Source organism: Pelobates fuscus, chromosome 8 (genome assembly GCF_036172605.1).
Source record: "Pelobates fuscus isolate aPelFus1 chromosome 8, aPelFus1.pri, whole genome shotgun sequence".
Lineage (NCBI taxonomy): Eukaryota > Metazoa > Chordata > Amphibia > Anura > Pelobatidae > Pelobates > Pelobates fuscus.
The window spans coordinates 76,460,264-76,604,442 of NC_086324.1; the positions used below are offsets into that span (position 1 = coordinate 76,460,264).

The window sequence follows — 144,179 nt, forward strand, 5'->3', positions numbered from 1 at the left end:
CCTTTAAGATTTCTTGATGGGATATGATGACAAAAAGGGGGTGTTGTTAGGGAAATTTGTGAGGCTGTGATGCTGCACCCCTGTGAGGTATAATTTAATTGTATTGTGGGAAAGTTTTAAATGTAAGTGGCAAAAGGAGGCAAAAGCCACCATAGTTTGGGTAGAAAAATCACCTTGTAATCCGAATTCAGCTGTGAATTTATTGAAAACGGTAAGTGCCCTACTGTAGGTGATAGTTGTGTTAGGTGATAGTGCTTGGTGCGTAAGAGTCCTTGCGTGGTGCTTAAGTGTGTTCAATTCAGAATTAACTTGTGAAACCTCGGTGTTCTGGATGGTGGGCTGACGGGAATGCCTGGAAGAATACCTGGAATTGAGATCGAGACAGAGCATCAGCGGCCATGTTGTGGATACCCGGGATGTGAAAGCAAATTAAGTGGAACTGGACGGTTGCTGCCAGCCAGGTCAGCTTGTGAATCAGCCGCATGATGGTAAGGGAGGAAGAGCGCCCCTTGTTAATGATATCGCAAGCTGACGAGTTGTCGGAATAGCATTTTACTGCCTTGCCGGACCAGAGATGACCCCAGGTGTGTGCGGCCGCCACTATGGGGTAAATTTCAAATAGGGCTGAAGTCTCTCTGAAACCCGGCAAAGCATCTGTCTCAGCGGGCCAGTGACCCCTAAACCAGTGATTACCGAATATAGCTGCGAAACCCGTGTTGGCTGCACCGTCAGTGTGAATGCAGGGTGAGGAGTCGGAGAGAGGGGGGATAAACATGGAGATACCATTCCACTCAGTCAAAAACGTCCCCCACATGAGTAGGTCAGCTTTGGCGTGCTGGTCCAATGCAATTGGGCAGGCGTCCGGTACCCCGTGAAACAGACAAAGAAGCCTGGATACAAAAGACCTTCCCTGCGGAATGATGCGCATCGCGAAATTCAGGGACCCCAATAAGGACTGAAGTTCTTTCCTGGTGCATACATCATTCCGCAGGAACATATCTATATCCCCTCTCAAGCGGACCAGTTTGTCAGCGGGAAGGCTGGCGCGGAAAGTACCAGAGTCCAGCTCTATCCCCAAGAAAATAAGTTTAGTAGTGGGGCCAATCATTTTAGAGGGAGACAAAGGTACCCAAAGAGTGGCAAAAAGTGCTGAGGTGCTGAGGATATCGGTGGGTGTGCGTGCGCTTGGTTCTGTTATGAGGAAGTCATCCAAATAAATGAATGATGGCGTGACACCTGAGAATGTTCAGAAGCAGCCAGCATAGAGTTTCTGCGAAAATATCAAACAGTTTAGGGCTGCTTCTGGACCCGAAAGTGAGTCGCGTGGAAAAATATACCTGTTTCGCCATTTAACACCGTGCAAGTGCCAAAGGGATGGGTGCATGGGCAGTAATTTGAATGCATTGGTTATGTCTTTTGCTAAGCCAAGCGTTGCTACCAGTTGAAATGATGGTTTGTATAGCGTCGTCAATTTTACCGTACTGTAGTGAGAATTCGTCTGCGGGAATGAGTGCGTTAATGCAGGGAACAAAAGAAGAGTGCGGTGCCGATAAATCGATAATCATTCGCTTTTTATTTGAGTATTTGTGCACAGCTATGCCAATGGGATTAGTGCACCAGGAGGAAAACGGTGACGAGGTGAAGGGGCCGATCATGAAACCTTGTGCTATTTCTGTGGAAAGGAGAGCGTCCGTGGCCTCTGGGTCTAGGCAGGCTGATAGGAGATTGGGGCATTCCAGCGTGGCTGAGGGAATGGCTACGAGACCCGTGGGTGAACCCTGTTAACAAATATTCCACTAGATGTCTACTTGGATGATTTTTCAAGTAGAAAGCCAGGTTGTCGACATTAATGTCGGTTAGTCACTTGCTAGGGGACAACCTGGCCGGGCACATGGTCTTAGTGAGTGCCCTGAAGCAGATAGAGAAGATGTGCAACAATCTACAGGCGCTGAAGCTGCTGGAACCTGCATTGAAATTGTTGCACACCTGAGCTTTCCCTAGAAAGGAGACAGATCTTGATCTGTGTGAGCAGGGCCGGCCTTAGGCATTTAGACGCCCTGTGCGAAAAATCTTCACAGCGACCCCCCCCCTCCCCCCCGTGATCCATGTATGCTGTAATGTTTGTGTTGTCTGTGTATGTGATAGTAGGTGTGATGACGGTGTGTGATATGTATGCTATGTGTGATATTTGTAATGGGTGTATTAACAGTGTGTGATATGCGTGTATTGGTTATATGTGACACACACACAGAGTCAGACGGCCATACACACACACAGGAAGACAGTCATACACGCACACACAGACACACAAAGGCAGACAGTCTCACACACACACACAGGCAGACAGTCAGTCATACACACAGACGCAGACAGTAATACACACACACAGAGGCAGACAGTCATACACACACACACACACACACACACACGCAGACAGTCATACACACAGACAAACACGCAGACAGTCATACACACAGACACACACAGGCAGACAGCCATACACACATAGGCAGACAGCCATACACACAGAGGCAGTCATACACACAGAAGCAGTCATACACACAGAAGCAGTCATACACACAATCACACACACAGAGGCAGACAGTAATACACACAGACACACACACAGAGGCAGACAGTAATACACACAGACACACAGTGGCAGTCATACACACACACAGACACACACAGGCAGACAGTCAGTCATACACACAGACACAGACAGTAATACATCAGACACACACAGTCATATACACAGACACACACAGAGGCAGACAGTCATACACACACACACAGACACACACAGGCAGACAGTCATACACACACACACACACAGACAGACAGTCATACACACACACACAGGCAGACAGTCATACACACAGACACACAGAGGCAGACAGTCATACACACACAGACAGTAATACACACAGGCAGAGAGTCACACTCACCTGACAATCCCACAGTTACCTGTGGAGTTCATTGTGGAGGCAGTGCAGCTCCTGGTGACTGTTTGGTGGGGAAGCAGGGACTCCTTCCTGCTTCCCCTGCAGCAGTTTTCCGGCGCTTTTAGCTCCGCCCCCGCCGCACGGTAAGCTCCGCCGCACGGTAAGCTCCGCCCCCGCTGCAAATTTGAAAACAAAAAAAACAAAAAAAATTTTTTTTTTTTAAATCCCGGCCGGCTGTGCGGCCGCACGGCGCCCCCTGCTACATGGCGCCCTGTGCGGCCGCACAGCTCGCACACCCCTAAGGCCGGCCCTGTGTGTGAGCGTGACGTATGAGCGCAACGTGAGCTCCTGACAGAGTGACAAGTTTAGAGTGAAGGCTGCCTGAGGCCTTGAAAATACATAAACTGAAGTAAATAAAAACAATACCTGGTTTGTAAGACAAGAACCAGGACTTGGCAATTTAGCTGTAATATACAACAAATGGGCGATCTGTGGAGACCAAAGAAATTTAACAGAGCTAAGATTAACATCTGTACGTAAAGAAATGGCATAATATTGTGTAATTAGTATCTCTTGGTTAACAGCTGAGACAGATGTTGATGTGCGTGAACGTGATGTATGAGCGCAACGTGAGCTCTTGACAGAGTGACAAGTTTAGAGTGAAGGCTGCCTGAGGCCTTGAAAATACAGAAACTGAAGTAAATAAATACAATACATGGTATGTAAGACAAGAACCAGGACTTGGCAATTTGGCTGTAATATACGACAAAAAGGACGATCTGGTTTGTAAGACAAGAACCAGGATTTGGCAATTAAGCTGTAATATACAACAAGATAGATGATCTGTGGAGACCAAAGATTTTTTTTAACAGAGCTTAGATTAACATCTGACATAAAGAAATGGTACAATATTGTCAGAAGTATCGCTTGCTTAACAGCTAATTTCTTTAGATTGGGCAAGCTACATAAACCTTTATTAAACATAAAGAAAGGAATTAACCAATAACGTAAACCACAAGGTGGCGATAACAGCCCACTGACTGGCATATGAAAACTGACACAAGCAGCAATGGAAAGCATGTGTGAAAGTTTTTTAACAGATAGAAGCATTTTGCCGTAATATCTATTAAAAATGTGTAGAACTTAGAATACAGCCTTTACGCATACTGTTCAAAAGCATAGCATGGACTCTGAGAGCCAACAGATACTGTCCTAATGCAGTTACACATAAACATCAGTTACCTAGGCAACAAGTGTAAAGTTAACCGAAGCCGGTATGTAGTATAAGAGACAGGGTATTTACATACCGCGAATCCTACTAATTTGTGTGTGTGTGTGTGGGGGGGGGGTACAGACGAAAGGTACCAACCGATCCCCGAGGTGCCTGAGCGTGGAAACCGTGGGTGGTCTCCATTAAAGTTACCGTGATCCCATGTGTGTTCCGGCCCCCTGGTAAGACCCCAGAGCGGTGTGGAGGAGACCGGAATGAGGGGTAAGTATGACTCACGGTTGGCTGTTTAGAAAGCCAGATCGCCGCACCGGACGGAGGATTCTGCCGGAGACTGCAGCTGGATAGGACGCCCGGACCGGAAGTCAGCAAAACTGGACGTCAGTGAAACCGGAAGTTGAGCGGCAACACTTGAACTTGGACGTCAGAGGTGAGTAGGGGCTGGGAGTTTAAGTAGGGGACTTACTCCTCCCACAAATTCAGGCCTAATGGCCTTTCTACATATATATATATATATATATATATATACACTCATTAACAAAGATTGTCAATTCCAGAAAGCACAGGACCTTAAAACACAAAACTGTATATACACATAATAGTGCAACATATCAGATCTGTGTGAGAGTTTTTTTTAAAAACTATATAAGTGTTAAACTCACACTTTGCTGAGCTCCTAAGAGCTCTGCTGTACAGTGCTAGGACAGTACAATTCCTGCCTCAGGAGATGTGAAGATCTGCTCAGAAGTGTATTTAATAGTGCTCCAACAGAAAAAAACAGAAATACTTCTGACATCTAAGGAAGCCCTGATGGGTGACACCAAAGCTATACATACTAGAGAAAGTTACTGTTAAAAAAATTGTAAGTCAGATACCTCTTGATTTCTTTTTATTATATTTATATGTACCTACTACACCATTGGAGTTTTTTCTGTTGGAGCACTATTAGATACACTTCTGAGCAGATCTTCACATATCCTGAGGCGGGGATTGTACCGTCCAAGCGCTATACAGCAGAGCTCTTAGCAGCTCAGAAAAGTGTGAGTTTAACACCTATATAGTTTTAAAACAAATTCACATAAATCTGACATATTGCACTATTATCTGTAAATACTGTTTTGTGTTCGCGACGCTAGACGGAAATTTCCCTTCATGCTTGTCCTACCGTAACTAAAGTTAACCCCAGATCGCCGCAATCGTGGGGTTACCCAATCGCGCTGTCCTTGCAGCTGTGATCGCTCTAAAAGGCTACATAATGTTTACGAAGTATAGCGCAGAGGAGGCTTATGTTAGCGGCCGACTCAGAGGTGACAGATACTGCCTCAGAGAGTGACGGGTGCCAGTCTGCATAAAACATTACAATCGGCACATGGGGGAGTTGACCTGTCCGATCAACTGATGCAGCCGTATTTGATCATGTGAAAGACCAGGGCATGGTACTAAAAAGTGGGCATATACATAATGCAGACAGCAATCCACAATGCCTTTGTAATTTTAAAAAAGGCAGATGCTGAGTTAAAATGCATGTTCCTTTCATTTCAGTTTCAGCTAATTTCTGGACTGCTTGAGTCCCACAGAGGGGGATCAGTGGAGCCTAGCAGAAGAATAGAGGCAAGTCCCTTCTGCTTCCGGATTCCATCAACCCCCAAAAAGAACCCCCCCCCCCCAGAAAAAGTGCAGGGTGTGTTACAAGAGGGGCGTAAGAACTGAGACCAGTTATTACTGCCCTGATTGCCCCTCTCAGCCCAGCCTATGTATTGGCCATTGTTTAAAAAAAGTTTCACACCCAGGCCCAATAAGTAGACCGGTTTTGGGGTGTGATCTTTGTTTGGTTACCAAATCTTGGCTTTGTCTCGCGTTTATCCTGTCTTCTCTGATCCTTAAACTTGGCTTGTCCTATTGTTATTCCGTTTCTCTTTACTCCTTTGACCCCGGCTTGTAATTTGACTATTCTCTGCTTGTATAGCCCGGCCATTCTAAGGACCAGTATTACAATTTTCTCTCTTTGTGTTCTCTCTCTTTGTGGTCTATTTGTGTGTTTTAGTTCCGGAATCTGTGACAGTGTTGCCCGTGACCCAGATAACTGGGTACTACCCCCTGATATGTTTACGCCAAATATTCCCCCTTTCACAGCAAATAGTATGCACTTGTTCATAATTTGAATTGATGAGCTGCTTATATTTAAAAATAGATGTGGCCTTTGAGAGGTAATTTGCAATCATGAGCTGCTAAAATGAGACTTAGGCCCAGCATCTATGAAATTGGTGTGTCTCAAATGTGCCCCTTCAACATCCACATATCCCCAGGGGCGGACTGACCGGTCGGGCACTTCGGACATGGTCCGAGGGCCCGGCCGGGAGGGGGGCCCGCCGCCAGGGGGCCCGGACTGCACAGGTAATCCTCTGCATGCCCGGGCTCCCCGACCTTCATTCTGCATATATATATAGCGAGTACCGCTATATATATATGCCTCTGCGGGCCCTGCTGGCTTCCAAGCAGGGCCCAGGACACACTAACCTTCCCCCTCCGGGACTCATGAGCCACAGCAGTAAAACGTTGCTGCGGGTTGCCGTGACAACGCTCCGCGGCACGCAATGCATGCTGGGCTCGTTAAAGAGCACTGGCTGCAGGAGGGGGAAGATGTATGCTGGGCCCCTCTATGCTGGCCCATAAAGCTGATCCACCGGACCACCAGGGAATCTACTGTCCCCCTCCCTGGCTACAGGTAAAAGGCAGGGAGGGGGAAATAATTTAAAAAAAAAACTCAACTGCTAAAAAATACCCCCAGCAGCATTTGTCACACATCCACCACACACATACATCAAACATACAAAATGCATCCACTACACAACCACACACATCATCCACTACACAACCATACACATCATCCACTACCCAACCATACACATCATCCACTACACAACCATACACATCATCCACTACACAACCATACACATCATCCACTACACAACCACACACATCATCCACTACACAACCACACACATCATCCACTACACATCAATCACTACACATCATCCACTACACAACCATACACATCACCCACTACACAACCATACACATCATCCACTACACAACCACACACATCCTCCACTACACATCATCCACTACACAACCACACACATCATCCACTACACAACCACACACATCATCCACTACCCAACCATACACATCATCCACTACACAACCATACACATCATCCACTACATAAACACACAAACTGCATCCACTACACAACCACACACTACAGTGTCCACCATCCCCGGCTTTAGGAGGCAGGGAGGGAGAATACATTTTTTTTTTTAAATTATAAAAATTCAACAGCTAAAAAATACACACACACATCATCCACTACACAAACACACACATCATCCACTACACAAACACACACACAGTATCCACTACAAACACACACACACACACAGTATCCACTACACAAACACACACACAGCACTCACTACACAAACACACACACATAATTCACTACACGCTACATCCACTACACAAACACACACTCTGCATTCACTATACACACACGATTCATTCACTCTACACACACTCTCTATCCACTACACAAACATTCAATCTGAATCCACTATAAACACTGTATCCACTTTACTCATGCATTTTGCATCCACTACACACATTCTACAGCCACTCTACACACACAACCAAATTCAGTACACACACACACACACTTCATCCTTGTGGGTGGACTCAAGATGGGTTATGTGGGCTGACTTGGGGGAGGGCCATGTGGGCAGGCCCCGGAGGCCCAGACCTTGAACTGCGTCAGGGGCCCCAACATTTCTGGTGGCTGCCCTGCCCGCCCGCCGCGCCAGTGCGTGCAGCCATGCACATAACAGAATGTGCACTGACTACAGAGTTATTTTCACCCGGCTATCGGGGCACGGCGGCCGGCGCTACTTACCTAAGCATAGGAGGAGGGGCCCGGTCCTGGGTTTCCATGTACGTCATGCCGCCCGCACAATCCGGATTTCATTGTATTCCGTACACTGCCTTACAAAGCCCAAAAAACTGGGCTCGGCCACACCTTTGTCAGCCATCTTTAGAGGCCAGCCAGCCCACAGGCCAGCCAGCCAGCCCACAGGCCAGCCAGGCCAGTAGCCAGCCAGCTAGCCAAAATGACAGCAAGCCAACCAGCCAGCCCACAGGCCACGAATTAACCAGCCCACAGGCCAGCAGCCAGCCCACAGGCCTACAGCAAGCCACAGGCTTACAGCCAGCAAGCCCACAGCCTGCCAGCCGTAGCCAGCAAGCCACAGCCTGCCAGCCGCAGCCAGCCGGCAGTAGCCAGCAAGCCCACAGCCTGCCGGCAGTAGCCAGCAAGCCCACAGCCTGCCGCAGTAGCCAGCAAGCCCACAGCCTGCCAGCAAGCCACAGCCTGCCAGTCGCAGCCAGCAAGCCCACAGCCTGCCAGCCGTAACCAGAAAGCCCACAGACTGCCAGCCAGCAACAGTAATTAAGGTGAGAGGAGCCAACTTGGCCTAGGTATCAGCGTGCTATGCTGTGTTGCTATATTGTGAATAAGAACCAGAGTGTTGGAAAGACATCCCTCCAGGCCCCATTAGACTCCTTTGTAGTCTCTAATGGGGCCTGGAGGATATTCTTTCAAACACTCTCTCTAAAAGACACTGATATAGCCTCTGCTAGAAAGACCCCCCACAACCCCCCCCTTCATGGCCCATAACCCGTTAATTGTAGTCTCTACTGGGGCCTGGAGGCGACTGTTTCTAACAGAGGCTCTCTAATGGACGCTGAGATGGCCTCTGTTAGAAAGACCCTCTTCCAAGCCTATTAGACTCCATTGTAGTCTCTAATGGGGCCTTGAGGGGATTCTTTCTAACACTCTCTAAAGGACACTGAGATAGCCTCTGCTAGAAAGGCCCCCCTCCATGCCCATTAGCCCTCAATTGTAGTCTCTACTGTGGGCCTTGAGGGAACTATTGTTATTTATTTTGCACAGTTTGTTTTTTACATTTGTTAATTATATTGCACTTGTTTAGAATTTATTGCACTTTTGTTCCTTGTGTCTAAAGATTGTGTAGGGTGTGGCTGGAGGCAGGACAAGGGTGGGGCTTGCTGCGAAGCATGGGTGAGGCCGGGGGCCCATGAGGGTTCTCAGTCCGCCCCTGCATATCCCTGAAAAAGGTACACATGGAGGTATTGTTGTACTATGACGACATAGCTGAGCAACATATTAGGTGTTATGCTGCCGTAGCACACATTAGGATTGCAAAATATACAGTAGCATCTCCAAGTGTGTTTCAAAAAGGCAGAAAAAATGCTAATTGCTACTAGACTTGGTACAAACTAGCAAAAAAATTATCCTACGCTAAGGTTTAAAATATGCCTTTTGAAATACCCTGGGGTGTTTCCTATTTGGCACTGTAGCTAGGTATCATTTTACTCAGAAGACTTAGCTGAGCATATTTTGGGGCTTTGATCATAGTGGCACATATCAAATATACAAAATGCCCAGCAAAAATGTAATACGTATGTAAAAAATGCCCAAAATTATTTTTTACCACATACTTTGATATATATTGGTGAAAAAATGGGGGCATGTCAAGGCCTAATGTGCACCATATGAGATACCCTGGAGTGCCTACTTTTACAAATGGTAGGCCTTTGTGGGTTTTTTTTTGAACAGTCAAACTGCTATAATACCCCAAATTGAAATATAGGCCCATCAAATTTGTCTCAACATTCTACTGTAAATACTGAAATGGACAGGTCTCCTAAATGGCACTGTAGCTTCACAAAAAAGATACAATGGGGTATCGTTGTACTCAGCAGATGTAGCTGAAAACAAAATAAATAAATGTACAGGAATAGGACACACCAACTTTACGATATACACATAAGAAAATCTTTGTTATAAGTTTTTGTGTGTCAAAAATAATTTTACTCCAATATTTAACCCCTTAAGACCGGAGGGCATACAATTACGTCCTTTTTTAAGCGGCTCTAAACGCCGCCGGGTGTAATTGTACGCCCTCCGTTTTTTTTTTACTTACCCGGTCGCCGGCGATCCCAGGCCGGCTATCGCGGTTGGGGGGACTCCCAGGGAGCCCCCCGCGGCACGTCTGCCCTCTTCAGCCCCCCCGGGCCATGTGAGAGTGAGGTCCTTGCGAGGACCTAACAATCACATGGCCGGGATAGCTGGCTGCAGCAATGCCAGCAGGGGGACTAACTGTAATGACAGTTAGTCCCCCTGCTTGCTGGAAATACAATTAAAATAAATTAAATAAGTATAAAAAAATTATATATATATATATATATATATATATATATATATTATATATATATATGATCTAAGTATATATATATATATATATATATATATATACACATATACATACACACACATACACTGTCTAGGTGTATTTTACTATTTATATATATATATATATTAATATCAAATTACACGTAGACTGATACTGATTAAATATATATATAATTATTGATTTATATATTTATATATAATATAAAAAAAAATGTAAATACGTAAAAAAAAACATTTAAAAATAAATAATTCTAAAATATATAGATGTGTGTTATTTCGTTCTAACTGTATTGTGATATTAATATATATATATATATATATATATATATATATATCAAAATACACGTAGAACGAAATAATATATACCGTATATACTTGAGTATAAACCGACCCGAATATAAGCCGAGGCCCCTAATTTTACCCCAAAAAACTGGGAAAACTTATTGACTCGAGTATAAGACTAGGGTGGGAAATGCAGCAGTTACTGGTAAATTTCTAAATAAAATTAGATCCTAAAAAAATTGTTAATTGAATATTTATTTACAGTGTGTATATATAATGAATGCAGTGTGTGTGTATGAATGCAGTGTGTGTGTATGTGTGCAGTGTGTGTGCAGTGTGTATGAGTGCAGCGTGTGTATGAATGCAGCGTGTGTGTGTATGAGTGCAGTGTGTGTGTATGAGTGCAGTGTGTGTGTATGAGTGCAGTATGTGTGTAGGAGTGCAGTGTGTGTGTAGGAGTGCAGTGTGTGTGTAGGAGTGCAGTGTGTGTGTATAAGTGCAGTGTGTGTGTGTGTGTGTATGAATGCAGTGCGTGTGTATGAATGCAGTGTGTGTGTATGAATGCAGTGTGTGTGTATGAATGCAGTGTGTGTGAGTGCAGTGTGTGTGTGAGTGCAGTGTGTGTGTGAGTGCAGTGTGTGTATGAGTGCAGTGTGTATATGAGTGCAGTGTGTGTGTGATGTAGTGTGTGTGTATGAATGCAGTGTGTGTGTGAGTGCAGTGTGTGTGTGTATGAATGCAGTGCGTGTGTATGAATGCAGTGTGTGTGTATGAATGCAGTGTGTGTATGAGTGCAGTGTGTGTGTATGAGTGCAGTGTGTGTGTATGAGTGCAGTGTGTGTATGAGTGCAGTGTGTGTGTATGAATGCAGTGTGTGTGTGTGAGTGCAGTGTGTGTGTGTGAGTGCAGTGTGTGTGTGAGTGCAGTGTGAGTGTGTGTGATGCAGTGTGTGTGTATGAATGCAGTGTGTGTGTGAGTGCAGTGTGTGTGTGTGTGTGATGCAGTGTGTGTTTGTGTTGGTGGGGGGTGGGCATTTTGATTATTGTTTTTATTAATTATTATTTAAATCATTTTTTTGTTCTATTAATATTTATTTTTAAATTATTATTTTAATATTTTTTTATTATTAATTATTTTATTTTATTAATATTTATTTTTTCGCCCCCCCCCTCCCTGCTTGATACATGGCAGGGAGAGGGCTCTTCTTCCCTGGTGGTCTAGTGGCATTGGCAGTTCAGTGGGGGGGGGGGGCCTGGTGGAGAGCACTTACCTCTCCTGCAGCTCCTGTCAGCTCCCTTCTCCTCCGCGCCGGTCCGTGCAGCTCCTCTGTCAGCTCACACTGTAAGTCTCGCGAGAGCCACACTATGACCCCGCGGCTCTTGCGAGACTTACACTGGGAGCTGACCGAGGTGCTGAACGGACCGGCGCGGAGGAGGAGAGAGCTGACAGGAGCTGCAGGAGAGGTAAGCGCTCGCTGCTAGCCCCATTGTCTGTATTATGGCAATGGAAATTGCCATAATACAGACATTGACTCGAGGGTAAGTCGAGTTGGGGTTTTTCAGCACAAAAAATGTGCTGAAAAACTCGGCTTATACTCGAGTATATACGGTATATCTATATACATAAATATATACTTATATATCACTATATATATGCACCTATATATAAATAAAAATATTTAAAAAAATGATATATACGTATATATACACATATGTATATATATATATACATATATTAATTCTACACATATATTTATGTAATATTTTTACATAATTAGGTATCCTAATTAATTACAATTAGCGGGACCTGCCTAACAACCCATGCCGAAAGTATAGGGAATTTAATTTGCTATCACTATATTTAACCCTATACCTTTCCAAGACACCATAAAACCTGTACATAGGGGGTACTGTTTTACTCGGGAGACTTCGCTGAACACAAATATTAGTGTTTCAAAACAGTAAAATGTATTACAACAATGATATCGCCAGTAAAAGTGACGTTTTTTGCATTTCTCACGCACAAACAGCACTTACACGGACGATATTATTGCTGCGATACTTTTTACTGTTTTGAAACACAAATATTTGTGTTCAGCGAAGTCTCCCGAGTACAACAGTACCCCTCATGTACAGATTTTATGGTGTTTTCAAAAGTTACAGCGTCAAATATAAGGCTTGTGTTTCATTTTTTTCACATTAAAATTCGCCAGATTGCTTACGTTGCCTTTGTGACCCTATGGTAGCCCAAGAATGAAAATTACCCCTATGATGGCATACCATTTGCAATAGAAGACAACCCAGGTATTGCAAATGGGGTATGTCCAGTCTTTTTTAGTAGCCACTTAGTCACAAACACTGTCCAAGATTGGTGTTTTTTGCATTTTTCACACACACAAACAAATACTAACGCTAACTTTGGCCAGTGTTTGTGACCAAATGGCTACTAAAAAAGACTGGACATACCCCATTTGCAATACCTTGGGTTGTCTACTATTGCAAATGGTATGCCATTATGGGTGTAAATTTAATTCCTGGGCTACTATACAGTCTCAAAGGCAACGTAACCAACCTGGCAAATTTCAATTTCAAATGTAACGTGCTATATTTGACACTGTAACTTCCCAAAACACCATAAAACCTGTACATAGGGGGTGCTGTTTTACACGTGAGACTTTGCTGAATACAAATATGTGTATTTTATTGCAGTAAAAGCTAACAGTATTATGACATTGACAGTTAAAATGTCATGTAGAACTAAATAAATAACAAAATCTCTTATTTTCTCCCATTTTTTTCATATTAAATTATGTTTCATAGCTAAATATTTGATAATAAATGAAAGCGCTGTTTCCCCTGAATAAAATTATATATAATAAGGGGGGTGCATTTAATATGAAAGAGGTTAATTACGGTTGGACAGACATATAGCGCAAATGCCAGGTTTTGTTTACGTTTTGTTCTGTTCACAACGTGTACATTTGGCTCAGTCCTTAACCCCTTAACGACGAGTGACGGATGAGGTTCGTCACTCAGGGGATTGCCTTAACGACGAGTGACGGACCTCATCCGTCACCAGTTAAAATTAACCCCAGATCGCAATCGCGGCGATCGTGGGGTTAATGGTGCTCCGGTCTGCCTCTGCATTAGAGGCAGACCGGGAGCACCGGATCGGGCTGTCAGAGTACATGTGCCCGCTCTGACAGCATGCCAGAGCGGGCACATGTGCTCTCTATACTCACCTCCGCCTCCCTGCACTTCCTGGTTCTGTGTGAAGTGCAGGGAGCCGGATCTTCAGTGATCCTGCCCCCTGGTGACAAAATAATAAAGTAAAATTAAAATCCCACCCCCCTTTACCCCCCCTTTACCCATTTTAATATAAAATTAACCCCTTCCCTGCCAATTGATCACTGACTACAGTGATCAATTGGCAGGGATTACATTTTATTATGATCTGATTTTTTTTTTAACCCCTGAGGGTTAATTATTTTTTTTTTTAACCCTCAGGGGTTAAATTTATTTTATTAATGAATTTAAATTTTTTAAAGTTATAAATTTAGCTAGCTGGGGAGGGTGGAAGTTAGTGGGGAATTGGGGGATTTAGTATTAGGCTAACTAGGGGTTAACGTTAAAAAAAAGTTTAAAAATAAGCTTTAAAAAGTTAAAAAATTAAGTTAAAAAAAGTTTTAATAACGTTTAAGTAAAAAATGTAAAAAAATAAACCCTTTACCCAGTCCAAATAAAAATTAACCCCTTCCCTGCCAGTCGATCACTGCCTACAGTGATCAAAATACAGATCACAGTATTATACTGTGATCTAATTTTTTTTTAACCCCTGACGATTAACTTTTATTTATTTTTTAACCCTCAGGGGTTAAATTTATTTAATTAACTAATTTAAATATTGTATAATTAAATATTTTGCTAGCTGAGGTGGGTGGGAGTTATGGGAAAATGGGGAATTTACTGTTAGTGCTGCTTACTGCAAGTTAGGGGTTAACGTAAAAAAAAAGCTTAGAAAAATGTTAAATCTGTAAAAAAAGTTTTACGAAAGTTTAGGAAACTTTAAAAAAATGAATAAGCAAAACAAAAGTTTAAAAAATAGTTTTAAAAAGTAAAAAAAGTTTTAAAAAGTAAAAAAATACATTTAATAACGCTCATTACCACTACACCTGGTACAAGCTAGCGGAAAAATGATCCCACGCTAAGGTTCAAAATATGCCTTTTAAAATACCCTGGGATGTCTTCTTTAAGAAATGGTATGGCTTTATGGGGTATTTGGTTTATATAGCCTGGTAAAATACTCTAAAATGGGACATGGGCACAGTGTAAAAATGTAAAGTTTGAAAAAAAATGGAATGGCTGTGTCCCAAATGTGCCCCTCCGATGTCCACATATACCTGGCAAAGGTACATACGGGGGTATTTTTGTACTCAGCAGACATAGCTGAGCAACATATGAAGTATTATACAGTGGTAGTACACATAAGGTTTGCAAAATATACTGTGCAAACTCACTTTGTGTGTCAAAAAGGCAGAAAAAACGCTTATTACCACTACACCTGGTACAAGCTAGCGGAAAAATGATCCCACGCTAAGGTTCAAAATATGCCTTTTGAAATACCCTGGGATGTCTTCTTTAAGAAATGGTATGGCTTTATGGGGTATTTGGATTATATAGCCTGGTAAAATACTCTAAAATGGGACATGGGCACAGCGTAAAAATTGAAAGTTGGAAAAAAAAATGGAATGGCTGTGTCCCAAATGTGCCCCTCCGATGTCCACATATACCTCTGCAAAGGTACATACGGGGGTATTTTTGTACTCAGCAGACATAGCTGAGCAACATATGAAGTATTATACAGTGGTAGTACACATATGGTTTGCTAAATATACTGTGCAAACTCACTTTGTGTGTCAAAAAGGCAGAAAAAAACGCTTATTACCACTACACCTGGTACACGCTAGCGGAAAAATGATCCCACGCTAAGGTTCAAAATATGCCTTGTGAAATACCCTGGGATGTCTACTTTAAGAAATGGTAGGCCTTTGTGGGGTAGTTTGAATTTAAAACCTGCGAAGATGCTTGGAAATTGCACTTAGGCCCGGCGTCAAAATTCAAAGTTCGGTAAAAACTGATATGGCTTGGTCTCCTATATGGCACTGTAGCTTCACGAAATAGTGCCATAGACATACAATGGGGGTGTCCTTTTACTCAGAAGACTTAGCTGAGCATAATTTGGGGGGTTTGAACTTAGTGGCACATATGAAATATACAAAATGCCCAGCAAAAATGCAATCCGTATGTAAAAAATGCACAAAATTATTTTTTACCACATACTTTGGCATGTAATGGTAAAAAAATGGGGGCATGTTAAGGCACAATATGCACCTTATGAGATACCCTGGGGTGTCTACTTTTACAAATGGTAGGCCTTTGTGGGTTTTTTTTGAACAGTCAAACTGTTATAATACCCCAAATGGAAGCATAGGCTCATTAAATCCGTCTCTCAAAATTCTACTGTGAATACTGAAAAGGACAGGTCTCCTATATGGCACTGTAGCATCACAAAATAGTGCCAAAGACATACAATGGGGGTACCGTTGTACTCAGCAGAAGTAACTGAACACATAATAAAACTTTGTACAGGAATAGCACACACCAACTTTACAAAATACACATGAGAAGTTCTTTGTTATAAGTTTGTGTGCGAAAACCCCCCAAAAACACAATTTTACTCCAATATTTAGCAGAGGTTGGCGGTAAAATGGCTACGTAGAAAGTGTCAAAACAACCTTAGGTAAATAGCCTGTGGTGTCTACTTTATATAAATATATACTTTTGTGTGGCAATTTTGTTTTCTTTTATGGCTATAAAGCTTACAAGACAAACATACCAAATTCTAAAATCGCTCCATATTAAAAGTTTATTTTACTCCTTGTGCTTTGTGACCTGTAACTACCAAAAAAAACTGAAAATCCCAGACACATTATATATTCTGTAAATCAGAACAACTAAATTAATTTATTTTTAATTACTTTCCTTAACCTGCACTAATTAGGCACACATTATTATTGCAAAAACTGTAAAAAAAATCAAATGTTTTCATTTTTTTTGCATTTTCCTGTATTTTTTTTTATAATAAATAAGCATGTATATATATATATATGTTACATCAAATGAAAGCCCTTTCTGTCCTTTAAAAAACGGTATATAATATGCGTCGGTGCAATAAATTAGTCAAATGCAAATTGCAGTTAACGCAAACAGCAAAAAATGCAAAAAATGCCGTTGTCACAAAGTGAAAGACAAGCTTCCGAAGCTCTGTCCTTAAGGGGTTAAGGAGTGTATGTGTGTATACAGTGGTGTATCCTGGTTTTGTGCTGCCCTAGGCATGACAAAACTCAGGCGCCCCCCTTCCCCCACCTTCTAAATACACACACACATTCACTGACAGACACGCATACACTAGCTAACAGACATACACACTCACTAACAGACACGCATACACTCTCACTAACACACTCACACTAACAGACACTCGATTCTCGTTTCCCTGGAGTCCAGTGGGGCTGCTGGGCAGCCGGCTGGCCGGTGAGTGCAGGTGGCGAGGGAGCACTGATCCTCCTGTTCAGCTCCCTTGTACGCCGCAGAGTGATGCCGGGAGCCGGAATATGATGTCATATTCCAGCTCCCTGCATCACTCTGCAGCGCGTGAGGGAGCTGAGCAGAGAGCTCCCTAATCAGTGCTCCCTCGCCAGCGACGCCTGCCCACCTGGATTGTCAGTTAGCCGTCAGGCTAACAAAGTATTTGCCTGGGCATTTGGGGCGGCTTTTTTTGCCGCCCCCTGGAAAGTGCCGCCCAAGGCAAATGCCTTATTTGCCTTGCGGCTAATACGTCCCTGTGTGTATATATAAGATTATTTACTCATTCTGCACTATAAGGGCACTTTAAATATTATTTTTCATGTGTGTGGTTGTTTTGGCGCAGCAGATCACTCCTGTTTTTTTTTTTCTTACAATTTGCACACTTCGCAAGGTTTGGGAATCCTTGCTGATCTACTGTAGCCCATTCTTATTGATTGATTATAGTGAGCGCCTACACCTATTTCTTTACTGTTAGGGGAGAGATCTTTCAAGATATGCTTCCAATGAATACACAGACGAAAAATGCATGTTTGTATTCACAGGGGGGGAGAACTGAAGGGAACTCCTGGCACCATAACCACTACACTGTTGTAGTGGTTATGGTTCTTGGGATGCAATTGCAGCCTTATCCATATATTATAATTATTTATTTTTGTTGCCTTGCTGTCTATACTTCAAGTATTTTCATAACTATTTTTATGTAAGCCCTATATAATCTGTTTTGCTTTGAATCACAATAAAGCATTACTCTCCCATAGCCCTTGTATAACACTCCCTTGCTGTCTCAGACATGATAGAATGTTCGCGGCTACCGAGTGATAGCGCGGCCTCCGTTCTAGCCACCGGATGGAATACCGACTCTATGGTCACAATGTTGCACGGAGGCGGAAACGGTAGTTCCCGGAAGCGTTTGAAAGACTGGAAGGAGTAGTACTAGGTGAGAAACTCATTAATATTAGTTTCTGCTTCTTCCTAAGTCGAAACGTGAGGAAAAGCAGTGATGGCTGCTTGCTGGACCCGGAGGCGAGTGTAATGGTGTGTTTGTAGCAGAGTGATGTTAAAGGGAGAGGCGGGGTGACTGCACCATGTGCGTGTCTGTAATAAAGTAAACATCACACATAGCAAGTCATTAGTTTAACGGGGGCTGCTTTCTGCCGCTCAGGCTTCTGTGAAGCACGTTTCCATTGATGCTCAGCCACTTTTGCGGGTGGCTGAGCATCATGGGAGGCGTAGTCCCCAGTAGCTGGTGGTTTAATCCATTGAGGTATAAGTGAACGTGGGGGCATCCTTGTGCCACAACAACTTCTTCACTTAGATGAAGTTGTGTTGCTGCTTGAAGTGCCCTTTTAACCCATTATAGTTGGTAGATCTTTGTGGCAAAAAACGCAGGTTTCTATGGTCCTCTTGTCTGCAAAATATGTATTAAAATTTGCAGCCACTGACAAGTCTTTCCTGTCTCAAGCTTGGTTAACATATCATTACACCCATGCTATGCTATGCTTAGTTTGTAATACAGACAGCATTCATACAATCTGTCATCTCCTCTTGACATAAGAATTATAAAGAATTGCTTAAAAGGAAATAGTATGCCAGGAAAATAGTTGATTTCCTAGCACCATAGTTCCCTATAGTTCCCCCCTCCTTCATGCCAATGTACTTTACCCCACCCCTTTACTGTGTTGTTTAGATACTGAAATATTAACTTCTCAGGTTTGCTGACTAGTCTGAAGATTTAGAAGGCACCAGTACATGATTTTATAGGCATTCGTGATCAGTCTTTTAAGTAATGAGCAGTTTCAAAATGTTTGGTCATCTAAATATTAACTGAGATATCCAATTAACCCCTTCAGGACGGAGTCAATAGTACACGTTCTGATCAAAACAAAACGTAAACAAAAACTGGAATTTGCGCTAGTTGTCTGTTAACCCGTAGTTCCCCTCTTTCATATTATATGCACCCACACTTATTATATATCATTTTGTTCAGGAGAAACAGGGCTTTCATTTTATATCAAATATTTATATATGAAACATAATTTATTATGAATAAAATTTAAAAAACTGTTGAGAATTTTTTTTTATTTTTTTTATTTGTAGTTCCGCCTCACATTTTAGCTGTACATGTCATAATACTGTTAGGTTTTACTGCAACAAAAAGCACATATTTGTAATCAGCAATGTCTCACGAGTACAACAGTACCCCCTATTAACAGGTTTTATGGTGTTTTGGAAAGTTACAGGGTCAAATATAGAACGTTCCATTTTCAAATTGAAATTTGCAAGATTAGTAATGTTACCTTTGAGACAGTGTGGTAGCCCAGGAAAGAGAATTACCCCCATAATGGCATACCATTTGAAAAAGTAGACAACCCAAGGTATTGCAAGTGGGGTATGTTTAGTCTTTTTTTAGTAGCCACTTAGTCACAAACACTGGCCAAAGTTAGCGTTCATATTTGTTTTTGTGTGAAAAAAGCAAAAAAACTAATATTTGGCCAGTGTTTGTGACTAAGTGGCTACTAAAAATGACTGGGCATACCCCATTTGCAATACCTTGGGTTGTCTACTTTTGCAAATGGTATGCCATCATGGGGGTAATTCTTATTCCTGGGCTACCATACGATCTCAAAGGCAACATAACTAATCTGGCAAATTTCAATGTCAAAAAAATGAAATGCAAGCCTTATATGTGACTCTCTAACTTTCCAAAACACCATAAAACCTGTACATGGGGGGTACTGTTATTCTCGGGAGACTTCACTAAACACAAATATTAGTGTTTTAAAACAGTAAAACATATTACAACAATAATATAGTCCATAAAAGTGCCATTTGTTTGAAAACAATGCAAAAAACTTCACTTTTACTTAAAATATCATTGTTTGAATAAAATTTACCAGTTTTAAACACTAATATTTGAGTTCAGCGAAGTCTCCCGAGTAAAACAGTACCCCCTATGTACAGGTTTTATGGTGTCTTGGAGAGTTACAGGGTCAAATATAGTGCTTGCAAATTAAATTCGCTGCACTTTCTCCCTGTGTTGTCAGGCATGTCAATCAAATTTTAATTAATCAAATGACATAATTATGTTAAAAAATGACTTAAATATATACGTAGAATTTTAATATATATGCATTTATAGGTATTTAAATTCTACGTGCATACTAATGTAATCTTTTATGTAATTATATGTATTTATCTATATATATATATTTGCGGTTATTTGCATTTTATATATAGATAGATATATATAGAATTTCATTCTAAGTGTATTATGTTACCAATATATATATATTAATAGCAAAATACAGTTAGAATGAAATTACATATGCATATATAATTTATTTTAAATTTTGTTTCAATATTTTATTTATTTATTTTATTATTTTATTTATTTATTATTGTAATTAGACGTATTTATATATAATATATGTGTATATATCTATTATATATATAATATATATACATATTATATATATGTAACGTCATTCTAAGTGTATTTTAATATTAATATATATACTTATATTAGTATTAAAATACACTTTGTATGACGTTACATATATATAATATGTGTATATATATATTATATATATATATATATATATATAAATACTTTTAATTTAATTTTACACATGTTTAATAAATTTTTTTTACTCTTCCTACCAGCAGGGGGACTGTCTAATATTTTAGACAGTCCCCCTGCTGGCAGATCCATAGCCAGCTATAGGGGGCCATGTGATCGCTCTTTGAGAGCGATCCCATGGCCCCCGGGGGCCTCATTTGCCGGAGGGGGGCTGCCTGGGCTGTCAGGCAGCCCCCCAGAAGAGGATCGCGGCGGAGGTAAGTAGCTGCGATCTTCTGGGGGCTTAAGCCGTTACGGCGTTCTATGCCGCCGCAACGGCTTTAAAGCCCATTAAAGCCGCGACGGCATAGAACGCCGTAACGGCGTTAAGGGGTTAAAGGGTATCCCAGGTCCCTTACCTGGAAAGGTAATTATTGCAGTTATTAATTAACTGCGATAGTTACCGTTATGGGTTAACTCTATCTATAAAGGGACTTCTGGGTTGTTAGGCGAGCGTGGCTTACGTCGGTGGAGGAGGAGTGAAGGTGCACCCTGAGCCAGCGCTAAGGGACATCAGCGCTGGACTCAGGTAAGTGTCAGGAGGTTTTTTTTAACCCCTTTTGCACCACGGGGGAGCATTATAGGGAGCTATAGTGTCAGGAAAACAACTTTGTTTTCCTGGCAGGTATAGTGTTTCTTTAAGTTAATCTAACTTTATTCTAAAGGGAAACTTTTTTTTATTTTTATAAATTCTTCTTGAAATGCTCTAATACTGTTCTTAATGTGCTTCTGTAACAGCTTGTATTTATATGATTTAATTTTAACTCTTTAGAAAATTTGTCATAAATCACCCCATATTTGAATGTATTGCATAAATAATGCATTCAAAATTGTGCACAAAACCATATTAAAAGACAGGACTAACAGATTTTTACAAAGAAACCACGGTATGGGCATAACCAAATTGTAATTTGCACAAACAACTTGTTAAAATGTGACTGCCAATGATTTCCAACCTGAACCTATTTCTATGTATATTGTTAAACATAACTTGAAAAATAAAGATTGTCAAAAAAAATGTGCACAAAATTAACATACAATGCAAAATAAAAAAATTACATTCAAACACCTGTACCTGGTCATCTGAGAGAGACTTTTTGCATGTACAGACCCCTCTCTCACCAGGAAGAGGTCCACCAACAAGTAGCCTCACATTCTAATTTTTGGAGTGTCATCTTATGCCATAAACCTTTCTCCAGCAAAGTGTATGAAATAACTAGTTTATACCCATATGGAGTTCCACTTAACGGATAAAATAAGTGGTACTGCATTATAAGCGATAGCCATACCACAGCTACTTTCTGATTATTGACTACTCAGTTCACAGTTTTGTGAACCAAGCTATGTGCGGAGATAGGCAGATGAGCGAAAAATATTTCCCATTTGTGCATTTGTCATAAGCCTATTGTTGGCTCACTGGCAAAACATTATATGTCCACTTGTACTTATTTCAAAGTAAATATAGTGGATAGTATAGAAGCGTACTTAATTATCCAGTTACATAATTGCGAATACATATGTTAAAACAATAATAGCCAACAGGTAAGTTTACTCGTGTTTTGGAATGACATCTTCTGGGTTCCTTCTGCCTTTGACTATGAACATGCACACAGATCATATCGGTAGTTGAGGAGCCAACTGCTGGCTTCCCGTGCTAGAACAGTAAATGGAACAATGTTTGCTTTTTGTGTAGCAGTAACTACTACTACTATTTAACCCCTTAGTGAACGGACCGTTTTTCAATTTTCTTACCGTTAAAGACCAGGGTTCTTTTTACATTTCTGCAGTGTTTGTGTTTAGCTGTAATTTTCCTCTTACTCATGTACTGTACCCACACATATTATATACCGTTTTTCTCGCCATTAAATGGTCTTTCTAAAGATACCATTATTTTCATCATGTCATATATAATTTACTATAAGAAAAGTATAAAATATGATGACTTTTTTTTTTTAAAAAACACACTTTTTCTAACTTTGACCTCCAAAATCTGTTACGCATCTATAGGTGATACTCGAAAAATTAGAATATCATGCAAAAGTTCATTTATTTCAGTAATGCAACGTAAAAGGGGAAACTAATATATGAGATAGACGCATTACATGCAAAGTAAGATAGTTCAAGCCGTGATTTGTCATAAGTGTGATGGTTATGGCTATGTGATGGTTATAGTTTCAACATTTTGTCCTGAGTTTAGAAATACCGAATGTTAACATGTTCTTAGCTTTTTTGAAAAGTTATAGGGCTATAAGTACAAGTAGCACTATCCAACTATTTCCAACCTTTTTTTTATTTTCTTCGAAATTAATGCAAGTTACATTGTAACACTGATATCTGAAACACCGAATAACCCTTCACATGTATATATTTTTTAAAAGAAGACAACCTAAGGTATTAAACTTTTTTGACTCTTTTCATGCAACCATTTTACCACCAATCTATACAAAATAAAAAATAAAAATCATTGGTGATTTTTTTGACACCCATAGCAATTTTAGAATACATGTACAGAGAACTTTAACGGGTACTGCCAAAGAGCACCCCAGTATGTGTTCACCAACATATCCTGAGTAAAGTGATACCACCCATGTACAGGTGTGTCTGGTTCTCTGGGGGCTAAAAGATCTTATTTGGAGGGTGCGCATTCCAGTTTTCCAACTTGGAATCTTCACAGCTGGTCATCATGCACCCATGTCCTATTTGGGACCTTTTTTAAGCTGGCCAATGTAATTTACCCTCATCAAACCATATATTTTTGAAAAGTAGACACCCTAGGGTATTTCAAATGGTGGTATTTTAACTCTTTCCACGCACTAATTCTACCACCAGTCTTTGTCAACCTTTTGGGTAGTCATTTTTTTGTGTTTGTTTTTCTCTCACATTGTACTTTAGGCATGGATTCTCAGTTCCTGTTATGTGTTACTAACAAAGAACATCCCAATATGTGTTCAGCAACATCTCCCGAGTACAACAGTCCCCACAATGTACAGGTTTTATGGGTTTTTGCAAACTTACAGGGGTCAAATGTAGGATTTTTCCCTTTTACATTGAAATTTGCCAGATTGGTTTGCTGAGCCTATGTTGCTTTTGAGATTGTATAGCAGCCCAGGAATGAAAATTAACCCCATCATGGCATACCATTTGTACAATTATGTCCAGTCTTTTGTAGTAGCCACTTAGTCACAAACACTGGTCAAAGTTAGTGTTTTTATTTGTTTTTTGCATTTTTTTTTTTACACAAAAACTGCACTTTTACTGGTGATTTTATCATTGTGATAAGTTTTACTGTTTTAAACACTAATATTTGTGTTCAGCGAAGTCTCCCGAGTATAACAATACCCCCCCATGTTCAGGTTTTATGGTGTTTTGGAAAGTTACAGGGTCAATATAGGACTTGCCCAATTCTGTTTGCCAGATTGGTTTGCCGGGTCTGTTTTGTCTTTTGAGACTATATGGTAGCCCAGAAATGTGAAATAACCGCATCATGGCATACCATTTTCAAATGTAGACAACCCAGGGTATTCAAAATGGGGTATGTCCAGTCTTTTGTAGTAGCCACTGTAACGGATCAACTGGCACCCCGACTGGGTACCTCCGTTGAAAGATGCTCCTAGCGCTTCCAGAGGACTCCAAGCACTCCACCAGACACCATAAGCACCGCAGGCTGCAGCTATCTCCCTTCAGAACGAAGCAGGAACAAGCTCTTACAAGAGCTCAGTGATTATAGCAAGGGAATATGCCTAGCATAGCAATCCCTTGTAGCAGATTCCCCCAATAAGAGACAGGACTCAAGTTGAGGGTAAAAATAGAACTCTCTGGCTGCTAGCTTGCAGCCCTTTTTATTAGGTGCTCCCATGAAGGGGAGGGACACACACAGTAACGTACATTAACCAATCACACAATAGTTACATCCCACACATAGCACTCCCCTCTACCTGTAAACGAATTATCTGTACACACAGGAAAATACAATTATCATAGGTAGGGAAAATACCGTTTTTACACAACATTCATAACTCCCAAAATATACATCACATTCACATAAAAATACATATTCACAATCAATCCATTCAGGGGAACAACATACTCAAAAATCATACGAATTGGACCAGGGGTTCAAAAGTTAGTACAAATGTGCATTTGACCTTCTGGAAGCATGGTTTTTCCAGCTCAAACTAGTTCCACAGAATCCTCTATCCTGGAGACAATGGAGAAGCTGATTTAATTATATCCAGGGACAAACACAGCCTCCATTAAGCACATGTTACCAGCAACCACCAAAAGACATAAAAATACATAACTCCTGTTATACTAAACAGAACCCCCACATTCAACCCATCCCCAGATGGCTTGGATCTGAGCGCTCAACATATCCAAACAGCACTCAGATGCCACAAACACAGTTCAAACGCCATGGGGTTTAAGTTTCGTATGAGCTGATGAGAGGGCCCATAATCCTGGGACAGCCCAATAACACACAGTATGCCCAAATACCGGGCATAAAGGGGCCAAATCGCCCAGGGACCGTAGTCACAGGGTAAGAGGCGGGCAAGCAGCCCCCTCCAAAACACAGTGGCGAAGTGGCTTTCGCTACAGCCACTTAGTCACAAACGCTGGCCAAAGTTAGCGGTTTAATTGTGTGTGTATATATTCATTCTCCCTCTCCCTCTCCCTGCCCCTCCCCCTCCATATAAGGGATCGACCGATTATCGGTCTGGCCGATATTCGGTATCGGCCAATAGAGATGCCGATAATGCATACCAAGCCCGGCGGTCCTGAGGGGCCCGCAGGAAGCCCTTACTTACCTTCCCAGCAGCTCCCCAGTGTAAATCCCGCGGCCGTCAGAGCGTTGCCACGGGTTACCATGTCAACGCTCCGCATGGCACGCTGGCCACAAGATTTACACAGGGGAGCTGCTGGCAAGGTTAGTAAGCGCTTGAGGGGCCCTCCCTGCACAGTCCATGCCACAGGACCATCAGGGAAAGCCATAGCCCCCTCCCAGGCCAGGTAACAAGCAGGGAGGAGGAAATAAAAAAATAAAATATTTTTTGAAAAAATATAAAAAAAAAAAAAAAATTATATTAAAAATGCCTCCCCTTCCCCTCCCCATTTTACACAAATTGCATACCTACAGAAACAAACACACACACACACACACACACTCTGCATTATATGCACACACTACATAAACACACACTACACAAACACACTGCATTTACTATACACATACTACACAAACACACATACACTCTGCATTCATTATATACACACTCTGCAATCACTATACACACACTACACAAACACACACTCTGCATTCACTATATATACACACTACACAAACACTCACTGCATTCACTATACACACTACACAAACACCCTCTGCATTCATTATATACACACACTACACAAACACACTGCATTCACTATACACATACTACACAAATACACACACACACACACACTCTGCATTCACTATATATACACACACACACTTTTATTTCCTATATATGTATAATTATATAATATATTATAATTAAAGCATTTTACAATATATTATACATATAAGATGCATATATATGATTTCATTATAAGTGTATTTTGAGATATATGTGTATATATCTCAAAGTACACTTATAATGAAATTATATATGTATCATATATTATAAAATGCTTTAATTATTTTATATTATACATATATAATACAGACACTCCCCGTAATACAGAAACTCCCCGAAGTTTCCCAGTACATAGACATGTACACCAGAGCAGGGAATCCCCACGACGGCTCGCACTTACGCCTGGTCGTAAGTGCGAGCCGTCATAAAACAGGTAGGTCGCTAAATCTATCTATATCTTTTTTTTTTTTTTTTTAACTATTTTACCAGCACGGGGGACTGCCTGACAGCTCAGACAGTCCCCCTGCTGGCAGCTCCTAGAGTCCTATTGTGGCGAAGTGATCATGGTGTTTACATAGGCTGGGGTGGCCGGAGCTGCTGCCGGAGACCCCAGCAGTCCCCCCCGATGGGGATTGCCGGTCCAGGTAAATCCGTGTCCTTAACGACTAGGTAAGTCCGCGTCCTTAACGAGCGTTTTTTGTCGGACGTACCTAGTACGTCCACGGTCGTTAAGGGGATATACATAGATATATGTTTATATAATTTCATTCTAAGTGTATTTTGGGATATATATATATATATATATATATATATATATATATATATATATATTATCCCAAAATACACTTTTACTAAGTAAAATACAGTATATAAAATACAGTTAGAATAAAATGACATATACAAATTACAATTACTGGGCTGAGCCCAGACAGTCCCCCTCAGAAGAAGACCGATCACCTATGGGGGAACGGCAGCGATCAGTAAGTACATGGGGAGGGAGAGGAAGGGTAGGGGGTTAATTTAAAAAAAAAAAAAAAAAAAATTATTTTAATTGAGTGCCTCGAATCCCTTGAGGAACTCCGTACAGGCAGAGCATTGGAAGCCTGCCTGAAGGCTTCCAGTGCTCTTGCCTACACTGCCGGGTGCCACATGCGGCAACCCGGAAGTGATCGATCCGATATTGAGGCATTGTGTAATACCCTTAGAGCAGCTGGAACGATCACGATCGCTTCCAGTGCTCAAATTTACAGCGGACGTATGAGGTTTTTTGATGGACGTATCTTATAAGTCTGTGGTCCTTAAGGGGTAAACACGCCAATGCTATAATAAACCATAGTGTTGCTTCCTCTCAGCTGCACATGTTGTGTGTGTTGTTGTTGCTGTTGGTTTTTTGTTTGTTTGTTTGTTTGTTTTTTTACATTTCCTTCCCCCCCCACCTTTTTATTTCATTTCCTTCCCAAGGGCAGTTCAAGCATCATAACAATTAGAAAGTGATGCACTAGTTATAGTGCCAAGAGTATCCTGGTAAGGTTACACTGTATGCTGACAAACAGTACATGAATGGTTTGACACTTGCCTCTAATAGTCACCTATGACATCAATCTGTCCTGCACTGGTATGCTAAAGTGGAAGTTCATATGAATCAGTTGACAATGCCTTTAGTGGGACTGCACTTTAATGCAACTCACTGCAATGGCTGAAGTGCTTAGAGTATCCATATAAAGAAAAATCATGGCAACCTTTTTCAAGAATAAAGGCGAGATGGAAAAGTATTAATGGGGGGAAATATAATATATACAATTTGCAATTGATGACATTGCTAACATATTATGCAAAGGCATAACCTAGTGTAGTCATGATAGGCATGCTAAAATGCAGGTACTACTGTTCTCCTATACAACAAATGGATGCTGAGACCAGTTGTGTTACTATCCATTGGTGAATTCTAGTTGCACCAGAGTGCATCCATAGAAAATAAAATGAATATGCGAGAACCAGATTGATGTATTCCTGACACTATAGTGTTAAAAACACCATCTGGTCCCCCTTGCCTCCCTAAATATAGTAAAATCATACTTGTATTCAAGTCTAAAGATGCTTCCTCTGCCTCTGTCTGCTGACATCATCAGAAGTGGTGGTCTGAGCCAATCACAATGCTTCCCCATAGGATTGGCTAAGGCTGTCAATGAGGCAGCCCAGGGGCAAAGCCAGCAGAAGTCAAACACAGCCCTGGTCAGTCAGTCAGCATCTCCTCATAGAGATGAATTGAATCAATGCATCTCTATGAAGAAAATATAATGTCTGCGTGCAGAGGGTGGAGACACTGCATTGTAGTGCTGCTTACTCTGCAGCACTGCCCAAGGAAGCAGCTTTAGCAGCCATCCAATGGAGTTATCACTAGGCTGTAATGTAAACATTGCATTTTCTCTAAAAACAAATTCATTGTTTTCAGCAAAAAACCCGAAGATAATGATTCTACTCACCAGAACAAATACAATGAGCGGTAGTTGTTCTGGTGACTATAGTGTCCCTTTAACTATGAAAGGTACATTTAGTTTATGAGGGTTTATGATACATCCTAAAGTCTAAATGCTACTTTAAACCAACTTAAAGCGGCACTGTCATGCCGACCCTCCCTTACTCAATCTCTTCCTCTTCTCCCCCTCTCTCAGGATCTTTTCTTCTGTCTTCTTTAGTTTTCTTTAAAATCATAAGACAAAGTAGGGACTCTTTGCCTTATGGAGGTTTCCTCCGCTTGACCAGCTTTGACCAGCGGAGGAGCAAAGTGTGCTTCATTTTCGCTGGTCAGAGCAATTTTCCCATAATTCTTACCTTTCCTCTGTGATCTCGAGATGCTTCCTGTCATTTTAGACGAAACTGCCGAATTGCGTTCTAACTGAATGAGAACAGTATGTTCATTTGTTTTAGAACTCAATTCGGCACTCGAATGAATGAAACTCCGATCCTATTCATTGCCGCTCCTGCACCTTGCAGTCGCTTAGTAGATAACTCCCGAATTCCCACGGTATCAGGGAGTTATCTTCCAAAAGGCTGAAAGACCTACATTGGTCTTTCAGCCAACTTTACTAATACTAACTAAAGATTAATTAGTATTAGTAGATGATCTGCCCCTACTCGCTATACCGTGAGTAGGGGCATGTCTAGTAAACAGTGAGCAGCCAGTAGCTGCACACTGTAAATAAACAAACAAAAAAAACTTTTTGACCCCCACGACTGAGCGGTGGGTGGGGCCATAATGGAAAATCGGGGGGGCGGGGGGGAACCTAATGTCCTCCCCCAGGCCCCCACCCCTGCGCGGTGGGTGGGGGCCATAAATTACACTGGGGGGACCTACTGTCCCCTCCCCGGCCCCCACCCTTGAGCAGTGGGTGGGGGCCATAAAGATAATGAGGGGGGAGGACCTACTGTCCTCCCCCCTGCGCGGTGGGTGGGGGCCATAAATTACAATGGGAGGACGACCTACTGTCCTCCCCCCCCCAGCCCCCACCCTTGTGCGGTGGGTGGGGGCCATAAAGATAATGAGGGGGGACGACCTACTGTCCTCCCCCCTGCCCCCACCCCTGTGCGGTGGGTGGGGGCCATAAATTACAATGGGGGGGAGACGTATTGTCCTCCCCCCCCCCCCCCCCGGACCCCAGCCTTGAGAGGTGGGTGGGGGCCATGAAGATAATGAGGGGGGCCTACTGTCACCCCCCAGGCCCCCACCCCTGCGCGGTGGGTGGGGGCCATAAATTACAATGGGGGACCTACTGTCCCCTCCCCGGCCCCCATCCTTGAGCAGTGGGTGGGGGCCATAAAGATGAGGGGGGAGGACCTACTGTCCTCCCCCCTGCGCAGTGGGTGGGGGCCATAAATTACTATGGGAGGACGACCTACTGTCCTCCCCCCCAGCCCCCATCCTTGTGCGGTGGGTGGGGGCCATAAAGATAATGAGGGGGGACGACCTACTGTCCTCCCCCCTGCCCCCACCCCTGTGCGGTGGGTGGGGGCCATAAATTACAATGGGAGGACGACCTACTGTCCTTCCCCCCCAGCCCCCACCCTTGTGCGGTGGGTGGGGGCCATAAAGATAATGAGGGGGGACGACCTACTGTCCTCCCCCCTGCCCCCACCCCTGTGCGGTGGGTGGGGGCCATAAATTACAATGGGAGGACGACCTACTGTCCTCCCCCCCCAGCCCCCACCCTTGTGCGGTGGGTGGGGGCCATAAAGATAATGAGGGGGGACGACCTACTGTCCTCCCCCCTGCCCCCACCCCTGTGCGGTGGGTGGGGGCCATAAATTACAATGGGAGGACGACCTACTGTCCTTCCCCCCCAGCCCCCACCCTTGTGCGGTGGGTGGGGGCCATAAAGATAATGAGGGGGGACGACCTACTGTCCTCCCCCCTGCCCCCACCCCTGTGCGGTGGGTGGGGGCCATAAATTACAATGGGAGGACGACCTACTGTCCTTCCCCCCCAGCCCCCACCCTTGTGCGGTGGGTGGGGGCCATAAAGATAATGAGGGGGGACGACCTACTGTCCTCCCCCCTGCCCCCACCCCTGTGCGGTGGGTGGGGGCCATAAATTACAATGGGAGGACGACCTACTGTCCTTCCCCCCCAGCCCCCACCCTTGTGCGGTTAGTGGGGGCCATAAAGATAATGAGGGGGGACGACCTACTGTCCTCCCCCCTGCCCCCACCCCTGTGCGGTGGGTGGGGGCCATAAATTACAATGGGGGGAGACGTATTGTCCTCCCCCCCCCCCCCGGACCCCAGCCTTGAGAGGTGGGTGGGGGCCATGAAGATAATGAGGGGGGCCTACTGTCCCCCCCCAGGCCCCCATCCTTGAGCAGTGGGTGGGGGCCATAAAGATAAGGGGGGAGGACCTACTGTCCTCCCCCCTGCGCGGTGGGTGGGGGCCATAAATTACTATGGGAGGACGACCTACTGTCCTCCCCCCCAGCCCCCATCCTTGTGCGGTGGGTGGGGGCCATAAAGATAATGAGGGGGGACGACCTACTGTCCTCCCCCCTGCCCCCACCCCTGTGCGGTGGGTGGGGGCCATAAATTACAATGGGAGGACGACCTACTGTCCTCCCCCCCCAGCCCCCACCCTTGTGCGGTGGGTGGGGGCCATAAAGATAATGAGGGGGGACGACCTACTGTCCTCCCCCCTGCCCCCACCCCTGTGCGGTGGGTGGGGGCCATAAATTACAATGGGAGGACGACCTACTGTCCTCCCCCCTAGCCCCCACCCTTGTGCGGTTAGTGGGGGCCATAAAGATAATGAGGGGGGATGACCTACTGTCCTCCCCCCTGCCCCCACCCCTGTGCGGTGGGTGGGGGCCATAAATTACAATGGGGGGGAGACGTATTGTCCTTCCCCCCCCCCCCCCCGGACCCCAGCCTTGAGAGGTGGGTGGGGGCCATGAAGATAATGAGGGGGGCCTACTGTCCCCCCCCCAGGCCCCCACCCCTGCGTGGTGGGTGGGGGCCATAAATTACAATGGGGGGACCTACTGTCCCCTCCCCGGCCCCCACCCTTGAGCAGTGGGTGGGGGCCATAAAGATAATGAGGGGGGAGGACCTACTGTCCTCCCCCCTGCGCGGTGGGTGGGGGCCATAAATTACTATGGGAGGACGACCTACTGTCCTCCCCCCCCCAGCCCCCATCCTTGTGCGGTGGGTGGGGGCCATAAAGATAATGAGTGGGGACGACCTACTGTCCTCCCCCCTGCCCCCACCCCTGTGCGGTGGGTGGGGGCCATAAATTACAATGGGAGGATGACCTACTGTCCTCCCCCCCCAGCCCCCACCCTTGTGCGGTGGGTGGGGGCCATAAAGATAATGAGGGGGGACGACCTACTGTCCTCCCCCCTGCCCACACCCCTGTGCGGTGGGTGGGGGCCATAAATTACAATGGGGGGGAGACGTATTGTCCTTCCCCCCCCCGGACCCCAGCCTTGAGAGGTGGGTGGGGGCCATGAAGATAATGAGGGGGGGCCTACTGTCCCACCCCCACCCCCCCGGCCCCCACCATCATACCCGTCGAACTTAAAATAAAAAAAAAAACCGGAGCGCAAAAAAAAAAAGCCTGACGAAAAAGAAAAAACCTGAGCGCAAAGAAAAAAAACCATCTTCACCCATGGAGGGCTCCGTGCAAACTGAGCTCTGCAGGGCGGGGGAAGGCTTATAAAGCCCTGCCCCAACCTACAATTAGGCTAAGAACACTTTGATTGGCTGGTTTAAGCCAATCAGAGTGCTCTTTGTCATTTTGCACAGCGTGGGAAAATTCCAAAGAACTTTCCCACGCTGTGTAAAATGACACTCTGATTGGATGGATTTCAAGCCACGCAATCAGAGTGCTCTGTGTCATTTTACACAGCGTGGGAAAGTTCTTTGGAATTTAACTTAACTTAAACCAGCCAATCAGAGTTTTCTTAGCCTAATTGCAGGGCGGGGCAAGGCTTTATAAGCCTTAAGTTCGATGGGTATAATGTTTTTTTTTATGTGGCCTTTTTGGGGGCTGAAAAATTAAGATTTTAGAAAAAAGAAGACGTCAAATGGTAAGTTTAATTTTTCTTTACAGGTTAGTTATTTTATTCCCCCCTCACTATTTTTTAGGATGAGGGGGGTAGGTAGGGGGTTACTTTTTTTTGGGTGGGGGGGCTGGGTGACTAGGGGCTTGGGGACCCCTAGTCACCTTTGATATGGGGGGGGGGATTTGCCTTAGGGCCCCCACCCGTTGCCCAGGGGGGAAGGCCAGTAGGTCCCCCCCCTCATTATCTTTATGGCCCCCACCCACCGCTCAAGGGTGGGGGCCGGGGGGACTACAGTAGGTCCGCCCCTGATGATCTCTATGGCCCGCACCCACAGCTCAAGGGTGGGGGCCAGGGGGGAGGATAGTAGGTCCCCCCCCTCATTATCTTTATGGCCCTTACCCACTGCTCAGGGGTGGTGGCCGGCAGGGGGAAGACTGTAGGTCCCCCCCTCATTATCTTTATGGCCCCCACCCACCGCTCAAGGGTGGGGGCGGGGGGAGGACAGTAAGTCTCCCCCACCATTGTAATTTATGGCCCCCACCAACCGCGCAGGGGTGGGTGCTGGGGGGAGGACAGTAGGTTCCCCCCCCTTATTGCACAGGGGTGGGGACCGGATAGTAGTTTTTTTTTTTTTTTTTACAGTGAGCAGCCACAGACTGCTCACTGTTTAGTGGGCATGCCCCTACTCGCAGTATAGCGAGTAGGGGCATTCGGGAGATTTTAATCTCCTTTATGCTAATATGGGGGTCATATTGACCCCCATAGATAGAGGGGGGACCTGGGGGGCTTAGGAAGTGGTGGGGAGCACAGCTCCCTGCCGCTTCTATCTTTACATATTACAAGGAGGGACCTGCATGCCGGTAGCTCCCTCCTTCTATTAAACTGCACGAACAAACGAACACTGATATTCAGTGTTTGTTTGTTCGTCTGATTTTTCTATTCATTCATTTGTCTTTCTGACGAATGAATGAATAGATGAAATTCCTGTTCGCATGCCCAAGTGTTTAACTGGGCATGTGCGGGAATCTCACAGGCTATCTAGTGTGGGCAGATGACGTGTCCCACAGGGACTTCCTCTACCCACACAAAGATGGCGGCGCCCTGAATATAGATCGGGGCAGAAAATAAAGATAAAAAATAGGTAATTTGGGGGTGACTAGGGGATCAGTTCGATGTAGTGGAGTCGGGAGGGGGGTTAAAAAAAATTCGGCCATGACAGTGCTGCTTTAATGATACTAATTATATCAACTTCAAATGGATTTAAAGGCTTAGCAGATCTTTCCAAAGATCGAACTTGTGACTCTGAGGCTGATTCAAGCAAAACTCAAGGTTGCTACCTTAATGGCCAAAAACAAAAATCATTCTGTTTATATTGATTACAAAGTTTCTACTAATGGGAATTTGCCCTGGACTGCTATTGTAGCAAATATCAAATACACGAATAAGGGAAAGAATTGCTTTGGTAAAAAAACAAAAAACAAAACTGGATGCTTCTCTGCTTGATCAAATAGAGGCAATTGGCAATTTAAAAAAAGCAGAAATTAGGTTAATTTTAGAATGATGTTTCTTATGATTTTGCTAACAGTCTTGTAGTACTATTTCATCACATAAACAAGATATTGCTTAGCTTGTTCTACCTTCCCTAAAATTAGATTGTTTTAAAGGGACACTCCACTGTCAAAATAAAAAAAAATACAAATCACTCTTTAGTAGATATACCATTAAATGAAAACATGTATTTCTATACCCCTAATGAAGCATGTATTTTTTCATTGGGGATATATAAAAAGAACAGCTTGCAAAAGCTCCAGATGTCTTGTATGAAATTTATGCAAGTCATCTCCTGTCCAGATGTTATGCGATTTTCGAATTACAGACTTACCAATGCAGCTCACTGAGAAGTCTTTGCAAGGCAGGTGCTGGGAGCAATTGCTGTCTCTTGAGATTAGCTCCAGTGAGCTAAACAAACCACAAAGTAACAGGACTGTTTGATTGACAGGCAGGGGAAATAACAAGGTTCATTTTTAAAAGTGCCAATTTCTATTGAAGTCTGCATTTTTTGTAAAATGAAAAATAGAGGACCCACTCTTCACAGATAAAGCTGCAGTGCCTTGTGTTCTGGAGTGTCCCTTTAATGATTTAGGACCACAGGACCCTGAAAAGTATATATATGATAGGTGCTTGTGCTGATAAAATGCAGCAAACAAATGACAGTTTTCATTTATAGCAATGTGCCTTTATTCTAGCAACCACTGATTGACCTAGAGCAGGGGTTCCCAATACATTTTTCCCGTTGAACCCTTTGACATAGTATGTCAACAATCAAAGCTTTTTTTTTTTTTTTTTTTTTGTATGTGCCGGTTTGTATATCTGTGCTTCTATGTGCACAGTGTGTATCTGTGTGTGTGTGTGTATATGTATGTATCTGTGTGTCAAGGTGTGTGTATCTATGTTTCAAAGTGTATCTATGTTTGTATGTGCCTTTGTGTGTAAAGGTGTGTATATCTGTGTTTTGTATGCACCTGTGTGTGTGTGTGTGTGTGTGTGTATATATATATATATATATATATATATATATAATCTGATACACAGACACATAGTGGCACACAGATACACACACCTTGACTCACAAATACACACACACTCAGATACACACACTGACATACATAAAAACACACTGATACACACTGGCACATATACACAGTGACACACTCAGACACACATACTCACTGACAAACACATACACTCTTACACACTCACTGACAAGCACACATTCACTCTCACTGACAAACACACATATGCTCTTTGAGCGTGCTGTCCCTGGGGTCCAGTGGGGCGACTGGCGTGCGGGCGGCAAGGGAGCAGTGATCACCTTGTGCACCTCTTAGTGATGCTGGAGCCGGATTGACGTCATATTCTGGCTCCAGCATCACTGCTGTGCGCTCGAGGGAGCTGAGCAGGGAGATCACTGCTCACTGCTTCCTTGCGGCCATTTACATTTTTAAACTTTTGGCTGAACACCAGTTGGGAAACGCTGACTTAGAGCGTGACAAAGACGTGTTGGGACTTGAAACGCTTTCAGGTCAACCCTTGGTGGCTTAAATAAAGCCCCATACTTTATTTTATGCAGGACTGGAGTGTGATTGTGGTGGAGATCTCTGCTGGAGACCTGTTTCCTTCTGGTATGAAAGCTGGAAGCTGTCTGCCTAAACTAAACCCTACAGTAAAGGGCCAGCTCTTTAGTTAACAGTGTCAGCTGATCATCCCCAGTCAATGAGTTGGCCTTGCATTGCACAGTTTAAACGGACAGTTTAGACACCATAACAACTTCCTTCAAATTACGTTATAGTTAAGGTGTCAAGAGGTTTAATCCCAATGTGAACCTCCAGCGCCGATCCACAGGTCCCCTAAACGGCATCCGGCTTCTGAAATCTTAGTTTCAGGAAGCGCAAAGTGCTGCTGGGAAGGTGGCCGCATTCATAAAACTGGCTTGAAAAGGGTAATTTTTTTTTAAAGCTGGGTTTATGAATGGGCAGTCACTGATTGACTGAGAGCGTCTCCATGCTTTCTGAAACTGAGATTTCAGAACCCAGCTGACACATGGGATCCTGAGGATTGGAGGCTCACTTTGAGGTTAAACTGTTCGAGAATGGTTTAACCCCCGTATGGGAAAATTGTGCCGGGGACCTAATGGCACATATCAACTTCATTTAGATTAAGTTGTTATGGTGCCCAGAGGGCCCCTTTAACTTAGGGCAGCTAGCATAGGTTCTTAGCTGGAACTTCTGGCTCTCGAGCTGAAGAGAAGAGGTGGAAAAGGCACCCAGTGGACCACACTCCTGGCACGATAATCACTACATTCCATTGTAGTAGTTATGGTGCATAAAGTGTATGATGGGCATCAGTTACTATTCTGAGCATCCTAACAAATATTTATTCTTTGATAATAAAAAAAACTAGATTAACAAGAAGTGAAAAAAACAATGTCTTCTACTATTTGTTATGTTTAGAGTCTTAATTTAATGTGCTTCTGATCTGAAAATAATTTATTTGTTCCTTTAACAACTATAAAGCTTTAGTTCCACCTACACATACAGAGAATAAGCCATACAAAAAAAAAAAAAATCTCTTGTTTTAGTTTTTCTGCAGAGTTTCTTGTTTTCATAATTTGAATGCAGATCTTCATTCTGAAGTACCCAACAGACATTTTGGTAATAATCATAGCAAACACGCTGCAACAGTATGCTGATGCATTGGATTCTTTCCACGTTTTTTCATTTTTTATTTTATTACAAATTATCATCAAGTTGCAAAACTGCTCTTTATGTATTGATTGAGTTATTTCAAGTTCAGGGATGGTAGCTAAAGTAATTTTGTCATAGTGGATATGTATTTTCTGCAGACAATTCCTGGCAGTACTCCGCTTTTCCTACAGATAAGAGAGGTTTAGTTAGACTTCACCTTTAATAAACAGGCATTATTTAAAAGGAAACTCCAAGCACCATAACCACAATAGCTGACTGTGGTAGTTATGGTGCCAGGAGTGCCGTGACGTCCCCCTTTTTTAAGTAGTCAACCCATTTTAGAAAGGTTGAATTTCTTACCAGGGATTCCCCTTACACTGCTCCCAATCTCCACTATTTCTTATGGAGAGCTAGAAGCACCTAAGCAGGATAGGGTTGCTCATTGGCTAAGAGCTTCAGCTAATTGCTCTCAGCATATGAACTAAGCTTAGCTCACATGTTGTTATTATTATTATTATTATTATGGTATTTATATAGCACCATCAAATTCCACAGCACCTTACAATGGGTGGACATGTAGTCATAACCAGACAAGTTGGACACACAGGAACAGACGGGTTGAGGGCCCTGCTCAATGAGCTTACATGCTATAGGGAGTGGGGTAAAATGACACAAAAAGGTAAGCTTCATAGCTCTCCATAGTGAGAAGTGAATGAGAAGCTTGGTGCTCCTTGGCCTCTAGAACAATTTAACTACTTACAATGGCACCATAACCACTAAAGAGCACTGTAGAGACTATGGTGCTTGGAACGTTTCTTTAACATGATTCCTCATGTACAAGACACAGCTTTTTATTTTCAAAGGTAGCTATTTTATTTTTAAAATATTATTATTGTTACTTTTCTTGCCTAAGATCCATAGCACAAGTGTCCTAGGAAAATCAGTTTATATATTATTTATTTAATATAACCATGCGTACGCAATTTTTGTTTGTATATTGTGCATTCTTCCCAGTTCGTGTTCAGTCCTTGTTCATGAATGAGATTTTATATCCTGTCAAAAGCAAGGACAAAACAATTGCAGCGTCTGTGTTTTGATTTGAAAACACATTTGCTTGGCTGGTTTATGTACTGTACTTGATAACTTTCAGTAACACATGGTGAGTGAAGATTAACGTGTATGCTGCTATTTTACCTGTTATTGATTTTAATCCAAATTTGATTTGCACAGGTCAGGTGTTTTTCTATTTTATGGATAGCGCTACCTCAACTTTTGTTTTGTTTGTAGAGTGGTTGTCTGTGCAAAATAAGTTTATAAACTCAGTATACTTGAAAAAAAAATCAAAGTCCTTAATGTATATGCTATCGCTGATGGTAATCTAAATTAGCTTGATACCCATTCTAGGGCATGTGCAGTTACTTACTCATTGCGCAACAATGAATTTGTAAGCATAGCAAAAATATTTATATATATAAATTAAAATATGTTATATTGTTACATTATGCCAGGATTTACATTTTGTTTTAAAAACAGTTGACAAGTGAACGCACTTAGACATTAACCCACTTGTTCCGAGGTCTGTATAGAGACTACAAGTGTCAATATTCAGGTGGTATAATTCTTGCTAAGCATAAGTTATTTATTTGGATCATTTGGTTAAGGTTTTTTTTTTCTCAGATTTCTTTGTCACGGTTGCTCAGGATCTGTAGTTATGCGAGTTAACCCTTGGGTTCAGCCCTGAAAGCCATTCCCCAAAGTGACCAATTAGGATGCATATATAGTTTTCTATGACACTTTCTAAAGTGGAAACTCTATCCCATTAATCCCGGTATGACTTTTTGGAGAGAGCAGAGGTTTCTGAAAGTTCTCAATGAGAAGCTTCTGATTGATGTATTTGGTTGGGAAAGAGGTGAGGGCCTACAAAGACAGCAGACATCAGATATCTTTTGTGAGCTGTTTTTCACATACCCACAAACAAAACATGGATTAAAAATACATGCATGTTTTATTTGGTGGTATATCTACTAAATAGTTAAAACATGTAAATGGAGTTGTCCTTTACTGGAACTGTTGCCTAAGCTGATAAAAGTGGGTGTCGGCTTCATCCACATTTTAGGCTTCAGGGTACCCCTCCCAACAGTCCCAACACAGGTGCGTTATGTCCTTTATAGACCTATCAATTTTCGGGGTGGCCCATCACGCACGAACCCATTAAAGTCATTGACCTGACTCTCAGATCTCCCACCTGTTCTGACCTATATACCTCCCATGTTGGAAAGTATGTGGTATAGATGATGTTCCAGCATGTTGGTGTAGATAGCTATTTCTATACCACATAATACATGTGCTTAAGACTTGTGATGTCTGTCAGGGACGGTGTGAATTTATAGCTACAATAATTTTTGTATATCAATGCAGTTCCAAGACAATGCATTCACGAAGACTGTAATAAGGTACATCCTTTCACCAATTATGACATGTCATGTGTCCTTAAAGGGTTAAATTAAAGGACCACTATAGTGCCAGGAAAACATACTCGTTTTCCTGGCACTATAGTGGATGGAGTGAGGGGGGTTAAACTTAGCTCTTTTTTCAGCGCCGGGCGGGAAGCTCTCTGTAACGGATCACCTGGCACCCCGACTGAGTACCTCCGTTAATGGATGCTCCTAGTGCTTCCTGAGGGCTCCAAGCACTCTGGCAGACACCATAATCACCGAATCCAAGAAACCTTTAAATTCTCCCAAGCGTATGAATGCTGTAGACCATTGAATAGGAACCATACGAATAGGCTTGTACCCCTAGCAGTCAACTGGAACAGCATACAATAAATCCTTCCCCCAATAATGAGACGACACATCACTTTGAGGTTAAAACAGGAACTCCCCACTGGCTCATCCAGCCTGGCTTTTATTTCCACCTCACACATACAGGCCACACCCAGGGGGAGGCATAAAAGAACCAATGACATAGATGTTACCTCCCACACATCCCCTCCCCTTAGTGTGACACATAATCCCATTATGCATACAGTTCAAAATATACTTTTACACAACTTTCATAACTTTAAAACCATACATCACATTCACATAAAAATACATATCCACAATCAATCCATTCAGGGGAACAACATATTAAAAAATGGCATGAATCCGACCAGGGAAACAAAAGTTACTAAAAGTATCTTTTGTTCCTTTCTGGCTGGCAGAAAAACATCCCCACAATGCACCCTGGTTTCCTCCCTTCTGCCCTGGAGTTAATTGGAGAAGTAATCCAATTACCCAGAACTAAAGGCAGACTCCATTAACCACATGGTTGCAAAACAACATAAAACACTTTAAAATACATAACGTCACATTTACACATAACACACAGACATTTCACCTATCCCCAGATAGCTGGGATCTGCATGCACAAAACTACCGAATAGCGCGCAGATCCTACTCACACAGTACAATTGCCATGGAGCTAAAGTCTTTCCCATAGTCTTTCATTATATGAATAGGCTCCATGGTATGGCTATCTGGGGTATCACACTCCCATAAAGTCTGGTCCATAGTCCAAAGGCAAGAGGCGGGCAATCAGCCCCCTCCAAGGACACGTGGCGAGGTCGGTTTCGCCACACTTCTCCCCTTTACCCCCCAGACTAACAGGGTACTTGACCTCCTGCCGGTCAGTGCCCTTGTTAGTCCAGCAGCCCACCCACAAGACAGAAACAGCAGAGCAGCCCACCCACAATAAACAGTTACTACACCTGGGTGAGGGAGAATCCTGTCCAGGTTCAGGTGCCTCACCACGGCTGTGTGGGGGACTGGTAGGCTGCCTTGGTAGGTTGCTGAGGGGGCAGAGACCAGCGGTACTCTGTCCTGTTGCCAGCACTACCACGGGAGTAGTCTGGTTGGAGCCTGGTTGCTGGAGACCGACTGTCTCCCCTTTAAATACACCGCTCTGCTGCTGGAGACCGACTGTCTCCCCTTGAGTTACACCGCTCTGCTGCTGGAGACCGACTGTCTCCCCTTGAGTTACACAGCTCTGCTGCTGGAGACCGACTGTCTCCCCTTTAGTTACACAGCTCTGCTGCTGGAGACAGACTGTCTCCCCTTTAAATACACCGCTCTGCTGCTGGAGACCGACTGTCTCCCCTTGAGTTACACAACTCTGCTGCTGGAGACAGACTGTCTCCCCTTTGGCTAAACAGCCCTGTTGTGGGGGGGCAGGACCGACCGTCCCTACCCCCTGTGCTGGAAGTGCAGAGACCACGGTCCCATCTGCACAAGTGTGGGGCTTACAGTCTCCCCCTGGTACATTAAGCTGCCGCTGGGGAGAGGTGGTAACCAGCTCCTCTCCCATTAGAACACTCTGCCCATTGATGATCCGCCGCTGGGGAGAGGTGGTAACAATCTCCTCTCCCATGCCTACTTTCAGTCTTTGTGGAGGGAGACCGACTGTCTCTCCTCCCAATTCAGTGTCCTGCTCCTGGGGAATAGAGACTGGGCTCTCTATTCCCAAAAAATCACGCTGCTGCTGGGGGGTAGGACCAACTACCTCTGCCCCCTGTAACTCAGCCTTCCGCTGGGGAATGTAGACTGGGCTCCCAATTCCCAATAAATCACGCTGCTGCTGGGGAGGGAGGACGGCCCCTTCAGCTCCCTGTAACTTGGGCGCAGAGACCACGGTCCCATCTGCGCTGGTGTGGGGCTTACTGTCTCCCCTTGGTGCGCTAAGCTGCCGCTGGGGAGGAAGGACGACACCTTCAGCTGCTTTTTTGTCTGCTAGACCCTGCAGATACGCTGCCGCTACTTTCCTTGTGCTCTGTATGTATTTCTCCTCCGGGGGTTCTGGTCCAAAGAAAGCCAGCAGCATTTTCATCATAGAGTCAAACTCCTGTTGACTGTAACTGGGCGCCATGCTTGCCCTGCCGACGTTGCTTCTTTTGTAGATAGGGGCGCTGTACGGGCACTAGCGTTGCCCTCCCTTTGTAATTCAAACGAACTGTGTCTCCGAGCTGCTTTACCTCACACTAGGACGCCATCCCACCGCTGCCACCAATGTAACGGATCGCCTGGCACCCCGACTTGGTACCTCCGTTAATGGATGCTCCTAGTGCTTCCTGAGGACTCCAAGCACTCTGGCAGACACCACAATCACCGAATCCGAGAAACCTTTTAAATTCTCCCAAGCATATGAATGCTGTAGACCATTGAATAGGAACCATACGAATAGGCTTGTACCCCTAGCAGTCAACTGGAACAGCATACAATAAATCCTTCCCCCAATAATGAGACGACACATCACTTTGAGGTTAAAACAGGAACTCCCCACTGGCTCATCCAGCCTGGCTTTTATTTCCACCTCACACATACAGGCCACACCCAGGGGGAGGCATAAAAGAACCAATGACATAGATGTTACCTCCCACACATCCCCTCCCCTTAGTGTGACACATAATCCCATTATGCATACAGTTCAAAATATACTTTTACACAACTTTCATAACTTTAAAACCATACATCACATTCACATAAAAATACATATCCACAATCAATCCATTCAGGGGAACAACATATTAAAAAATGGCATGAATCCGACCAGGGAAACAAAAGTTACTAAAAGTATCTTTTGTTCCTTTCTGGCTGGCAGAAAAACATCCCCACAATGCACCCTGGTTTCCTCCCTTCTGCCCTGGAGTTAATTGGAGAAGTAATCCAATTACCCAGAACTAAAGGCAGACTCCATTAACCACATGGTTGCAAAACAACATAAAACACTTTAAAATACATAACGTCACATTTACACATAACACACAGACATTTCACCTATCCCCAGATAGCTGGGATCTGCATGCACAAAACTACCGAATAGCGCGCAGATCCTACTCACACAGTACAATTGCCATGGAGCTAAAGTCTTTCCCATAGTCTTTCATTATATGAATAGGCTCCATGGTATGGCTATCTGGGGTATCACACTCCCATAAAGTCTGGTCCATAGTCCAAAGGCAAGAGGCGGGCAATCAGCCCCCTCCAAGGACACGTGGCGAGGTCGGTTTCGCCACACTCTCCTCCTGCTCTTCGCCTCCTCGGCTGAATGCGCATGCACGGCAGGAGCCGCGCGCATTCAGCCAGTCTCATAGGAAACATTTACAATGCTTTCCTATGGACGCTGGCGTCTTCTCACTGAGCCACTGGAGGCTGGCTTAACCCAAATATAAACATAGCAGTTTCTCTGAAACTGCTATGTTTATATAAAAAAGGGTTAAACCTAGCTGGACCAGGCACCCAGACCACTTCATTAAGCTGAAGTGGTCCTTTAAAGCACATAGTCTGGGCTTGAACTTCCAAAGAGCTGCTGTACAACAAAATTATGATAAATTAGCTTAACATTTCTTTTAGATCACAAATTATTACGAAATTATCAAACCAAACATTGTGATAGGAATCACTATCTCAGAACAACTGCTGAAACTTTAAGGATTCTTCAGCATGGCATATTGTATGATTTGTTTTAGGGATCGACCGAGTATCGGTCTGGCCGATATTCAGTATTTTTGGCAATATTGGTATGGGCCTATAGCGATACCGATAAAACAGACCAGGTCCGCTAGGCCCATGACAAGCCCAGCGGTCCTGGAGGGCCCGCAGCAAGCTCTTACCGCGAGATTTAGACAGGGGAGCTGCTGTGAAGGTAAGTAAGAGCTTGCTGCACAGTCCACGCCACCGGACCACCAGGGAATGCCATATCCCCGCTCCCTGGCCAAGTAAGAAGCAAGGGGGGAAAGGGGGGGACTAAAAAGAAAAAAATATAATAATAATATAAAATTAAAAATGCCATTTTAAACACATTACATACCTACACACACAGTGCATTCACTATACACACACTACACAAACATATACACACACTCGGCATTCATTATATACAGACACTGCATTCAATTTACACACACACTCTGCATTCATTATATACACACATACTACACAAACACTGCATCCACTATACACACACTGCATTCACTTTACGCACACCACACACACTACATTCACTTTACGCACACTACACACACACTGCATTCACGATACACAAACACACACAATCTGAATTCATTATATACACACTACACAAACACTTGCTGCATTCACTATACAGACTACACAAACGCACTCTGCATTTATTATATACACACTACACAAACACACACACTGAATCCACTACACATACATCCACTGCATCCACTACACAAACACAATAGAAAAAAACACACACTAATCACTCGGTAAAAAATACAAAACCAGCACACAAACAGGTAACAATAATACCTAAAGGTTCTAAACTGTAGAAAACAGGACTCCTCCCAGTCCTCACAAAACAATGTACATAGAAATATCTACAGAGAAGAAAAGATAAAAACTCATAGAGTAGTATAGCCAATATACATCAAAACGCTGATTAATAGGTTGCACTCACAGACGCAAATTGATAGCAGACATATCTCAATAATAGGGAGATGATCTGAGATCCTCAGCACGGAAGCATGGACATGTAAGAGAGAAATAAACCAGAAATAAGTGTAGATGATATATGTTGCACTTACAAGTTAATAGTAGTGTAAAAGCATATCATCAAATATTTTCCACAGCCATCCTCCTCCAGTTGACACCAAATACGAGGGATATTGTTATAAGTTGTATAAACTATTTATTATTACAAGAATAAAAGTAAAATGCACTGGGGTTGTGGGTGGTAGTACTTGGACTTTTACTCCTTTACTAGATCTAGGAGTTTTGGTAGGCATTAGCATTATACTATGCTGAGGTAACAGGGATCCCTTCTGGTTTATTTCTCTCCTACATGTCCATGCTTCCGTGCTGAGGATCTCAGATCATCTCCCTATTATTGAGATATGTCTGCTATCAATTTGCATCTGTGAGTGCAACCTATTAATCAGCGTTTTGATGTATATTGGCTATACTACTCTGAGTTTTTATCTTTTCTTCTCTGTAGATTTTTCTATGTACTACACAAACACACACTGCATTCACTAATCAAATACTCTCACTGCATCCACTACACACAGATATATTCTTGAAAACATACAAAATTCTGACTGGCATGTATATTTTGTGCATTTACCTTTTTAAAAAAGATTTGTAAAAAAATAAAAAATAATAAACATGTTCAGTTAACAGTAGATTTGTGTAGAAATAGTGGATTTTTTCAAAATGGTAAATGTACAGAATAGCGGAAAGTTATCGGCTATTGGCCTGAAAGTTCACAGATTATCGGTATCGGCTCTAAAAAAAATTAATATTGCTCGATCCCTAGTTGTTTTGTTAATATTTAACCCTTTAAGTCCGGAGGACGTACTATTACGCCACGCAGAAACCGTCTCTAAACGCCGGCGGGCGTAATAGTACGTCCTCTCTTTTATTGCCGCCCACGTGGCCGGCGGTATTCTCCCGCTGCAGATCGCGGTCGGAGGGGATGCCTGGCCCCCCCGGCAACCCCCCCTGTGGCCGGTGACCGCGATCTGCAGTCTCTGATCGCAGTGACAGGCTGTCACTGCGATCAGTATTCAGCGTGTGTCAGCCGATTTCAAATCGGCTGACACACGTGGCGGCAGCTCTCCCCTTGTGCAGATCGCGGTCGGGGGACTTACCTGGCCCCCCAGGCAGTCCCCCTGGGGTCAGTGACCGCGATCTGCTAAGTCTGATCGCAGTGACAGGCTGTCACTGCGATCTCAAAGCACTCTGATCGCAGTGACAGCCTGTCACTGCGATCAGTGTTACATGTGTCAGCCTATTGGCTGACACATGTAACTGGCACAATGATCCCCCTGCAGATTGGAAGCGGGGAGTGCTTGTACCACCCAGGCACTCCCCCCTGTGGTCAATTACCCAATCTGCAGGAGGTGATCACAGTGACAGGCAGTCACTGTGATCACTGATCCTGTGTGTCAGCCAGTGATGTGAAATCACTGGCTGACACTGTCTTTGCCCCCTGTCCTGTAAAAAAAAAAAAAATATTAGTTAAAAAAATAAATTAAAAAAATTACAGTTACAAATAAAATATACTTAGATTATATATATTATATATATATGATCTATGTGTGTATATATATATATATATATATATATATATATATACACATACACACACACACACACACACACACACACACACATTTACACATACACGACGTGTATTTAAATATTAATAAATATATATATATATATATTATCAAATTACACGTAGACTGATACTGATTAAATATATATATAATTATTGTTATATGTATATATATTTATATATAATATAAAAAAATATATATGTAAATACGTAAAAAAATAAAATTAAAAAAATATTTAAAAATAAATAATAAAAAAATATATAGATGTGTGTTATTTCGTTCTAACTGTATTGTGATAATAATATATATATATTTATATCAAAATACACGTAGAACAAAAATAATATATATATATCATAATATATATCTATATACATAAATATATACGTATATATCACTATATATACCTATATATAAATAGAAATATTTTTAAAAAATTATCTATATATATATATATACGTATATATACACACATATGTATATATATACATATATTAATTCTACACATATATTTATGTAATAATTTTACATAATTAGGTATCCTAATTAATTACAATTAGCGGGACCTGCCTGACAACCCATGCCGAAAGTATAGGGAATTTAATTTGCTAGCACTATATTTAACCCTATAACTTTCCAAGACACCATAAAACCTGTACATGGAGGGTACTGTTTTACTCGGGAGACTTTGCTGAACACAGATATTAGTGTTTCAAAACAGTAAAATGTATTACAACAATGATATCGCCAGTAAAAGTGACGTTTTCTGCATTTTTCACGCACAAACAGCACTTACACGGGCGATATTATTGCTGCAATACTTTTTACTGTTTTAAAATACAAATATTTGTGTTGAGCGAAGTCTCCCGAGTACAACAGTACCCCACATGTACAGGTTTTATGGTGTTTTCAAAAGTTACAGCGTCAAATATAAGGCTTGTGTTTCATTTTTTTCACATTAAAATTCGCCAGATTGCTTACGTTGCCTTTGTGACCCTATGGTAGCCCAAGAATGAAAATTACCCCTATGATGGCATACCATTTGCAATAGTAGACAACCCAAGGTATTGCAAATGGGGTTTGTCCAGACTTTTTTAGTAGCCACTTAGTCACAAACACTGGCCAAAATTGGCGTTTTTTGCATTTTTCACACACAAACAAATACTAACGCTAACTTTGGCCAGTGTTTGTGACCAAATGGCTACTAAAAAAGACTGGACATACCCCATTTGCAATACCTTGGGTTGTCTACTATTGCAAATGGTATGCCATTATGGGTGTAAATTTAATTCCTGGGCTACTATACAGTCTCAAAGGCAACGTAACCAATCTGGCAAATTTCAATTTCAAATGTAACACGCTATATTTGACCCTGTAACTTCCCAAAACACCATAAAACCTGTACATAGGGGGTACTGTTTTACACGTGAGACATCGCTGAATACAAATATGTGTATTGTATTGCAGTAAAAGCAAACAGTATTTTGACATCCACAGTTAAAATGTCACATAGAACTAAAAAAAATAAAAAATTATTTTTTTCTCCCATTGTTTAATATATTTTTTATATTAAATTATGTTCAATACCTAAATATTTGATGTTAAATGAAAGCCCTGTTTCCCCTGAATAAAATGATATATAATAAGGGGGGATGCATTTAATATGAAAGAGGTGAATTACGGTTGGACAGACATATAGCGCAAATGCCAGGTTTTGTTTAAGTTTTGTTCTGTTCACAACTTGTACATTTGGCTGCGGTGTTAAGGGGTTAAATGTTTATAGGAAGCAGGCTAACATTAAAAGGGCTTGATCAACAGAGTTGCGAAACCTAGTACAAAATATTAGAATTTAGAAAAAAGAAACTACTCCAGGCAGTTTTTTTTTTTGTCTTGAGCCTTCACCTTAATTTAGTAACTAGCCTAGCTAGCTCAACACAGCTCGCTGTTTAATGGATACAATCTGATGAGTCTTATAATCGACCCTGAAACAATGAAATCGGCCTAATATAAGTAATATGTTCATGACATATTGTGTATCTATATTGTTATTCTCAAAAGAATCTCTCTCAATGCTTCTTGACGTAAGAATTGTTAATGGACCGGTACAAGCTGGAGTAGAAGTTCTATAGCTAATGCATTAAGAACACATTTAAATACCAGGTTTCTGGATTTTTTTCTGCAGTTTCCGCCCTCCTATTGATAATTTCATTATTGGTTTCATGAATTAAGCTGTAGATGTATTGATATATGCACCAGTTTATGGCTCATGTTAGATGACGTGGAGACTGTAATGATCAGTGCTTAGTAAGAAAGTCACACTGTTCTTTGATTTACTTAAGAAAGGGGTGAGACAGAGTAGTTGTAAATAAAAAAGTGGATCTCCTTGCCCTGTAACTCATGGAAAGAGCAGAATTTGCAATGGTGCTTGAAGTGCTCCGTAAACATAATAATCTTCAAACTGCAGTATGTTCTTTAGAATAAAAAGCTGTGCAATGTCCTTAAAGGAGTATTATATTTTGTTGGTTGAGTGCGTTAATAAAAACTAGAGAAAGGTTTCTACTCTGATGTTCCTGCAGATTGTTTTCATTAACTGTTTTTTATCTTGATTGTATGAAAAACTTAAGAACATGTGACTTTCCGTAGGATTATATCAAGCGTCTGTTCACTCTGACCTTGAGCATGTCACTTTACTTTTGTGCCTCATAAATGTTGGCTGGCAAGAGTGAAAATATTCTCTTCTGTGAGTTGTAACATTAATAATGTATGTGCTAAGTATCAAGGTTGCTGGCATGACTTTGGAAACTTAAGTGGGTAACACTTGTTCTTTCTTTTCAGTGTCAAAGGTGCCCCATAGAGATGATAGACACTGAAGGACTTGGAATGCCCGTCTCTTGCCAAAGCTAGGAAGTGCTTAGCGAAAAGAAGCATTGCCAAAAGAAGCATTAAGAAGTGATTCAAGGTATGTGTTCCTTTAACTCATGGATAACATGACAGTTTGACCCTTAAAGACCATGTGCAATATTTTACTACTTCACACACACCAACAAAAGCTTCTGATACCTTAATAGATTGTTATATAAACAATCAATATCCTGGTACTTTTATAATTATGAATATTAATTGCAGTGGCAAAAGCATTACCCAAACACCAGGAAATGGATGGGGCAATCATAGTTCAGTGATTTGATAGAGGCAGAGCAATCATAGTTTCTTGGGAACAGATATCTAAGAGCACTGACACCCTTGCATTGACTGGAGAATGGTATAGGGAAACTGCAGGCCTGACTTGCTGTGGAGTTTGTTTGCACAGACAAGTACAACTTGATGCTGGCGCCCCGTGATACCAACTAGTTTATACATTTAGGGTTATTCATTGACAGGCCGTTTGTGAAATTGGAGACTATATGCATTCACTCTATTTTTGGTGTTGGTGCCCCATGATACCAATTAGTTTATACATTCAGGGTTTTCCATTGACAGGCCATATTAAAAATAGGAGATTTTGTGCATTTACTGTATTTTCTAGGCCCATAATATAAAGATAAAGTTTTTGAATCATACAATTACCTCTCCCAAGCAAAAACGTGGAATTTTGTCACAACTTACATACATACTGCATTACTTCTACCTTAAACTGCTCCAAGAGACTTTCCTCCAATGTATATAACACAAGTCGGTTTGCTTGGGGCCCTGTGTGGAGAGGTGGCTTGTTTAACTTAAAGAGCCTGGTCAGGGCAACATGTATAACGAGAGACAAATAGGAGTTTGGAGGTGGAGGGCACACCTAAAAAATGCATTTCTTAATATTGAATAAAAATTACAGAAATAAGTGCTCTCTATCTGTAAATGAAGCTGCAGTTCACCAACAAGGTGTTCCCTCAACCTTGTGCAAAACAAGACAAATATATAGAGAAAGGTGAACAGCGCTAGCGGTATACAAAAATATATATATATATATATATATATATATATATATATATTACATACGTAATTGGAGTTACTTTTGGTATAGATTAAAAGAAAAAAAAACAGAATACAATAATAGTGCAATATATTTTGATGGTATAGTGGATGATGGAGGAATATATAATTCTCACTCACACTTTGAAGAGCTTTATAAGCTCAATGTCAAGGGCCTGGACGGAATAATCCCCGTCTGAGGATTTCTTGGTGTGCAGTCTTCTAAGTGAACTTTGTAGGTGTGAATTTTCGTGGTATATAGAATGAGAAAATACAAAAAACCAATGGTATAGATAGTAGGTATATGTACAACGCAAATAAAAGAGAACCTACTTACATAGACTAGAGCAATGGACCTGCTCTAGTTTAAACAGCTTCAGGTGGAACAATCCCCACCTAGGGATATACTGGACCCAAATGTAGCAGCAGCAAGATGAGGTAGGAAGTAGGACTAAAGATAGACTGGGTAATATAAAAATGTATATACTTTATTTTAACAAATATTTAAAAGTGAATAACAAATATATAAAATACCAGTCAGAATAAAAATATAAGAGTCCGTGGTTCTTCCTCACGTTTCGCCTTGGCTTTTTCAAAAGTGCATGTCTGCTGCAGGGGGTCCTCTCGGTTTTAAGTCTTCTGTAGTTGTGGAAATGGATTCCGGTGTGTAGATTGCGTCACTTCCGGTTTCGTCGTGATGACGCGGACAGGAAGTTCTTCAGGCGCCATTTTGGATATGGGCAAAAAGTCCGTGAGTGCCCACAAAATGGCACAGTAATATACAAATGAGAGTAACATGTTAAATAGATATTTTCTCATAAAGAAAGAATAAATATTATGCCAGTATAGGTGTTTAAACATACAGGGGGGGCATGGAGATATTTCATACAGATAATTACTGTTTAGATAAATGTCTGGGCATAATTCTGTATATACTAGTATATGTAATCTGGATAAAATGAGAAAAATAGAAACATAGATATGTAGGTGTAGTAATTGTTAGCAACACTAAGTGTATATTTAAGTGTGACAAAATACAAAATTAGAAACAAAAGGGCACCGAAGTGCTTGGTTCCCAACAGGGGGAACTAGAGTGTGTCTGCAGGACTCAGTAGGGGATAACCCTTGTATATATACAAAAATAGAGGGAGTAGGCGTATTCCCTAGCTTTCAAAGCTTCGGGAGCGCCAAGAAAGGGAGTTCTGCAGCTGTTGTACTGCTTTAAATAATGGTCTAAAATAATTTAATCGTGGGTATCATTGAAAATATGATCCCAAATGAAAAGTAAATGAACAAATAAAACTTAATGTACCACCACCATAATACACACACTGGGGTGGGTCTGTACAATATAGTAGTTATATACAGTGAAACTGGTGCTGTAAAAGGGACACTACAGCTGCTTGCGTTAAATTGTGCACTAAAGGCTTGTTAGCCTGAGAGGCACAAGTAGATAACTGCTAACTGTGTCCCTTAGCATCAGAATGTAGAGAAACCTTTTTTAAAAAAGAAAACTAGATCCCAAGTATCCTCTAATAGGAAACAAAGTATCTCTGTATACCTAAGGGGATACAGAGTTGCCGCTTGACATGCAAGAGATACAGTGTTTCAGCCCAAAGGTAAGGCAGAGTTAGTGGTTGCAGTAGTTGCCCCTATTCCAGTGCGGGCTCTAAACAACCTGCTGAAGGAGAAAAAAGATTACTCCACTTTTAACAGCCCAAATCCTATCGAAGGCTGACTAGAGTAGCTTGCTGCAGTGCTTGCCCCTACTGATACAGGAGCTGTAGTGAGTCCGCTGTGGAGGAAAAAAGATTTCTACACTGTTCACTTCTGAAATACTAATTGTGGATAGCTCTAACGTCGGTTAGGCGAGACCTAGACCCACTACCATCACCCAGTGATCACATCAGTCCGTGCTGGTGAAATAAAAGAAAGAAAGAGTAACGATCTAACGTCCGTTTCGGCGCTGTTAGAGCGCCTTTGTCAAAGGTGAACCGGCTCCTGTGCCTCGCTGGGTTTAAATACCCGGACTGGCAGTGCAAGTAACCAATCACGGCGCTGGGCGTGTCTTGCCTCTTCGCGCCAAACATCTGTATAGTATGCCATTCGTCCGTGTATCCGCCCACGTGGGTGTAAGTAGGGCGGGTCTGCGGACGTAGGGAGGGTGTCAGTCATCGGCTGACTGAAGGAGAACTCCTCCCCCATATGTAAAACTGCTTTTACGGCTAACCACTTATACCACATACAAGTTCTGACTAAAAGCCCCTAATACACGGTATCATAGGTTAAAGAACCAATAATCAACGGAGACTTAAAGCATATCAACTTACATGTACCGATGAGTCCTGTATTGGGATTTGGGAGTGCAGGATTGAATTAACCCTTGCTGGTGCATGACAGGGATCGTGCAACAAAAAGAAAAAGAAATACGGCTCCCATATTCATCATGGGCATGTGAAGTGGGAAGCACTGTTTTTGTAGTTGCACTGAGTACTACTGAACACTGTAGACGGTATTTGCAAAACTCTTCCTGACGGAAGGTGGGATGCAAACATAGATCCCCTATTTCATGCAGGGTAGGGAAGATCCTATTTGTAAAAATAGGCAATCACTTATTCTCCTAATGGAGCCAAACAGGAAAAGGGGGGGGGGGGGTAATGAGGGGGGAATAGGTAATGAGCGGTCACTTGTTATGCTGGCACATAGGCACCCGGTAAATCACACTTCACATGTACAGAAAGAAATATCTGTTAACAAAAAGACCTAAGTAAAGACTGAACAACACAAATCTATATACATATATACACAGTGGGGATAATCATCATTCAATAAACGGGGTGAAGGTGAAGCCTTCATTGAGGCCTTTGGGGGCTAGTGTGTCAAATTTGTAAATCCAATAGCATTCCCTTCTTTTAAGGGTTTGATCTAAATCTCCACCCCTTTTGCCCAATTGGATTTTTTCTATTCCCGCAAATTTAATACATTTAGGGGTGTCCATGTGGTTGGTTCTAATGTGTCTGGCAACTGACGTGTCTCTGTTAGATGTTACAGAGTGGACATGTTCCATGATGCGTCGCTTAAATGGGCGTATAGTTTAGCCCACATATTTCATGCCACACTTACACATGAGTAAGTAAACCATTCCCTGGGTATTGCAGTTGAAAAACTGTTTTATGGGAATCTCTACAGAGTTGTTGTGGTTAGTAAGGGTTTTTGACCCTTTGGCTACATATGTACATGCAACACATTTCCCACATTGGTACGTGCCGTGTATAGTCATCCAGGTGGTGTTCGTTTTTTTAGGGGTAGAGAGGTAACTGGGTACAAGCATTTCTTTTATGTTTTTACCTCTTCTCGCTGTGATAGACACCTTAGTGGAGATGGTGTCCTTCAGATGTGGATCTTGTGTCAAAAGAGGCCAAAAACGGCCCATCACTTTCTTTACCTCATTCCATCCAGCATCATAGTTTGCTACACATCTGATTAGTTTCTTTGGGTCCTGCTTGGGCTCATCCATGAGCAGATCTTCGCGAGTACTATTAAGTGCTCGCTGGTAGGCATGCTTTAGGCAGCGATTTGGATAGCCTCTTTGTTTGAATCTGAATCTCAGTTCAGTTGCTTTTAGTTTGAAGTCCTCAATAGACGAGCAGTTCCTCCTTAGTCGGAGATACTGGCCCACCGGGATCCCTCTTTTGAGTGGAGTAGGGTGGTGGCTCTCCCATCGTAGCATGCTATTGGTAGAGGTGGGCTTACGATATAGGGTGGTTTCAATCCCCAGGTCCTTGGTTATCCTGAATGTGCAGTCTAAAAAATTGAGTGCCTGGTCTCCAATCTCCATAGTGAATCGGAGATTCAGATTATTCCTGTTGAGTGTCTCAACAAAAGTCTCAAAGTGTGATTGAGTACTTGTCCAAATGATGAGGATGTTGTCTATGTACCTTTTCCATAAAAAGATACAATCGGTAAAGTCGGTGTTGTGCTCTGTGAAGACCCTTTCACTCTCCCACCATCCAAGGTGCAGGTTGGCGTATGATGGGGCACAGGATGTCCCCATCGCATTCCCTTGCACCTGATGGTAATATTTACTTTGGAAGATGAAAAAATTATGTGTGAGGATAAATCTCAGTAGGTCTAGCACAAAGGTAGTGTGCGTATTGTGTTCAACACCCCTTTTCTTCAGAAAGTATCCAATGTGATCCAATCCACTCGTATGTGGGATGGAGGAGTATAGGGCCTCCACGTCAAGACTGCATAAGGTTGCGCCCCTGGGCACTGTGACGGATGTTAGGCATTTTAATGTGTCCTTAGTGTCTTTTAGGTACGAAGGCAGGTTTTCTACAAAAGGACGTAAAATTCTGTCCACATAGATGCTGCCTTTGCAAGTACAGCTGTTTATCCCTGAGACAATCGGTCTTGCTGTCAAGGTTTGTTGTTGCTTATGAATTTTTGGCAGGCAATAAAACGTGGAAATTGTCGGGTTTTTGATGTAGATACCCCCGTATTCGTCCTTTGACAGTATACCGTTATCAAAGGCTTGATCCAGCAGGGTTTTATAATCCCTCTGGTATCTCACAGATGGGTCTGTAGTTAATGGCCCATAGGTCTTGTCGTCATGTAAGATAGTTTCAACCATTTCTATATAGTGTTGTCTGTTTAGGAGGACAATGTTACCGCCTTTGTCTGCAGGCTTGATTATGATTTTGTCATTGTCCTTGAGTTTGCATAAGGCTTTCCATTCTCTACCAGAGAGATTTCCTCTTGGTTGTGCTGTCAGCATGTCTGTATTAATTGTTTTGATCATACTTGTGGTGGATTCAATGAATGTATCAATGTTCTTAAACTCCCTGAAGTTGGGCGTGAACTTACTTCTCTGGCACAAGTCAGTGTATGGTGCTGTGGAGGTGGTATCATTGTCTTCTAGCAGGGACACTAATTCCTGTAGGCATTGATATTCCCTACAATTAAACCCTAGTTCTTTCGCTCTTTTATCATCTTTGAGTTTGAAGAATTTATGGAGGGCTAGTTTCCTCCCAAACAAGTTAATATCTTTGATCCATTCAAAGTGATTGAATGGAGGGGTTGGGACAAAAGATAGTACCCTCATCAGTACTTTAACTTGTATGGGGGTTAGGGTGAACTCTGACAGGTTGACTACTCTCATATTATCTTCTAATAGCGTTTGCGTGCCCTTCCTCTGTAGCGAGTCTGTCTTTGGGTTTGAACTTCCCCCTCCCGGGGGGGCTGTCCTAAAAAAGCCACCCCTTTCTTTAGGATGCCTTTTTTGGACTGCGGATTCATATTCCCTGTTGGATTAGTCAGCTGTTCGCTATCGGTGTCAGATGTCTCATAGTCTGATGTCATATATTGGTCAGAGTCTGCTCTTGTTGTTTTTTTAAAACGTCTGTACACCCTTCCCTTTTTATAGTCATCATTGTCCCTGATAAACTTGCCGTGTTTGCGGCTTTTCACATTATTTTGGTATTTATTCAGGTTTTGTTGTAATCTTTGTTCCTGGACAGTGAAGGAGGGATCGTCTTTACAGCCCTGTGTCCCCTCCACTGCTAGGTTTACTTTTTCATTCACTGTTTTCAACCTCTCAGACTCAAACCTGAGCAGTATATCCATGAATTTATTCGAGCAAGTGTTTGCTGCCTCTTCCCATTCCTTCAAGAGGGCTGGGTCGTCTAGTTCTAAGTTGGGGGTGGTCTGGATCCTCAATCCTCTTGGGATCATTGATTTGCTTAAATATTTTTGTAGTGAGGTCACCTCCCAACCTAGCCTAATCTGCTGTTTGCAGAGGTTTGATAGGGTTCTAAATTTGGCATTAATGTTATCTTGCTCAGGTAGATAGGTCACATCTTTGTCAGAGAACACCGAATCTATATCCGTACACCACTGGTTGGACTCTTTAAGTTGGGAAAGAAAATTAGTCATGATGACTCGCCACTGCAATAATCAAGTAAATATGATTGCACACTCTAAGGGTACTAAAACCTCTAATATAAGATAAACATAGAAACAAAAGGGCACCGAAGTGCTTGGTTCCCAACAGGGGGAACTAGAGTGTGTCTGCAGGACTCAGTAGGGGATAACCCTTGTATATATACAAAAATAGAGGGAGTAGGCGTATTCCCTAGCTTTCAAAGCTTCGGGAGCGCCAAGAAAGGGAGTTCTGCAGCTGTTGTACTGCTTTAAATAATGGTCTAAAATAATTTAATCGGGGGCGGAGCCTGACTGGCGAGCAGGATAGACGTGCTGTACAGCAGCTCCTGCAAGAAGCGACGATAATGGGGATAATTACCCCAAACACAAAACCACCCACCAGTCAGGGGGCATGGGACGAGCTGGGGAAACCCGGGTGCATCGAAGGAACCCACAATCGAGACTCACACTGCCCGGGATCCCACGCAAAGCACAAGGGGCCTACATGCGGCCGAGCCAGGGAGAGACGGCCGCTCTTCTGGATGGTAACACCGCACACACACCTCTCAGTGCACCAGCCTTCCTCCCCCCCCTGGGCCGGCGGGGGTCATCCCGGCCCGCACTCGACATCCACAATCACCAGCTGAGCCAGCAATACAAGCCTGACGCAGACAAGCAGGACTACAACCTCCTACAAGGCGCACCTAAAATGGCGGCCGGCAGCGGGACATGCAGGATGGCCATGCGCCCGACACAACCGCACTGGAGTGATCCACTGCGGAGCCTGGAGGCGATACCGACCCACTTCTGGGATATACTCACACAGCGGCAACAACCAACGGGGGAAGAGACCTCGCAGCGCTCCGGACCCACGTGCCACTCACTCAGAGCCGGTGTCGGCTGATCAAGACGGAATGACCTAGAGACAGTCTGTGCCCCTGCAGGCCCTGCAGCAGAGACTCTGCAAGATCCCACCGCACAGTATGTCTCACACTGCGGGCGGAACTGGCCCTAACAACTCGCAGCACAGACTGTTGCATACAAATAGCAGGAGTGGAGCAAGCAACACAATATAAGAACCACAGGCAATTAGCTTGTTAACTACAGATCATTTAGCCGATGATTATCCATTACAAATGTGTTCTATTGTATGTCAGGATTTACCTTTAAAAATGTGCAGATTCCACTACCTGCTCTCAAATCTTTATGCATGATATATTCTCAAGTTCACTCTGTATAATGTTGTTTTCCTTTTCTCTGCTTGTTCGTGAATCATATATAGCGCCCAGTCAGCTATTTAGCCTATCTCCTAAATATAATGTCAAACGTGTAAACTACTAGTTAGTTCTATTCTTAAAACTTACTCTCAAATAGTCAGCCAGCATAGCCTATGTTTCAACACTTACTGCACCACTGACTTTTACCTTGCCTTCTACCGATGTCTCTACTGTATAAAAAAAATACAGAAATGTGCACTCATTTTCAATGCCACAACTGTTATGCTTTGTTTCCTCTACAACATGTCACTGCTGTTGGGGCAAGACATGTATGATTGTTATGATAAACTCATGCACGGAAAAATAAAGAATTAAAAAAAAAAAAAAAAAAATGGCGTACAGTAATCATTTCTCTTCCTAAAATGTAAACATTTCTTTCCCATATAGTTATACCCGTTTTCTATTCAATGTAGCTCTCCCTAGATCATTTGTAGAAACCCTTGTTCTGTTGTGCAATACTATGGAAATATATAAACATATATTCAAAAATTAATCACTCCATGCTTGAAATCATAAAATATTTAGTGCTAGATATGTAAAAAAAAATTATTTATCATTTTATAATCGATGTATGGTTGTTGAAGATAAATGTATTTTAATATATATATATATATATATATATATATATATATATATATATATATATATATATAACTATCTGACCAACAAATGAAACCATAATCCCGAAAGGCAATACAGCTCCAATTTATAAAGGGGTTTCCTCTCTATGTTTATTTAACTCTTAGAGTATATTATTGACACTTTGCTATACAGAGATGGACTTTAAAAAGCAATTGGCTGGGGGCGTGGCCTAGACACCGACCGGGATGACCGCATAATTCCGGAGCTCCGTCGAATCCACTCTTAATCCGGCACTAGCCATAAGCATCGAGACCTAAAAACTAGCCTAACACCCTCCACTATGCCAGGCAGACACTCCGGCTTGAAACAGGACCCGAAAAAAAGGGGCGACAGGAGAGAAACCGGCAGATCGGTGGCTGACATGCTAACAACGCCGCGAGGCAGACAGGCCTCACAAGATGGCCGCCAGCACAGCCCGCGTGGATCCCTCTCCCCGGCCTCTACCACGGGCAGTGACCTGCCAGAAACGCAACCAGGGGACCCTGCACAAATACTGGCTAAACTTCAGGAGGTGAAAAGCTTCCTTGCCAAGGAAATCTCCAACAGCACGAGAGAGGTCAAGGCAGAAATCCAGGCGTTGGGCGCCCGGACGGCGGCCCTAGAGGAAAAGATGGATCTGGTCACGCAGGCCCATAACAACACCGCATCATACTCGAGAGCAATGGAACAGCGGATCTGTGACTTAGAACTCACAGTGGAAGACCTCGCCAACCGCTCCAGGCGCAATAATGTGAGACTTAGAGGCCTCCCCGAATCAGCCGCGGAAGGGAACCTGGTGAGCAAAATGGAGCACTATTTCAAGCACTTACTCCCAGACATCCCTGATACCTACTGGGCAATCGATCGAGCACACAGAGCGCTCCGAGCCCGTAGAACGGAGGGACAGGCACCGAGAGACATCATCATCCGTTTTCATTACTATTCCACAAAAGAAGCGGTGATGAAGTATGCTAGGACCAATGAGCTAAATTATCAAAACGCTATCATCACCTTATACCAGGACTTTTCCCCAACCACACTGCAACGCAGGAGAAACTGGAGACCCCTGACAACTCTGCTTCAAGAGCGGGAAATCAAATATACATGGGGACATCCCTTCAAGTTGGTGGCTTTCAAGGCCGGGACTACCTACACCCTGCAACCAGGAGGGGACCCACTAAGATTCCTTAGGAGCCTCCAGATAGAACCACCAAGAAGTTTTGCCCTATCCGGAGAAACACCGCCCGAGCTTGAAGATCTACCCGCAGACTGGACAGTCGTCAAAGCAGCTAAAGCCTCGACAGACCGCCACACCTGAGACCCTCAGCGGTCACCTCACGACCACCTATGGTTCACTCTCCCAACCTGCCGGGACCCGGTTCCTAAGGAGAGAGAGACTCACCTGAACTGTCGTACACTTCATCGCTGACAGCTGATCGGTATCGTATGCAGCCTTTGCCTAGTTAAAGTCTTCTACATGGGACTTAATTTTTTGCACCCGGCTCTGAAAGAGCGATCCGTGGAGGTGGGGTGTGCTTGTGTACTGTATGTTGTGATATGATGACCCCCACACGGAGTACCCCAACATGCTGTACACTACCAGTTCATTGGGGCACCCCCCCCAAGGTAGAGACACCCTATCCATACCAGCAACCTGCTAAATATAGTAGACATGTGATAGGTAATGGGCAACACCAAATGTTAAAAACTATGTTATGTTGAGAAAAAAAAAAAAAAAAAAAGCATAAAAACAAAAAAATGGAAAAAAAAAGAAAAACAAAAAAAGAGGGTTAAAAACTGGAAGAAAGTTTAGCATCGCAACCAGTTAACTGCAAACTTGTTCTGGTTACGAGTATAAATGTTAGAATTGGGGTTATTGCATTAGCGTGTGTAGCAACACCCTTGCAGCCTACCCGATATCAGTACGGCAGACCGAATAGGTCTCTGGATCAATTAGAGACCCAGAGCTCCGTTAGCAGCAAGGGGTATTAGGTTCATCTTTAACGAGTAGACCTGATAAGCTGAATGCCCCTGTACACCACCCCCCCCCCCCCCCCCGCCTTCACCCCATTAAGCTCAGTGGGCTTCAAGATATGGAGCTGGGCTCCACGACCTTGTTACAGCATTAGAGGCCTCATACAGAGGCACAGTGGACTGGAGACTCCCCCCCCCCCCCTCGCAGGAGCAAATTTGGACCTGCGAAGGTGAGGGGCACCCCCACCCGACACTGGCAAGTTGTAAGACCAGTGTGCACAAATTGTTATATTACTATGTACCAAAGGTTAACAGTTACTTTATGTTTATGTTCATGTTTTTATTTATGATTTTGGGTATGACTAACACGACTGGAGGTAGGAACCAGCTCTGGTTAGAGAGCCTAGACATGCAGTCTGTCGAAGAGAGGGAGACCAACAGACAACGGACAGGTAGGGAAGAAACACACTCAGCAATCACACGCCACACGAGAGTAATGGGCACATGACGCTAAAATTTTTATCCATTAACGCCAAAGGCCTAAACATACCTACCAAACGCAGACTGCTCCTACGTGATCTCAAGGCAAAAAAAGCAGACATAGCGTTGGTACAAGAGACCCACATACCGAAGGCCTCGCCAACCAAATTAGGGGATAACATTTACAACATTATCCACGAGGCCAGGGCGCTACGTAAACACGCAGGCGTGGCCGTACTCATACACAAGCGCTGCCCTTTTACGGTCACACACACACAGAAGGACCCTGAAGGCAGATACTTGGCCATCACCGGCAACTACTGCAATACCAAACTGCACATAGTAAACAAACCAGATAATGATTACTGGAATTCAATAACATCCCTACTCACCTCCCTACAGGGAGGCATAATGGTGGTGGGAGGAGACCTAAATGCCGTACCCAGCCCGGCGACCGACCGTAGCTCTAAAATAGGAACTCAGCGTTCACAGGGAAGAGGGGGTCAGGACAAACTCCTCCATACCTTTCTACAACGCACTGGACTAATGGACGCGTGGAGACTACAACACCCAGACACCTTAGACTATACATACTACTCCGCACCCCACACTACATACTCCAGAATAGACAACCTTCTCCTCAACTGAGCTGGCATGGCTAAACTAATACACTCAGAAATCAACAATATCACATGGTCGGACCATGCAGATGTGACTATAACCTTAGGCATAGGCCAACATCGCAACGCATGGACATGGAGACTCAACACGGACCTACTCACTGACAACGACATATCCGCCACCACCCGACTGAAAATCTTAGACTATTTCACCACTAACGACACGGAAGATATCAACCCGACCGCATTGTGGGCAGCACACAAAGCGGTGTTACGGGGACACCTCATACAGGCAGCCACACATAAAAAACGAACCAAAACGAAACGCCTCCTAGAACTACAAACCACAATGAGGAAACTAGAGCTACGACATAAGCAGGCGCCCACAACCACCATATACACAAAGCTACAAACCGTACGTCACGCTATAAAAGAACTCACCATAGCAGACATAGCACGCTCCTTAGTCTGGTCAAAGCGCTTTTTCTATGAAAAAGCCAACAAGATGGACACACTACTAGCACGGACCCTCCGACCCAGACCAGGGCGTAAACCCATAACCACGCTACGAACCGCTGCCAATGACCTGGTACACACCCCGAAAGACATCAATAGCACGTTCACCGAATACTTCCAGAAACTATACAACCACACCCCAAGAGAAGGGGAAGCGCAGACACAATATACCACACGCATAACAGAATTCCTGTCCCAATTAAACCTCCCCCAGGTGTCCACAGTGGAGGCCAACACCCTGGAGAACCCCATCACACAGGAGGAGGTAGAATCGGTGATAGCAACCCTTAAAGGTCGCAAAGCACCGGGCCCTGACGGGTACGATATGGGCTATTACAAAAGATATAAACCGGAACTAGCCCCCTACCTCACCAAATTATACAACCACTTCCTCCAAGACGGCACTCCAGACCACGACATGGCCACGGCCAACATAATTTTAATCCCCAAACCAGACAAAGACGGTACACTAGCCACTAATTACAGACCAATATCACTTATAAACGCGGACTTAAAAATATTCGCAAAGATATTGGCGAGGAGACTAACCCCACTACTCCCAAAATTAATACACCCAGACCAAGTTGGCTTCATGCCGGGGCGCCAATTATACGAGAATACACGCAGAGGAGCTGATCTGATGTGGCTCGTGTCTAACTCTAAGTCACCAGCCCTAGCATTGTCCCTTGACGCAGAGAAGGCCTTTGACAGGGTCCAATGGTCTTTCCTGTTCCATTTATTACAAATACAAGGCTTCCCGGACACATACATCACTGCCATAAAAGCCCTATACACAGACCTACAGGCACAAACCATAATAACGGGCGCCCCGAGGACACCATTTCGAGTGAGCAATGGTACGAGACAGGGTTGTCCCTTGTCGCCGCTTTTGTTCGCGATAGTACTTGAGCCACTCCTGCATCTCATCAGAACTGATCCAAATATTAAAGGGGTACAAATTAGGGGGGAGCAATTTAAAACAGCAGCATATGCGGACGATATACTCCTCACACTGGAAGATCCGATCCCCTCAATGGCGAATCTGGAAAAACTACTTCAAATTTACGGGGAGTTATCCGGGTACAAAGTCAATCTCACCAAATCAATAGCGCTACCATTTCACATTCCCGAACAAGAGTTACAATACATTAGACGAACGCACCACATCAAAACGTCTACGACCACACTCGCATATCTAGGCGTCAGGCTAACTGCGGACCACAAAGCACTTTACCAACACAACTACACACCGCTGCTCAACAGACTTAAGACAGACCTAGACAACTGGACAGACAAGCCGATTACATGGCTTGGCCGGTTACACTCAGTAAAAATGAATATACTGCCAAGACTGCTATTCCTCTTCCAAGCGCTCCCAGTCCGGGTCACCAAGAATGACCTAGCAGACACACAAAAGGCAATAGATGCCTTTATATGGCAAAGAAAGAGACCCAGGATAGCCAAGGCAACTCTGTATAACCCTAAATGGAGGGGAGGTTTAGGTATGCCACACCTGCACCATTACTACACGGCCGCACAATTAGCTCAAATAGCTCACTGGCACTGCCCGACTAACCAACGTAGGTGGGTGGACATAGAATCCCTCATGACTGGGGCAGACCTACCGCAATTTCTTATGTGGGTGCCCAGAGAACACAGAGTACTCCTACGGACAGAATGCCCGGCAATCCTTAACTCCCTTAGCTTATGGGACAGGGTCGCAAAGAAACTTAAACTAACAGATTTACCGTCCTCAGTGACTCCGGTCTTGCGCAACAGGGCATTCCCACCCGGACTGAGGGCACGAGAGTTTCAGGGCATAGAGGCCACAGGTCTACAACGCTACACACACCTGTTTTCAAACAACCAATTAGTTTCTTACCAACATCTACAATCCCTGGCCCCACTAAAAACAAGTGACTTCTTCAGATATCTCCAGATACGGGACTTCGCACAGACCAGAGAAGTCAGAACGGCAATAGCCAAACCGCTCACTTTCTATGAGAAAATTTGCTTGCAAGAGCGTATGCCAACCAAACTAATCTCGCTATTATACAATCATATATGCCTAGAATCAGGGACCTGGGGCAATCAGACATACACAGACAAATGGGAGACAGACTTAGGGGAGACATTAGAGGGGACAGACTGGCAGGATATCTGGGAGGCTAATGCAAAAGTTTCCGTATGCACGGCCCTCCAGGAGCAATCATACAAAATACTACTTCGGTGGTACACGACCCCTGTTAAACAATGCCATATGCAATTAAGCCCCACAGACACTTGCTGGAGGCTCTGCGGAGAAAAGGGCACATACATCCACATGTGGTGGCACTGTGTCAAGGTTAAAGAGTACTGGGGAAAAGTTACAGACCTAACCTCGAATATTCTGCAACGCAGGATAACACTTGACCCTTGGGCATGCCTACTATCACGGCCAACAGAGGGGCTAAATAAACACGACCAAAAACTGTTAAATATGCTTAACCTGGCAGCTCGTAGAGCATTAGCACAATATTGGATTAAACACGAAGTACCCCCGATCCCCCTAGTCCTCTCCAAAATCAGGGATAATTACCTGATGGACAAGCTAACCGCACAGGTTCGCGATTCCAATGCCTCCTTCCAAAAAACTTGGGCTCTCTGGGAACAATATGACATATAACATACTAAGCATAATCCCAACTCCGACAGTCTTGAAAATACAATATACAGCATGACATACCCAATGTTACAGGTTTTACAGTTTTTGTTTTATACTGTACATATATTACCTTACTTTATTATATTATATTTTGATGGATATTTTTACTTGTATATGTCTCAATGCACAATAGTCATCGATGTATGTATGTACCTACGAACTGAGACGAAATCTAAATACATGTAGACTCGGCACAACACAAAGATATGTCCGAAAGGCTTCTGCGCAAGCCATTTGCGAAGTATTTTCTATGCACTAACATACCCTTCCTTCCTGTATTACAACTATTAAGATGATTCTTATGATTGGGCCTCTGCGTAGGCCAAAAGTAATATGATGCAATGTGCCGGTCGACATTTAAATAAAGAATTGAAAAAAAAAAAAAAAGCAATTGGCTGCCATTTTTTTTTTAAACCGATATCAAACCATTTTTATTCCTTATGCATATCAAAAACAATATATACCGGTATGTCATTGTGCTAAAATACACTTACAATGTTGTATTTTCAGGAAGTACCGTGGTAGCCATGTCTTGACATGGTTCAAAGACCATTGTTCTGAATAACCCTTTTTAGGATTAATAGTATGTCATTGATTGTATAGAGATTTACTCACATTGCGTTTTGAAGACACTATCAAAATCTTCCCATAGCCACTCATTCATAAGTATTGCAATTAATATTGCTTCTGGACACCATAGCAATAGCAATTATTGTGTATCTTTTTTTTTTTTTTTTTTTTTTTTTTACATGAATTTGTAACCGTTTTTATGCCAACATGTTTAACAAATTCACACTATTCTGAATTTCAGTACAGTATGTATGGAGAGAGATATAAATATGTGTATGTATAAATAGATACACAGAACTTTATATAATCACAGAGAGATGTGTTTGTGTGTGGTGTATGTGTGTGTGTATATATTGAGAGAGATGTATATAATTTTGTAAATATTTGTAGAATTATTAAAGCATTACTAAAGGATTGTTAAAATATGCTGCACTAAATGGCTAGCAAACCTATTTGTATCGTGGAGATCTACAAGTTTTACAGCGGATTTCAATAAATGTAGCTGTTTTATAATTGCTTGCTGATAGAGGCCTTGTTTTGGGAGAGGACATTTTCTGTGTTAAATAATGCTCAGAATGGAAAGTGTTTAAATCCTCAACTGGAATGCATTCAGCTGTAAATATTTATTAAGATCCAAAATTTTTACAAGAGTTTAAAAATTTTTTTAAAAAATTGGTTGTCCTAAAATAATTTAATCGTGGGTATCATTGAAAATATGATCCCAAATGAAAAGTAAATGAACAAATAAAACTTAATGTACCACCACCATAGTACACACACTGGGGTGGGTCTGTACCATATAGTAGTTATATACAGTGAAACTGGTGCTGTAAAAGGGACTACTTACACCCACGTGGGCGGATACACGGACGAATGGCATACTATACGGATGTTTGGCGCGAAGAGGCAAGACACGCCCAGCGCCGTGATTGGTTACTTGCACTGCCGGTCCGGGTATTTAAACCCAGCGAGGCACAGGAGCCGGTTCACCTTTGACAAAGGCGCTCTAACAGCGCCGAAACGGACGTTAGGTCGTTACTCTTTCTTTCTTTTATTTCACCAGCACGGACTGATATGATCACTGGGTGAGGGTAGTGGGTCTAGGTCTCGCCTAACCGACGTTAGAGCTATCCACAATTAGTATTTCAGAAGTGAACAGTGTAGAAATCTTTTTTCCTCCACAGCGGACTCACTACAGCTCCTGTATCAGTAGGGGCAAGCACTGCAGCAAGCTACTCTAGTCAGCCTTCGATAGGATTTGGGCTGTAATCTTTTTTTCTCCTTCAGCAGGTTGTTTAGAGCCCGCACTGGAATAGGGGCAACTACTGCAACCACTAACTCTGCCTTACCTTTGGGCTGAAACACTGTATCTCTTGCATGTCAAGCGGCAACTCTGTATCCCCTTAGGTATACAGAGATACTTTGTTTCCTATTAGAGGATACTTGGGATCTAGTTTTCTTTTTTTAAAAAGGTTTCTCTACATTCTGATGCTAAGGGACACAGTTAGCAGTTATCTACTTGTGCCTCTCAGGCTAACAAGCCTTTAGTGCACAATTTAACGCAAGCAGCTGTAGTGTCCCTTTTACAGCACCAGTTTCACTGTATATAACTACTATATTGTACAGACCCACCCCAGTGTGTGTATTATGGTGGTGGTACATTAAGTTTTATTTGTTCATTTACTTTTCATTTGGGATCATATTTTCAATGATACCCACGATTAAATTATTTTAGACCATTATTTAAAGCAGTACAACAGCTGCAGAACTCCCTTTCTTGGCGCTCCCGAAGCTTTGAAAGCTAGGGAATACGCCTACTCCCTCTAAAATACAAAATTAAAAACATTAAAATACTTAAAACATTATAAAAATGTAATCAAATCGAATTCTATATTAAGCCCATTGGGGTGGAGGGTATCTAAACGGTAAACCCATTCCATTTCTAGTCTTCCAATATTTCTAATGATATCTCCTCCTCTCCAGTGTGGCTTGTATTTTACTTAGATGATGATCAGATCACATTTTATGACCAATTTGTGCAGAAATCAATATCATTCCAAAGGGTTCACATACTTTTTCTTGCAACTGTATATATCACATATTAGACATGTGTCAAAACATGCTGGGTCATTGTTAAGTTAAAACCCATTGAAGCATTAACACTCTCACCTGTATCCTATAGCACAGGTAACAAAACATTTTGGCTTTTTAAAAATTATTATTTAATTCATGCAAATCTTGCTATACGAATAACATTTGCTATGATCTCCAAAGATTCTTATTAAATTGGAGGCTTATGCTTACCTGGTGAAAGAAACAAAATGTATATTTACAGCCCTGGCTTTTTATATTTGCAGTACTGAAGGGAGTATTGTAATTTCTTTACAATAGACACATAATTTAAACATATTTAGAGTATGACCATGTTCAGGCCACTAAAGTGTAAGTACACAGAAGATTGCCAAAAACAATAGATAATGTCAAATGTTTTGAAAGTGAGATTTACTCACTCTATGGTCTCAATTTAATATTGTTGGGTAAGCTTTTAAAATTTTTAATATTATAAAAATATTTTAATTTTTTAATATTCAGATTTTCTTTTATATATCGATATCGTTTTTGATATTTTAGTATGTTGAAAAAAATAAAAGTTTATCTATAAATATATTAATACAATATATACATTGAGGCTTATGTTTATTTTTATTTTTTTCAGATGTTTGATAAGAGAAAGTCTTCTGATGATGGTTCATCTGCTCCAGCACCAGGTAATCCAAAGCAGGAGATGAATGACATTTAGACACCAATACAGTTGATAGCCAGAGTGATTTTGAATACCTGTGTTTAATAAACTAATCAATTCAGTTTCTGTAGACTGAGATTGTATAAGACTGTGTGCGCAATAATAGGACATACATTTAGTCATATTTTCTCTTCCTCAGGCAGTGATAGAAAAGAAGCTGGCGAGGGATGTGCAAAAATGGACAGCAGTACCAGGTGAGCAAAGAAAAATATTAGTTATTTATTCAGCATTTAAACCAAGCAACACAATGCAGTAAGAAGGAAAAACAACACATCCAGACTCCTGAATTAGAACCTTGAACAATAGCTATATATGTAGTGTATTACATATTTGTCTAGGTTAAAAAAAAGACTAAATTTCAACCCTGAAGCACATTCTTTTATGCTGTTGATATGGTACATATACTATTGCAGAGTTGCACCCAGACAGATTAATAGCACTTTGCATATTTCTTTTGAAATAAACTATTCATGCCACTCTTATTATAAAAAAATGCTATAAAATTTATACTTGTACAGATCAAATTCTAGTGTTCTTATTTTTTGGTACACTTACATGAACCAGAGACACTTCTACCACCTCTTGGTTTAAACAGCTCTGTAATGACAGGGGCTAATATACACCTAGGTCCGAGCTTATTTCCATATATATGCTGCAACAGTAGAGCAGGAAAGAGAACCAATGGACCCCAATAGTGTTACACCATTCATTTTATTTAATAACAAGTAAGATAAAAAAAAATACTTGCGTAAAATCCTAGTGAGGTCACTATGCAAATAGTATAGTATACAATAAAAAAAGTCAACTTTTACAGTTCAAGTGATCCTCGTAGTTCAGATCACGTCCTGCACACCTGTTTGTTTCCGATGCTGTCTGCTTCCGATGATGTGACGCATATTGCCCAGTCATTTTTTTTTTATTAAATCTTCTCTATCTCCTCGCGGGCTCAGAGCATACACATGCGCTGTGAGCTGGTGGAACAGTCTAAACAATAGCTTATCTATCAGATGCTTTTGAGGGAAGAGAGACTGATGTCAGGTGGAGCATTGACAGCAGTGCTGGATTTCAGGTGTTTTTTTTTCCATTTTCTTCAAGGCTACTTGCTAATGCCCATTAGTAATTAAATAAAATGTGTCTTTTAACCCCTTAAGGACCAAACTTCTGGAATAAAAGGGAATCATGACGTGTCACACACGTCATGTGTCCTTAACCCCTTAAGGACACATGACGTGTGTGACACGTCATGATTCCTTTTTATTCCAGAAGTTTGGTCCTTAAGGGGTTAAGGGGTTAAAAGGTAGAGTAACTTTCCAGATTTTTAGGGTTATTCACTAAAGTAAGAAGTTAAAGTGAATTTCAAATTTAAGTGCATAATCGTCAAACTGGAACCACAGATGACTTGGATCATTTTTTCCAGTATGGCTTTTTTGCTTTAAATTCGAAATTCACTAAAGTAAGAATTTAAAGTGAATTTCAAATTTAAGACCATAATAGTCAAACTGGAATCACAGATGTCTTGGATAATTTTTCAGTTTGGCTTTTTTGCTTTAACTTTGAAATTTACTTTGAATCCTCACTTCAGCTAATAACCCTGATATTTCAGAATAAAGTTTATCTCTGTTCTATTTAAAAATAATACAGTCAAGAAGGCTGTATTTTTTTTGAGTTACGGTGTTTGATGCAGCATCATGCCTCTTGATGGATACGATTTTCTGGATACTTGTTTTAAAACCTATATTGCCTTTTGCTTTTCTGTTTGCAATATAGATCTATAACACAGAGGTTTTAAACTGGTAGCTGTATACTTTTCAAATAGATCGGTAGAGCATAACTATTTGTCAGGATTACTAAGTGATCCAGCACGCAGAATAATATCACACCTAGGACTAAGGATAACGTCCAAAAAACAGGTGTGAGGAAGGCTGAACTTGATGGCGCAAGTCTCTTTTCAGCTATCTAACTATGTAACTATGTAACGTATAACTGGACCTAGAATGGCCGGACTAAACTTATCCAAGAATAGTCAGAATACTTGCCGAGGTCAGGGATACAGAACGAGACACAACGATCAGGGAAAGCCAAAAGTCAAGGATACCAGAAATCCGGAAAGTCAAATACCAGAAATACTACGAACAGGAACAGGGCTGCCATCAGAAATTTTGGGGCCCCTGACAAAGCACAAGGTCTGGGCCGACCCCTCCCTCCCGGGCCCGCCCACGCCCTACCTAGTCCGCTGACAATGATGCGGGACTGAATGTGGTGTGTATAGTGTAAGTGAATTAGAATGTGTGTAATGGATGTAGTGTTTGTGTGTATTAGATACTGTTTGTGCAGTGAATGCAGAGTGTGTTAGTGTAGCAGATGCAGTGTGTATAGTGAACGCAGAGTGTGTTTGAGTAGTGGATGTAGTGTGTGTACAGTGATGTAGTGTGTGTTTGTGTAGTGGATGTAGTGTTTGTATGTACTAGATGAAATGTGTTTAGTGGATGCAGTGTCTGTAGTTGATGTAGTGTGTGTATTAGACGCAGTGTCTGTGTATAGTGAATGCAGAGTGTTTCAATTTGTGGTGGATGTAGTGTGTGTACTGTGAATACAGGATGTTTGTGTAGTGGATGCTGTGTGTACAGTTAATGCAGAGTGTGTGTCGTATAGTGAATCCAGAGTGTGTGCATAGTTTAGTGAATGCAGAGTGTGTGCATAGTTTAGTGAATGCAGAGTGTGTGTTAGTGTGTAATGAATGCAGAGTGTGTGTTAGTGTGTAGTGAATGCAGAGTGTGTCAGTGTAATGAATGTAGTGTGTGTGTGTTAGTGCAGCGAATGCAGAGTGTTTGTAAATGTGTAGTGAATGCAGAGTGTGTGTTAATGTGTAGTGAATGCAGAGGGTGTGTTAGTGTGTAGCGGATGCAGAGTGTGTGTTAGTGTAGTGAATGCAGAGTGTTAATGTGTAGTGAATGCAGAGAGTGTTTGAGTAGTGGATGTAGTGTGTGTACAGTGATGTAGTGTGTGTTTGTGTAGTGGATGTAGTGTTTGTATGTACTAGATGAAATGTGTTTAGTGGATGCAGTGTATGTAGTGGATGTAGTGTGTGTATTAGACACAGTGTCTGTGTATAGTGAATGCAGAATGTTTCAATTTGTGGTGGATGTAGTGTGTGTACTGTGAATACAGGATGTTTGTGTAGTGGATGCTGTGTGTACAGGTGATGCAGAGTGTATGTTAGTGTAGTGAATGCAGAGTGTGTGTCAGTATAGTGAATCCAGAGTGTGTGCATAGTTTAGTGAATGCAGAGTGTGTGTTAGTGTGTAATAAATGCAGAGTGTGTGTTAGGGTGTAGTGAATGCAGAGTGTGTCAGTGTAATGAATGTAGTGTGTGTGTAAATTTGTAGTGAATGCAGAGTGTGTGTTAATGTGTAGTGAATGCAGAGAGTGTCTTAGTGTAGTGAATGCAGAGAGTGTGTTAGTGTAGTGAATGCAGAGAGTGTGTTAGTGTAGTGAATGCAGAGAGTGTGTTAATGTGTAGTGAATGCAGAGAGTGTGTTAATGTGTAGTGAATGCAGAGAGTGTGTTAATGTGTAGTGAATGCAGAGAGTGTGTTAATGTGTAGTGAATGCAGAGAGTGTGTTAGTGTGTAGCGGATGCACAGTGTGTGTTAGTGTAGTGAATGCAGAGTGTGTTAGTGTGTAGCGGATGCAGAGTGTGTGTTAGTGTAGTGAATGCAGAGTGTGGTAATGTGTAGCGAATGCAGAGTGTGTGTCAGTATAGTGGATGCAGTGAGTGTGTTAGTGTGTAGTGTATGCAGAGTGCATGTTGTATTAGTGAATGCAGTGTGTGTATTGTATTAGTGTATGCAGTGTGTGTGTTTGTGTATGCAGTGTGTGTTGTGTCAGTGTATGCAGAGTGTGTTGTGTCAGTGTATGCAGAGTGTGTTGTGTTAGTGTATGCAGTGTGTGTTGTGTTAGTGTATGCAGTGTGTTGTGTCAGTGTATGCAGAGTGTGTGTTGTGTCAGTGTATGCAGTGTGTGTGTGTTGTGTTAGTGTATGCGGTGTGTGTGTTGTGTCAGTGTATGCGGTGTGTGTGTTGTGTTAGTGTATGCGGTGTGTGTGTTGTGTCAGTGTATGCAGAGTGTGTGTTGTGTTAGTGTATGCGGTGAGTGTGTTGTGTCAATGTATGCAAAGTGTGGGTTGTGTAAGTGTATGCAGTGTGTGTTGTGTCAGTGCATGCAGAGTGTGTTGTGTCAGTGTATGCAGAGTGTGTGTTGTGTTAGTGTATGCAGTGTGTGTTGTGTTGGTATGTGCAGTGTGTGTGTTGTGTCAGTGTATGTAGTGTGTGTTAGTGTATGTAGTGTGTGTGTGTGTGTGTTGTGTCAGTGTATGCAGTGTGTGTGTGTGTGTGTGTTGTGTGAGTGCATGTAGTGTGTGTGTGTAAATTTGCAATGAGGAGGGAGAGGGGGGGTCATTTTAACATTATTTAAAAAAAAAAAAAATGTAATTAATTAAATTGTTTCTCCCCCCTCCCTGCTTACCTGTGTCTAGGGAGGGGGGAGATTCCATCCCCGGTGGTCCGGTGGCATGGTGGGGCCCCCCGGCTCCCTGTTACCGCAGAGGGGGCCCAGGCCTCCAGCTTCTCCTCTTCTCTCCACCAATAACTCTCGCGAGACCCGCGGAGCGTTGCCATGGCAACCGGGTCTCGCGAGAGTTATTAGCAGGGAGGAGAAGAGAAGAGGCTGGAGGCCTGGGCCCCCTCTGCGGTAACAGGGAGCCGGGGGCCCGCGGCTGCACACATAGATCGCGATATTCGCGATCTATGTGTGCAGGGAGGGAAAGTGGGGCCCAGGACTGCCAGAGCAGTCCGGGCCCCCCAGGGCCGCCGGGCCCGTGACAACTGTCACGGTTGTCACCCCCTGATGGCGGCCCTGAACAGGAACACTCTCTTGGATAACCAGCAAAGGGAAACCACGACAGGGCAATGAGTAAAAGGAGAAATGAGTTTAACCCTTTAAATCCGGAGGACGTACTATTACGCCCTGCAGGAACCGGCTCTAAACGCCGGCGGGCGTAATAGTACCTCCTCGCCATAATGGCTGCCCACGTGGCCGGCGCTAATCGCCCGCTGCAGATCGCGGTCGGGGGGGGATGCCTGGCCCCCCAGGCAACCCCCCTGTGGCCGATGACCGCGATCTGCAGTCTCTGATCGCAGTGACAGGCTGTCACTGCGACCAGTATTCAGCATGTATCAGACGATTTCAAATCGGCTGACACATGTGGCCGGCGGCTTTCCCCTTCTGCAGATCGCGGTCGGGGGACTTACCTGGCCCCCCAGGCAGTCCCCCTGGGGTCAGTGACCGCGATCTGCTAAGTCTGAGATCGCAGTGACAGGCTGTCACTGCGATCTCAGAGCGCTCTGATCGCAGTGACAGCCTGTCACTGCGATCAGTGTTACATGTGTCAGCCTATTGGCTGGCACAATGATCCCCCTGCAGATTGGAAGGGGGCAGTGCTTGTACCACCCAGGCACTCCCCCCTGTGGTCAATTACCCAATCTGCAGGAGGTGATCACAGTCACAGGCAGTCACTGTGATCACTGATCCTGTGTGTCAGCCAGTGATGTGAAATCACTGGCTGACACTGTCATTGCCCCCTGTCCTGTGAAAAAAATTAAATATTAGTTAAAAAAAATAAATTAAAAAAATTACAGTTACAAATAAAATATACTTAGATCATATATATTATATATATATGATCTAAGTATATATATATATATATATATATATATACACATACACACACATACACATTTACACATACACGACGTGCATTTAAATATTAATATATATATATATATATATATATATATATTAATATCAAATTACACGTAGACTGATACTGATTAAATATATATATATAATTATTGTTATATATATATATTTATATATAATATAAAAAAATATATATGTAAATACGTAAAAAAAATAAATCATAATATATATCTATATACATAAATATATACGTATATATCACTATATATAAATAAAAATATTTTAAAAAAATTATATATATATATATACGTATATATACACATATGTATATATATATAGGAAACATGGGGGGATGGTTGCACTCACCTAAACATGCTTAAATGGGGTGCTGCTGGGGGCCATATTATACAATAAATACACAAGATCCAGCGCACTCTCCTATCTACTAAATAGCAACTTCAATGTTGACAGATTTTATTAGTTTGTAAAAGTTTTTTTTAAAAACACCTAATCTAGGCAAAAAAATGGGGATTTAGTTACATTATATGATCATACATTGCATAAACCTGCCACAACGTCAATGTACCCCATCTTTGGCAGGTCCTACTCTCACAGTCTAATGTCTGCTCTTATGAGATTAACCACTTACTTGGGAAAAAATTCCATCTGAGGCTCTCTGCAGTACAAGGCTAAATAGGGACCTGAGATGAGGCACCTGTAACAGGGAGGGGTGCAGAACCAAGGAGTTGGCTAGACTCCCAAATATATATAGGAAACATGGGGGGATGGTTGCACTCACCTAAACATGCTTAAATGGGGTGCTGCTGGGGGCCATATTATACAATAAATACACAAGATCCAGCGCACTCTCCTATCTACTAAATAGCAACTTCAATGTTGACAGATTTTATTAGTTTGTAAAAGTTTTTTTTAAAAACACCTAATCTAGGCAAAAAAATGGGGATTTAGTTACATTATATGATCATACATTGCATAAGCCTGCCACAACGTCAATGTACCCCATCTTTGGCAGGTCCTACTCTCACAGTCTAATGTCTGCTCTTATGAGATTAACCACTTACTTGGGAAAAAATTCCATCTGAGGCTCTCTGCAGTACAAGGCTAAATAGGGACCTGAGATGAGGCACCTGTAACAGGGAGGGGTGCAGAACCAAGGAGTTGGCTAGACTCCCAAATATATATAGGAAACATGGGGGGATGGTTGCACTCACCTAAACATGCTTAAATGGGGTGCTGCTGGGGGCCATATTATACAATAAATACACAAGATCCAGCGCACTCTCCTATCTACTAAATAGCAACTTCAATGTTGACAGATTTTATTAGTTTGTAAAAGTTTTTTTTAAAAACACCTAATCTAGGCAAAAAAATGGGGATTTAGTTACATTATATGATCATACATTGCATAAGCCTGCCACAACGTCAATGTACCCCATCTTTGGCAGGTCCTACTCTCACAGTCTAATGTCTGCTCTTATGAGATTAACCACTTACTTGGGAAAAAATTCCATCTGAGGCTCTCTGCAGTACAAGGCTAAATAGGGACCTGAGATGAGGCACCTGTAACAGGGAGGGGTGCAGAACCAAGGAGTTGGCTAGACTCCCAAATATATATAGGAAACATGGGGGGATGGTTGCACTCACCTAAACATGCTTAAATGGGGTGCTGCTGGGGGCCATATTATACAATAAATACACAAGATCCAGCGCACTCTCCTATCTACTAAATAGCAACTTCAATGTTGACAGATTTTATTAGTTTGTAAAAGTTTTTTTTAAAAACACCTAATCTAGGCAAAAAAATGGGGATTTAGTTACATTATATGATCATACATTGCATAAGCCTGCCACAACGTCAATGTACCCCATCTTATGTATATATATAGATATATTCATTCTACACATATATTTATGTAATAATTTTACATAATTAGGTATCCTAATTAATTACAATTAGCGGGACCTGCCTGACAACCCATGCCGAAAGTATAGGGAATTTAATTTGCTAGCACTATATTTAACCCTATAACTTTCTAAGACACCATAAAACCTGTACATGGGGGGTACTGTTTTACTCGGGAGACTTTGCTGAACACAAATATTAGTGTTTCAAAACAGTAAAATGTATTACAACGATGATATCGCCAGTAAAAGTGACGTTTTCTGCATTTTTCATGCACAAACAGCACTTACACGGACGATATTATTGCTGCAATACTTTTTACTGTTTTGAAATACAAATATTTGTGTTGAGCGAAGTCTCCCGAGTACAACAGTACCCCAAATGTACAGGTTTTATGGTGTTTTCAAAAGTTACAGCGTCAAATATAAGGCTTGTGTTTCATTTTTTTCACATTAAAATTCGCCAGATTGCTTACGTTGCCTTTGTGACCCTATGGTAGCCCAAGAATGAAAATTACCCCTATGATGGCATACCATTTGCAATAGTAGACAACCCAAGGTATTGCAAATGGGGTTTGTCCAGACTTTTTTAGTAGCCACTTAGTCACAAACACTGGCCAAAATTGGCGTTTTTTGCATTTTTCACACACAAACAAATACTAACGCTAACTTTGGCCAGTGTTTGTGACCAAATGGCTACTAAAAAAGACTGGACATACCCCATTTGCAATACCTTGGGTTGTCTACTATTGCAAATGGTATGCCATTATGGGTGTAAATTTAATTCCTGGGCTACTATACAGTCTCAAAGGCAACGTAACCAATCTGGCAAATTTCAATTTCAAATGTAACACGCTATATTTGACCCTGTAACTTCCCAAAACACCATAAAACCTGTACATAGGGGGTACTGTTTTACACGTGAGACATCGCTGAATACAAATATGTGTATTGTATTGCAGTAAAAGCAAACAGTATTTTGACATCCACAGTTAAAATGTCACATAGAACTAAAAAAAAATAAAAAATTCTTTTTTTCTCCCATTTTTTAATATATTTTTTATATTAAATTATGTTCAATACCTAAATATTTGATGTTAAATGAAAGCCCTGTTTCCCCTGAATAAAATGATATATAATAAGGGGGGGTGCATTTAATATGAAAGAGGTGAATTACGGTTGGACAGACATATAGCGCAAATGCCAGGTTTTGTTTACGTTTTGTTCTGTTCACAACTTGTACATTTGGCTGCGGTGTTAAGGGGTTAAATAACCCTCTTGCAGATCCGATTGGCCGTAAACGGCCTTTGACTCCAAAACATTTTTGCGTGACGTCACACGTACGTCGACGTTGTCAAAACCGTGGGTGTACGTGGGGCTACAATATGGCGTGGATCCATAGCGGGCAGCGTCCACGGACATGTTGCAGCAGTCAGGCATAGTGGCACAGGACCGGTGAGCGGCACCTTCATTACCGCTAGGAATGCAATTTTCAGTGCAAACATCACAAGGTGAGGATGAATACGTGACACTATAACTATATCTGAAATGTAAAAACAGTAATTAATCAAAGAAGTATTAGCAGTTAATGAAACAAAACAATGCGAGGACAAAAAGCAGTTGAAGTTAGAAAACTATTAAAGTGGATCTGTAATTTGAGATACAAATATAATAGAAAAGTGTTGTTTTTTCATTTTTGTTTGTTAAAATTAGATAATTGACTTTCTGGACACAGTCAGAGCATGCCATATAACCTAAAATAATTTAATCCTATCACTGTCATACTGTGAGCATAAATATGGAAGACATACTCACCATTTGTCCTGGATCTGGATTTTAATTGATCATAGGGGTAACAAAATTTGTTATTTTATCTTTTGTGTGTGCTTTCACCACTTCTACTATTTTATTTTTTACTTATTTATGTGTGGTGGAGTGACCCACATAGGTGATAGTAGCACCCTGTTTCTTATTTTTTAACCAAATATACGCACCTTTTCAATAAATATGGAAGGATACACAGATCAGTTCCTTATAGTTCTGCTGCTAGAATTGATCTGATTTTAGGGGATACCCAATTAGTAAGGGATAATTACTAACAATTATTATAAGGGATAATACATGGTCGGATCATGATATGTTGATTGCGGATATAAAGGATATGTATCAGAGATCCCCACCCCCATGGAGATTGAGGGATGATTTATTTAAAATCAGAAGAAAATAAAGAGTATATAAACAAAATGTCTGTACACGTTTTTGAAGAAAACTCATCAGAGGAGATTTCTTCTGAATGTCTTTGGAGCACCTTTAAATCATTAATAAGGCGTTATTGGATTAAAATAGCAAGTCACGAAATGGAGAACAGTGGATTAAATCTGATTTATATATTCAGTACTATAATCTTGCTGCTCAAAAACAGGGTGATTTTTCAATAGCTAGAGAAAATCAAAAAAATATACAGAGAAAAGATAAATATAAATATATCTGAAAGAATAGAATCCAATCTAAGAAGATTAAAAACCAAATTCTACTACAGGAATAATAGAGTAGATGAGATGTTAACTAATAAAATATAGAAAACAAAAACCGACAATAAAATCTATAAAATAATAAAAGATGGCAAGACATATTTAAAGCCAGAAGAAATTGGCAATGAGTTGGATTGCAGATGCGATTGGTACGCTATATTCCTCTCCTTCGGCTAGGTTGGTGGGTCAGGATTTTTGTACCGATTGGTTTGATATATCTAATGGAACGAGGCAGGGGTATCCGCTGTCCCCTTTATTATGTATATTATCTATAGAACCATTCACTATTGATATTAGAAGTAACCTTCTGATCAAAGGGGTGTCTCTAAAAGACAGGGAATTAAAGATATGCCTGCCGATGACACCCTTATTTCAGTAACAGACCCATATTTTTCCCTTCCCCATTTAATGCAGGAATTTAAAAGATATAGTATAGCATCGAACTATAAATTAAATATGAATAAAACATTGGTTCTAATTTCAAACATTGATGCCAATGATCTTAAAAAGGATTTTGATGTTACTTGATCATCAAAGGCTATACAATATTTGGACATTTATATTACTGCAGATTTAAGAGTAATAATGGAAGTAAAGACTTATTAAACACACTAAGACGCTATTAAGGGAATGGAGATGTTATGAAATTTCTTGGTTGGGGAGAATAAACACTTTTAAAGCATATATCCTCCCCAAGTGGGCATATTTATTTTGAATGCTTCCCTTGGCAATTCCAAAGCAATGGCTTGATATTGTACAGTCCAGCTTTACTAATTATATCTGGAGAGGCAAAAGACCTTGAATAAATATTAGGATTGTGTCCAAAACGGACCACCAGGTGGGGGGAATAGGATATCCGATAATTAGAAACACTTATCAGGCAAATATGATTATGCATGTCCACAATTTACATGTTAGCGATTTGATGGATCAGTCATGGTATAAGTTGGAAGCAAGTAGAGTAGGTAAAGACAACCTATTGCTTTCCTATTGTTGAATGATATAGGAAGAAAGAAACCTAATAAATGATATTGAGAAATCACCGATAATATCACAAACTTTGAAAGATTGGCAAGATATAAAGAAAGATTTAAAAATTAATAATAAGATTTTTGAAGGTTCTAAGATTAGAATATTAGAGAAAATAATGCCTGACATTGATTTAAAAAGTTGGACTTTTGATATATTGAAGCAGAAATTAAATCTTTCTCAACTAGAAATATTTAAATACCGTACCTTCGAGTCCAAGGGTTTCTTAAAGAACATTTATTAAAGTTGAATAGTTCTAATTAATTACTTAAGACAACATTTAAGGGCATAAGTCATGCATTTTCTATTTCTAATGCATTGAAATTACTAAGCTTGAAAACTCCTTTATTGAAATAATCTGCTGTGAAGCAATGGGAAAAAGATTTAGCCATCTCCATTAATTACATGGATTGGGATTCTATACTTTTAAAACTCAAAAAACATATACATTGTCTTAAAATTCTTGAGACACAAGTAAAAGTTATGTATAAGTGGTACGTGGTGCCAGTAAGGCTTTCTAGGATCTCCCCTTCAAATTCCTCAGTCTGCTGGAGTTGCTTGCAACAGGAGGGAACCATGTATCACATATGGTGGATTTGCCCTAGACTGATTCAATTTTGGGATCTAGTGGATTATTAAGGATATTATTGGTAGAACGTTGATTAAAAAAACAGAAATATATCTGTTTAATATAAATTGCTTGTTGGGGGATAAACAATATACCGTATATACTTGAGTATAAGTCGACCCGAATATAAGAATGCAGTGTGTGTGTGTGTGTATGAATGCAGTGTGTATGAATGCAGTGTGTGTTTGTGTGTGTGATGCAGAGCCTTGGTGGGGGGTGGGCATTTTTTTTTTTTTTTAGTTATTATTATTATTTTAATATTATTATTATTTTTATATATATATATATGTTATTAATATATTATTTTTATTTTATTATTATTTACATTTTTATTTATATATTTTTTCGTCCCCCCCTCCCTGCTTGATACATGGGCAGGGAGGGGGGTTCTCATTCCCTGGTGGTCCAGTGGATGGGCTGTGTAGGAGGAGGGGGGAGGGGGGCTGGCAGCGAGCTGTAACTTGCCTTTCCTGCAGCTCCTGGCAGCTCCCTTCTTTCTCCTCTGGTCCGGTCAGCTCCCCTGTCAGCAAGTCTCGCGGTCTGAGTGCCGCGCGGAGCGTTGCCATGGTAACTCGTGGCAATGCTCTGACCCCGCGGCTCTCGCAAGACTTGTAGGGGAGCTGACCGGACCGGAGGAGAGAGAAGGGAGCTGACAGGAGCTACAGGAAAGGTAAGTTACAGCTTCCTGCCAGCCCCCAACAGGACCGCCGGGCTCATTACAAGCAACAATGTAAGTTGCCATAATACAGACAGTGACTCGAGTATAAGACGAGTGGGGGTTTTCAGCACAAAAAATGTCCTGAAAAACTCGACTTATACTCGAGTATATACGGTGATATACTCTAACATATTGTCTAATGGCAGCTAAAATATTGATTGCTAGACACTGGAAGCAAGTGATAATTCCAACGAAATCACTATTCATAAAGCAACTGCTTTTTCAACTGGATATGGAGAATAATATGCTATTATATATTTACCGTTCGGGATAAAGGTTTACATCCATTTATAGAGAACTAATAGAAAAGATTACTACTCTTTAATATGGTGGCCTAAAAGAGCAGATGTATATCTAAAGCATTAGGTTTACTATAAACCAAATAAGTAAAAAGGTCCCGCAGCCGCAGTGTTTGTATTATTGTTTGCCTTAGTGATTATCTGTTTGTTAAAAGACGTGGATATATGGCCACCTAATGACTTTGGGGACCATACCCACGCCTGCCTGTGATCTATGTCTATAGTGATTGTCATATTGTCTTTTGGTATGCTATGTATTGTATTATGTGAGAAATAATTTATGGAAATTATAAATAAATCAATTTGGAAAAAAAAAAAAAAATATGGAAGGAATGCCTTTGTCCATTTGTACAGCACTTCTCAGCAGATGCCTGAGTGTCCATGAGCATGCCCTGAGCAACAAGGGAGGATACGTCTCCCTAAACATGGTAGCTTTGCAGAGTTAAGTGCATTTTTTCTTCTGCAGCACTGCTCACCGTGATAAATGATTCAATAGTTTTAATAGGGTGGAGGAATGATGAATTGTCACTTCTAAAAAGAGACGGTTCTGCTCTGAAGGAACACTCCATAACCACTACAGTGTGTTGTACTAATTATGATTATAGGAGTCGTCTGGTTCCCTACCAGGGTTAGTAGTCCTGCAAATAGTTTGACAGCTTACATTGGGTCTATCATGCACCAGTCACAGCCTCCAGAAGGGGTGGAGGTTGGCCCCAGGGAAGGTTTTTTTAATCTCTCAGCCAATGGGCTAACCCCTGCAACACTGGGCTAGGTCATTGCAGTGAAATCCTGACTCTCCTGAAAGAGATAGCAAATGCCTGGTGGACTCCATGTGAGTTGTTAAACCATTTGCAGACAGCTGGCTGCTTAACTAAGGAGAGGGCCAGGTAGTCCTGGCACCATAACTACTACCAAACATTTAGTTTTTTTTTTTTCTCAATAAAACCAGAGAATATGAGAGAAAGTTAGTCCCAGCTCAGGTCTCAAAAATATTTTTGCTCACTTGTGCTATTACAAAGAGAACCTATACCATTTGCATATTAATCTGATCCCACCCATAAGGGCAGTCCAGAACCGAAATGCTAACAAGTCTTCTCTAAACGAGAGATACAGCGACCAGGGACGATTTCGGCCTTCTTTGGGCTTCATCAGCGAGGTGTAGCAGATACACCTCTAGGCATAGTGAGCATGGGGTCCAAGTTTGGATTACCCTTTTAGCTTAGGAAGAGCCCAAGCAAATGCATTGAAACAAAAACAGAGAATATGAGACCAGATGAAAGTTTAGAGAAGTTCAGTTGCTTGCCTTTTGGTTAGTCCTTCTCAGGTCTCAAAAATGTTTTTGCTCACTAGTGCCAATACAAAGATAACCTATACCATTTGCATATCAGACTGATCTCACCCTAAGGGTAGTCCAGAACCAATATTTGACAGCATTTTGGTTCTCTTATAGGTGAGCAAGTGAGCAAAATCATTTTTTTTTGCCATGAGCGGGGAGTAACCGAAGGGTAAGCTACTGAGTTTCTCTAAGCTGTTTCCCTCAGAGATCTCATATTCTCAGAATTTTATATTATGGTTTTTTGTTTTTAGTTAATTTTGTTTATAAAAAAAAAAAAAAAAATATATATATATATATATATATATATATATATATATATATATATATACGTATATATATATCTGTAGGGCTTTCATTTGTCAAGTGTTCCTTTACTATTGTTCTCCCATACTACTTACTAAATTTTTGTCCGTGTCTAACTTTACATATTAATTAGTCCTCATTGAACCCCTTAGCTGAAAATTTATATCCTGGATCAATCTTCTGATTTTGATTCAGGAATGCATAGGGACATCCCTTTACCTTCCATTCATAACCACATGATGGCTCTCTTGAAATTTGAATTCTTTAGCCTCCAATTACTCAGCAGAGCAACACATAGTTACATAGGCTGAAAAAAAACAAAAATAGTCTTGCATCCATCAAGTTCAGCTTTTCTCACATCTGTTAATTCAAAAGAAGGCAAACACCACAGTTTGACGCCCTTTCCAATTTTGCAACAAACTAGAAAATAAATCCATCTCGACCCCAGAATGTCGGACATCTCCTTGAATAAAAAAGCTATTAACCCACATATTAAATATTATGTCCCTGAATATTATGCATTTTCAAGAATTCATCTAGTTATTGTTTAAAATCTATACAGACTCTGATAAAACACCTCTTCAGGGAGAGAATTCTACACTTTATTTTTCTTACTATAAAGATCCCTTTCCTTTGCCGTAGACATTTCCCTTCTCTCTCTAAATGAGTGACCTAATTTCCTATTAAAGGGACACTGTACGCACCCAAACCATTTCATTTCAATGAAGTGGTCTGTGTGCAGTGTGCCTGTTCCCTTAACCTTGCAATGTATAACATATATTTGCTGTGTTAAGACTGCCACTAGAGGTGCTTCCTGCAGTTTCACGGGATTTGACTTTGTAAAACAATGCTGGATGTCCTCACTCTTTGCATGACATCATCCAGCATGTTGAAAAAACACACAGGACTTAATAACTAAAATTCAGATTACCCTAAATAATTTTGTAGCCCACCTCTGCACTTTTTCTAGTGCCTTAATATCCTTTTTGGAACAGGTACAAAAATTGGCACCTATTGGCATATTCAGGGTGTGGTCTTACCATTGGTTTATAGAAATGAAATATTTTCTCTTTATCCCAAAATGAATGCCCCTTTTTATACATGACAATACCTTACTGGCCTTAGGAACTGCTGGTTGACATTGGACATTGTTGCCTGGTTTGATGTCTATAACAATTCTCAATTCCTTCTCATTTGTTGTTTTCCCTAACAAAATTTTACTTCTAGACTAATTTCTTTTCATTTAAACATTAACCTGTTGTCTGTAACTTTATTGAATACCATGGCAAAATCCAAGTTGATAACATCCAGTGCAACTCACGGATCTATACATCTACTTATTTCTTTGTAGAATGCAATTAAATTAGTTTTACACAATCTACGTTTCATAAAACCATGTTGATTGCTGCTGATACCTAAAAGAAAGGACTCCTAAAAGCTTGAAAAACAGGGGTTTGCTTATTTACACACATAGCACTTTAAGCACACATGGGTGAATACCATCCGGACTTGGGACTTTGTTAATATTAACTTTCTTCGGTTGCTGTAACACATTGTCTTGAGACATCCAATCACAATATTTCTGCATATTTTTTTGCAACACTGTTTTGCATATCTCTAGCCATAGGTTCCTCCTTGATATGTACTGAAGAAAAATCATTATTTCAGTGTTCTGCCTTTCCTTATTTTTATTTACTTACACAAGCATCTCTGATTTCTGTGAAATGTACTTTAATTATTTTTGGATTATTTTGCATTTATGTTCTTAAAATCGTTTTGGGTTCAGTCTCTTTTGCTGACACTTTGACATTTTCCAGTTTAGCCCATCTATTTACCTTTTTGCAGACATTATTGGTTTCCTTATATTTTATATTTATATGCTTTAAATGCCCTTTTCTTATTAAAGGATCACTATAGTGTCAGGAAAACAAACTCGTTTTCCTGAGTGTCAAACTCATTTTCCTGACACTATATAACCCTTAGGACCCCCCCCCCCCCACCCTCAGGGCACCCCTCCCTTGGCACTGAAGGAATTAAAACCCCTTAAGTTACTTTAATCCAGCGCCGGGCTCCCTTGGCGCTGGTGACCTCTCCTCCCCCGCCAACGTCCGCTCCCAAGTGGAGCAGAATGCGCATGCATTCAATCACGCATGCACGCATGCATTCAATCAGTCCATAGGAAAGCATTTCTCAATGCTTTCCTATGGACGTTCTGCACGCTGGATGCAAATTTCTCTGAAACTGCTATGTTTACATCTGAAGGGTTAAAACCTGGGGGACCTGGCACCCAGACCATTCATTGAGCTGAAGTGGCCTTGATGACTATAGTGTCCCTTAAATATATTGGCCAAGCTTTCTACTAAATGCATTGCTTTCGGTTTGTTTCTTTTGTATTTGTTACCAAGTTGGTATATCCCGAGACTTGTGCATTTCTAATGTTTGATGTAAGATATTCCGTATATGCTCTGTGTTTTGTTTTTTTCAGGAAAGAGTGTATGCCAGTCAATTAGTTGTAAAGCTTATATTGTTATTTTTTCTAGCATTCCCCATGAACATTAGTTTTTTTGAGTTTACTTCACATATATGTGTTCAGGGACCAAGGCTGTGTGTGACATAACTACATATGACAATGTTAGTTGAAGTGTACCAGAACCAAAGGGTGTGTTAGGCATGTAAATAAAGAGGGCCTACCTGGAGAATGTAGTAATAGAGTTACAATGGATTGTGGCCAAAAAGCCTGTGGTCTTAAGGTTTGGACCGCTGGTGTTTTAAAGGCCACTTAACTGCTCCCACAACTTAGCCCTTATGGCCTAAACATTTGTGTTTTGGGACCAAGGCCATATGTTATTACTACCTGTGACAAAATTGGCTGAAGTATTCCAAAACCGCCAGGTAGGTTAGGCCTGTAAATAAAGAGGGCAAAAATAATAATTACAATAATAATACTAATTATTATTATTCAGTTAGGGAGTTATGTGTAAATAACAGTTCTGGAGCAGTGTGTTGTTTACTACTCCATATAAACATTACATTGGTTTCCAGTGATAATTCCACTTTTCGAACTTTTCCTCACGAACCATTAGAAACCGTGCTTGGTACTTGCTTACTGTCCTAGAATTTCACAAATACATGTGAATGTAAATGTCTTTGTAGTGGAGGTGTACAAATCCCAGAGCACTCAGGAAGTGGTTTACCCCCAGGACACTACAGACAAGGATACTGCAGTTGCTGCCAAGTACATTATATCAACTTAGAAAAGGTAAGGTATTTTTATTATAAGACCTGTTTTATGTAGAAACAACCAGCACTGATTTTGCCTATTTGTTCTTTAAGACGGCCTAATACATGTTTCACTTAATTCCTTCAAAATAATACGGCAAGCCCCGTAACTATTACAGCGTGCTGCAGTGGTTATAATGCCATTCAAAATATGCAGAAAGGCAAAACAAGGCAGAACTGTTGTTTTTGTTGTTGTTTTGTTTTTTTTATATACTAAAGACTGGTTGTTGTTGTTTTCTTTTTTGGGGGGGAGGGGTGGGTATTCTACATATTAATTGTCAAATCCAGGAAAATACTGTCTTCATCCATTGTTATTTTTTTTTTTTTTTTCCTGTAGTTACCTTCATTGTTATACTTGAATTGTATTTTATGTTGTATTATATGTATCTCCTACAGCACCTTGCAAGTGACCAACACAAACAGATTTCTGGTTGTAAAAGGATTCCATTAAATCCCTGCGTCATGATGGAGCGTTTCCTACATGATGTCCATCTTTATCATCCACAGAATTATCAAGATACTAGGTAAGATATTTTATTTTCCTGGTGCATTGGATTATAACTTTCCTGATTTTATCTGAAAATATTATTTACAGAGTCATCATACTGAATTAGGCACTGATCGGATCTATTATGACTGTAAGAAAGTTAGTGCAATGACAAATTAAAGGGCTGTTACATGGACATACATAATTGACCTCTCAATATTATTTTTTTTAGATACACATTACATTTTCTATGTTTTCTTGTTTCTGTGGAAAGTTCTCCCCAGAGCAGAAGTTCACTGGATCTCCTCATACTCTAGTAAACCTGTAACTTTCTATTGAAAGGCAAGTTTCAGGTGAAAGAGGCAATTAAAGGGAATGCTACTCTGGACAAAACCTTTCACGTGATGTGCTATGACTGGGATTTTTAATTATTACTGCTTGCCTTTACCACATATGTATATGAAGTGTTTGGTTTGTTCAGTGCCAGTTTGGGATAAGCCTTAATTTTGCTTTCTATGGTGTATAATTTCATTAGAATTATTTATTATAATTAAAAACTACATTAACAACCAAGATCAGAATCCTGAATGTTGTAAGCCAAATATTATCAATGTAATGGAGTAGCAAATGTTAAGAGCCGTCATTAAATATGGAGATATATTATATCCATCTGTTCGAATAAACCATCTCTGCAAACTCAACATTGTCCTGCAAAGTATTTACCATACCCATATTTTCCATGAATTTAGAGAACTAAACTGTTTTTTACTGTGCACGAGTAAAAATATGTATTTTATGTACTGTCGCATATATTAAATTACTGTTTAATTCTAATGTAAATTATGTATTAAAAAGGGAACATATCATGGTTACATTGACAACAATTTCTGTTAACAGCTGCAACAACATTTTAACAGATGGCCCCACATTCAATGTTGTTTGCATGGTAGGATCTACGAAATGCATAGAACATTTTCTCATCTGTTTTAAGACACTTCTCATATGGTTTCAAACAATGTATTGGCTGAATATACAGATGATCATAACTCATTTGGGGGTGTGTCAGTTACTTGTTACTTTTTTAATCAACTACACCAGGGGTAGGCAACCTACGGCACTAGTGCCATGCACGGCACTCGAGGTGTCTTTCCACGGCACTCAAGGCTGCTAGAGCCAAACAGGGTCTGGCCTCTCAGGAGTCTCAGTGAAACTTCAGATACCTGCTAATACAAAGAGGTAGTTAAGGACAATCCTCAATTTATGTATTGCAGCATATAGAGTAAGTGATCTCAGATCACTTCCTCCCAGCACTTGTGAATGGGAATCCACACTGTAGTAGAGCAGCCCACAGCTGATGTTGCAGCTCCTGTCCTTGACCTGTACCTGCCCAGGCTGGTCTCCACTGGAACCCAGAGAAGCCACCCACACTGCTAGATATACACAGACCTGCAGAATAAGCCTCCCCTCATTCAAATAATACGAACAGCCCACACACAAACATACACACAATCCCCACAAACGCAACACCACTAACAATCCACATACATGCACACAATTTCACGTGCAGCCTCTCACATGCAAAACCCCAAACAGCCCCCACACACTACCAAACACACAATGTGACATATCCACCCACACACACAATTCCACAAGTAGCCCTCATACACAGCCCACATTCATTTGTATCATACACGATACCATAAACTACTAATGAACATATACAATATAATAGCTCATACACGCACATGTTCTCCTCATCTCCCCTTCTCCTCACCTCCCCCTCCCTGTGTTCTCCTCATCTCCCCTTCTCCTCACCTCCCCCTCCCTGTTTTCTCCTAATCTCCCCTTCTCCTCACCCCCCTCCCTGTGTTCTCCTCATCTCCCCTTTACTCACCTCCCCCTCCCTGTGTTCTCCTCACCTCCTCCATGTGTTCTCCTCACCCCCCTCCCTGTGTTCTCCTCATCTCCCCTTCTCCTCACCCCCCCTGTGTTCTCCTCATCTCCCCTTCTCCTCACCCCCCTCCCTGTGTTCTCCTCATCTCCCCTTCTCCTCACCCTCTCCCTGTGTTCTCCTCACCTCCCCTTCTCCTCACCCCCCCTGTGTTCTCCTCATCTCCCCTTCTCCTCACCCCCTCCCTGTGTTCTCCTCATCTCCCCTTCTCCTCACCCCCTCCCTGTGTTCTCCTCACCTCCCCTTCTCCTCACCCCCTCCCTGTGTTTTCCTCACCTCCCCTTCTCCTCACCCCCCGTGTTCTCCTCATCTCCCCTTCTCCTCACCTCCCACTCCCTGTGTTGTCCTCATCTCCCCTTCTCCTCACCCCCCCACATGTTCTCCTCATCTCCCCTTCTCCTCACCCCCCCACGTGTTCTCCTCATCTCCCCTTCTCCTCACCCCCCTCGTGTTCTCCTCATCTCCCCTTCTCCTCACCTCCCACTCCCTGTGTTCTCCTCATCTCCCCTTCTCCTCACCCCCCACGTGTTCTCCTCATCTCCCCTTCTCCTCACCCCCCACGTGTTCTCCTCATCTCCCCTTCTCCTCACCCCCCCTGTGTTCTCCTCATCTCCCCTTCTCCTCACCTCCCACTCCCTGTGTTCTCCTAATCTCCCCTTCTCCTAACCCTCCCTCCACGTGTTCTCCTCATCTCCCCTTCTCCTCAGGCAGCTGCAGCCTTATAGGAAGCGCCGGCCCTGCTTGGGGGCCCAGGCCAGCTCGGGGCCCAAAGCAATTGCTTAGTTTGCTTGCCTGGTAGCGACAGGCCTGAGGATCGGCATGCTACGGGACATCACAATCCTATATCGGCACAGTGCTGCTAAAAGGTTGCCTACCCCTGAACTACACCATTCAATCGGTGCTTAAATGCATACACTATTTTATCCCCTCTAATTGTGACATTAAAGGACCACTAAAGTCACCCAGGCTCCTTCCTATGAAGTGGCCAGGGTGCAGTGGTGATTTTGTTTTAACTATGAAGTGTAGAACATTGCAGTTTTTTCGAACCTGCAATGTTTACATTACAGGGTTAAGTCTACTTCTAGTGGCTGCCATAGTGACACTAAAGACGCTTCACTAGGCTGCCATACTGACACTAAAAACGCTTCCGCTGTACTGACTAAGTAAAACTCTGTTGTGATATGGGAGCCTCTATAAGAAAGTATTGAACCTATTGAAGCTACCCATGGGGAAGCTTGGAAGCACAGGCGGTGCTTGCATTATGTTGGACCAACTGTTGAGGAGGCCATGCTTCTTCTGAAATGCAGAGAGAGAAAATAGACTCAAAGCTGGAAAAGGGTGAGTAAAAGTTTTCATTTATTTATTTCACTGCAAATATAGGAGACCTATATCTAGCTAGAGACAGGGGGCACTAAAGTGTTAGGAAAACAGGGTTTCTAGCTCTAGAACCGGCAAATGGTATTTGAAGCCAGCACACTCATTTCTGGTAATTGTTTTTTTGTTTTGTTTTTTTAACGCACATATATCTATCTCTAGAATGTAATAAATGCATTATAAGGAGGCATATATATAGGAGTTAGCTCCTGGCTGAAGTATCTTTTTAATTGCTATGAGGTTGAACATTCTCATGTAATATTCTTGCTTTCCTTTACATAATATTTAAGTGCTTAGTCATGATTCTTGCTACTCTTTTTTTATATTTCTTATTTACAAAAAATAATAATAATGAGTATTTATATATTATATTATTGTGCCTAACTTATTAAATAAATAAAAATCTCAACAAATTCTGCTAATATATTGCACAAAATGGACAAGTAACAGTTATTTCTGTTGGACTTATTTTGCTGAATTGGTCAATTTTTATGCCGAGCAGAACCTTTTGATAAATGCTGAACTTATCATTTTCTATGTTGATTCAACTAGCTGTGTATTTATAGTCTTCTTTGGCTAGCTATATTCTAACCTGCATAAAAATGCCAAGCATTGCAGCACTGCAAAAGCAATAAATAAAGTAGAATGTGTGATGTTTTTGATTTAAAAATATTTTTACATTCTTATATATTTTGTTGATTTGAAGCAGGAGGCAGTAGGAATGTTGCATGAATAACTAACTAAAATATGCATATTTTTATATTTTCCTTTTGTTTTGGTTTTTATAGACCAACGTATGATGACATACCTGATATTTCCATAAGCCCAAGATTACCAGAAGTTTGTTCCGATGCACCTCTCCTTGTACAAAGTCACAAATTAGTGCCTACTAAGACCCATCCTGAAAACACCCAGCCTATTTCTGACTCAAGTAATTGTTACCCATCCACATCAAAGTACAACTCTAGAAATATTGCTGTATGGCATCCATACAATGAAAAGCTTAAAATCGAGCCTTGTTCCACAGATGGACAACTTCGAAAGCAAAATATTACTTCTGATTGCATTCTGACTGTTGTCCAGAAAGCCTTAACCACTGGAGAAGATACAGTACCTCAAAGCTCACTCTGTACAAATAACTATCCCTGCTGCTCACAGAATGCAAATAATATTCCTTGCTCTCAAACAGTTCATTCTGTACTAAATCAAGGAACCAAGAAGAAAAATATTCTAGAGACAAGTGTGTGTGAAATCATTAATAAGTGCCCAAATTTTGACGTGACTACAAAAACTATGAGATGTTTACACGCTAAACCACCGGCTTCCCAAGGCAGCTGTTTAAACCTGACCTCAGGTATACAATGTGGGAAACTAAGTGGTATGGAATCTCAGGGAAACATTGATCATATCTTTAGGAATCATGTTGTTGATAGTCACTTGAAACATACTAAATGTTCTAAAGAAAGTGAAACTAATAACCCAACTCATAGCAAAGGACTTTATTTGTCACAGGGGGATAGATCAACAGTGGATGAAATTATTGAAGAAGTAATTTGGAAATACTGCTATAGAAATTCTGAATCTTCAGTAGGGAAAGAAGAGGACACCATCTCATCACTTAACATCAACTCAGTTCTTGGCTGTACGGAGGATTCAAGTCTAAGCTTTGACTGGGATGTACAAATTAAATCTGAAGAGGATCTCTCAAAGACAGACCTAAAAAATGTGGATGTACTCAAAGATATCATTGTCAACATTGATGAAGAGTACAAGTCAAAGTTAAAATCAGTTCTTGGTCCATATCCTGTTAAGGAGCCAGAGGGTATAAAAGCAGAAATTGATGAAGAGGTTCTACCAGCACTGCCCCATGTGCCTCCATCTTTTGTTGGTAAAACATGGTCACAAATCAAATATGAAGATGATTTAAAAATTGAAGCCCTTGTACAGCAGTTCAGAAAAGGAAAGTTCCATTGCTACTTTGAAAGTGGAAGTAGCAGCAGGAAGTGCAAGAGAAAATTTGAAAGTGAAGAAAATTTAATGAAGATTGAACTTGAGACTAATAATTGGAAACTACCCAAAGATGATACTACATCACCAACATTAAATGACTTTTCTTATGCAGACAATGATTCTGATATTCCCTCAGTGAAATCAGAGAAAGTGGTAAAGACAGAAATTAAAATGCCTTGCAGAAGAATTTGGAGACTTGCTTCAAGGTGCCAGATAGTTAAGGTCAGTCATGGAACCCAAACAAGTCTCGTAAATTATCCGGTAGTTCGAAAGAAAGTCAATAAAAATGAACTTGGACAACATTCAAACCATGTTATTTTTAATGATTTGGAAGGGGAAATGACTCCAGACATGCAAACTAGAATGTGTGCTTTGAAACTTCCAGAATCATATACCAAAATTTTTACTCCATTACAACCAAAGACAATGGTGTATGTTCTTTCACATCCTGATATAAAATGTTTTACTGGCAAACCAGCTTACATTTTGAGGAGTGGCCGAAACCAATACTCAACTGATAGCAGAGACTCTGCCAATTATAAATATAAGCAATCTCCTCTTAAGTATTATGATCCATCAACCAATCGAATTCTTAAAACGCCTCCTAGAAATTGTGTGAGGGGACACAGTATTAAAGGCCCATATGTCCGTAAACTGTTCAAAAGTCTAAGTAGTGAGAGTAACGTTGATAAATTCGACTATGGACTCAAAGAAACCACTTCCTCCAAAAAGTCTTTTAGTAGTTGTTCTGTTGCATCTCTATGTTTTGAAACCGCTAAAGTTAAGGATTTAAGCTCAAGTCTAACAGGAAGTGGATCCTCTATTGACACAGAATATTTTGACTGCCTAAAATCTGAGCACCCTGACAAGCCATGTGCTCAGTTTGCCCCTTGCAAAGGCAGTCATACTAAGGTCAAGAGAGATATTCCATTTGTTCCATCAATCACTAGGACTATAAGAAAAACCTTGGGGCCAAATGAGAATGAGATCAAGCAGAAAATTGTCCATTCCACAGCAAATATAAAACAAGTGGCAGAAACTAGGTGTCGTACAAAGTCCAAGCATAAACAGTGTGGGATGATAAAAACTGTAGGGAAAATAGCGCAAAGGAAACTACCTAAAATTAGAAAGCAACCTTTAAGAAAGGCTTCCTTGAGATTTCTAAAATATGATGTTCCTTCTGTTCAGGCAGTTCGGCCGAGGCAAAAGAATATGACAACAGGTCAGAAGAAAGAGTTACCAAGGCGACATTTTAATAGTAACACATGTGTAAAGTCAAAATTTATTTCACGTAAGTCTTGCAAAAGAGAGTCAGAAATTTGTAAACCTGTGCTTAAAAATGCTGGTCAAAGTAAAGCAGTTAAGAAGCCATACGAAGAAGGAAATGACAAAAAATGTTGCAGAACCCGCAATAAAACACTGAGAATTGTACAGGAAACTTTGCCCCATATAGTAAGCAAACCAAGACTAAGGACACAGCCTTCTCGAACAAGAGGTGAGAGTAAATCAACTACAAGAAGAAGAGGAAGAAAATAAGAAAATATATTTTATATACATGTGTATATATATATATGTGTAAACAATGTTTTAATCACTGTGTTTTGGAGAACGGGTATCATGGTAATATGTTTTTGCACACATTTTATATTTGTTTAATACATTGTGGGATAATATTGAAAAGATAATGCATTTGCTTACTCTTCAAATGTACATTCATTAGATATATCTTTAACAGAGATCTATATAAATAGTTTTTGGTGTGCAGCTTTTCTAACTGAATTGGATATTACAATTACAAGAGCTAGACATTTAAATAATACTTTCTAAATACCAACCGGTGTTTTGTTTTGTTTTTAAATGACTATATCTACTTTTTATACTTAACTATATTTTTGTAAAAACAAATAAGTCCTATATTATTGGTAATAACTGTGTAATACTGACAATGGGAGGAGATGGAATCTGAATGTCACGGTTGCATGTTAGAAAGATGTACAGAGTCTGGAAAAAATGGCTGTACTGTAGACACAGACATTAGTTTTTCCTTTAAAAAAAACCCCCAAAAAACACTAAAGGCAACATATACTTTAGCAATGTGAAAACTTGGTACAAGAGACATACCATGCACTCCTTCATTCAGTAAGGAAACGATAAAGAAAGAGAGCAAAATTATGATTTCCCTACCCTAGCTGGTTTGACAATCTTCCTCATGCTTCAATGATGATTTTAATAAATACATTAGAGGTGTACTTATACGTGTACCAAAGGTCTATTATTTAACTTGACTAAGTTTAGTCTCTGAAAACCTGAAAGACAAAATCTAGTTCAAGGCAAGAGAGTGATGCTATGTTTATGTCAATAATGGGTGACGGGTGGAGATCAAAATATGAAATAACCTTCTTCAATCAAGTAGACGGGAGAGGATTATTTAGTTGCTGTTTAAAGATTGATTTGATGGGTATTTAAATAGATATAGCAGGCTGTTTTTTAATGCATTATATAGATAATGCTTGAAAGGACCACTTTAGCGTTAGTGGCTAACTAGAGGCAGTTTAAAAATAATATCAGGAAGTATTACTTTACTGAGAGGGTAGTGGATGCATGGAATAGCCTTCCAGCTGAAGTGGTAGAGGTTAACACAGTAAAGGACTTTAAGCATGCGTGGGATAGGCATAAGGCTATCCTAACTATAAGATAAGGCCAGGGACTAATGAAAGTATTTAGAAAATTGGGCAGACTAAATGGGCCGAATGGTTCTTATCTGCCCTCACATTCTATGCTTCTATTTAACCCTGTAATATAAGCATTGATTTATCTTGTAAATGGCAGTGCTTTAATTCCATGGTTTAAACTTAAAGTCAACTCCACCCCGGCCTGCAAAAAAACTCACAAAAAACACAAAACAGATTAAAACGAAAATAAATTATTTACTCTTTTCAGTGGCTATAAAATCATTGCATGCACTTTTAAAGAAGTAAAGAAGAAAATCATTGGCTGGAGCACTTTAAAGAAGTATTTTTATTGCTTTAACCATCAAACAATCATAAAGATAAAGTAATGCAAACAATGTTAGGGTAAGGCTGTGCAATATATATGTGCTAAATTAACCAAGTAAAGTAATTCACTCCAAATCCCATTTTAGTATTGAAACAAATAAATATATATTTTATACAGTTCTATTTGTCACCCAGTAAAGAAATATTAAAACATACATTTAGTACTAAAAAGCATTAAAGTCTTTATTCAAATTCAATGATGTGTCCTTGGCTAATTTATAACCTCTATATGGGTATGTACTAGGGTTAGGCCCTCTTTAGTCATTCCCAATCCAATCAATTGTACGGATTGATTATTCATTTGTACATTGCAGCTGTGTATTGTAGACTATATTTCATTCTTCCATTAAGGCCATGCAATATTTATCTTTTCTTTGTATACCTTCATTAATGAAATTCTCTTTTTACTATTTACTTTTTCCTATTAAATCCTGATTTCAATAACATGTAGAATACACCAATAATAGACACTTGAGAACCTTGTATAGCATCTCGTAGTATTATGTGCAACTATTGCAATATAGTGTAAAATACTAGAATTAGCAAAAACAGGGCTTGACTGACTTTTATTTTTATAGATAGTGTTGCAATTAAACAGACCAGCATTAATATATATTTTTATCTTATAGTGGTGCCATGTGAGAAAGATTTTCAGATTTTTTTTTTTTTCTTTTTTCTTTTACCAAAGATATTTGGTTACGGGTATTGAAATTCAGGCAGTCAGCTTTTTTTTTTTTTTTTTGCAACGTGCAAATGGCCTGTAATTTCACGCACTGAAATATTTCTCTCAGGTACAGTAACTAATGAAGAGAATGAGGAACAGACAAACTCCAAGGTATACGCTTTGTTATCAGTCTCTTAGATGATGCATTTTTTATTTATTTATTTACCTAATGGACTTATATATCTAATGGACATAGACCCACAGAATGGGTCTAAAAAATAAGAAGAAGAATTGTTATCTTAAAAAAAAAAAAAAAAGTATCACTGTCATGTAACTTAACCCCTTCCTAATGTTAGGACATTCCATGCAGTCCTCAACTGTGTGGGTTTTGACACTGTTAGAATGGCATGAAACGTCCTAAAATCTCTTACACCAGAGAATCCCCTCTGTCAGCTGGAATAATTTTTAGTTGCCCCAGACTAGCAGATGTGCTGTGTGCAGCACTCAAAGTGAGCACTGCTATAACCATGTAACTGCCTATTGCTGCAATTCAGTGTGAGGTGGGTTAAAGCCAGCCACTGAGCTGTATGCAGCGCTCCAAATAAGCAATGAAAGAAAGCCCTTGACATCATTTTAAATGACTTTTGCTGAGCAATCGCGCACAGCCACAGTGATTCTAGGGATGCTGGCTACTGAAAGAAGGCCCCCAGGGGGTGATCGTACTGAGCTTTGTCATTTGCCCAACTCTGATCATGGTGTAATTGCCCGGGTGAGCAAGCTTGTATTAGTATTACAGGAAAATGTTCCTGTAATATTGAAAACAGCCAGTAGATGGTAACATAACGCTCTACTGTTTTAACTAGGAAACCGATTTGCTGGTATCAGCACTGATTAGCAGAGGTTTTGTTTAAAGTTAGAGGTAGTGCTAGGGTAAGGTTTAATGTTGGGGTAGGGTTAGTTTTAGGGTAAGGTAAGGGTTAAGAGTAAGTTTAGGATTGTTATATGGCTATGTTATTATTACGATAAGGTAAGGGGTTGGTATTGTATTAGTGATAACTACCAAAAATTAATTTAGATCCCAGACATATAAAACATTTAGCAATCAGGACTGATGTGTGCATCTATTTAGAGTTATCTTTAATTTAATTTTTTATTTAATTGCATTGGATGTGTAAAAAGTTGTTATACGCAAAAGTGTGTTTTTTTTATTTTATTTTTTTTATATTTTATTCACACTTAATGTTGTGTTAGGTATACATATAGGATATTTTTTAAAAAATCACTTTCTGTCCTTTAAAAAACAATATATAATTTGTATGGGGCTCTTGAAAAGAAACCCTTAAATTACAGTGGAATAAACACACAGCTAAAATTCTAGGTTTTGTTTTTTGTGTTTTGGTTCAGAGATTGTGCAATTACCTATGTCCTGATGTTGTTTAATGCAATATGTTTGTGTTTAATTTACAGTAAACACACATATAAAACATGTTATAATGATGGCTATTGATCAAGAAGAGAAGGCCCAATGAATGCTTAGAAAACCTATGACTATATTAAGATACTAGAAATTTAATCAAGAAGATTTTCAAGTATTAAGCACATCATAAAGAGTTTTTGTATGCAATGATGTATAGTATTTTTACATGACCTGTCCACAAGAAGGATACGACTTTACTAGTATTTATAGGTACCTCATGTGATGCTATTAAAACCTCTATTGAAAGATTTATAAAGAGTCCAACATGAGCCTTTCTTCTTTACAGATATACATAAGCTGTAAGGAAAACAGAGACATGTTTGCTAGACCTTCTACTTAAAAGTCATTTTGACATTTGTATAGGTTGGTAGGTTTTCAATGTGACAGAATTGTGCATTCTGTTAAAAATTTATACTGTACAGGGTTAAGATAGATGCCTTACATCCCTTCCAATTGACACTGATATTAATTGAGTAATATTGTTATGATGGATGGAAAGTGCTCCATAATGTATTTAGAGGATGTCCAGGAGTATTACATCTACATGTGCTACTTTATGTCTTCCTACCAGGCAACCTGTTTTATAAGATACATAATAATAAATGCAGTTATCCTGTGCTTTGATTTGCTTTACTTAGAACAACTCTGGCTCATGGTTCAAAGACATGTAAGAAGCGTGCAGCTTGAATGGATTACTATTACTATTTCTGTATTTTCTTTTTTTTTTGTAATTCTTTATTTTTGTAAGACGTGCAAAGGCATACCAATTTTATCACCGCAATGTTTTTACATGACATATTCCGTTATTCGTATGCATACCCTAACGAGTCAGGGTTGACATCTGTTATACAGTCATAGTGCTTGACCAGTACTTGTATTGGACGTCTAGTTTTTGGATTGTAGCCCCCTGAGAGAGAGGGGATATGTCCAGAGAAGAGTAAAGAGAAGATAAGAGAAAGTAGTGGGGGAGAAGGTGAGTATGGGGTTATTGTATCTGAGTTCATCATGCCAGATGAGCGTGTTGTGGGTGGGGAGGGGGGGAGGTGTTGCGGTAATGCCAGGGAGTGTCAGGATTCTATGTCTATGTGGACCTCTATTAGTCGCTATGGAGGTATAGTCACCCTCATCTGTGTCCCAAGGTACTGCTTTCCCAGGGTTCCCATATCTTGTGAAATATTTTAGTTGTTCCTTTCACACTAGGTGTAAGGTCGTCCATTAGATGGTATTTCTGTATTTTCTTTTGCATTTTTGCTCAAGTAAATTTACAGGTACACAGTACTGAAGTCACTATGTGGTCCTCTCAATATCACAAAAAAAAAGAAAGAGATTATCTAATCCACAACATTATGACATTTGAGATACAGTTTATACATCAGTGATAATTAATGTGCAAAATATAATTAATATTAATTACTCATATATAAGAGCTCATGTTGAGCTGCCTGCAGACCACATAACCTGGTCAATAGGAGATAGAAGTGCAAGAGGCCAGAGGCAAATACAAACTCAAAATACCAATTCAAGTCAATGATCTGGCATCAAATCTAGAAGAAACAGCAGTATAGTGTCAGCACCCCGCCTTGCTTGGCACTCACCTAGCACTCCCATGCTGGGTGTCTCTCCTCTCCCTGCAGGGCTCCCGCTACACAATGAATGAGAACTAAGCCAAAGTCCCATTGCCTTAATAAAAATTTGTCAAGTCTGGTGACTGTTTGAGGGCTTGAAAATTGCATGCTTGCACTGTATTTCAAGCAATAAGGCATGGTGTCCTCCTACAGGGTTGCAAAACTACCATACTTTGACAACACCATTACACCATTATAATGACCTGAACAGGCATCGGCTATGTGCACTGGGACTGCTTAGCAGACCAGGCCAGAGATTAGACATGAGAGAGTGGGATAACTCCCATACACTAGAAGAGATGCTAGATGTCTTCCCTTTTTATTATGCTAGCTTTGCATTGTGCCATGTGGGTTGTGGTGGTTATAGTGCTCTTAGTGTCCTTTAATGAATGTATCTGTTGTTACATGTTATGCAGAAATTATTATAAACAAATCTGTAGTTTTCTTTTCCTATGTTTTATTTTAAGTAATATATATTATTTGTACAATATATTACATTAATGCATTTGGAGAAGGACTCTGCTTCAGGGTCCACTCTGTCCATAATCCACATCTATCATCAGGTAGAGAGTGTCACATACGAGTCTAAAGTGCTTATTTAGCTTTACACACAGTAGTGCCCTTGGCCTGTCCTTGGATACTTGTTAATGAAATGAAGCAGGAACAGAATGTGGGTACTTATTTTAGAAATGTTTTGGGGGCATGACGGAAATAGGACTTCCATATAAAACAAAAGAGAGCAAGACTTTTCATCAAAAATGTATTATATCTTGGTTGTATAAAAATAGAAAGCACCAGAACTATAGGCCAAAACGATCAAGCAATTCCAGGGCAAAATGCTACATGTGAAGAAAAAAATATATATATTTCCACAGTAAGGGCTCTTTATTAAGCACTTTCCCCTTGTACTGCAACTCTTTTGCATTAATAAATATAGCCTCTGTTTAGTCGCGGGAATCTATTTTTCAGGTATAAGTGAATGTTTTCTATCATGCAAGGAAAAACCAGGGCTACTGTGAATACATGAAATATTATGTCATACCACCATGGCTGAGACTATTGTGTTCTCTGTGACATGTTTGGTAAAATGTAATAGAAGAAAATTTCAGTGTTGACAAACAAATTTGGTGCTCACTAGTTTGGCATTTAGCAAAGTACATGGGAAAAAGAAAATATCTGCAAATGTTACCCAGCAAGTTTCAAAATCCTATTTAACTGTCAGATACCAGTATATGTCATAGAAACAATTAAGTATGAGAGTGTGGAGAACCCTCAGACTACCATGTCTGTGAGAGGACCCTAGAATAAGGAATATACAAATAACACCCAGGAGGACTGAGAGAGAAAATTTTATATATACACACTAACCAGCCACAACATTAAAAACACCTGCCTTATATCATGTAGGTCCACCTCTTGCTGCCAATGTGTTGCGACATGGACTCCACAAGACCTCTGAACATGTCCTGTGGTATCCGACACCGAGACATTACCATCAGATCCTTTAAGTCCTGCAGGTTGTGAGGTGGGTCCTCCATGGATTGGATTTGTTGTTCCAGCGCATCTCACAGTTGCTCAATCGGATTGAATTCTGAGGAATTTGGAGACCAAAGCAACATCTTGAACTCTATGTCATGTTCCTCAAACCATACCTGAATAGACTTCTTTCATTAATCCATATTTCAGTACTGATGCTCATATCCTCACTGAAGGCTCTTTTGCTGGTGGAGAGGGTCATCATGGGCGCTCTAAATGTCTGTAGCTTCACAGCCCCATACACAGCATACTGTGATGCTCTGTTTGTTCTCACACTATTCTATTATGGTTATCATTATGTTTTTCATCAATTTGAGTTATAGTAGCTCTTCTGTATTATCAGACCAGATGGGCTAGCCATTGCAACCCACATGGAACAATGGGGCTTGGGCGCTCATGACCCTGATGCAGGTACACTGGTTGTCCTTCCTTGCAGCACTTAAGGTAAGTACTAACCACTGCATACCAGGAATACCCCACAAGACTTGCCTTTTTGGAGACACTTTGACACAGTTGTCTAGCCATTACTATTTGGCCTTTGTTAAAGGATCACTATAGGGTCAGGAACACAAACATGAATTCCTGACCCTATAGTGTTAAAACCACCATCTAGCCTCCCAGGGGCCCCTCATGCCTCCATAAATATAGCAAAATCTTACTGTATTCAAGCCTGAAGCTGTAGATCTGCTTGCTGTTAGACTCAGAAAAACAAGCAGTCTGCTGACATCAGAAGTGGTAGCCTGATCCAATCACAATGCTTCCCCATAGGATTGGCTGAGACTGACAAAGAGGCAGATCAGGGGCAGAGCCAGCATGATTGAAACACAGCCCTGGCCAATCGGCATCTCCTCATAGAGATAAATTGAATCAATTAATCTCTATAAGGAAAGTTCAGTGTCTGCATGCAGAGGGAGGAGATACTGAATGTTTGGATGCTGAACAGAAAAAAAAAATTATGTTTATAGTGCAGATGGTCTCGGATAATAATACCACCGATTATTATCCGAGACCATCTGCACTATAAACTTTATATATTTTATCTTTTCCATATGTACGGCTTGCACTTTCAAGTTTGTTGTTTCACTGAATTCATGGGGTAAGTTTAACCCCTGCACTACCTTTATTTTGTATAGCGCTCCACTAATTGGTATGCATTGTATACCATACATTTCCTGTACATCTAAGATTTGTTGTGGGAAAAGGGTATTCCACTGTGTGTAGAGCTGCTTTCTATTTCAGGCACTTTATTGTATCACTCACTACCTCCTAGTAGAGGTACCGTATATACTCGTGTATAAGTCGATCTCATGTATAAGTCGAGTGCAGTTTTGTGACCAACAATTGTGAAATATGCTATGCCTCGTGGATAAGTCGAGGGTAAAACTTGGGGCTATGAAATTCTGTGATTTTTATAATTAAAACACACACTGCATTATATACACACACACTCATACAAACACACACTCTGCATTACACACACACTCTGCATTATATACACACACACTCATACAAACACACACTCTGCATTATATACGCACACTCTGTGTGTATATAATGCAGAGTGTGTGTGTGTATATATAATGCAGAGTGTGTGTGTATATATAATGCAGAGTGTGTGTATATAATGCAGTGTGTGTGTGTATGAGTGTGTATTTTATTTTTGTCCCCCCCTCCCTGCTTGTTAGCTGGCCAGGGAGGGGGACTCTCACTCCCTGGTGATCCAGTGGATGGGCAGTGTAGGAGGGGGCTGTCTGAGAGCAGTAACTTACCTTTCCTGCAGCTCCTGTCAGCTCCCTTCTCTCACCTCCGGTCCAGTCAGCTCCTCTGTCAGTTCCCACTGTAAGTCTCGCGGCTCTCGCGAGACTTACAGTGAGAGCTGACAGAGGAGCTGACCGGACCGGAGGTGAGAGAAGGGAGCTGACAGGAGCTGCAGGAAAGGTAAGTTACTGCTCTCTGCCAGCCCCCAGCAGGGCTTGTAATGAGCCCGGCGGTCCTGGTCTGTATTATGGCAATGTAAGTTGCCATAATACAGACATTGACTCGAGTATAAGTCGAGTGGGAGTTTTTCAGCACAAAAAATGTGCTGAAAAACTCGACTTATACTCGAGTATATACGGTAGATTTTGTTTTTTGTTAATTTCCTTTTCTGCATAGACTGTGTCAAGGTCAGATGCCCTAACCCTGCAAACAGTGTGGCAAGTATAACCCTATACAAAATAAAGACATATTGCCTTAGAGTGGCCAAACTAAACGTACGTATATAAATATGAGGTGTAGGATAGAGAATAGTCAGATCCAGGCCTAGGTCAGGGTTGGAGACAGATGGATATATGAATAACATAGCCAAGGGTCAGGGACCAGAATACAGAATAAACTATTTAGTATTTACTAAGCCAAGTCAGTTACCAGAAATACCAAGAATATGGGAACGCACTCTCGGGCTACCAGGCCAAGAAATTGATGTCAGAGACAGACTTAATAAGTGTGTGGGGATTTGTTGGAAAACAATTAGGACAATTAGTGTAAATATATAAATATGTGTTTTCAGCCCAGAAGTGCTTTGCCTACTATCACTTTTAGTATGAAAGCTGGCGGAGCATAATGATGTTGATTGCACATGGGCAAACAGTGGAGGTTCAGCGTTAAGGGAAGAGGAGCAGCACGGCGATAGCCAAAAGGAGGTGGTTACCAACGTTTCTTCTTTAAAAGCACTTCCTTTTTGAATTACCGTCCAAAGTGAGCCTTGTATTCTTGACAGCCAGGAGGTGTTTCTAAGGGGATTTACAAAAATCAGCACTTTTATGAAATAAGTCTCCAGGGACATGCAGTTAACCTCCAAAGCACTTTGAGAAGCAGGATTTTGTTCATGTCCTACACAATTATTTTTATTTTTCCCTTCTCTTTATTAGGACATACAGTATATTTCAGTTGCATAGGACAAGGACTTTTATTGCCATTTGTTATTCCAGTATTTATCTCTGTACAAATATGATTTATATTGCTATTTGTAAATTTAATTTTCTTTTGAAACCTAAAGAAAATCAATAAATAAACAACAACAAAGCTTGTCTAGGATAGGCCTTCCCTCCATACTGATACCATAAATGTCATACTCAAAAAAACTTATTTAAACATTTAAAATGCATTCTTTAGTGTTATATTTTAACCGATTCATGACAAGAGAATAGGTAAATCCCATTATACACTGACAGTCCTGGAATGTGATCTCTCCCGAATAAGGGTTAAAAATGCATATATCCAACACAGGAGTAATGATGCAAAAAGGACAACACTGCAATGTCACTATAGAGGCCCTAGAGGCAGCGGTTTTGCAATATGTTGAAACCCGCTAGAACACAGAATGGTTAATCTGCAGCTTAGTTTAGCTCCCTTAGGAAATGGACTCTGACCAGTGTTCAGGTGTGCTGTTTTAACATGTAGGTTTGTAACGTATTTGACTATATATTATGGAACAATGTAGGGACAGCAAGGTATACCAGTGGGGTACCTCAGGGATTTGTACTTGGACCCATTCTCTTTAATATTTTTATTAGTAATATCGCTGAAGGTCTTGATGGTAAGGTATCTCTTATTGCTGATGATACTAAGATATGTAACAGGGCTGATGTTTCAGGAGGGATAAGCCAAATGATTTTGGTAAACTAGAAAAATGTTCAGAGTTGTGGCAACTGACATTTAATGAGGATAAGTGCAAGATAATGCATCTTGGATGTAAAAACCCAAGGGCAGAGTATAGAATAGTTGATACCCTACTAACCTCAACATCTGAGGAAAGGGATTTAGGAGTAATTATTTCAGATAACTTAAAGGTAGGCAGACAGTGTAATAGAGCAGCAGGAAATGCTATCAGAATGCTTGGTTGTATAGGGAGAGGTATTAGCAGTAGAAAGAGAGAATGGCTCATGCCATGGTACAGAACCTCACTTGTAGTATTGTACGCAGTACTGGAGACCATATCTCCAGAAGGATATTGATACTTTGGAGAGAGTTCGGAGAAGGGCTACTAAACTGGTTCATGGATTGCAGGATAAAACTTACAAGGAAAGGTTAAAGGATCTTGACATGTATAGCTTGGAGGAAAGACGTGACAGGGGGGATATGATAGAAACATTTAATTAGATAAAGGGAATCAACACAGTAAAGGAGGCGACTATATTTAAAAGAAGAAAAACTACCACAACAAGAGGGCATAGTCTTAAATTAGAGGGGCAAAGGTCTAAAAATTATTTCAGGAAGTATTACTTTACAGAGGGTAGTGGACGTATGGCCTTCCAGCTGAAGTGGTAGAGGTTAACACAGTAAGGGAGTTTAAAGGTACACTCAAGGCACCCAGACCACTTCTGCCCATTGGAGTGGTCTGGGTGCCAACTCCCACTACCCTTAACCCTGCAAGTGTAATTATTGGAGGTTTTTATGAACTGCAATAATTACCTTGCAGGGTTAACTCCACCTCTAGTGTCTGTCTACTAGACAGCGACTAGAGGGCACTTCCGTGTCTCTAGCACAGATTATCTGTGCTAAAGCGTCGCTGGACGTCCTCACGCTGTGTGATGACCTCCGGCGTCGCTCAATTCCCCATAGGAAAGCATTGAAAAGCATTTTCAGTGCTTTCCTATGGGGAGCTCTAATGAGCATGCGCAGCATTGCCGTGCATGCGCATTAGGTTTCCCCGGCCGGCGGGCGGGATCAGTCTCGCCAACGGCCGATGTAGTGCAGAGGAGGAACGGCAGCGGAGGAAGAAGCAGCGACGTGGAACATGTCGCTGCCTCTGGTAAGTGACTGAAGGGGTTTTCACCTTTTCAGCAACCGGGGATTGTGAATGAGAGAGGTACTGCAGTGCCAGGAAAACGGATTGTTTTCCTGGCACTGGAGTTTCCCTTTAAGCATGCGTGGGATAAGGCTATCCTAGCCATAAGATAAGGCAAGGGACTAAGTATTTAGAAAATTGGGCAGACTAGATGGGCCGAATCTGTCGTCACATTCTATGTTCCTATTAAAACCCCTTCAGCAGCTTACCTTTATCCAGCGCCAGGCTCCCTCGGCGCTGGTGACCGCTACTCCCCTGCCAATGTCAGCTCCCGAGTGGCATTTCTCAATGCTTTCCTATGGACGCTCTGCACAGCCACTAGAGGTTGGATTAACCCTGCTATGTAAACATAGCAGTTCTATGAAACTGCTATGTTTACATGTGAAGGGTTAAAACCTGAGGGACATTGCACCCAGACCACTTCATTGAGCTGAAGTGGTCTGGTGACTATAGTGTCCCTTTAAGTGTAAACTCACCTGTCACGTCAATGCAAACCTCTTAGGTGATTAACAATTCACCTTGATTCTTTGAGCTGCAAGGCAAAATCTCTAATGAGACACACTTATTAACCCTTAATAAGGAACACATGGGGTTTGCAGCAGCATTGTAACATGGCTGTGTACAACAAATACAAATATATAAAAATAAGTCCTACACTCAAGCTCAAACTACTTCTGGGTGGCAGTTATTACTATAGTACTCATCAGCCCCATTATATACAAAAAAGTAAAGCACTTAATGTACATTTAAATAACTGGAGGTTTTTAATAACACTCCAATGGCCATTAGATTGCGCAGGCAACAAAAAATCTGAATCATCAAACACAGCAGGTTGAACGGACATATCCAATCACTGTTGCACATTGCTGTTTGTACTAATGCTTCCTCATTAGCCTAAGAGCATAAAAGGGCCAGGCTTCCAGCTTACCATTCAAACATCATTATAACACTGGATAGAGAGACAGCACCAGGGGAATCCAGGAACTATAACAACTTCAATGAGATGACAGTGCCTTCAGTGTCACTTTAATACAACCCAGGATAGAGTCGGATTAAAACGGTAACAACTGTCAGCTGGAAGTATAACTCAATCTAATCTTTGCTGATCAGTTCTTGTATCTTCTGGTTTTGCTTGCAATTAGGGGCCTCTGCTGTGTTTAATAGTGAATAATATGGAATGGTATTCCACCTTATAAAACCACCAACTATGAGCTACCAGGACCTGCTCATTACATGACACATAGATAATACAGGCATTTGTCTTTCAAGAATTGGACATACATTACTACTATTATTATTTTATTATTTATATAGCGCCAGCAAACTCCGTAGAGCTGTGCAATGGGATGTGTGTGAATTACGAATGCCGCAATACAGTGTTGTAGTGCATCAATGGTTGACATTTCTGTTAGTGACAATACACAAGGATGAAATAATTATCCATGAAATAATGCAGTGGTAATGTGACCTGTACTAAAATTGATTAGTCAAGTGATATGTAGCTATACAGTACAGAGTTTCCACATGGCACAAGGATTAGGCTTTTACTTATATCCTGGTTATTTGGACAGCTAGGGCAGCATGATGTCTAATTGGATCAGGGGTTGAGTATATGAGGTTAAGTTGGTGGAGCTCAATAAGTCAAGTGGCAGAGAATAGCTCCCCATCCAACTTTTAAAGGACCACTTGAAAACAAAAACAGGAAGAAAAAAAAACAGTTTAGTAGATATATCCCCAACAAATAAATGCATGTTACATAGTTACATAGTTAGATAGCTGAAAAGAGACTTGCGTCCATCAAGTTCAGCCTTCCTCACACCTGTTTTTTGCTGTTGATCCAAAAGAAAAAAAAAAAAACCCCAGTTTGAAGCACAATTTTGCAACAAGCTAGGACAAAAAATTCCTTCTTGACCCCAGAATGGCAGTCAGATTTATCCTTGAATCAAGCAGTTATTACCCTACATGTATATTTTTATGTATGTATTCATTGGGGGTATAGTCTAAAGCAGCTTGAAAAAGTTGCAGTTCTTATGACTGCAGCCTTGTAAGCCCTCCCCTTTTTCACAGGAAGTGACTTTCAGTCACTTCACAGAGAATATTAATGTAGAAAGTAATCCAGGCACTCCAAAAGTCTTCAAAAAATAGGCAATTTTATTGGACCCAAGCACCAAAATACAACGTTTCGACCCTAAGGTCTTTGTCAAGCTTGACAAAGACGTTGGGGTCGAAACGTTGTATTTTGGTGCTTTGTCAAGCTTGACAAAGACCTTAGGGTCGAAACGTTGTATTTTGGTGCTTGGGTCCAATAAAATTGCCTATTTTTGGAAGACCTTTGGAGTGCCAGGATTACTTTCTACATTAAAATCCTACATTTGGTCCTTCTTGGTACTGGGACTGGTCCGGTCAGCACCCAAGGATTCCTGGGAGGGTTTGAGTGCAGTTCCACTACATACATATGGACTTCACAGAGAATTGTCCAATCAGCAGCTCCTCATAGAAAAGCCTCTGTTCCATTGTATTTCAGGTGTCTCTCCTCCCCCAATCCCACCTTGTGTCTTATCCACCCTCCCCTCCCTGTGTTAAAGCCCCCTCCTTGTGTTAAAGCCTCCCTCCCCTATCTGTGTTTAAGCCTCCCTCACCCCACCCCTCCCTGTGTCAGAACCTCCCTTCCCTACTCTTCCTACTTATCCTCCCTCCTATCCTTGTGTCAAAATACAAATGATTCATTAACTTATATTGGTTTTCTTGGAGATTAATGCAGTGTATAAATTTATTGGTTTTAACTAATGCTTTTAACCAGTTTTCGTCCGATATATTCGTATTTAACTATTCAGCCATTTTTTGATTGCTGGGATAATAATTTAATTTTTGTTTTTGTAAATAACATTTTTGTTATCATTTTCCATTGAACGTGTCATCACGGTTTAAATTGCAGTAAAGAGGTAGGACTCGCAGGTGCATTGCATGCAAATGAACATCCAAAATACCAGCCTCACAGGGCTTCGATAGGCATGGCCAACAGTCAAAAAACAATCAATTCCACATTTCATAAATGTCATGGAGGTAGCAAACCAGCGTATAATGCAAAACAAAACAATGCAACTGATGTTTGGATAGCATGGGTAGTGTCATGGTGTATCCAATGGAATCTTGTGTCTGTGTACTGTGTGTAATTAAGGTCAGCAGTGTGGATTCCAATTTCAGCCTCCCTACCATATTTGCACCCTCAGGCACTATAGTCTGCCAGCTAGCCACCGGTACTTTCCGCTTGATTGGTTCCTACATGTGCCCTTGTTCCCACCTCTGTCTCCCAAGCTCCATACGTGATGGTTCAGGTGTAAGCGATGGGCCAGGGCAGATGAGTGTCTGTCCCCAGCTCGAGTGGACTAGCGACCCGAGGATCCCGTCTGGGTCAGAGCCTGAGTGTTACCCTCCCCATTCCCTGTGTCATCCCCCTGTCGGCTATATGTCAGCATACTTTGGAACTATGTGCGGTAGACTTCTACTAGCCAATGTGTCCAGATGTCTAAGTACGTTTGTGAGCGGCCCTGTGCTGTGAAGTCAAGTCATCAAATTTACGCAGCTCCTCCTCTCTTAAACCAGGTAATTAACGGAAGGGGGTTGTGTCCGTCTTCCAGTATAGGTGTAGAATATGTTTTGCTGTGTTCAGTATCTGTATAGTCAGGGATTTCTTATATTTGGCTGTTGGGATTGTAGTGTGGTGTAAGAGGTATGCAGTAGGTTTAAAGGGGGTGGGTTGTCTGAGAACTTTTGTAGCACCCTACTGATCGTTCTGCAGTAGGGGACCACTTTTGGGCATTCCCACCATATGTGCAGACATATGCCCACTCTGGTGTGGCATCACAAGCACCTGTCGCTCGGGTCTGGAATAATTTTTTGCAAGATTTGCGGCGTTCTATACCATAGGGTCAAAACCTTGTATTGCCGTCTCTTGGGTTTTACAAGTGGTGTTTAAGGTCGCATATTTTTTTTTTTGTAAATCTGTTTTATTAGTGTCGGCAAAATCAAGGTAAAATAGGACTCACAGGTCCCAAGAGACATATCATGATCTACAATAGCATGGGCATCATTCAGCAGTGTAGGAAGCATGACTTGTGGGTGTGCTCTCGGGCTCGCAGGCCCACAATGTTGCCGGACGCGCAGGTCCCTCATACGTTCTTGAGTTACAGCTATGGGTGTTGAATTAACCAATATTTTCTGTTTACCAAGGCGATAACCTGATCATAGGCGTTGGGGCTGTAATTTTTCCAGTATCTATTCAGTCCCTCTGTTGCTGTTTATGTGTCAGAGTAACTCAGTCAGTTGTTGGCGTTTGTCTATTTATGGTGGTGAAGGTCGCATATTTTTACCCATTGTTCTGTGAGAGTGTCTCCTGTCATCGTTTCCCATTTTCCCATGTAAGGAGGTGGTGGAAGGCTCCTATTGTGTAGGAGCAGACTGTATAGGTGGGAGATGGGGTGTAGGAGCGAGTCCTGGTCCGTTCCCAGGCTTTCAAAGGGGGTCAAAGTCCTTTTGAGGTCAGGGTGCTGTGGTATATTTTTCAGGAACTTCAGATCTGTTCGTAATTTAGTCTGTGTAGGAAGGTAATGTGTGTGCTATCAAGGAAGTCACTGAGGGGTTTGATTGTTTTGTCCTTCATCATATGTCTTACTTGAATTTGTGTCAGTTGTGTCAGGCAAGTGAATACCCATGGGTCCATGCCCGGGGTGAAGTCTGGGTTGTTCATGAGTGGGTAGAGAGGGGATAGAAAGGAGGAGAGGCCCATTCGTGGGGTCGCCCTGTCCAATACATCCAATGTTGCCTTCACCAGTGGTTGATGTTGCGAGATACATTGTCCCGTTGTTGGAGTCATCCATATCACTGCTTTCAGGGAGTCGCCATTTCAAAATCTCCTTTCAAACTTAACCACTCCATCTTTGACCCATTCCAGCACATATTGCAAGTGAGAAGCCCTATAGTAAAGTTAGAAGTCAGGAACTGTTAGACTGCCCTCAAGTTTTTGGCGCGTGAGCGTTAGATATTTCAACCTCGGCGTGCCCCGGCCTCAAATGTACTTAATCATCAGAGACCTCAAAGACGTAAAGTACGCTGTCGGGATCAGTATGGGAAGTGTCTGGAACAGGTACAAGATGCGGGGCAGGAGATTCATTTTTATCAGTGCGATGCGGCCAACCATGACAAGTGAGGCAGCTTCTGCTGGGATTATAATTTGTTCCTCTTTTTGTTGTAATATTTTACTACACTTAGCCAGGGCTTTTTTTTACTCCTTTTCTGTGAAATATTAGTTCTAGAATTGTCATGTAATTTCCGTGGTCCGTTTTTAATGTTTTATTTATAAAAAATTTATATGAAGATAGGGAAAAATTTGTGTATTATTCAAGGAAAATTCCTGTTTTAAATTACCAAAGGATTTAATTATATTCGAGATTAAAATGTCTTTGATCATAGTAATACCTGCTTCTCTCCATTTTCCTAGTTGAATGTCTGCCACTTTGTATGTTATAATCTCTAGATCCAAAGATCTTAAGATTTTATCCTTAGGTCCTAAACCTTGTTTTAGAGTATACCATGTTTTAATTGGATTGTTCAAAATTAAATTAGACAAAATCTTACTTTTCAAATTAAGCCCCGACTAGATTTTTTTCGTTCACAGGCTGAGCTTTCTATTTGTGAACGAAAAAATCTAGTCGGGGCTTTATGGTACTGTGGATCATATTTTAATTTGAAGAGTAACATTTTGTCAAACTTAATCTTGAACAATCTCTCAGCTGAAGTGCTCTATGGGTGTGGAGTGGTCCTTTAAGTCTCACAAACTGCCACTTTATTTAAAGATACTAAAACCAGGGACTAAAATATCAGGTCCAAGTCACTTGACTGCCCTAACAAATTACATGTCACTGCAAACCTGAAGGATACACGACAACCTTCCCAGGGATGCGTTTCCACTCCAACGGCTAGTGGGCGAGTGGTAATTCTGAGGCCTGTTAGTTTCCCAACTTCAAGGGAATTACAGTTTTCTCAGTGAGAGTGATATTTGAAAGTCCAAATAAATATTCGAATCGCACTATATTAGACCAATGTAAAACACACAATTGATTCCACTGAATTGATCCATGTTTATGGGAAACTGTGACCCCTATGCCCCTTTGCATGTAACCTTGCGTATGCATAAATAGTTAATACACATTAATTTCCTCTGATAATTCCAATCATTGTTAATTGTTGTCAAAATCTGTCCTTGAGATTCATTCTTATGGCTAGTGCTGGGAATCCACATTTATGTATTTCATTGCTTCAGAAATTGATCGATGGGAAGTGGAAGAAACCCATATAGCTCTCAATAATGGATGAAGTTACAGATCATAAATGGAGCATGATCAGCAAATCTCCCGTTTTGTGTTGCTCTTTGCTTCACACAATCTGCCTCGGAGTCTCATAGCGGTCATTGTGCTATCAGTCTTGCAAGTTGGTTAAAATCCATGGCGTATCTTAAAGTTCCAGAATAGATATTCTACATTAGCATATTTCCTTCACACATAATACCACTTCACGGAGAAGAGGTTTTGCAGTGAAGCTAAAAAAATAGTAGCACGGAAATGTGAAGTGACTGCAGATAAAGCCCAAAGAGCTTCTCTTAGTATGTTGTATCATATTTCATGGAGTGCTTCACTGCAAGTAGGCTTGTTTCTAACATGTTCTACTGCACAGTGCTGCAGAATCTGATTTTAAAGGAACAATCCAAACACCATAACTACTACAGCTCGCCGCCCTGGCACCGTGCCACCATAAAATGTCAAACATGTTTTAACAACTCGCTAATCCTGCTGGAGAAGACCTAGGGAAGTTGTGAAACAGTGCTTAAATGGTTTGATCTGTTTTTGTGGAGTGGTTCCAGGGCAGTCCTGTCATGCACGTATCTCCCTAGAGCAGAGGCTTATTCACAACAATCCATATGACTGTCATCCAGTAGCTCAAAATCTGTTCAGTTGCTGAAATCATATGAATAATTATCAACAGTCCTGAATCCAGTAGGACAGTCGCAAGTTTGTGTTGCTGGTGTGCAGTCCATGTTTTTCTATACAATGTTGCTTCTTGGGACACAGTTGAAAAGTCCATCTAATGATGGACACATTATTAAATGAACTTTGGCTGTGCAAGGGATTACATACAACAGTTTATGGGATGCCTGTTATCCTATCGTGTACGGGCAATTCTCGACCTTGTCACACCTGCAAATGTACTCAATAATGTAAATTGTCTGACTGGGTGAAACCACCTACCTCCTTTTGTACTGGCTAGCCAATATATACAAATCGGTCAAATGTTTGCTTGTTGTCCCGAGTTTGCGTAACAAACTTTACTACATTTGCTATGGTTGCCCTTATTATTTGCTTTTGTATTTGTTATTATGTTAACTATTATGCGTTGTCAATCCTTATATGACCTTTTCTTTGTAATAGATACCTTTTTTTCCATGGCCAGATGATGTAAACTTGTTAATATCAATTAACAATTATTGTAACATTTTACAAATTTACTTTTTATCCTTATGAATTGAAGGTCCATTACACATATATGCTTGAATTTGAAAGATAAATGCATACACAAACAAACAAATATATTCATAAATAATTATGTTGACAAAAACATTTCAAGAATTTAGAAAGAAAGGTAAATTCAGTTCTGAAGGTACATGGGATATATGTGTCAACTCTTGATTGAAGGATGGTAAGAAATTGAAATGTCATCCGACAAATTACATCGATGCAATTATTTGGTCAATGACGAACAAGAAAAATAAGACACCCAATACATTTGATGTGCCTATTTACCTTATAAGGTTACAACTAAACAGTGATGTCATCATGCATCATAATAACCAATCTGAAGCCAGTCAGTGGGGAACTGGGACTACAGGGTAAACAGAAACTCATCCGAACAAACCAAAACCCTCTGGATAATCTGCTGCGTGGACCTAAACAGGATCTGAAGAGGATGGTAACATATGGGGTAATTGTAAATGAGCAATATTCCTTTAAAATACATTTAATTCAGATCCAGGGACAGACTTGTAACCGATCCCTTTAGGATCCCTTTAGGGTCAGGAAGGAATTTTTTACTTTGATATATTATCCATGGTATGTCAACGTTTTTTCGCCTTCCTCTGGATCATGAATTCACTATATATTGAATTGTAGCAAATTACAGTCTGACCAGGTTATTCACTAAACACCAAATTTTAGTATTTTTGTAACTCTCAAAATAAAATGGTATAAATAGTTTAAAAAGGTTTCAAATCTTAAAATTGATATATATATATATAATTTACAAAAGATAAATACTCAAAAAAAATTATGCATGTTACAAAACTACAAAGATAAGCAACAACTTACAGATATTGTTCCTTAAAAATTTATTGTAAACACCAAAAAAGGGGGAAAAAATGTATTGATGAATTGACATATATAACTGACACTAAATATATATTCTCATTCTTCTGTAAGTATGTAGCCACAAATATAGTGCCAAGATTAGGGGAAAAGCATATCATAATTTCTTCTAGAGAAAACAAGTAATAATAAGTCCATTCTGACCACATCTCGTCACATTTTAAACCACAATTTTGCACTATATATTTTCCCTGATCAAATATGGCAGCATTTACTCATGGCTTAGATACTCCCCTCACAGCACGAAGGACAGGAAATAGAACTCTGAAATAGATCCGCCCTCTTCCCATCAGACAGTCGTTTTTTTTCTGTCCTTCACATCAGTTTGGAAGGAGTCTGCTTAAGCAGCCCTATATTTTTTTTTTATGCTCACCAGGCCAATATTTTTGTAGCCCTGCCGGGGTAAACCTCTAATCCCTGAAGACCCAACAACAGCACATCTCTTTGAGTTGCCAGCATCGGTGCCCCTTTTAGTGAAATAGGGTCGGACCCAATCTGTCCCTCAGGGGATGAAAGCGGTACACAGACCCAGCAACAGCACATCTCTGTGAGTCGCTAGACTGGGTACCCTCTTTAATGACTAGGAGTCTAACCAAGCTCTCTCTCCCTCAGGGGATGAATGTGGTCCACTGCATACATGAGACCAAACCAGGGTTTAGCCTCTTATCCCTGAAGACCCAGCAACAGCACATCTTTATGAGTTGCCAGCCTTGGTACCCCGCTTAGTGACCGGGGATCTGACCTGACTCTCTCCCTTAAGGGATGGATGCGGTCCATTGTATACATGAGGCCCAGCCAGGGTTCAGTCTCTAAGCACTGAAGACCCAGCAATAGTATATCTCTATGAGTCACCAGCCTGGGTACCCTCTTTAGTGAACAAGGGTCTGGCCTAACTCTCTACCTCGGGGAATGACAGTGGTCCACTGCATACATGAGGCCAAACCAGGGTTCAGCCTCTTATCCCTGAAGACCCAGGACACAGCACTTCCATAAAGTGACCACCTGTGGCTGTGTCTCTTTTTTGTATTTCACCATGTCCAGGGTTTGTTTAAAACCTTTCCCCACTGGTGATGACAAAAGGCATATGGGGTACAGATCCAAGCCTATAGTTTAAACGGTTTACGTTGTCAGTTGGTCAAATTCCCATTTGCTGCTGAAATTTAGGCCTGCGGCTGTTCCTCTGTCACCATAGCTGTTTTGTATGTTTTACCACCTCAGGTAAGTGAATTAGTAATTTAGATTAAAGACTAGATTACATTAGGCTTCCTTATAATTAATAGGTCACATTTAGGAGGTTTGTGTGGTGAGCATTTAGATAAGTTTATGCATGCAATTATGCATTTTACAAAAAGAGTGTTCATAATGCAATGATGCATTTTACAAAACGAGTGCTGATAATGCAATGATGCATTTTACAAAAAGAGTGCTGATAATGAAAAGACGCTATTTACAAAGAGTGCTAATGATGCAATTTACAAATAGAGTGCCGATAATGCAATGTTGCAATTTACAAAAGAGTGCCTATAATGGGTATCCTGGCTGCATAACATCTGCCTGAATACCACAGTCCTGGATACAGAGAAGAGGCCAATACGACGGTAATAGAAAGCTTCCCTGGGTGACTGAGCCAATTGTACCTGTACACCCAGTGTGCATGAAGGGTGAGTGATTGCGTAGTGATAATATATACTAACCAGCAAGCGCTCCACTCATTTACTGGTGTTGGAGGCAAGTTATCAGTTCACACAGTATAAGATCTTTTTTGTATATTTATGTGGTATAACGAAAGAACCAACCAAAGTGTTGTCGCAGCTTATTATAGGTATTTTTCTATTATTCCTTATTTGCTTGTAAGCTCCCCTTTTATCACAGAGAGGTCCTATAACCTGGTCTCCATATTTTATGAATAACTCTGAATATTCAAATTCAGGCAAAAACAACCAACTTGTGACTTATTATTTTGCTTACATTTTGACATCAGGCTTTAATTTGCTAGAAATCTGAATTGAATTAATAAACCTGTTCATGAAGATTTTTTTTTCTCCTTGTGTATAAGGTTTTTTTCTTCACTATAAATAAATAAATAAAATTAAAAGAAAAAAAAATGTTTTCTCTCATGTTCTCTCATTGCAAAACAACTCCATGGCTCATTCGCTACATATTTCAAACACCAGAGAGACTACAGCATGGTTATTGTACTAGGAACCCCAAGCAACCTGGGGTCCGCTGGCTGCTGTTCCATGGCAGTACTACACCTGGCAGAATGCTGAAAGCTGTACATCTGAGCTAAGTCCAGCAGAGCAGGGCTTAACTGATTGGCTGAGAGTGATCAGCTGCCAAGACCTAAGGGAAGACCTAAGGAGGCACATCAAGCTCTCTGTTGAGTGTAGTGGAAGTGGGGAGTGGTGCACAGCAAACCTCAGTAAGAAGTCAAACCAGTCTAAAATGGTACCTCTTGCTTGAATTCAATGGAAAGCAATGCCTGCAAGGGGAAGTCCTTCATGTAAGTGTTGAAAAAGAAGGGCAAACAGATGGACTGTTGGGTATGATTTTATAATTGGCAGACATTTTATAATCAGCGGCCATTTAAGTCAGCCGCCATTTCATAGGCATTAGCCATTTTAAATCTGATACTATTTTTTTAGTGTATTGCTGAAAGGCTGTTATCTTTTATAAAGACATAATAGAATATTTAGTATGATTTATTTGTTAATTCAAGTGTTCTGTTGCATCTACAAACCGATGTTCTCTAAAAGGGGAAGTATATGTCCAGCAAGATACTGTGAGGAAGTAACATAAATATATATTCTGCAAGCTGATCAAATATGTTATGAAACAATGTCGACAATTATATAAAAGATGTACAATTATATTTGAAGAAAGTAGTCATCTGCCAGATTATCAAGTGATGTCTACCTTTGGTCATGACCGGTCTACCTTGTGATCATGAACATATTTTTCTGTCAGTGATCCAAAATATTCGCTAATTTGCTGACTATGTAATATGACGTAGTGCTAAGTAATCATCTTTTGTTTTTTTTATATAAACACTGATTGAAGTCAATACATTTTGAGATATGACTTTTGAGGAAATTATGAGGTCATAAATATTAAAAATAATATTTTCATAGAAATTATCAAAAATCAATTTAATAATTGTTATTATATCAGTAATTAATATTGGCACTGTTCCCCTTGATTAATTTAAAGCTAAGAGCTACCCAATATTTTTTAACTCTTATAGACCCTGGAGTATGTTTTATTAGAGGATTTGTATTTCACACATTCAGGCCCGGACTGGCCATCGGGCACACCGGGCAAATGCCCGGTGGGCCGCGATGGCCGTGGGGCCGAGGGCGGCAGGGGAGATCACAGGATCGCCCCTGCAGGGCCAGCGCTACCCGAGCGCCAGCCCTGCTGTGTGCCTCCATGGGCCGGTAGGGAGATCGAAGATCTCCCTCACCGGCCCACAGGCACTCAGATGCGGCCGCTTGGGGAGGGAGGGAGGGAGGGAGGGAGGAGAAGACCCGGCGAGCTCTATCCAGCAGATCTGCCGTGTCCTCTCGCGGGATTCTGAACCGCGGCAACGCTCAGATCTCGCAGGTTCACACTGAGCACATGTGACAGACGTGACAGAGTCTGGCAACGCCGTGGAGAACGTTCTGCTGCCTGCAACATCCTCCAGCATGTCCGGTTTGGCAGTGGGTCAGTAATGGTGTGGGGTGGCATTTCTTTGGGGGGCCGCACAGCCCTCCATGTGCTCGCCAGAGGTAGCCTGACTGCCATTAGGTACCGAGATGAGATCCTCAGACCCCTTGTGAGACCAAATGCTGGTGCGGTTGGCCCTGGGTTCCTCTTAATGCAAGACAATGCTAGACCTCATGTGGCTGGAGTGTGTCAGCAGTTCTTGCAAGACGAAGGCATTGATGCTATGGATGGGCCCGCCCGTTCCCCAGACCTGAATTCAATTGAGCACATCTGGGACATCATGTCTCGCTCCATCCACCAACGTCACGTTGCACCACAGACTGTCCAGGAGTTGGCAGATGCTTTAGTCCAGGTCTGGGAGCAGATCCCTCAGGAGACCATCCGCCACCTCATCAGGAGCATGCACAGGCGTTGTAGGGAGGTCATACAGGCACGTGGAGGCCACACACTACTGAGCCTCATTTTGACTTGTTTTAAGGACATTACATCAAAGTTTTTGATCAGCCTGTAGTGTATTTTTTCACTCCAAATCCAAACCTCCATGGGTTGAAAATTTTGTTTTCCCTTTTTGAATTTTTGTGTGATTTTGTAGTCAGCACATTCAACTATGTGAAGAACAAAGTATTTCAGAGGAATATTTAATTCATTCAGATCTAGGATGTGTTATTTTTGTGTTCCCTTTATTTTTTTTGAGCAGTGTATGTGTTTCTGGGCTGTTGTTTTTTTCTATCAACCCCCTTTGCTGCAGACCTAAGGTCTTATCTCTTTCCATTTTGAAAAAGCCTGTTTAGGTGAAACGCGTTAATGGTTTTAAATTGTGTATTTTAATAATAAAAGTGATTTTGGTTACCTTTTTTATAGGACCAACTCCTACTTTATTTGAGAAACACTATTTTATTATTCCTGGCAGTTTTATATTTTAATTTTCCCTTTTTTTTATATATATATATATATTTTATATTTATTTTTATATACATATTATTTTTTCCATTATTATTTATTATTATTATATTATTTTATTCTACAACCACTACTATTTTTACCTCTCATACTCGGATCCTGATCCAAAGAAATCCCAGGTGGGGATTATTCCACCAGCGCCCTATTAATAGAGCAGTATTTCCTGCTCTATATTTGTAAGTATATTTTATTTACTGTTACTTTACATACCCTACCTACTGAGAGCACTATTGTTGTTTTCTATACATTCCGGAGTACCAAGGTTGGATCGACAGACGTTTTCTCCAGTATATCCTGGTAGCGGGGATCATACCGCTGCAACGCCTATAAGTCTAGAGCTGGTCCAAAGCTCCTACAAATGTGAGTGTATTATCATATTATTTTCTCATTTTATCCTTGGAGCCGCAATTCTTCACTATTGGCAGTTTGTCGTGTCTCCTATTTTGTCTCCACATATACGGATCATCCTACTACCCGGACGGATCAACTCCTGAGAGTCGTGGAGTACCTTAATTAGTGAGACAGGTGCTGGTAATGCAATACTTTGTTAGTCACCTGGTCCCTGCGAAAATCACTCATGTTTTTAAGACACACGCTAACCAACTGTTTTTCTTTTACTAAGATAGCATGTACTAAAGCATAATCACCGGTTTTGGACATAGTCACTTGACATGTTTCAGAGCCATGTTTAATGTACTTGATCCCACACAAAGCATTGGTAGAATCATACATGAAAAGTTTCCATCACACTGGAAATTATTGTCTTTGAATTTCTCGCAGTCATTCAAAATGGGTATTAAATACCAGTCTGGTACCCAGAGTTGGAAAGCCAAAACATTTGCGTGGATATCCTCCTTCCATGTACCGACATTGTAAATTGTTTTCATTTGGAAAATGTTTTTGGGAGTTATACAGTATGGCCAATAAAAAGCAAATCTCCATGTGTTACGGGTCAATTAAGAGGGGTGGAGCACTCCCCACCTCAAAGGCCAGATTTAATTGCATAGGTTCAATTGTATCTCCATCCACATTGGCAGGCATCACATGAACAATCTCCTTGGATACAAAATACAGAGGTATGCATCCCCCTGCCAATTCAATGATTCCGGTTTGCACTTCGTCAAGAAAAGCAAGTCAGTGGAACAATATTGGGTCATGCAGAAATAGAAGTTCACGCTTTAATAAGTCATGACTTTGGTGCAACTCAGTGAACTTGGCAATCAACTTCGAATGCAAATTTGTTGTAACAACTGTGTCACAATAGTTAACACGTCCTGGAGAAGTGCTCTTTGCTGTTTTATCGCTTGATGAACTGCACCAACAGCGGTAAAAACCAATGCAACAATTAGAGCGGTGAGGAACCTTTTGGGTCGGTTGCTCATCGGAATAGTACTGGATACAAAAGATTTACTCCAAGATGTTTCACACACGGTCCTGTGCTCTTTGGAGGTGCATCAGGAAGCTGCATCGATGAAATGTTGTACACCTTCTCAATGGAAATCTTTGAGGCCAAGCTGACGAACACACGTTGGGTGAGGATCCTCTTCTCTGTCAAGATGAACCCTGGTGTCTCCTGAATCAGGATGCCAGAGGATTGTCCCATCTCTGCGATCGGGTCGGTCTGTAGCTCTTGATCGATCCAGAAACACGACACATCCTTCTTGGACATATTTCGACAGTCACGAATCAGGAACTCGTCTCAGACTTCTCTACTAATGATTCAAGGATTGTTAAGCATTAAAACTTATAACAGTGTGACATCACTTGGCCTAGGACAACACATTATTTACGATTCATCAACGTTATGCATAATTTATTTATATTTTTATAATTTCATCCCTCACTACATTTCTTACTAACTCCTCAGTAATTTGCCTATAGCAACTATACAAGCTAGTAACCTGCTTAGAAAAATTCAGTTATTGAATGGTAAGGAAATGGTTAATGACATGAACATACATGAGATCATGGCACATCACAACATTTCACATCATACGAAGTGAATCAAGCATTGATCCAGGTTAGTCGTTCATTCTTCTGCATCCAAATCCACACCTATAATCCTTAATTGAGATTTAGGATGAAAAGGACACAACTGGTTAATGTGAACCCACTTTTCAATAAAATAACCATCCTTAGGAATCTTTATCTTGTACGCTACTGGGGAAATGTTATAAATTATGACATATGGCCCTTTCCAAGAAGGTAAAAATGCATTTTCCTTGACTTGATTTTGCGCAAAGTTATACAGATAGACTTGATCTGTAATTTCATATTCCTTTTTCGTGGTTTTGAAATCGTAACAGGTCTTAACAGGTCTAACCCCTGTCACTGCTTTTTCTAGATTCTTTTGGGCGAACGCAAACGCATGCTGTAAGTGCTTGTGCAAATTTTTGATGTATTGATGCATAGTGGCAGCATTGATCAAGTTATGATCAGATGTATGATATAGTAAATGCTGTGGTAAAACCATCTTTCTTCCTGTCATCAATTCAAAAGGTGACAATTTGGTAGCAGTGCTAGATGTAGCTCTAATCGCCATTAAAACTAAGGAAAATTTAATGTCCCAGTCTTTCCCAGACTCCTTAACATACTTTTTTAGAATATTAATGACTGACTGGTTATTTCGCTCTACCCACCCCCCCACCACCACCACCCCTAGACGCAGCGCGGTATGCAATATGTAGCTTTTGATTAACACCTAGGATTTTCCACATCTTAGCCATTACTTCGCTTGTAAAATTACTACCTCTATCTGACTCAATTCTTTGAGGCAGACCAAACCAGGAAAATACATGGTTAATTAACAAAGTGGCGTACACAGTACTCGTGTTCTCTTTGCAATGCAAACATTCGATCCACTTTGTGTACATACATGTAACAGTTAACATGTATTTGTTACCTCTTGAAGATCTTGTTACAGGACCTATAAAGTCAATTTGAATATCAGACCAGGGTAATGACATTCCCCTTTTCTGAAGTGGTGCACAATGGGTTGGACCATAGGGTTGATATTGCGGACAAATCAAGCATCCCTGACAGTATGTTTTTACATCTCTTAACATGTGTGGCCAATATGCATAATCACGCAATATTTCATATGTGATCTTATCACCACGATGCCCAGATGTAGGTGCATCATGTGCGTGTTGTAGCACTAACCCTAGGTATACAGTTGGGACTACCAATTGTTGTATGCCATGTTTGGATGTTCTAATAAGCAACCCATCCATAATACAAAATTGGACTTTATATCTTATCAAGATTCGTAAATCTTCATTATCTTTGCAATCCTCATCTGTGATTGGCAGTAGGCTCTTCTATGTGTTTATAAAATATACCTATAACGGGATCGTTCTTTTGACTGGTGATCAGGTCCTCACTAGGAGTTTCTTGACTCCATTGCACAACATTTAAGTCAGCAATATCTCTAGCCTGTCGTCTAGATATGGCTTCAACATGACTTGAACCCATAAGATTGTCGATGTTTAGGGTTTTACCATTGATGGCAGCTTGTTTTTCCAGTGAATCGGCTAAGTCATTTCCTTCCTTGTCAATACCTTGTATTTTAGAATGGCCTTTGGTTTTCTTCCAATATATGGTTAAACCATTTTCCTTAACCAGTTCATCGATTTTACAAAACAATTTCCCATGTTTAACAGGTTTGTTATTGCTTTTCAGCATTTGGTTAAGTTTCCAGGTAGGCAGATATTTCACGAAACTGTTGCGACCATAGTTGGAATCAGTTATGATAATGATTTATTTGATACCATATTATATTGCCATTTGTATGGTCTTATATACTGCACAGAGTTCGGCTATCTGACTGCTTATGGGACTAATATTGTACCCTATAAATACATTGGGACAATCACCTAACCAGGCGATTCCGATACCTGCAACTAACTTCCATTCATTATCAACGATGTTGTGATATGAACAACCATCAATGTATACCCATGGTAGTGGTCGACAGTATTTTTAGTCATAAACTTTACAAGGGGAGAGCAATTGCTCTTGAAGTAATCTCCCTTGTCATTATCATCTAGAGATGGAGCAGTACAGTAATGTAATTCTGCTAAACCTTGGGCAACTGGGCTTCTCTTATTATTTTTATAATGGACTTCTAACGGCCATCCCTGTAAGGAGTCCATGCAGTAATCCGACTGTAATCCGACTGTTAGAGAGATTACCATCTCTGATTCTTTCACTCTGCAGATATTGTAGAGGTCTGTACAATAATTTTCTTACCTTGGATATAGCTCCGAAAATTTTGTAGTGCCCAGACAGTTGACAATAACGCCTTCTCACACGTGTTGAATTTAACTTCAACAGGTGACAAAGTCTTGCTAGCATTTGCAATAACTTTGTTTGGACTGTCCTGCTTCTGATACAGAACAGCACTTATGCTTAAATTGGTATATCCTGTCTCCAGATAGAAAGTTTTACCTCCCTTTGGGTACGCTAAACAGGGTGCCTGAGGGATCTTCTTCCTCGGTTCACTTACTGCTTGGTCCTGAGGCTCCCCTCAGTTCCAGGTAGATTCCTTTTAGGGCAGGTGTAAGAGTGGTTTTGTCATTTCTGCATAGTTATCTATACACTTACGGGAGTAGTTAGTCATACCAAGGAATAATCTTAATTCCCTGATGTTAGTAGGTGTTTTAGCCTTTAGTATGGCTTCAACCTTCTTTTTTTGTGGATTTAATCCTTCAGAAGTTACCTCATGTGCGAGGAAAGTTACTGACAATTTGAGACCGTGTGTTGTGTATTAGTCATTTCTCCTGAGCTGCTTGTAGGTGTGTTTGTGCTGGTTGGAGTTCCAAGGACGATCTGCAGCCATGAATAATACCTGGAGAAAAAATTCTGCCCTAACAAGGACAAAGTGCACTTTACAGTTTTCAAAGTATATGATACACAAAATAGGAGCAGCTAGGTCCGGCCAGTCCATAGGTACCAGTGGGACCATGGCTCCAGGCAGATCATTGACATGGGTGTATTATCCCGCATCTGTCATAATCTACGAGCATTTGGGTAACGCCCTTGTTTTCCCTGATCTGCACCTTCGCCGGGGTAGGCTGGGATGTTGGCTAAAAATTTAAAACAATCCTGTCGTCAAGAGAGGAGGGAGGAGGCTGAGCTAGAATTGGTCAGGGACTCAGGGTTGTGCTCATGTTTTCCACTAAAGTTCTGGCGTTTTGACATCACTTGCTGTGCTGCTGGAACTTGAGCTGTACTTTACTTACAGCCCTTTGCGGCACGCAGGGCACAGGTGAGAGTGTCAAAGTCCACCTCTTTATCTGGCGATGTCCATTAAATGCGAGACGGCATTGAAGGTTTAATAATATAGCCTCTTTTTACTTGTTTAGTGTGCTTACGATGCAATTGGCTTGTTACAATAGGGGCACCAAAAGGGGCACTGTAGTGGTTATAGTGCCAAGAGTTTCTAGGGATTATCACATTGTAACGAGTCAGACCCTGCTTTAATGGTCTAAGTCCCCAACACCTGCAATCCATCTGGTCTTCAGTAATATCACTAAAGCAAAAATTCCTATTCTGCTTTAGCTATGTCAATTTTGTCCCTGTTAGGACTTAATCAATTGTCTGAGAGGTCGGCTAACACTCAGCTAATAAATTATGTCCAAAGTCGAGCATATTTGATATTACTATAGCAAAATAGTAATATTGATGTTGGGGGGGCGGAGCCTAGCACCCTGAGTGAACGGACGTGCCGAGATCAAGCTCCCGTAACAAACCACAACTTGGAGGGTGAAAACCCCCAAAAACGACGCGCCCGCACCTCGGAGGGTTACATTAATGCTGGGGAAACCCGGGTGTACTCATAGACACCAAAACCAGCCTTCTACCCACCCGGGAACCCGAAATCGCATGTTGAGGCCTGCTGAAGATCGAGCTGAGGTGAGACGGCCGCTCGCCTCGCTCTTTAATTGTCACGGAAATACCTCGACCCTCCTATCCTCCCCCCCCCCCTTGGGACCGGTGGGGGATATCCCGGTCCCCGCTGGAAGTCCGGAGTAACCTTTACTTAGACCGGACCCCAAGCGCTACACACGCATCAGCGGCATCGCCACACGAGGAGCACAAAAGATGGCGGCGGCACACTCTCCACTTAAGCCAACCCAGCTCTCAAGTCACAGGACCTGCTATAACGGAGCAGCCGATATTGAGCAGCGATTGGACAAACTATTCAGAGACTTTTGGGAGAGACTTCAAAGTCGCATGCAGTCAGCACAGCTACAGCAGCCAGACCCCCTGGAAAAGGGTAAGAAGGGTCACGGGCAGCGGGGGGCGAGGGGGTCACCCTCGGGCAAAGCACTAGACCACCCACTGTTTACTCGTCCTAGCCCACCCAGGCTGAAGGCTAAGAGGGTCCTGACCCAGCAGCATCGCCCACACCGGCGGCGGCCCATACGCCGCAAACGGCAGCCCACCATCAGGCCTCCCACCGCTCCCATGAGAGGAGGAAACTCTGTGTCTATGAGTTCAATGGGTACAAGTAAAGAGACAAAGGTACAATACATCTAAGAGACAATAACAAATTTGGAAAACTAATACATGAGGATTTGAGCACCCTATTCCCACAATCAAGATGATGTATTTAGAGCTTTATTGAAGGACTACTTTTTTTTTTGCTGTTTGGAATTTTACTGTCTATTTCGTAAACAGTATATCTTCTGTTTATAAATATCTTCGCATATTTTTGTGACATTATGGAACTAAATTATTCTCACCCATTTTATTTGATGCTCTTACTTTCCAGTTACCCCACAAATGCACACCATTTACAAATGTAAACACATATGTCGCACAATATCGATCCTTACGGTGAGACAACCGTTGGAGCATTGGGTTCAAAACCTCACTCAACTCAGTGAAAGACTGCATTTTCCATCCTGCAGTGAAACACCTACCACTCTCAGGCCTCACTCAACTCATTGAAAGACTGCATTTTCCATCCTGCAGTGAAACACCTACCGCTCTCAGGCCTCACTCAACTCAGTGAAAGACTGCATTTTCCATCCTGCAGTGAAACACCTACCGCTCTCAGGCCTCACTCAACTCAGTGAAAGACTGCATTTTCCATCCTGCAGTGAAACATCTACCGCTCTCAGGCCTCACTCAACTCAGTGAAAGACTGCATTTTCCATCCTGCAGTGAAACACCTACCACTGTCAGGTACTGACTGAAGCTGGAATATACTCCACCTCCTGTATTCCTGTATTGCTAACATTCTCATGTATTACTATAGATTTGTAACCATTTTACCTGTAGTTTGCCTGTAGTTTGTAATATTCTGTGCATGCAGTATGTACTATAGTCATTTAATGTTTCTGACCAATATTTCATGTAGACAGTTATTAATATTTTGGGTGATAGAATTTGGTTGCTAAACTTTTCAATAGTTTAGAACACATGGATACTCTCCCCCTCTCCCCCTCCCCCCCACCCCCCCACCCCCTCTTTTCTCCTCCCCAGTTGTAAATACCTCCATATAACTGTTCAATCCCATTCTCTGTTCTTCAGGCCTCACTCAACTCAGTGAAAGACTGCATTTTTTCTCCCCACTTCCCACCCACCCCCTAAATATGTAGCATGCTCCTCCAGCTGTTTGAGATTCTCCCAATTACCTCTACATTCCCCTAACATCTTACCAATAGCTGCTTCTCTGTTAACTCGTTCAGCCATCACCTCCAAACTTCCCCTGCTACCTCTTGTCTCAAATCCCCATGGTATCCTTTAGATTGTAAGCTCACGGGCCATCTAGCCAAGCACTTTGTATAAAAGAGCTCCAATGGCTAGATATCAGCTTACGGGCAGGGCTCTTTTACCTCTTGTATTTGTCTGTATATATTGTACATTTCTCCACTAATTGTACAGCGCTTTATAAATAGCAATAATAAATAAACCTACATGCTGTGCAGTGACGTATTTGCTGCGAGGCAAACAAAGCATTTGGCTTGGGCGACACTTTCCAGGGGGCGACAAAAAACGCCGCCCCCAAATGCCCAGGCAAATATCTTGTTAGCCTGGTGGCAGGCAGCCAGCTGAGTTCCAAGGCGGGCGGCGAGAGAGCACTGATTTGTGAACGCTCTCTGATCAGCTGCCTCGCGCGCCGCAGAGTGATGCCGTGAGCTGAAATATGATGTCATATTCCAGCTCCCGGCATCATTCTGTGGTGCATGAGGCAGCTGAGCAGCCTTGGAATTCAGCTAGCCGCCCAACTGCCTGCACACCTGCCTCCCTCCCTGCCCAAGCAGCCCAGCCAGCAGCCCCGCTGGACGCCAGGTAGAAAAATCTACTCAGCTCTCCCAAAGGTAGGGTGGCTGAGTGGATTTTAATTAAAATTAAAAAATTATCTGTAAGTGTTGGGGGAGGGGGTCTGTGTGTGTGTGTGTGTGGGTGTGTGTCTCGCTGGCTGGCAGGCAGTATGTGTGTGTCTGTGTCTGGCTGACAGTGTGTGTGTGTGTGTGTCTGGCTGGCAGTGTGTGTGTATGTCTGTCAGTGTGTCTGTATATCTGTAAGTGTGTCTGTATATCTGTCAGTGTATGTCTGTCAGTGTGTGTCTGAGTGATTGTGTGTGTCTGTGAGTGAGAGTGAGTATGTCTGTCAGTGTGTGTCTGTGAGGGAGCCTGTGTGTCTGAGTGATTGTGTGTGTCTGTGAGGGCACCCGTGTGTCTGTCTGTAAGTGTGTCTGTGAGGGAGCCTGTGTGTCTGAGTGATTGTGTGTGTCTGTCAGTATGTGCCTGTGAGTGAGTGATTGTTAGTGAATGTGTGTGTGTCTGAGTGATTGTGTATGTCTATCAGTGTGTGTGTGTGTGTGTGTGTGTGTCAGTGAGTGTGTGTCTGCGTCATTGTGTGTGCATGTCGGTGATTGTGTGGGAGTGAGTCAGTGATTGTGTTTGTCTGTCAGATTGTGTCAAATCAGTGTGTGTGTATGTCAGTGTATCTGAGAGTGTGTGTCTGTCAGTCAAAGTGTGTGTATTAGTCTTTAACAGGAAGAGGTGTGGCATTGACAGGAAGGAGTGTGAAAAATATGGGTACCCTGAGTTCCGTCATGCCTAGGGCAGAAGAGATCCAAAATACACCACTGATGCTGTGGACATATTACTTGCTGAAGTGCTTTATGCAAAATAGTCAAGAGGGACACTACTGGCTTTGTGAAAATTTTTCTTCACTGACACATTTGTATTATATTTTAGAACATGCCCTTTTCCATTTAAATTAAACGCACAAAACCATCAAACAATTAAAGGATAGACCAAGAGAAATGTTAAGAGCTATTAATAACCATGACAAATATGGCCAGAAGCGACAGCTGGATATTTTTAGAAGGGCATAATGGATCACACTTTTCTCTTTCTTTTTTTATGTGCAGTTACAGGAATAAGCAATATAAATGAAATTACACAAGAGTAACAGGTATAATAAAGTGGACACTTTTTAAAAATAGAACAAATAAAAAAAGGTCTAGCTGCAGGAAGGGATAATATCAAACCATTAAATGATACATAGATTAAGACAGCACTGTGGTATGCAAAAAGGTCTAGAAATGATCAGCTATTAAAGAGACAACAAAATACATACAAACTAATTTACACTGAGAGAACACTAGAGACAAAGTCACTGTATGCAGGTAACTACAACAGAGTATTGCTGTTGGACTGTTCCTGGACGATTTACTGAATGAGAGTCCTCCCATAACCAATGCCCTCCCATTGGGGGTTTTAGTAGATCTACAGGTATAAACAAAAAGGAAGTCCAGTAGGCCTCTGAGATCAGTGCGATCTGTCATTTCCATCTATAATATCGCAGAGGAAATCCACAAGGTCTAACTCCACATCTGCAGTTGAGACTGACACTTTAGACTTGGCTATGATTTTTTTGTTGTTGATCTAAGCCAGAGGTGCCCAAATTGTATATTTCCAGATGTTTTAAAACGACAGTTTCCAAGATGTTTTGTCATTCTAAAGGCACGCAGAGCATCACAGGAGTTGTAGTAGGGGATCTACCTTAGTACAGACAAGTGACTCTTATAATGGTCTGCCTCTCTACATCTCTTACAACGCACACAAAAGGTGGCTTGTTGGCTATTTTACTGTGTACTACCATGGTCATGAAAAAGTGCATTTAATGACATTTTTGTTCAATTTATTGTAATTATTTTAGTTTACTTTCTTCTCTGACAAACCTCACTTCTGCAAAAAATGTCATATTCTGGTTACAGGGACACTCCAGGCACCCAGACCACTTCTGCTCATTGGAGTGGTCTGGGTGCCAACTCCCACTACCCTTAACCCTGCAAGTGTAATTATTGCAGTTTTTTTAAAACTGCAATAATTACCTTGCAGGGTTAAGTCCTCCCCTAGTGGCTGTCTATTAGACAGCCACTAGAGGGAACTTCCTGCTCTATAGCACAGGTTTTCTGTGCTAGAGTGTCGCTGGACGTCCTCACGCTGTGTGAGGACCTCCAGCGTCGCTCTATTCCCCATAGGGAAGCATTGAACTTCATTTTCAATGCTTTCCTATGGGGTGCGCTAATGCGCATGCGCGGCATTGCCGCACATGCGCATTAGGTCTCCTCGGCCGGCGGGCGGGATCAGTCTCGCCCACCGGCCGACGTAAGCAGAAGGAGGAGCGGAGGGGGAGGAGGAAGCAGCGACGTGGGACATGTCGCTGCCTCTGGTAAGTCACTGAAGGGGTTTTCACCCCTTCAGCAACTGGGGATTGGGGGGTGGGAGGGAAAGGGACCCTCCAGTGCCAGGAAAACAGATCGTTTTCCTGGCACTGGAGTTTCCCTTTAAGTAGCTTCGGTTTTAGGAATCTGATTGATAGCCAATCAGCGTGAAGATTCTAATAGGTAACTGTGCACTTCAGCATTGCAAGATACCTCAGTCCACATCTCAGGAGTAACTTGCATTTAGTTTTGAAAGTTAAAATTCTGGTTTTAACTTAGTTTTTTTCTCACATGTGCCTTGGACATGGCAGACCTGCGCACGGAGCATCTATAATGAATGGTGCTTCCAAAGTCTGGCACACACTCGGTATAATTTGAACAGTGATGTCTCCTTCATATACCCTTTCCTTAAGACCAGTTAATTATTTTGAGGCTCTTTCCTCTTTCCCTTTTCATTGCAGGGTGCTTTTGGCATCTGTATACTATTCTCTCTCTTCTTTATATATCGAGGATATCTGTTACATTTCAGTCCTACCTACTATTTCGAATTAGTTTATTCACATTGTTTTTATTATGTTCATTAAATATACCTAATGAAGTATTATGGTTTTTTAACATATTTGTATGCAGGGACCTTTCTCAATACTCGGTTTGGTGGTAATCTTTAGCACAGATCTTTGGCAAAGGTAGCATTCTGTGAACAATGTATTCTTTTGTTATATATCGAAAAACTATATATACAGTATCTCACAAAAGATTGTCAAGTTATTTTGAGGGGACAGCATATTTACACTGTTATACAGGTTGTACACTTTACATTCTATTTTACATTGTAGCAGAGTGTCATTTCTTCAGTGTTGTCACATGAAAAGATATAATAAAATATTTACACAAATGTGAGGGGTGTACTCACTTTTGTGAGATACTCTACATCTTGACATGGAACAACACAGAAAACAGCATTCTAAAAAACAACATATAAAACAACATTCTAGGCCAAAAGATATCAGGTGCATTAAACTAGCTAAATATATCTGTTACATTATTATTTTAGTACCAAGATTTAAATTTTAGACTTGGGATTTTGATGATGTCAGAGTAAAAAACATTAAGTATATTACTAGTCTTTAAAATTAAATACTGAACTCCTCCTGGTTTATTCACTAAGGTGAGAATTCAAGGTGACCTCAAAGTGAATTTCAAATTTAAGGGCAGAGTAGCTAAATGGAAAGCATAACTGATTGAAAGAAGTTTTCAAGGTTAACTATTTTAATCTTAAATTTGAAATTCACTTTAAATTTACCTTAAAATTTCACTTCAGTGAATAACCCTGTAACAGAGAGAACTGTTTTTGTCAACGAATTACCACGAAGAAGCATCTGGTAACGTGAAATTGAAAATTACTATTATTGTTCTGGGTGGCATCCCACAAGCAGTTAACTTATTGTTATAAGTTTTTTCTGGTCACTGTTTCCAATTACTTTGTGGCTATTGAGTCGTGAAAGTGTCACATGTGACATGGTTTGATCATGTGATTTAAATCAGGAGGGCACTGTAGCTATATGTCATCCAGAGTACCCTGCTTGTACTCCAATCACTTCTGGAGCTAGAATAGCATAACACCAACTCATGCATTGAGATACTTTGTGGTTTCCTATTGGATTTATAGTCTGGAATCATTTTGTTTGATTGGAATATTGTTTTCAACAAGCATAGGTCTGTATTGTATTACAGTTTATTGTGCCTTTATATTGAGTGGATCGATGGGAAGGGGATTTCTTTTTGAGTTTATATTTTTAGTTATATAATAAAAGAAATGGATTTGCAATGCAAGTATACATTTTATTTATCTTGTTATTCACTAAAGTAAGAATTCAAGGTGAATTCAAAATTTAAGGTCAAAATAGCCATACAAGTCAGCTATGCTTGCATAGAACTGTACAGCCGCAGTGAGTGAACAAAGTCCCCCACTGAGGATGTAATGGTTGAAGGGTATTTAGGGCATAACCCAGAAAAGTAACAAATAGAGAAGAGATTGGAACGGGTTAACTAAACAAGTGCTCCCAAATCCAGTCTCTATACCCAAACTGAAAACTGCTCAACCAGTATGCAACGAAGCATTGCTAGTTATAGAGCATTTTTTGGAACTACAAACATAATTCTTTATTAATCCCTCTTAGGGGTAAAATAACTTGTGAAAAAAGGGTGTATATACAAAATTAAAGTGAAAAGTACAAGAAAAAGTGTTTTAAAAGAAATAGAGACCTACAGCTATTCTGCTAACTATATACATTACACATCATCTCGGTTAAATAATGACACAGTAACAGTGTACTTGAAAACTGTTGCTAATTTATTTCAGCAACAGTGTATCAATGTATTGGTTGCCGATATTGTTGAGGTGTAAAGTTAGAGGATATCCTGTTCTACTCTATAGATCCCCCCCCCCCCTTCCTAAGCACAAACGGTAGTAAGAGGTAGCCCAGGATCTATGTGTGCAGAGAGATTGGTCCTTGTATATAGACAGATCTCGTCCAGTATCTATGTAGCACAACACAGCACAGCGCAGTACAGCTAGCTAAGTGCTATTATCTGGAGCATAATCCTTGCACTCCTTAGAAACAGTGCTATGCTATCTCAAATTCATTAACTCATTAAAAAAAAGGCTGTCCTATATAATAATAGCGGACCTCTCGTCCTATAGCGGACCCTGCTAAAATTCAAAGACCCAATCAATATTATAATAAAGAGCCTAACCCCCTCATCCTCTAGTTTAGAATTCAGAAGGCCGAGGTCTAGGTATACATAAAGTATATTGGTATGCTCAACGCTCATTTCGGCGCACACAAGCGCCTTTGTCAAGAGCTAACCAAAGTGTGAAAAGGGCGCCACATTTAAACCCACATGGTCCCGCCTATTTTTTTTACGTCATAATTGTGTTACGATCGCAATGTCAGAGGACGGGACTAGGGGAGTGACGGCAAAGAAATCTCAACATAGGTAGATTAACCCCTATGATGCCAAAGAGATAAAATATTTACAAAGTAACCCTAGTAAGGATTCAGTGGTATAAATATGTAGTTCTTCTAAAGAATTGAACTGATCATGTATTAGCAAAGGTATATGTAAAAGGAAAATGAACATGAAAAAGAAAATAATAATTAAAGGTAAGTATAAGGACAGAATAATCAAATAGTAGTCTGCAGGCAAAATAAATAGAAATCAAATAAAACATTAATTAATAAATAACTGAATATATGAATAGTTAGTTGTTGGTAGAAGAGTAAACCTATAAAGCTTATCATTCCTCACCATATTATGGGAATCCCCATGATAATAGAATTGGAGGAGAGGGCTGTGGAGTGTAGAGTATAATCCTAACTCAACAATAATGGTTCATATATATACAAGTTATAATATAAGATAAGTGTCTGAGCTGTCCACTTATTAAAAAGATCCTTTAAATATAAATTTTCCAATTACATAAATAATATTAAAGTGTATAAACATATTTAGATAATTAAATTAAATAAACGGTGCAAATGAGAAGCCTTCATTCAACCCATGAGGTTGTAATGTTTTCAGACGATAAATCCAGAAGCTTTCGCGCTGTCTTAGAAATCTGTCGTAGTCGCCTCTTCTTTTATCTCGTTTTACCAATTCTAAGCCACAAAACCGTAGGCCATTTGATTTGCCTGAATGATGTTCCTTCAGGTGGCGAGCAATTGGGGTTTCGATACTAAGTTTGGGCGACCTTACTTGTTCCTTGATCCTTTCTGGTGGTATTGCAATTAAAAAATGAAGTAATAGTAAAGGATTGTTTGTTTTCGCTGTCAGATACTATTTTAGAGTCCCGTTTAATGTACTTACAGGCATTATACAGGAATAGGCGGGACCATGTGGGTTTAAATGTGGCGCCCTTTTCACACTTTGGTTAGCTCTTGACAAAGGCGCCTGTGTGCGCCGAAACGCGCGTTGAGCATACCAATATACTTTATGTATACCTAGACCTCGGCATTCTGAATTCTAAACTAGAGGATGAGGGGGTTAGGCTCTTTATTATAATATTGATTGGGTCTTTGAATTTTAGCCGGGACTCGAGAGGTCCGTTATTATTATAAAGGACAGACTTTCTTTCAATGAGTTAATTAATTTGAGATAGCATAGCACTGTTTCTAAGGAGTGCAAGGATTATGCTCCAGATAATAGCACTTAGCTAGCTGTACTGCGCTGTGCTGTGTTGTGCTACATAGATACTGGATGAGATCTGTCTATATACAAGGACCAATCTCTCTGCAAATATAGATCCTGGGCTACCTCTTACTACCGTTTGTGCTTAGGAAGGGGGGGATCTACAGAGTATTGTAATTGGGGTTTGTTTTTCGGCTAGCATCTCGACCTTATCTTCTGGTCTGAAACACGCTGCCGTTTCTTTTTCTCCCATATACTCTGGTACATTTCCACACTTCCGTGATAATTCTAAACCCCCGCTTAATTCATTTCAAAGAGATTACATGAATAATCTTCATTGTCCTTTTGGGCTATCTTTTACTACCGTTTGTTGCTGGGGAGGGGGGGATCTACAGAGTATTAGAATTGGGGTTTGTTTTCGGCTAGCATCTTGACCTTATCTTCCGGTTTAAGCACGCTGCCGTTTTTTCCTTTTTCTCCCAAATGCTCTAGTACATCTCCACACTTCCCTGAGGATTCTAACCCCCCCGTTCAACTTATTTCAAAGAGATTACATCAATAATCCTTATTGTCCTTTTTCCCACTTTTCTCTGAAACACACTTGTTGCAATTATATGTGGGTCATAATAGGATATCCTCTAACTTTACACCTCAACAATATCGGCAACCAATACATTGATACACTGTTGCTGAAATAAATTAGCAACAGTTTTCAAGTACACTGTTACTGTCTCATTATTTAGCCGAGAGGATGTGTAATGTATATACCGTGTTTCTCCGAAAATAAGACCGGGTCTTATATTAATTTTAGTCACACAAAACACACTAGGGCTTATTTTCAGGGTAGGGCTTATTTATTTACGGTTCCGGTATGTACATTGAACCCCCCCTTTAATTAATCCACCACCCCCTTTAATTAATCCACCCCCTCTAATTAATCCACCCCCCTTTAATAAATCCACACCCTCTAATTAATGCACCCCCCTTTAATTAATCCACCCCCCTCTTTAATAAATCCACCCCCTCTAATTAATCCACCCCCTTTAATTAATCCACCCCCTTTAATTAATGCACACACCCTCTAATTAATCCACCACCCCTTTAATTAATCCACCCCCCTTTAATTAATCCACCCCCCTTTAATTAATTCACCCTCCCTCTAATTAATCCACCCCCTCTAATTAATCCACCACCCCTTTAATTAATCCACCACCCCTTTAATTAATCCACCCCCCTTTAATTAATCCACCCCCCCTTTAATTAATTCACCCTCCCTCTAATTAATCCACCCCCTCTAATTAATCCACCACCCCTTTAATTAATCCACCACCCCTTTAATTAATCCACCACCCCTTTAATTAATCCACCCTCCCTTTAATTAATCCACCCTGCCTTTAATTAATCCACCCCCTTTAATTAATCCACCCCTCTAATTATTCCACCCCATCTAATTAATCCACACACCCCCTCTAATTAATCCACACCCCCTCTAATTAATCCACACACCCCCTCTAATTAATCCACACCCCCCCTCTAATTAATCCACACACCCCTCTAATTAATCCACACACCCCCTCTAATTAATCCACCCCCTTTAATTAATCCACCACCCCTTTAATTAATCCACCCTCTCTTTAATTAATTCACCCCCCCTTTAATTAATTCACCCCCCTTTAATTAATTCACCCCCACCCGTTAATTAATTAAGTCCCAGGCATAAAATACCGGTATCTACTCACAGTTCAAAGAGTCCGACCACTGGGTGCCTCACCGCCCGGAATGGATCCTTCCGCTGAAGATCCGTGAAGGCAGACTGACGGCGCTGCGCACGTCGTCATCACGCTGCGCACGTCGTCATCACGCTGCGCGATGCCGCGGCCCGCAACGCTCCTCCCCCTCCTCATAGAAGAAGGAAGTCCCGCCAAAGGTAAAATGCCTAGGTCTTATTTTCGGGGTAGGGCTTATATTGCAGCCCACCCCGAAAATTCGGCTAGGGCTTATTTTCGGGGTAGGTCCTATTTTCGGGGAAACACGGTAGTTAGCAGAATAGCTGTAGGTCTCTATTTCTTTTAAAACACCTTTTCTTGTACTTTTCACTTTAATTTTGTATATACACCTCTAAGAGGGATTAATAAAGAATTATGTTTGTAGTTCCAAAAAATGCTCTATAACTAGCAATGCTTCGTTGCATACTGGTTGAGCAGTTTTCATTTTGGGTATAGAGACTGGATTTGGGAGCACTTGTTTAGTTAACCCGTTCAAGTTTCTTCTCTATCAGCTATGCTTGCAGTTCAGCTACTCTGGCCTTAAAGGGACACTATAGGCACCCAGACCACTTCATCTCATTGAAGTGGTTTGGGTGCAATGTTCCTGTCTGGCGTACTCCTGCAATCTAAAACATATCATTTTTTGAGAAACTGCAATATTTACATTGCAGTACTAAGACAGCTTTTAGTGGCTGTATACCAGGCAGCCACTAGAGGCGCTTCTGAGAGTTTACCGAACTCTGTTTCCTCTAAATCAGTGCTCCTCAACCCTCTCATCAATGCATGCCTAACAGTCCAGGATTTAGGGATTACCCAAGTGTGTCTAAGGTGTTTAAGAAAAACTAAAAACACTTTTTTTTCTTCTTCTTCTAAACACCTTATACACACCCGGGTAATCCCTAAATCATGGACTGTTAGGCGTGCCTTGAGGAGAGGGTTAAGGAGGGTTAAGCACTGCTCTAAAGTACTCTGGACATCCTGACACTCTGCATCAGAACATCCAGCATCAGTGAAATACCCAGCATCAAAGAACATAGGGGGGCACAAGGGAGGTAGGGACCAGAGGGCACTCTAATGTTAGGAATACCGCTTTATATTCCTAACACTATAGAATTATTTTACATTTACTTTGAATTCTCACTTTTGTGAATAACCCTGTATGTCTGTGTCTACAAATCCTGTGCAATCATTTTATTTAAATAGTTAAGGTAACACTGCTTAACATTGTGATTTGCTATGGCCACATACTAAATTTAAGCTAACATTTCGATTCACATGAGCAAGTTGATGCTTGTTGATGCTAATTGCATGTTCACTGTCATCCCATCTGTAAGTGTTCCCAGGCAGACATGTTAAAGCCTTCTTTATGATCTATCAATTCAGTGTGGTGAACAGACTGCAGAGTTTATTGCAGTGATAATACAGGATTACACCTTTTAATCTGTAATTGTTCTAATCAGTTCCAAAAGTTGGCGCCATTTAAATACGCCATAACTAGTTAATCCAGATCAGAATTCAAAATCCATCTGTGATGAAAGAATACAGAACAATTAAATCCCTTAATTAAGTCAAATCCCATTGTAGCCACTAGCCAGCAGTTCCCTGCAGATGAAGAAGCTGACCCTTTTCAAATTTAGGGCTCCATTATGTTGCAAATTGTAAATTGAAGTGGAACTGTATAAAAATGGCTTGCTGATTTGCTCTCTTTCTCTCTCTTTAGTAGGGCATCACATTTTAGGATTAAGGAACAGATAAGTTACTGCAAGTGTTCGCACAGCCCATTGGGGTTATGTCATGAACAAGGGCACTCTGAGTGATTTACACTGTTTTTTTAAACATATGAGATCATTCTCTGTGTGCTTCTATTTTTTTTATTTGTTTTTAAAGAGATACTATAGACACTAAAACAATGTTAGCTTAATTAAGCAGTTTTAATATAGATCATGCCCCTGCAGTCTCACTGCTCAAGTATCTGCCCACAGCTTCTCTAAACACTTCCTGAAAAAGGAACTTAGATATTCTAGGATCCTTTATTGCACAGTCTGTGTAATCTAGAATTTTTTATCCTGTGTGTGATTTAACCCCTTAAGGACACATGACAGAAAAATTCCGTCATGATTCCCTTTTTATTTCAGAAGTTGTGTCCTTAACCCTTTAAGGACACATAACATGTGTAACATGTCATGATTCCCTTTTATTCCAGAAGCTTGGTCCTTATGAGGTTAAAGGGTTAAAATTGAATTTACAGAGTAGGAAAATAAAACTTCTAAAGCAAGCTAACATCTAATTGAAACGTAAATCTTTTTTTAATGCAGGCTGTGTCAGTCACAGCCAGGGGAGATGTGTCTAGGACGGCATAAACAGAAACAAAAGTGAATAAACTCCTAAATGGCAGATAATTGAGAAGTGAGACTCCAGGGGTATGATCTATACACCTAAACTGCTTCATTAATCTAAAGTTGATGTGATGACTGTAATATCGCTTTAAGTATGTGAAAAAACTTTTGACATTTGTAAACTAATAAATTATATTTGTTAAATTAACATAACTTGTAGCACAAAACAAACACTGTGCTTTCTATGTATTCATAGGCTGGTTCCACATGTAAAAGAGCCTTTTATTTTTGGCTTTCCTATTTATTCTGCCTTCCTCTGCCATGTCCAGGGATCCTATTCACTTTGAACTAATTATGCGGTCTAGAGTGTCCCTCTAATGGAAGAGTATAAAATTACACATATAAAGGGTTATTCACTAAAGTGAGAAACACAGGAAATTCAAAGTAAATCTCGAATTAATAGCCAAGGAGCCGAACTGAGAAGATAGATGACTGGGAGAATTTTATCACTTTAGCCACTTGGACTTTAAACTTGAAATTCATTTTGCAATTCCCTGCAATTCTCACTTTAGTGCATAACCTTTATAGAATCATTAAAGGATCACTATAGGGTCAGGAACACAAACATGTATTCCTGACCCTATAGTGTTAAAACCACCATCTAGCCCCCCTGGGCCCCTCATGCCTCCCTAAATATAGCAACTTCTTACTGTATTCAAGCCAGAAGCTCTAGCTCTGCATGCTGTTTGCCTCACAAACAAAACAAGCAGTCTGACATAATCAGAAGTGGTGGCCTGATCCAATCACAGTGCTTTCCCATAGGATTGGCTGAGACTGACAAAGAGGCAAATCAGGGGCAGAGCCTGCATGATTCAAACACAGCCCTGGCCAATCAGCATCTCCTCGTAGAGATGAATTGAATCACTGAATCTCTATGAGGAAAGTTCAGTGTCTGCATGCAGAGGGAGGAGACACTGAATGTTTGGATGCATTTTAGGCAGCCATGACCCAGGAAGGATTTCTAACAGCCATCTATGGAGTGGCCAGTGAAGTTATCACTAGGCTGTAATGTAAACACTGCATTTTCTCTGAAAAGACAGAGTTTACAGCAAAAAGCCTGAAGGTAATGATTTTAGTCACCAGAACAAATTCATTAAGCTGTAGTTGTTCTGGTGACTATAGTGTCCCTTTAACACATGACTTCCTTATATATATTTTTTTTCTCAGGCAGGATGCAAATACCGATGTAAGTGTTTACATCAGAGAAGTTTGTACTTGTATCCAGTGGTGTATCCTGGTTTTGTGCTGCCCTAGGCAGGACAAAACTCAGCCGCGACCGCCGCGCCACCCCACCCTTCCCCCCGCCCCGCCTTCTAAATACACACACACACATTCACTGACAGATACGCATACATTCGCTAACAGACATACACACTCACTAACAGACATACACACTCACTAACAGACATACACAGACACACACACTCACTCACATCAACACACTCATTTTTTTTTATTTACCCCCTCCTCCCCCTCCCCCCCCCGCCTCCTTACATTTGGGGGCGGCTTTTTTTGCCGCCCCCTGGAAAGTGCCGCCCATGGCAAATGCCTTGTTTGCCTCGCGGCTAATACGTCCCTGCCCCTGCACCACCCCACCCTTCCCCCCTGCCCCGCCTTCTAAATACACACACACACTCACTGACAGATACGCATACACTAGCTAACAGACACACACTCACTAACAGACACACACTCACTAACAGACACACACTCACTCACTAACAGACACACACACTCACTCACATTAACACACTCACTTTTTTTTTTATTTAACCCGCCCAGCCTCCTTACCTTTGGGAATGCTGGAGGGGAGGGGGGGTTCTACCTCTCCCTGGGGTCTAGTGGGGCTGCTGGGTGGTTGGTCGGGTGGCGCTGGCGAGGGAGCACTTTCCCCTAAGCGCTCTGCTTAGCTCCCTCGCGTGCCGCAGAGTGATGCCAGGAGCCGGAATATGATGTCATATTCCAGCTACGGGCATCACTCTGCGGCGGGCGAGAGAGCTGAGCAGAGAGCTCAGGGGAAAGTGCTCCCTCACCAGCGCCGACCGACCGACCAGATTGTTAGTTAGCCGCAAGGCTAACAAGACATTTGCCCTGGGCATTTGGGGAGGCTTTTTTTGCAGCCCCATGGAAAGTGCCACCCAAGGCAAATGCCTTGTTTGCCTCGCGGCTAATACGTCCCTGTTTGTATCTATGTAAGTGTGTATAAGTAGCAGTGTGTCTTTCTGTTCAACCTGTTTATATCTGTGTCTCTTTATGTGTGTCTATTCCCTGGTAATGTAGATTTGTATGTATAAGCATAGTCCTGCAATGAAAAATGCGTTATTGGGTTGAAAATAGATTACACATTTATTGGTGAGGCAGAAATGCATTTTCAGTTGGCCCATAAATTACATCATCTGAGAAAATGGCTGTTAAGAATTTAGGCCCTTGGTCAAACACCAATACTAATTATACAAGGCAGAGCAGAATTAACCATAAGAAGACCTGGTCAGCTGCCTACTGCACAGTGGTTAGACGGAGGCCCCATTCACTATCATTATGTTTAGAAAGAAGGGAGTACTATATAAGTAAGCATAAATAAACCTTTAAAGCAGGGTAGTCAACCTTTTAATACCTAGTGCCCACTTTTGTATCTTTGTTGATGTTTCTATGTGTGTCTGTGAGGTGCTGTGTGTGTGTGTGAAGGCTGGTCTGTGTGTGTGTGTGCGTGTGTGTGGTGCAGTGCGTGTAAGGAGGTAGTGTGTGTGTGTAAAGGTTGCTGTTTGTGTGAGTGATACTGTTCGAAAATGTGTCTTAATGTCTCCCCCTCCCTTCTTCTTACCTTTTACCAGGGAGGGAGGACATAATGCTGATCCAGTGGTGGAATGTTCAGTTTAGCCTGCAGCTCCTCCAACTGCATGCTAACTCTCCTGTCCTCCTGCGAGCACAGCACTGTATCGGAGCGTTGCCATGGTAGTGCTTCGACCAGTCTGCTCACTGGAGGAACAGAGAGCCTCCCAGGCCCTTCCCTTATGTTGCTGAAACTAAGTGCCAGCGGGCCAGTGAGGGAGATTTTGATCTCCTCACCAGCCCAGGAGAGCTTACAGCAAGGCTGGCTCTGCATGGGCCGACATGTGAGATGAATGAATCTCCCCTGTCAGCCTTGGCCCACAGTGTTTTTGCAGAACCCACCACCATCCACCTAAAATTCCAAACTGCCCACGGTAGGGACCAGGTTGACTACCCCTGCTTTAAATGGTTACTGGAAGAATAATAACAACTACAGTTATGATGCTATCAGTACCCTTTCCCCATTTCCCGTAATTTTGCAATGGTTTGCACTCTTATTTGGGTCATCCTGTGGCCAGTTGATCTCGCAATTTGTCACAATTCCAAGTACATAACAAATATTCTTACAATGAAAACATAATAGAGCTTAAATATTGGTTTTAAGTAAGATACAAACATAGCATTGTAGCATACTACATTAGGTCTAATAATAAAATAGCTCAGGTGCTACAATTATAATGTTGTCTGCCATGTATGTGGCTAAATAGGTCACTTGATAAACAAAGAGTAATGCTCCTTATCCATTAATATTACACCTGCAAGAAGTACTCTAACTGAAAAGCAAAACTAAAACTCGGAACTGTTGTTAAAAAGAAGTGTTACATGTTGTTGATGGAGAAAGTCCATTCTTCTGAAATGTCTAGATCTGAGACCATAGGAAACCATTTTAGCCAAGGTTTAGTGACCTTGTAGAAGTCGGCCGTGGAACAAAGGGCACAGTGGATAGTGGATGCTGTGTCCCAGTGGTGCTGAAATACAGAAGGCAATGATTCTATGGGGATGTTTTTTTAGAATGACGACTCATGTAGTTGGCAGCTGATTCCCTCACCAAGTGAGAATTTCAAGTATTTCTTTATATTAAAAAATGTGTAAAACGGAACTTCGCATTCCCCCTGAAGAGCCTGCCTGGCAAAACGCGTGTCGGGGTTCGGCTCAGGACATTATTGACTCCGGCAAACTATGACCCAAGCTCTCCCTGCTGATGATACTCTGTCTTCTGACAGGCTTACTTAAGCCTTATACTCGCTTGACACACTCAAGGGAAGCCGGTGTTATACTGAGCTGTTATTCACCGGATCAAAATCCAAATAGAAGCTGCCTTTACTTTAGGAACATAGTTTGACAACATGATAGGTGCCCTTGAAGGCACAGATTAGTATATTACCTATTAACAGTTAGTGAGAAATTTTGCCGCCAGATAGGTGCTGCCTCTATTATAGATATCTATTTTAATTAAAGAGATAGGTGCTCTCGAAGGCACAGAATAGGTTACTACCTCTTAGCAGACAGCTGCAACAGAGATTAACCCGTCACAAGTTTATGTGCTTATCAAGGCACAACCTAGATCTCTGCAAAATCACTAGCAGCTGTATTAAAGGACCACTATAGTGCCAGGAAAACAAACTCGTTTTCCTGGCACTATATGGTCTTTAGGTCCCCCCCACCCTCATGGCCCCCCTTCCCGCCGGGCTCTTGGGGGAGGAAGGGGCTAAACACGCACCTTTCTCCAGCGCCGGGCTTCCTTGGCGCTTGGGACTCTCCTCCCTCTTCGGCTGAATGCGCATGCGCGGCAAGAGCCACGTGCACATTCAGTCAGTCCATAGGAAAGCATTCTCAATGTGAAAATCACAGTGAGAAGCGCGGAAGCGCCTCTAGCGCCTGTCAATGAGACAGCCAATAGTGGCTGGATTATCCCTAAAGTAAACATAGCAGTTTCTCTGAAACTGCTATGTTTACAGAAGGCAGGGTTAACCCTAGATGGACCTGGCACCCAGACCACTTCATTAAGCTGAAGTGGTCTGGGTGCCTATAGTGGTCCTTTAAGCCAGCTCCCTTTTACTTCTTTTTCTCTGTTACTCTATTTGAGCTAGCTATTCCCTTCTCTGGGCACAATCAAATATTGTCTATTTACCTAATAACAACTTGTTACCATTTTTCTACAATTGCAACTACAAGCCATCTCTATAAACAGTCTGGCTTCCAGCCAGTACAAGAGAAGCTTGGCCCAATAAATTACAACTGTACATAATAGTTTTTCTTACTTTGTTTTCTTGTAGTTTCCTTCACCATAGGGTTTAACCAATCACTAAATTGATTATTTCACGATAGCACTCACCCCTCATATGGTGAAAATACATTTTTTCTCCATTTTAAATGTATGAAATAAATGATAAGTTTTAACTTTCACCTTTATTTGTATATATATATATATTTTTTTCTTGTAGGCAATTTCTGCCTTTACAAACTTACAGAACTCCGCATACACACATCTTACTGGCTCAATTCTGACTCCGCCACCCCCATGATAAGACATTTAATGTGAAATACTACCATGGTATGATGGGAATTGCAGTCAGCAGCATCTGGAATTGCAGAAGTTGCCAATATGGTGAAGTTAATATTGAATTTTACTCACTAATGAATTAAATGTCATGAATTGAAAACTGAATTATGATGTTTAGGCTCAACTGTATGTAATATATAAATTATACTCCACTATATATTCAATACTTTGGCTGTTTTGGTGTAGATTATGGAATTTTGATTACCGTATATACTCGAGTATAAGACGAGTTTTTCAGCACATTTTTTGTGCTGAAAAACTCCCACTCGTCTTATACTCGAGTGAGTGTCAATTTTCATTGCCATAATACAGACTGGGGGGAGAGGGGGGCTGGCAGAGCTGTAACTTACCTTCACAGCAGCTCCTGTCAGCTCCCTTCTCTCTCCTCCGTCCGTGCAGCTCCCAGGTCAGTTTCCTCTGCAACTCTCGCGAGAGCCGCGGGGTCAGAGCGTTGCCACGGGTTACCGTGGCAACGCTCCGCGCGGCCGCGAGAGTTGCAGAGGAAACTGACCTGGGAGCTGCACGGACGGAGGAGAGAGAAGGGAGCTGACAGGAGCTGCTGTGAAGGTAAGTTACAGCTTCCTGACAGCCCCCCTCCTACAGCCCATCCACTGGACCACCAGGGAGTGAGAGCCCCCCTCCCTGGCCAGCTAACAGGCAGGGAGGGGGGACGAAAAAATAAAAATATTAATAAAACAACTAATAAGAAAAAAAAAATATTAAAATAATAATAACAAAAAAAATAATACAATTAATAATAAAATAAAAAAATAATTACCTAAAAAAAATAACAAAAAAAAAATATTAAGATAATAATTAAATAATAATTAATAAAATGCCCAACCCCCCACCAATGCTCTGCACACACACACACACACACACTGCACTCACACATACACACACTGCATTCATTATATACACACTGCACTCATACACACTGCACTCATACACACTGCACTCATACACACACACTGCACTGCATTCATTATACACACACTGCATATACACTGCACTCATACACACACACTGCACTCACACATACACACTGCATTCATAATTCATTATATACACACTGCACTCATATACACACACTGCACTGCATTCATTATACACACTCATATACACACTGCACTCATATACACACACTACACTCATACACACACTGCACTCATACACACACTGCACTGCATTCATTATATACACACTGCACTCATACACACACACTGCACTGCATTCATTATACACACACTGCATACACACTGCACTCATACACACACACTGCACTCACATACACACTGCATTCATCATTCATTATATACACACTGCACTCATATACACACTGCACTCATATACACACACTGCACTGCATTCATTATACACACTCATATACACACTGCACTCATATACACACTGCACTCATATACACACACTACACTCATACACACACTGCACTCATACACACACTGCACTGCATTCATTATATACACACTGCATTCATACACACACACACACTGCACTCATATACACACACTGCACTCATACACACACTGCACTGCATTCATTATACACACACTGCACTCCATTCATTATATACACACTGCACTCATACACACTGCATACACACACACTGCATTCATATACACACACTGCACTCCATTCATTATATACACACTGCACTCATACACACTGCATACACACACACTGCATTCATATACACACTGCATTCATTATATACACACGCTGTAAATAAATATTCAGTTAATATAATTTTTTTAGGATCTAATTTTATTTAGAAATTTACCAGTAGCTGCTTCATTTCCCACCCTAGTCTTATACTCGAGTCAATACGTTTTCCCAATTTTTGGGGGTAAAATTAGGGGCCTCGGCTTATATTCGGGTCGGCTTATACTCGAGTATACGGTACTTAAACTAATTTAGATGACTGATCCCTGGTTTGATTCGAAATTGAGCCTGTTACCTGATGG

General features: G+C 41.3%; 1 protein-coding gene across 1 annotated transcript; it reads left to right on the plus strand.

Moving 5' to 3' along the window:
* Nucleotides 1-18,311: 18,311 nt before the first annotated feature.
* ZDBF2 (zinc finger DBF-type containing 2) lies at nucleotides 18,312-93,236 on the plus strand. Its single transcript, XM_063428752.1, has 7 exons — nucleotides 18,312-18,367; nucleotides 49,196-49,319; nucleotides 67,721-67,772; nucleotides 67,947-68,001; nucleotides 85,484-85,589; nucleotides 86,006-86,133; nucleotides 90,210-93,236. The coding sequence occupies exons 3-7, from the start codon at nucleotides 67,721-67,723 to the stop codon at nucleotides 92,965-92,967; spliced, it is 3,099 nt and encodes a 1,032-aa protein (XP_063284822.1). The 5' UTR covers nucleotides 18,312-18,367; nucleotides 49,196-49,319; the 3' UTR covers nucleotides 92,968-93,236.
* The last annotated feature ends 50,943 nt before the right edge of the window (nucleotides 93,237-144,179 follow it).

Excerpts from the sequence above, each read along its gene's own strand:
- ZDBF2 (XM_063428752.1), top strand. The coding sequence starts at position 67,721 with ATGTTTGATAAGAGAAAGTCTTCTGATGATGGTTCATCTGCTCCAGCA. Across the intron at positions 85,590-86,005 it reads ATTATATCAACTTAGAAAAG|CACCTTGCAAGTGACCAACA; the intron begins GTAAGGTATTTT and ends TATCTCCTACAG. Across the intron at positions 86,134-90,209 it reads CAGAATTATCAAGATACTAG|ACCAACGTATGATGACATAC; the intron begins GTAAGATATTTT and ends TGGTTTTTATAG.